The sequence below is a fragment of the Esox lucius genome, chromosome 8 (assembly GCF_011004845.1).
Source record: "Esox lucius isolate fEsoLuc1 chromosome 8, fEsoLuc1.pri, whole genome shotgun sequence".
NCBI classification, from domain to species: Eukaryota; Metazoa; Chordata; class Actinopteri; order Esociformes; family Esocidae; genus Esox; species Esox lucius.
The window spans coordinates 25,381,256-25,523,107 of NC_047576.1; the positions used below are offsets into that span (position 1 = coordinate 25,381,256).

Consider the following 141,852-nt stretch of genomic DNA (forward strand, 5'->3'; position numbering starts at 1 on the left):
GTAATAACAGTACAGTAACCAACACCTAATATCTCATAAAAAAGTAATACATGACACAACAATGCTGTAATATTGTTTGAACACCAAAAAATATGTTTACTAACTATTGTACTCTAATTCATTTACTGGTGCTGCAACACTGATGCTTATAGACAATAGCAGAAGCAGGCAGGCTGGTGCATAGGCTGTATGATGGGGGAAGCTACCAAGCAGGTGTATATGGAATTAATTTATTGTTTGTTATTTATTGTCCCTTCTGATTACATGTTACTTTTTACTGCATCAAACTGAGATAGGCTATCAGTTAGCTAGCTAACACTAGCATTAGCTAACTAAGTGTAAGGCTAAGTTACAGTATTGGTTAACGCTTTGGTAAACCAGATGGTCTGGTAGTCAAAGGCATGGACACAGCAGACTGCACATGATTTAGAGAACCTTTCCTGTTTTAACCAGGGAACCGAAAAGGTTATAGAACAAAAGTCAGGCTGTGGCACCACTAATACTCAAACTAGGGTTTCAAGCAGACCGGTGAGGTGACACAGCAGACTGTGTTAGTAGGCATTGGCACACTATTATAGATGTAAGCAGAGCAAAAAGGGCCTAAGGTCTGCTAGTATGGTCCACACATCACTACAGAAGAAGACTAACATGTCCAAAAATGAAGGGCCTTAGGGCTTTGCAAAATAACTCAGTGAGATTATGGCATGCAGTGACAGAAGCCCACACGGACGGAACTGTCCCTGACCAGATTACACCACATTCCATAATTTGAATTCGTATACATACAAATGACTTAGTCATAAAATAAAATAATTAAGTAGGTGGTTAATCACACTTATCTCCTGTAGCCGATAGGCACCTTTAATTGTGGAAAGAACAAGGCTTGATTGACATTACTGCCTGAGCTTCAGAAAGAAAATCCTCCTCCAAATCCACAGATTTTATAAAACAATGACATACATAAAGTTCATAATATTGCCATGTTTGACTATTGAGTGTCTAAACGTATCACGGTCAAACCTTCTCCAATGTTTATCTATTTTGAGAAATGGCACACAAGTGACACATATGTTCACTTCACAACTGAATCATTCTCTATTCTGAAAAAATTACGGTTACAAGTGAACTTGACTACATAGCCATAAAAAATACATTATACATACTTCATGAATATGTTATAACTGGTCTCAACTGTATTATTTAAGGTTGATCAAATCCATGTGTATTGTTCCTTCAAGTCAAGCTATGCAGAGGTGAATTTTTTTTTATTAATAGATGCATTATTACAACGACAGTGTAACATCATCAACATGGCTGTTCTCAGAAGAGTGCTTCTGCCATACCACAGTTATTAAACGTCAAAAGGCCAAATCACTTTGAGAAAATCTATATACTGCGTAGCCTTCCGTACTGGCCTCGTTTTCTCCGCTGGCCAGTTGGCCCTGGACATACCTTCTTCATCTCTCTACTGAGAACAGTGGTGCATGGAGAAAACCCAGAGTTTTGAATAAGGGTTGATGTTTAAATTTCAAATCTGGTATTTGGGGATAATAACCAAATGACAGCTCTCATCTACATTACAGTTATGTGGGACACACTAGCCTATTACACATATGAATGGTCAATATGGATTCCAAGCAGTCAAATAAATTCTTATTCAAATTGAACTCAAAGCATAAGTAGCTAAGCACATCATGGTAACTAACTGCAGAGATTGCCGGTCTTATCTGTAACACCAACATTATAGTTCTAAAGTATTTTTTAATGCAGTCCAAATACCTGTTAACGTGTTATGTTATTTCACTATTTGCATTGTATGTTTGAAGATTACAATCCTTTAAAGGGGCACTTTAAAGGGGCGCTGGGTAGAATCCTACCTTTAGCATTTAAAAGACAGAATGTCTCCACCTCCTCTTCCCTTTCCAAAAAGATTGGAGTAGTCCTAGCTAGTCCAGGGTGGTTTGGGGGAGGGGGGTTAGTACTAGCTATTCTAAGATGGTTTAGGGAGGTCGATAGTACTAGCTATGCCAGGATGGTTTAGTGTGGGGGATAGTACTAGCTATTGCAGGATTGTTTAGTGTGGGGGATAGTACTAGCTATTCCAGGATGGTTTAGTGTGGGGGATAGTACTAGCTATTGCAGGAAGGTTTAGGGTGGGGGATAGTGCAGCAAGTGTCTAAAGCGAGCATGGGGAGACTACAAGTCAATACAAACTTACAGATGGACCGGCGAGGAAGTTTAATACTCAACCATGCAAAGAAGAAACCATATATAAACAAACAAATCCAGAAACGCCTCTGGGCCCAAACTAATTTAAGATGGACTGAGACGAAATGCAAAACTGTCCTGTGGTCTGACAAATCAAAAATGAAATTATTTTTGGGAATCGTGAACACCATGTCCTTCAGACAAAAGACGAGAGGGACCAAACGGCTTGTCATCAGCGCACAGTTCAAAAGCCAGCATGCTTGATGGTATGGCGATGCATTAGTATACATGACATGGGTGACTTGCATATCTGTGAAGGCACCATTAATGCTGAACAATATATACAGGTTTTGGAGCAACATATGTTGCCATCCAGATTAAGTATTTTTCATGGAAGGCCTTGCTAATTTCAGCAAAACAATGCTAAACCACATTCTGCATTTATTACAACAGCATGGCTCCGTAGTAACAGAGTCTGGGTGCTAAACTGTCTCACCTGCAATTCAGACCTGTCACCAAGTGAAAACATTTGGCGCATTATGAAACTTAAATACTGAACTGTTGGGGAGCTGATATCCTATATCAAGCAAGAATGAAAGTACATTTCACTTTCAAAACGACAGTTTAATATTTGACTAATTACGAGCTTTTTAAAAGCTTAACAAGAATGCGCTACTTGAATAATACTGGGTTATGACATGCTCATTAAACCATTATAGATGTGTAATGAATGTGTAAACAATATGTTGTAGTAAATCTTTTTTGTGCGAGTGCCTTGCGCACGTTGGGAATTAACAATGTTTAATTTGACTGCACTGTTTCCATTTGCTCTAAGTTAGTGGCAGATTTTCTTACAGGCAGATCGGTGAAAAGCTGGTTGATGCAGCCTCCACATGTGTGAGGGGTGGGTGGATTGGCCATCTGGCAATACTGGCAAATTGATCTTTTGAAAAGGGAGAAGACCAGAAAGAGTTGTTCTATCAGTATAAAGTAACCTTTGAACTAACTAATGACATGCAGCACCTCTACTTTGCTACTGAGCCAAGATGAGGACAGATTAGAAAAGCAGGCCAGTGGATCACTTGGAAAAGCAGTGTCCGGACACAAATGGTAAGATAGAGTATTATTTAGGTGACCAAGACCCAGAGAAACCCATAAGTACTGTAATTGAGCACTGGCAGTATCTGCTGTGGCAGGTTAAAAGTCCAAGCTATTTCTATTTCCTATAGCATTTATCTGTTTTTGTCTTTAAAAAATGTTTGCTTATGACATCTGAGCAAAAATATACCTATGGTAATTAGTATTCATCTCAAATTCAAATTGAAATATGCATTTAATAATCTATCAATGGTCTGATATCTCAATTTTCATCTTAACATGCATCAGTGTTTTTAACAGGCCCACAGTGTCTTTAAGTCCTAGAAAAGCATTTCTTTGCCAGAGAGAGATACCGACTTAGAAACAGAGAGACTAAATAGATGGATCCATTTACTGAAACATTTTCCATCATTGATTTCTCCTGGCTGATGTTGTTTCATTAGCTGATGTTATTGGAGATGAGTCTTTAATAGAACACCCACCTCTTATTCAACACACACACACATACACACACACACACACACAAACATACACATTAGCACACAAACCCACACCTCTCTTCAATGGGTCAAGAGGGACTGAGTGTAAATAATTAGCTCATTCAAGAGCTGAGCTTTATCCCAAATGACAGGTTCCCTATGCAGTAGTTACAATGTATCAAACATTATTCCTAATGTGTAAAAGACTATAAGCAATCTCTAAATAGTCATTTCTATTTCATTTCCCACATATTAACAAATGTTTTAAATGACATTATTATACATAAATTGTATGTGATCATAGTATATTCAATACATGTATGTTTTGGGATCTACTAGAATTGGCCTCAAATAAACATTATTCTATTCTAACTAAAATGTAGATTCAATCCTTTAAAACACAACCCAGCTCCGGATGTTATGAGAAAAAACAAAGTGCTTTTTGTTCAGGTATGCAAAGGGTAGCTAACTCCAAGGTTGTTAATTGTTAGCTATGGAGAAGAAAGATTTGCTTTCACAATTTGAATGATCAGAGCTGGCGCATATGTAATCTTCATGGACTCTACTTACCATCTGGGGTTTTTAATTTGTTCCTAACATTTGTTCCTTGCAGGTTATGAGTCCCAGAACTAGTGACTCAAGGTTGACTCAAGTCCAAGTCCTGAACTCAAGTCAAAATTTTAACCATTTCAAAAAAATAAAGATGTGTGTTTAGGGTGGTTGATCGTGCTGTTTTTTTGACACTACATTAAACAATCACTCTGCCATTTGTTTTCTACTGATATGATTCAGCCGTCCAGTACAAGAGGCAGCAAAGCAACCCTGCAGCATAATGAAATCTCTCCCATAATATAGGTGTGCTAAAAACAGGTTCTAAATTTAAGGATGTCCATTTTCTTGATGGACAATGAGAAAAAACATCACACAAATCAAAAAGAACCGTAAAATTGAAAGATGTGCCGGACTGTTCAAGGATGGTAATTGAATAGTTCGGATTTGAAGAACATCTAAAACATGGTTAGAAAACTGCAGTAGGATGGTAATTCAAAAACAGAAGACTAAGAGCAGTTTGCTGCTGAAGAGTGGGCCGAACTGCCAGTAGAAAGGTGCAGAAAACAAATTGCTAGCTACAATTAGAATATCTTGGCAGTTCTTTTGGCCAATTGGGCTGTGATACCAAGAACTCTCACTCTAACATCTATAATTTAGCCCACGTCATTTGTCCTTTTTTCTAAATTGTAATTAGAATGTTATGTGTAGGAAAATCCAATAACAAGGTCTAGTGAAGAAAAAGTTTTTGGATTCCATTTTATTTTAGAATGAATAGGGAATTATTTAAGAAAAGCTCAGGAGTGTCTATATATTTGGCAGCAACAGTAGTTAGTCATTACTGAGTGCATGGAAGAAGGGGCCAGTGGGGACACAATCAGGAGCTATTGTTTTCCCTGGAACAGAGACTGACATTTCTGACTCCTCTGTCTCTGTAAAGGTTTAGAAAAACCGAATGAGATTCCCGAATAGTACCCTATGGACCTGAACAACCTACAAGAGTACTGTATTGGGAAGAGAACTATTTGGGATAGACAAGAATCTTAACAACACATTATTTTCTCCCTTTATTGTAATTATTATGATGAAGTTGAATGGGAACATTTAAATGCTGTTTAATGGTTTGGTTTGTTGAAGGCAGTTGTCTATATTTCTAGTGCTAACCTGTAATTTTGTGTGTTCTAGGAATATTGCGTGTGTGCGTGTGTGTGTGTGTCTGTGTCTGGGAAGGAGTAGTTGAAAGAACTGACTGCAGGACAAATTGGTTTTGCTGGGGGTGGGTAAGTAATGTTAGACTGATATTGGAAGGTCCTTTTCTCCACAGAAACCAGGAAAAGGTAGAGAAAAGAATTGTGGTGGATAGAGTTATTGAATTATATTTGTGTGGGTAAGTGTGTGTGTGGTGATGGAAAATCGATGGTAAATTATCTTGGTACCAGCATCGACTGAGCGTCAAAGGAATAAAAAAAATACAGGGTGGAAATGAAAAAGTAGTGCAGAGGATAATTTTTTTTGTGCGTGCATACATGCGCCTTCGTGCCTGTTGGTGTGTTTGAACATGTGAGCCCTGTTGCTGAAGCATCTAGGTAAATAAGAAGGAAGCCTTCTCGTCTCAGTCAAAGGGTCCCTGTCCTCTTCATCTCTGGGTGTGTATTGATCTCCACTGTGTTCTCCTGGGGCTCCATTACTGGGAGACTGGTTGTTCCCTGCTTCTCTGGATGCTGCAGCACTGCATCTTCCTCCAAGCCCAGAGTCAGTAAGGGGGAAGTCGCGTGTTTAGATCCGCTCCTGTGTCTGTGTGTGTTACATGGGTAGTTGCAGCCCTGACTTTCAGGAACTACAGTGAGGGCTCTGTTCTACGTGTAGCTCTGATAGAGGTTTCGCCATCACCTTTTCAATTAAATTTCCGATTTAGCTGACGTGTGGTCTCCACTGACACGGGGGGCTCCTCCCATAAAGGGGTTCTGGTCCTACAAGGCTCTAGGGCCTTAAGGTCCAGGTCAGAAGACGGGAACTTCATTGTCCGGAATATGCCTCCATTAGGGATCGAAGCGATCATCACATATAATGCCTGTCAGGTAGTGTTCATAGACTTGTGAAAGTGAATATTCACTATATCACCAAAAGTATGTGGACACTAGGGCTGTCACCATATCAGATTTTCACTAAACTATTACTGTGGCCCAAATAATTCATGATAACGATATTATCGCGATAACTACTGTATAGAAATAAAAAAAAAAAATTAAAAAAATGCTATCTGTCACATTCATCTTCCACTTTGTTTATTGTGTGTTTTGTCTAATTTTTGGCAATTGAATAACAAACATAAGAGTGTAGGGAGGTGGAGAGTCTGTAGCCATAACTGTACAAATAACACAAAAGAAAGCGTACAAAAGAACAACTACACTTAATGGATAGTGAAAAGGCAACCAACTGATAAACAAATAAATCTACAAGGCCTAAAACCATAATGAGTTTTTGATTTTTTCTTTTACAAAAAATCACCTAGTGAATAGGCTATGAAAACGACGCATCTTTGCGTTCATTCAAACAGCAGTGCATACTGTAGGTCCAGACTTGTAGTTTAAGCACATGCATTGTTTGTCTATAGGTGACATGAATAAGCCATAGGAAAACCAAGATGTGGTTTAGGAAAAAAAACATAATTTTCTACAAGTGATTGGGCTACAAAAACTGAGCGTATTTGCGGGCTAACGAGCTGATTTCAACGCTAGTGTGTACAGTAGGCCCAGACTCCTAGTTTACTGTAAGTACATGCATCGTTTGTCTATAGGTGTATATAATAAGCTTTTTGTGATCTGTTGTATAATACTCTTTCTGCATCCCAATCCCTATTTTAACCCCAGCTCACCACTTTTGAGCAGGGACCATAGGGAACAGGTTGCTATTCTGAATGCAACCCATAACTCCAATACTTAATGCTTCCTGCTGTAGAGTTAGAATTGGCAATAATGTACGATGAAGGGTGCTCAATTAAAATGTATTTTAGGTAGGATTCCTTTTTGAGATGTGTGGTCCCAATAGAAAAAGAACATATCTGAGTTAAAGAAGTGTTTGTGAAGACATTTTGCTGATATGTTTGTGTTACAGGTATCGTGGTGTCTTGCATTGCAGTGACTCAATTGAAATGTTGGGTACATCTCTCACATCTCTGACGGTGGAGCTCGTTGAGTGTTGTTTTGTAAATACATTGTGGTACAGGATAATAGTTTCGGCATAGTTTAAAATGTTCAAGGCTGGATGGTGAACAGCAGGATTCAGTACGACAGGGTGGGCTGTACCGTCTGTGGCCTGCTTTCTATATGCTCAAGCCGCGACTCATATTCCCATAAATCCTGTAACGATCGATGGCTGTCACATTTGTCTTAATGTGCTTTGCTTTTCCCCTGTGGACTGCATACCGGAATATTAAGCTGCATGATTTATTCATGTCTTTGATGGGCCCTTCCTCATGGTGACTTATGTTACAGAATATTAACTTTAATTTCAATGCCGTTTTATGGATATAGAGTCCATCTGTTCTGCGGCTCAAGAACAGAGACCAGTTGCCCAGAATCGCAGAATTGCAGAGACCAGTTGTCCAGAATATACATGTTTCCTATATAGTATACAGTGGGGCAAAAAAGTATTTAGTCAGCCACCAATTGTGCAAGTTCTCCCACTCCAAAAGATGAGATAGGCCTGTAATGTTCATCATAGGTACGCTTCAACTATGAGAGATAGAATGAGAAAAAAAATCCAGAAAATCACATTGTAGGATTTTTTATGAATTTATTGGTAAAATGGTGGAAAATAAGTATTTGGTCAATAACAAAAGTTCAACTCAATACTTTGTTATATACCCTTTGTTGGCAATGACAGAGGTCAAGCGTTTTCTGTAAGTCTTCACAAGGTTTTCACACACTGTTGCTGGTATTTTGGCCCATTCCTCCATGCAGATCTCCTCTAGAGCAGTGATGTTTTGGGGCTGTCGCTGGGCAACACAGACTTTCAACTCCCTCCAAATATTTTCTATGGGGTTGAGATCTGGTGATTGGCTAGGCCACTCCAGGACCTTGAAATGCTTCTTACGAAGCCACTCCTTCGTTGCCCGGGCAGGTGTGTTTGGGATCATTGTCATGCTGAAAGACCCAGCCACGTTTCATCTTCAATGCCCTTGCTGATGGAAGGAGGTTTTCACTCAAAATCTCACCATACATGGCCGCATTCATTTTTTCCTTTGCACGGATCAATCATCCTGGTCCCTCTGCAGAAAAACAGCCCCGAAGCATGATGTTTCCACCCCCATGCTTCACAGCTATCTTTCTCCTCCAAACACGACGAGTTGAGTTTTTACCAAAAAGTTATATTTTGGTTTCATCTGACCATATGACATTCTCCTCAGATGGGCCTGGACATGTACTGGCTTAAGCAGGGGGACTCGTCTGGCACTGCAGGATTTGAGTTACTGATGTTACTGATGGTAGCCTTTGTTACTTTGGTCCCAGCTCTCTGCAGTTCATTCACTATGTCCCCCCATGTGGTTCTGGGATTTTTGCTCACCGTTCTTGTGATCATTTTGACCCCATGGGGTGAGATCTTGCATAGAGCCCCAGATCGAGGGAGATTATCAGTGGTCTTTTATGTCTTCCATTTTCTTATAATTGCTCCCACAGTTGATTTCTTCACACCAAGCTGATTTCTTCCCAGCCTGGTGCAGGTCCACAAGTTTCTGGTGTCCTTTGACAGCTCTTTGGTCATGGCCATAGTGGAGTTTGGAGTGTGACTGTTTGAGGTTGTGGACAGGTGTCTTTTATACTGATAACAAGTTCAAACAGGAGCCATTAATACAGGTAATGAGTGGAGGACAGAGGAGCCTCTTAAAGAAAAAGTTACAGGTCTGTGAGAGACAGAAATCTTGCTTGTTTGTAGGTGACCAAATACTTATTTTACCAAGGAATTTACCAATAAATGCATTAAAGATCCTACAATGTGATTTTCTGGATTTTTTTTCTCATTTTGTCTCTCATAGTTGAAGAGTACCTATGATGAAAGTTACAGGCCTCTCTTATCTTTTTAAGTGGAAGAACTTGCACAATTGGTGGCTGACTAAAGACTTTTTTGCCCCATTGTATATAGTATACTTTGAACGCGGGCACATAGGGCCAGGACCTAGGTAGGTACCAGGGGAACAGGGAGACTGAAGGACTGAGAAGGTGGGGTCCGTCTGTATTCAGTCACTGTTGATGAAAATGGAGGGCCCCAATTGCATCCATTGTGGCATCCAAGGCACGGTAATCGGTTAACCCACCAAGAAGTGTGTATGAAGCCCAGGAACTCTGAGAACTTGTTCCTGAGTCCCAAATGGCACCCTATATCTTAGATAATGCATTACTTAACACCAGGGCAAGAGCAGTGCACTAGGGTGCCAGTTAGGGCACAACTATGGTAACTGACAGTTACTTTTATGCAGTAGAAGACTTGCTGTGTTCCTCCTCTTGATGTTGACACCAGAGTTTCTTTTTTTAAACTGAAAGAGCCAGATGTCCTTTAAAAAATTATACTTTTTAATAGATTGATGTGCTTTTATTTTAATCTTGTGTTTGTGTGTATGTGTGTGTGTGTTTGGGGGTGGGGGTGGTTATGCGGCGCTGTTTCACTTTGATGTGTTTTGTCAGACATGGTTTTTGTAAGAACACGAGAAATGAAGACCCCCTTTGGAAATTGAGATAATGTTAGTGTTTCTTTCCTGTTTTCTGAATTAAGATTAGGTGGTTGTGGGTAAATAAGGAGAATGTGTGTATGTGTGTGTTTGTGTGTGTATGTGTGTATACTGTATGTGGTTGTGTGTGCATGTGTGTTTGTCTATGTATGTTGAGGCAGAAGAGTAGGTTTATTCATTATGCAGGCTATTAGCTAACTGCTTTCCTCAGCAGGATGCTATCGCAACCCAAAATGAAGCAATGCGATTGGTTTATACACTTAATTTGCGGCCCATGTAAGCATGTGTTAAGATTAATGTTGAAAAATAGGTGGGTGATAGAAAAGTGGGTCACACAGAAGTACAGAGCAGAAGACAGACATACACAGATCAGTCAAAGACTCCCTTTCTCTGCGTGTCTGGTCAGTGCTTCAGGCTCACTGAGTCCCTCTGTCACTCCGTCCCTCGGTGGGTGTTAACATGTAGAAAGCAATGGTGATGAAAAGATCAGGGGACAGAGAGGAACCACAAAAGACAGAGCCCTAAAACAAGATACCACAAAGGCTGTCAGTGCCATACGCAATGTGTCTCTGAGATGGTTTGATTTTCAGATGAGACACAACAGAAAGAATATAGTGTAAATATTTATTGTGTGTGTGTGTGAGTATGTTGGGTTACAGGGACAGATGAAACGTGCTGAACCAGGGCAGGGCGGTCCGGCTCTGTGGCGGTTGACTGACACTAAGACAGAGATGAGACTTCAGCCTGGCTTGTTAAAGCAAACAGAGGTCTAGCCAAAATGTGTAGCAAACCGATCCTCCCTCTGTCAATTCAGCTCTGATCTGACAAGGCAGACCTCTTCCCTGCTCACCCTCGGTCAGAACCTCTGTAGTGGTTTGACAAGACCAATCCAGACCTCTTCTAACCCTCTTTGGAAACAGGTGGTTTGTACTTCCACTCCTCGGTTTAGAGCCTTAATTACTGCAGGCTACTCTCAGCTCCCCAGTGTAGTGCTTTCTGATTTCATGTGTATTCTAAGGTCAGAATGTTTCTCCTTTATTTGCAGTACTCTTCTAATGGTGCCAAGGTTTTCTCATCTCTCTCCCTCAGTATTATTAAAGTGTTTGTTCTCTGCTCCGTTAGAGAAATTTGCACAGCGTGTCCCTGTCACATCCATCGCTAAGCAGTGACTCATCCTCGCAGCTATGGTTGTCGTGGTTTTCTGCAGGTAGTTTGCATAGCCCTGTGACATCTAAGCTGTGGGCAGTCTGACCCCAAGACCTGGCATGCAAATCAGCTGGCGTGGTGTGTTCTAGATTACTGGTTGTGTGTGGGTGGAAGAGAAGCCCCCAGAGGTCTGAGGCTGAACCCCTCAACTCTCCTTCATCTCACTCAGCTGACTGAACCAACACCAACACAGCTCCCAACCAGGCATTGTCTACTCAACTGAATATCAGCTGGAAAGAAACTCAACTCTCAAGGCGAAAATGATAAAAGAACCACTAAACAAACAGTCAAAAACAAAAGCGACGTGTTCTACTTATAAGCTACACTGTGATTTCCCTGAAGAATTGGTCAACTTTCCTTAACATACACATTTCCAACTGTTTGTCTGTTGATTCAGCAGGCAGGATGTTCTTGATGGTGCAACTATAATTATTGTGCTTATTTGGTAGATTGGGGAGCCTTCCACTCCTCTGCTTTGTAAAATTCTAATTAAATCATCTCTTTTGTTTTTGTCGACGTTGAGGGAGAGGTTGTTAGGCGCCACAATGGGCGTTTGCCTTCTCCCTTATTGGTTATATTGGTTTCATCAGCAAACTTGATGATGGAGTTGGAGTAAAAGCACTTGATGACAGGACTGGGTGCGACAAAACAATAGTTATTAAGACGTTGCCTTGTTTTTTCTGGGAACAGGGGCGATGGTGGTCTCGTTTAAGCAAGTTGGACATAGACAGGTTGATGATGTCCACAAAGACGCTTGCCAGCTGGTTGGCGCACGCTCTAAATACATGAAGGGATGCCATTTGGACCAGCAACTTTGCGAGTGTCCCTCATGCCAGCCTTGGAGAGCAAGATCACATGGTCATCTGGAACAGCAAGGGCTTTCCTGACTGGAGTGTTGTCCCCCTCAAAGAAAACACAGAATGTGTTGAGCTTGTCTGGGAGTGAGGTTTGCACCTTGCTGGTGTTTGACTTTGTGGTATTTTGTACATGGTCTAGAACAGGTATTCAACTCTTTCGCCATGATACCCTGAGCCTGACAGTTTTCTTTCTACCTCATCGTTAATTGCACTCACCTCGTAACCCAGAGCTATGTCAGTCCCTGATTGGAGTGCTTTCAATGCAAAAACGTATTGGACTTGTGGTCCAGAGTTGAGTTTGATGTGTCTGGAGTATTTCTCCCCTAGTGGGGAATAATGTAACAACATCCACAAAATAAATGTGGTTTAATTCTCTCAGAAAATGGATGGGGACAGGATTTTTGTGTCAGGCACTCCAAGTTGGACCCTCGGTATGAGTCAGAACATCTCATCTTCATCCGCTTATCCGTATCGGGTTGCGGGGGCAGCAGCTCCAGCAGGGGACCCCAAACTTCCCTTTCCCGAGCCAGTGTTGAAATATAATCTCTCCACCTAGTCCTGGGCCTACCCCGAGGTCTCCTCCCAGTTGGACGTGCCTGGAAAACCTCCCTAGAGAGCTTTGCCTTCCGGCTCAGCTCTCTTTTCGTCACAACGGTGCGGGAAAGTGAATGCCGCCCCTGCTGCTCCGATTCTCCCGCCAATCTGCTCCATTGTCCCCTCACTCGCGAACCAGACCCCGAGATATTTCAACTCCTTTACTTGGGGTAACGCCTCATTCCCTACCCGGAGAAGGCACTCCATCGGTTTCCTGCTGAGAACCATGGCCTCAGATTTAGAGTTGCTATCCTCATCCCTATATATATATATATATATATATATATATATATATATATATATATATACACTCACCTAAAGGATTATTAGGAACACCATACTAATACTGTGTTTGATCCCCTTTCGCCTTCAGAACTGCCTTAATGCGTTGATTCAACAAGGTGCTGAAAGAATTCTTTAGAAATGTTGGCCCATATTGATAGGATAGCATCTTGCAGTTGATGGAGATTTGGGGGATGCACATCCAGGGCACGTAGCTCCCGTTCCACCACATCCCGAAGATGCTCTATTGGGTAGATATCTGGTGACTGTGGGGGCCATTTCAGTGCAGTGAACTCATTGTCATGTTCAAGAAACCAATTTGAAAGGATTCAAGCTTTGTGACATGGTGCATTATCCTATTGGAAGTAGCCATCAGAGGATGGACATGGTCAGAAACAATGCTCAGGTAGGCCGTGGCATTTAAACGATGCCCAATTGGCACTAAGGGGCCTAAAGTGTGCCAAGAAAACATCCCCCACACCATTACACCACCACCACCAGCCTGCACAGTGGTAACAAGGCATGATGGATCCATGTTCTCATTCTGTTTACGCCAAATTCTGACTCATCTGAATGTCTCAGCAAAAATCAAGACTCATCAGACAAGACAACATTCTTCCAGTTTTCAATTGTCAAATTTTGGTGAGCTTGTGCAAATTGTAGCCTCTTTTTCCTATTTGTAGTGGAGATGAGTGGTACCGGGTGGGGTCTTCTGCTGTTGTAGCCCATCCGCCTCAAGGTTGTGCGTGTTGTGGCTTCACAAATGCTTTGCTGCATACCTCGGTTGTAACAAGTGGTTTTTTCAGTCAAAGTTGCCCTTCTATCAGCTTGAATCAGTCGGCCCATTCTCCTCTGACCTCTAGCATCAACAAGGCATTTTCGCCCACAGGACTGCCGCATACTGGAAGTTTTTCCCTTTTCACACCATTCTTTGTAAACCCTAGAAATGGTTGTGCGTGAAAATCCCAGTAACTGAGCAGATTGTGAAATACTCAGACCGGCCCATCTGGCACCAACAACCATGCCACGCTCAGAATTGCTTAAATCACCTTTCCTTCCCATTTTGACATTCAGTTTGGAGTTCAGGAGATTGTCTTGACCAGGACCACACCCCTAAATGCATTGAAGCAACTGCCATTTGATTGGTTGATTAGATAATTGCATTAATTAGAAATTGAACAGGTGTTCCTAATAATCCTTTAGGTGAGTATATATATATATATATATATATATAATTGTCCATAAACTGCTCTCTGTTCTAATCAGATTCTAGCTGGTTGTAACGACTGTGTTCAAAGCCTTGTTTGGATGAATTTTTTTGTCAGCCATGTTTCTGTGAAAACATTTGCAGCAGTCCCTCATATGCCTCTGTGATTTATCGCTGTAAGATGTAAGCATTTTGTCCATCTTGGTCGATGGTAGCAGGTGAACCCGCTAGGGGTTGAGGGAGTGTCTGTTGCATTAGATTATTTCATATTAATTCTGAAAATAATTGCAAAGCAATCAAAAATAGCAAAGCGATAGTAGGACTTGACTGCAAGACACTAGCCCTACTGAGCTCCTGCATCTTACGGATTGTTACAGACAATTTCTGACTTGGGCCGTTTGTTCACTTATTAGGAAAAAAAGATATGTTTTATCTCTGTTGAGCAGGCTGACTTATAACAAACATAATTGAGCTTGATTAACAATAGCCCTGTTTGGCATTTAACTATTGTTGAAGCTATTTTTAGTTCAAGCTAGTTTCCTAGAAAACAAAACCATATCATACCGTATTTTCAGTTTGTCGAGGATAATTACTCATAGATTGTGGTTCATTGGTTCATACAGAGTTTCTTCTGTGAATTTATTGGTGACTAAGCCCTAATGGGGACCGCTAAGACTCACAGAGGCCTGTACCAGAGGGTCTGTAACAGGAGCACTGCAACTCCACCATGCCCCAGTCATAATGCAATCCTCTATGCTGTAATGAGGAATATTGCCTTGCATAACTCACTCATAACTCATTTGCAGAATTAATTGCAGTATTAGGCGCCGTACTTCCCCAGTGGCAAGTGCAGCTTCTGCGATAACATATTTCATTAAGTTCACTTGTTTATAACCCATTCCATCTGAGACACCATTGTTTGTGCAGGCGAAGGAGGCAGCCACACAGACAGGCAGGCGGTCTCTCACAGTACAGGGCTTCGTTCAGGAACTCCGCAGACATGGGCAAAAGACATATATCTGCAAAGATGGCTTGTCGCTAAGATAAAATATATTATTCTTGGGATTTGACAAGATTCACTTTGTTGTGGGTGAGAACGATGCAGAATATAAGCTGTGTCCAATAGGATGCTTGTGTAAAGGACATCATGCTGCTGAGAGTATCTCTTCCTCCATCAACATGGTGGATTTCATTTATTCTGTCCCTATAGGATGCATACCACCAGCATTCTGAGTCTGATACATGCGCTACATTCGACCTTCGAACTTCCAAAACAGCGACCCCAGCATCGAGCTGAGCCCAACTGTCCAACCCGGTCATGGCATCGCTGTAAAGGACATCCAGCTGTTTAGTGAGCACCTGCCCCTGCATCATCGGACTACACCAGTCCCACACGGGGCTCAGTCCAGTCATCCTCCGCTTCCCAGCGCACACGACTGCTCCCCGTCAAGCCCACTGACCGTTGTATCAATTAAAAGGCTGCTGATCAGTTTCACAAAATATGGCTGAGGAGTAAATTTCACACATCTCCATGTACTACACGTGTAGGTAGACATTTGATGAACCTTTTCTTCCTGTGTTGGTATGGAAATAGTTCAGAAAACCTAGAGAGCAGGCTGTATTTGCGTGGTGCCTCTGAGGACGGGGTATTCTAATGCATCTTAATTCAAAGAAACACACAAACCCTCACAAGCGCACACGCACAGACAGAAAGACGCATAGACATTCACGAACGGAAACACACACACATACACAAAAACAAAAAACACACACAAATAAATCATACTTTTTAGGAGAACGTCTCCTGAGAATGAGAATTTCACAGTCACACGCTCTCTTACTCTTTCTTATACTTTCATACAGATGTTAAAGCCTTTATATTCCCTGTTCATTCTGTCACCGCACAGAGAGATCACAGAATGTGTACGTCAAAATTAGACGTTTGTCAAAATGTCAAACGTGTGCCATGTGCTCACCCAAAACGTGTATCAGGTGCTCTGTTTGAAACACCGTCAGCAGTGGAAAAGCTTCAGAGCATCACGCTCCTCTCAATAACCAGAGAGATCACTAAACGTAGCGCTTCGATGTTTGCTGTGTGTCCAGGCCGATCAAATGTCAAACGGTATAACTCCATAAAACCAGACAGCCCATGGGGAGGTTTTTGAAAAGATTTTGATGTATGAAAGGATCCTGTTTGGAAATGGGACTCTTGACTAATGGTAGCTGATTCACACGCGGGGTTAACCCACTTGGGGTGTACTGTGACCTGCAGGATCCCTCACAGCTCTCCTCTGACACACAGGCATGGAACAGACATAGTTAACATGGCCATTAATTGATGCAGGATGAAGTGGTGGTTAATGCAGTGGTTGTTCCATTTGAATAGCTTCTGTCTTTCACCATCTTTCTGACATTCTATCCCTATTGCTGCCACATTCTCACTCTTGCACTCGTGCGCTCTCTTGCTTTCAATCTCTCTTTGTCACACCGCCTCCATCCTGTCAGTGTCAGATGGCCTGTGCCTGCTATAGATGCCTATTATGATGAGAGGGACACACGGCAAAGAGCAAAGCAGCACAGTCCGGAATACAGAAAGGATGAAATATTGTGATTGGAGGGAAGGATCTGCAAAGCAATCAACAGAGATGAGATAGTTAACCAGAAAGGCTGCGAAACACACGCTGCATGGCGTCGGATGTATTCATGTTTTTTATTATTCCTTTTTCCCACGTGTATGGTAATAAATGTTGGAGCATGCATTATTATGCATGAATCAGAATTAAGATTTGTGTAATCTGAAAGCTGTTTCATGTACCCAGTCTACTTCATCACTCTCACTGCCTAAAGTTATCCATTCTGTGTGTAACTCAGGTATGAGAAGATTAAAACAAGGCATTGGTATTACCTGTAGCCCAAGGATGACCTGCCACCTGGATAAGAAATGAAAGTTTCCCTTTCTCAAAAATGGGCTGCCATTGTCTACTCAAAACATAAAACAGACGTTTCTCTCATGTCATTATGATAAAACTCTGTTACCAGAAAAGGGCCAGTTCCGCTATCCCGTATGTCTCAATGTATGGCTTGAAACAAGTGACTCACAGGGGAGTTATACACTGAGGAAGTTAAGGAGGATGGATGGCCAATATGACTCAAAAAGGCAATAATCCCAGAAGGACCCTGCTATGCCATATGCTGAACAGTAACTTACAGTACATATATTTATTGCATGACGCAATATACAGTATCTGATGTCCACCCACACATGGATACACATATATTCCCTCTGTCAAACCTCCCTAAAGACCTGTCTTCTCGGTGGAGTTCCTGAAGAATGTCATTTTGTCTCTGAGCCGACAGCAGTCAGTAGAGGACACAGTGCCATCTAGTGGTGATCCTGGGTCATACACTTCCGAGAGACCAGCATTGAGCAGGGAAGACATTCTGTGGGTATGTGGTCTGTAGGGTTATGGTCAATTCTGTATGATGTCTTATTTGAAAGACTTTCAGTATATTGGATTGCTTTGAAATACATACACATGTATCAAATAATCAAATATTATTCCTTGTTTGAATTAAAATAAATATTATCTTCATAACTGCCTCCATCAGTTGGAACCACACAGTCACAATGGGATAAAAACACAGTCACAATGGGATACAAACACAGTCACAATCAGATACAAACACAGTCACAATCGGATACAAACACAGTCACAATGACATACAAATACAATTACAATCAGATACAAACACGGTCACAATGAGATACAAATATAGTCACAATCAGATACAAATACAGTCACAATCACATACAAACACAGTCACAATCAGATGCAAACACAGTCACAATCTGATACAAACACAGTCACAATGAGATACAAATACAGTCACAATCAGATGCAAACACAGTCATAATGAGATACAAATACAGTCACAATCAGATACAAATACAGTCACAATCAGATACAAACACAGTCACAATCAGATGCAAATACAGTCACAATCAGATACAAACACGGTCGCAATGGGTGACAAACACAGTCACAATCAGATATAAGCACAGTCTCTATCAGATACAAACACAGTCACAATGAGATACAAACACAGTCTCTATCAGATACAAACACAGTCACAATCAGATACAAACACAGTCACAATGATATACAAATACAGTCACAATCAGATGCATAAATGGTCAAAATGGGATGCATACCCGGTCAAAATCAGATACAAACACAGTCTCTATCAGATACAAACACAGTCACAATGAGATACAAATACAGTCACAATGAGATACAAATACAGTCACAATCTGATAAAAACACAGTCACAATCAGATACAAACACAGTCACAATGATATATAAATACAGTCACAATGAGATACAAATACAGTCACAATCAGATACAAACACAGTCACAATGAGATACAAATACAGTCACAATCAGATACAAACACAGTCACAATCAGATGCAAACACAGTCACAATCAGATACAAACACGGTCGCAATCGGTGACAAACACAGTCACAATCAGATATAAACACAGTCTCTATCAGATACAAACACAGTCACAATGGGATACAAACACAGTCACAATGGGATACAAACACAGTCACAATCAGATACAAATACAGTCACAATGAGATACAAATACAGTCACAATCAGACACAAACACAGTCACAATCAGATACAAACACAGTCACAATGATATACAAATACAGTCACAATCAGACACAAACACAGTCACAATCAGATACAAACACAGTCACTATCAGATATAAACACAGTCACAATGAGATACAAATACAGTCACAAGGAGATACAAATACAGTCACAATCTAATAAAAACACAGTCACAATCAGATACATAAACAGTCAAAATGGGATGCAAACACGGTCACAATCAGATACATAAATGGTCAAAATGGGATGCAAACACGGTCACAATCAGATACAGACACGGTCACAATGGGATGCAAACACAGTCACAATCAGATACAAACACGGTCACAATGGATGACAAACACAGCCACAATGAGATAAATCCTCTGTCATAGTTTGATACAAAAACAGACATAATGAGATACAAGCAGGCCCAATAAGAAAAAAAAAACATGAGTTAAACAATGACATCCAAACACACGGTCACCGAGACACGAACTCAGTCATGATTAGATGCACTCTACTCTGGTTAGTGACTGAGAACGACAATCACTACAAACAGGCCAGAGTAGGTGTGGCCCAGATCCAATGGAGGAATGGAATACTGTCTGTTCAATCCCAGCATCTACGAATCCCTACTAAAATCCTGAGTATCTATTAAATGTGTCTGTGACCACCTTTATCTCTGGTAAGACTGTTAGAGGGGCAGCAGTAGTCATGATTGGTGCAGCAACAATAAGAGCAGGGATCTTACACTGTGTACAAACATTTTCAGTAGTGTTGATTCAACAAAGCAAAACCCTTTAGAACAGCCCATAGCCAGATTCTTCGCATTTACATATGAAATTAAGAAATAAATGAAGCCTATGGAGAAATATAAGCAGAGAACATAGCTTAGTCCCCAAACACATCAGCCTCTACACAACAACTGAGAGTATTGCAAGTTTATGATTACTTTATGATTAATAAACACCTCCTCCCCATCCGTCCCTTTCCGGGTGTTTAAAGACACATTTCTTTGATAAGCCTAGACAACACACACACAACACAACAAACAACACAAATCTCAAGAGGCTTAACTAATTGTCACTCAACACATTCAAACACACACACACAAACACATTCTGTACACAAACAAACTCAGAGACACACAGTCTGCTTGGCTACTGCGCTGCGCCCCTTAATCCAACTCATTACTTAGACACTCCATCCAGGAATAATGGTGATTGAATTAAGATTGTGCTGTATGGTATTAAGAGGATCTAGCAAAATAGAATTCCAGCATTTGAGTTATTGTTATCTGCTCTGCAGTGCACAGACAGTCGGATGGTTATCTCCTCTTTTACACAGTCAGTACACAAACACAACACCACAGTGTTGCTAACAACTCCATTACACAGTCAGTACACAAACACAGCACTACGGTGTTGCTCACTCATCCATTACACAGTCAGTACACAAACACAGCACCACGTGTTGCTAACTTCTCCATTACACAGTCAGTACACAAACACAGCACCCCGTGTTGCTAACTTCTCCATTACACAGTCAGTACACAAACACAGCACCACGTGTTGCTAACTTCTCCATTACACAGTCAGTACACAAACACAGCACCACGTGTTGCTAACTTCTCCATTACACAGTCAGTACACAAACACAGCACCACAGTGTTGCTAACTCCACCATTACACAGACAGTACACAAACACAGCACCACGTGTTGCTAACTCCTCCATTACACAGTCAGTACACAAACACAGCACCACAGTGTTGCTAACTCCTCCATTACACAGTGACTACACAAACACAGCACCACAGTTTTGAAATATTGGAGAGCATCCAGAGTCAGCTCTAGCCTTTTGGGGGACATAAGCAGAATTTAATTTGGGTTAGGGTTAGTGGTTGAGGGCCCCCTACCAGACAGGGCCCTAAGCAACCACTTATGTCGTTTAGGCCTAGAACTGGCCCTGTGAGCATCCTCTACTAGTCCTCAGTGAATCTGAGACAGCAAGAGAAAAAGAGAGACATAAAAGCAGAGTGAGAAAGGGAGATAATGACACAGAGACATGGAGATATAGAGACAGAGAGAGACAGAGAGACAGAGCGAGAGAGAGAGAGAGAGAGACAGAGAGACAGAGAGAGAGACAGAGAGACAGACAGAGAGACAGAGAGAGAGAGAGGTTTATATCAGTCATTGCAAAAAGTGTTAAATCATAAAAGAAAAATATATAATTTAATATGTATTGGTTGAGAAACAAAAATGTGGAGTTTTGGCAGGCCAACGTGGCCTGCTGCCGCAACTTCAAGGTCAGCCAATGAGAATGTAGAAACAGTTCTCTCGTTTTTCATGCTTTTGTGTCATGTCGATGTTTGCACGCTATCGCTTATTAGTATTCTTTTTTTTATTCTCGTTACAATTGGGGTTGCAGTGGCTGTTAATATAGTTTGCTTTGGCAATGTAAACAAATGTTTCCAATGCCAGTAAAACATTTAAAGTGAAATTTAATAGAATAGAGGGTGAGTCATAGAGACAGAGACAGAGTAAGAGGGAGATAAAGAGAGAGAGAGTGAAAGAGAGTCAACGAAAGAGACAGTGGGGCAATGACTGTGAGGAAAGCTCTCTGATAACAACTGGAGCCACTGGAAGTGGTGGGGGCCGAAAATTAAGTGTATAAACCAATCGCATTGCTTCATTTAGGGTTGCGATAGCATCCTGCTGAGGACAGCAGTTAGCTAACAGCCTGCATACTGAATAAACCTCCTCTTCAGCCTCAACATACATAGACAAACACACATGCACACACACATGCACACACAACCACATACAGTATACACACACACACACTATTCGATTTGATGATTTAAACCCTCTGTGTAACCGTTTAGCAGCCTACAGCGTGTGACAGTGACGGGATGGATCTAATACCCAGTGCCAACCAGACACTGTCATTCTGTCACGCTGTCATACTGACTCCACCCTTCTCACAGATTTTCCGGCTGTCACGCACAAACACACACACAGGCAGAGATACACACACAAACACACACAAGCACAGGCAGAGATACACACACAAGCATAAACAAACGCAGAGAGAGAAACAAACATAGACCAACAGAAAGACAGAGAGATAAACACATACATACACACACACACACACACACAGACGGACACACTGGTCTGAATGATCTGTGCCTCCACAGGGCCCTCTGACATGAGCATATGGAAGTATTGCACATGGAAGCATAATCTCCATGCCCTTAGAGTGTGTCACAGTAGCCCAAATGGCTGCCTAATCTTTAGTGGACCACTACTAACAGGGCCCATTGGTCCCACATGGCTGTGGACAAGGTAGTGTACTAAGGAATATGATGCAGTTTGGAAGCCTGGTCTGTGAGATCATTCATACAGTCTGTGTGACATTTTGCATCAGCAGGAGGATGGTGGACAGACAGTAACTTCCTTCTATAACTGGGTTGTAAACAAGACAATGACCCTTAATGACCCAGTAACCCTTCCTTCTATAACTGGTTATAAACATGATAAGTCTCAGTGACAACCCAGTAAAGCTGTTGGACTGCTGAAAAATGTTGTATAGCAGACAATAAGGATGGTGCCTGCTGGCCAGTGCCAGAGTGGGTTATACAATTCTCCATTCATTAATTACCCTCCCGGATTCTTATCACTTCCTCTTAATACAAATCTCTGCCCAAACAACTAAGCCTGTGGTTAGGAAGCCCAGCCAAGTTCAGTTAAGTTTGGTCCAGCCTAACCCACCCCATCCAAATTCAATCCAGCTGGCTGGAATGTAAGTTATTTTTTTCCACATATTTATCTGTTTGCATAGTCATCAAAGCAAATTGTATCCTATTTAGTCCTATAAGGTTTCAGACTGCCAATATTCAAGGGCCCAAAATGCTGGAAATAAAAAACATGCGGTTTGAAATATCTTAGTTGATATTTGGCATAAACAAAATAGAAACACAATCCCTCTGAAAGTAACACATCTCAAGTCTATGCTGCTGAAATGTACATGGAATGTAAGTAATGTTTGATTGTAGGCTGCCTACTACAAGCATTGATACTTTGGTGTTCGTACCAATCAACTTTTCAAGAGTATGACTGTACGTCAACGCTGTTAGTACTCTATGGACTTCAAAAGGAGACAGACATGAACATCACAGGAGACACATTCTTACGACATTTTTACACTGGCACTACAAAGAAGACTTTGAGACTTGAGCAGACAAAAGATTAGATGTGGATTTAGTTTTCAGTTGTGCTGAAATGTTGATGTGGCCTCTCTGTAAAAATCACAGAATTTACAACACTCGCAATCATTTCTAAATGTATAGTAAAACGTGCTTAGCTTCCTCCACGAAAGTTATCAGCGATATTTCAAGGTAACTGTGAAGTAAGCTCCACACTGGGCGTGAACATGTGGTCCTCCGCTTCACAACAAATGTAAATGCCCTCCTCGACAACGTTCCAAATGTTTGATCAATACCAAGGTATATTTTGTTGTTTCGGGTGGGGGGGGGTCACTCAAAGTTTCTATTCAAGCCGCCTAAACAAAGCTAGGTGTGAAAGCGAACTTCTAGGCGCATATACATACATGGATTGTCCCAGATTAAAGCAAAGCACTTGGTGATGCAACCACCACCCAGAAGACTCTGTTCTGTCCTATACCCTGGCAAACCATTATCTCCTCTGTATTGGTGTAGACCCAGCCCTGGCCTCAACTACCACACGCAGACACACAGGGTACACGTGAACATGTATGTGCATTCACGCACACAGACATAACCGCACACAATCACACACACACACACACACGCACACTAATGTATGCACACACGCTCACAATCTCGACCCGCCCTTCACTATAGTGTAGATGTAGAGTGCCTGTATCCCGCCTCGGGCCACTGCCTACTTCAAACTCAAAATGAGCGCTTGGGGCCACTGTAGTGTATAGTCTCAGCCAAGATGCTCCAGTGAATTTAGAGAGGCATATGCGAGGTGGTTGAGCTCTTTAAAATGTCCTAATTGCACCCACTGGGAATGATCTGAAATAGTCCTTGAAGGCTTTCTTGTTTCATGACTTGGTGGCAAGCGATGAACAGTTTTGTGAGAAGCCTGTTAGTTTTTCTGCAGAATACATAATGGCTTATGTGGAAGTGTCTTTTTAAATCCAATTTTAAAGACATTAAAGATACTTCTTTATTTATCGCTATACTACGTGCATTCCCTGGTGTGTTTGTAAGCATTCTATACTCAGAGGTTTGTAATAGCTTTCTTCTTCCACTAGGTGACACAGTGGCAGTATAGGTGAATGAATGTGATTGGCTTGGACAAGGAAATTACTCCCTAATTTCTAGTCCTGTGACTCACATCAGCTGGTACCAAATGAATGACTGTCCGTCTGACTAACTGCTGAGCTTGCCTTCTCCATCTTGAGTCAACATCTTTCAGTTTACCCCTCCCACACTCCATTTTGCTGTCTCTCTTTCTCTCTCTCTCTCACACACACACACACACACACACGTACACACACAAAGCACAGCCACACACGCACAGACACAAACATACCATGACACACACCCAGAAACGTACACAAACACACACACACAAACACAGACACAAAGACTTTCACAAACACACACAGTCCAACCCACAAGCATTTACACACATAGCGAGACAAAGACAAAACACTCTGACAGACATGCACGCACACACACTAGGCTATTTAGAAACACAAAACACAGCTCAAAGTTGAAAATGAGAGACCATAGCAGTGGTGCAGAATAACATCAATATGCCTTTTGGGTTGTTTTTATGCCTAATGACAGATTCTCTGTTAAGGGTTCATTTGGTTTGATTGCTGGGAGAAATATCTACTAGCCCCTGGTGCTGTTTACCAGCGTTTCAAGGGCAATGTTTGCATAACGGTAGTTATCTTTAGCTGGGAACTTTAGATCCTTAATATTTAAGCAAGCATTAGTGTGTTAATCCATTGTGACAGTACTTCAGTCGTGGTCACAGTCACATTTCCTCTTAGCTCGGAGATGTGTCTGTGTCTCTCACACTACTTTCACTCTGGTCTCTGAATGTTACTCTGGCAAAAGAAACACTTAGAACACGAATGAACCATTTCACAACTGTTTACTGCAAAACAAAATTATCAGACACAAAACACAACTTGTACCGTAAAAACGAAAAAGAATGAATACAAGGTCTAATGTTGGAATTCATTCAAATCTGGTAGCAATGTTTACTCAGTGTCTTTATACCAGTCTGGTAGTAGGTGTATTTTTTTTTTTACAGGAGCCAAGACCAGTCTGGTAGTAGTTGTCTTTTTTTACAGGAGCCAAGACCAGTCTGGTAGTAGTTGCCTTTTTTTACAGGAGCCAAGACCAGTCTCGAAGTAGTAGTATTTTTTTACAGGAGCCAAGTCCAGTCTGGTAGAAGTTGTACTACCAGATATGTAAGTGTTGCATTGCAGCCTTGATTGAATTGATTCCTCAATTGGTTGACTTTCATTTGGATGAATTAATTAAGACATGTTCCAACAAAAATTACTAAAAGAAATAACATCTAAAAAACATTCTACATTTACCATTAATGGCAAATAATGCAATTACTGTATAAAAAATGAATCATTTCAATCTCCATAATATCCCAATTGCTCCATTTCAGAGAAGCTTACACAAACAGATAAACTTCTCTTCCCAGCATGTATTGTAAAACCAGGATCACAGACACACACACACTAACACACATCATTGGACAACCTCATTACAAATCCATACTGTGTTAGAAAGAGCAATAACAGTTCTTAAGCGTTTTATTTCCTCTATTTTCTCAGTTCGCTGAACACACCTCTTTCCCTCTACTCCATGTTTCAAAATATAAACAAACAGTAAAGAACCAAGGTGTTTTAATGTATACAGTAGAAAAATAATCTGCAACGCTACAAGCACAAATATATAAAACAAAACACTCATTTTTTGTTAATATCTGCTCTCATTATAAAAAAACAAGATAGTGAAAGCCCTTGACAAGCAGTGGCAATTATGAAGCATTATCTTGTCTACCACAGAAACCAGTTGACTCAAAGATTACATGTTCAGCAATGAAAACAATGACAATATGATCTCTATCACACAGCAGAGATACACACGTACAATAAGACAGACAGACACGAACACACACACACACACACACATACACACACACATACTCAAATGAAGAAAGATAATGGACATACGCCCCCTGGTGTTAAAGCATAGCATAACAAACGACACATCAGAGGCTCCCTTTTTAGCTTTTCTATAGTTATGCCATTTAGGCTATCCAGTAGGCTGAGGAGAGAGAAAATAATGGACATATCGTTCTTGTCCAAAGCAAAACAACAGATCTTTGACCAGTCTTAAAGACTGATTCTCTTAGTTTTCGACATCCCTCACTCTCAGTGATTGTCCCTGTAATGTTTCCATTGTTATGAAGCAGCTCATTTCACCATCGCAACTTCTATTTTTTTTCAGTGCAGATGTTGGCCAGTGTTTTGAACTTTGACCCAAGTGAATCCAGGAAATCCAGATTGTCCTGGTCACCAAAGTCACTGCAGCACCCCACTGAACCAGCTGGTGACCCTTCACCCTCGTACCCGTAGGCCCGGACTGTGTCACCCGCGTAACGCTCCTCTGACACTCCGACCAGATAGCCCACCTTCTGCAGAACACAGACAACAGGTGCAAACACAGGTTACCGAAGGCCTAAGTAAGACAACCAGATCACCTCACGCCCCACACTTCACATCCCAAAACTCCTTGATAGGAACGACAAAAAACGATGACAATGACTGACGAAACTACTTTACATAATCTTGACTGTGAATACAATCCTTCGGAATAGCATAACGGTCGTGTTTCTACTGGTTTACCTTGTCCAGGTAGAGTCCGTTGGTCTTCCAGGTGTGCAGGGCAGAGAGAGTGGAGGAAGCCTGGGACTGTTTCATTAAGGTGTTGTTTGCGTAGAAGTCGCTGGCCCCGTTCTGTGCGGCGTAGAAATCTTGCCTATTTTTGGTCTGATACATGCTTTCCCGAAGAGTGACTGAGTTCTGACTGAACAGTTGGCCCGGAGCGGAAGACACACCCTTACTTTGGTCCATCATCCCCATGAGCCCCGGGGACTTCAAAGAGCTGTCCACTGTGTCAGAGAACATCTGCAGGTTGGCAGATTTCTGCCGATAAACAAAATAAAAGGTTAGAATACTGACTGGCCAATAATCACAAACGCACATGCACGCACAAACACACACACACACGTCTGGGCAAACAAACAAACATGCAGTAGTTATGGCTGGAACATTGCTCAAGCACATGCACGTAAAAATGTGTTCTTCACCTTTATTATAAACATAGAAGGTCTATTGATTGAAATAGTATCATTTCAGTAGAATCATACTGGAAATTCAAACTGGAAAAGCGTTCTTACTTACTAGGCTGTGTTTTGTGTAGGCTTACACCACCTCACCATTTGGATAGTCGTGTAAATGTAAATAAGACAACTTGACTTGACTCAATTGGCTAAATATAAGAAAATATTTTCTCTGTAGTTAATTGAAGTAAATACTGATGAAGGTCACCTTGTCCTGACCAGATTTACACGAATATCAAAACGCAGGAAAACCTAAACGAAACACAGACCTTATTTGAAGCTATTCGGAAATTCCTTATGTGGAAAATAAATGATGAAAAATCCTTGGTTGCATTGTTTTTCTTGCCCTAACTGTATGAAGTGTTTTCAGAAGATAGCAGTAACCCATGGGCTATTGTATTGACTGACGGAAGAGGAACATACACACACATATCAATGGTGAATGAGCTAGGCCAGTGGAAAGCTAATCTCACCACTTCCTCTCCGGGAGCCTCTGTGTTCGATTTCAGCAGCATGCCACCACTGGAATCATCCAAGTAGATTTTATCTGCCTTAGTAGTGCAGTAAAACACAAACAACAGACCTAGAAAGAGGAAATACATATGTTGCCGGAATCCATTTACAGTAAAATGACTAAAATAGACATGACGTGTAATGCAGGACAAGGAGTCCCAATCTGATTTTCTTTGTGGCTCATCATGAATGTTGAGTGGTGAAAAAACATACCCAACACTCAGATATAATACAGATTTCTGATGTGTGAGAGTGTGTGTGTGTGTGTTTTAATAAGTGGTACTCACAGAGCAGGAGGAGCAGGAGGAAGGCCAGCAGCATGGCGAGGACGCCCCAGATGCCCACGGAGGAGGAGCTCCTCGCGGCCACACACTCCCCAGCCACGCAGCCACACACCCTGACATTCAGCACCTGCACCCCGCCCTTGTCCTGCAGATCAGTCACACGTACGGGGACCTGATACACACCCCGGCTCATGTCCACCACCTGCTGCAACACAGCAGACTCATCTACAGACCGGGGGTGGGGGAGAGAAGGAAGACATTATTACTGAGAACGGAAGGACAGGCAGATGTAGAGAGATAAAGTGAGAAACAGAGGGAAGGATGGAAGGAGAGAAAGACAAATACACTGCTCAGAAAATTAAGGGGAACACGTAATCATCACAGTATAACACCAAGTAATTTAAACTTCGGGGATATCAATCTGTCCAGTAGGAAGCATAAGCGATTGTGAATCAATGTCACCTGTTTTGGTGCAAATGAAAGTGACAACAGGTGCACAGGAGAGGCAACAGCATGACAACCTCTGAAATGGGAATGGTGTTGCAGGTGGTGGTCACAGACAACTGCTCTCTCCTTATCCTTCCTGACTGATTCTTCTCTAGTTTTGCATTTGCTAAAGTGTCCTTGTCACTACAGGTGGCATGAGGCGGTACCTGCAGCCCATTCAGGTTGCACAGGGAGTCCAGCTCCACTAAGATGGCACATCCATACGTGCCGTCGCAAGAAGGTTTGCTGTGTCTCCCAGTACAGTCTCAAGAGCATAGAGGAGATACCAGGAGATGGGCCATTACACACAGAGTGGGACAGGGCCGTAGAAGGGCATCAACCCAGCAGCAGGACCAGTATCTGCAGTCTGTGTGCGAGGAGAGCCACAGACTGTCCAGGAGCTCACTGATACGCTGATCCATGTCTGGGAGGAGATCCCCCAGGACACCATCCGCTGTCTCATCAGCAGCATGCCCAGACGTTGTCGGAGGCCATACACACTACTGAGTCCCATGATGAGTTGCCGTGATGAAATTCACGCATGTTGGAACAGCCTGTGCTTTCAGTTATTCACTTCCATTTTCGGTGTGAGTTTGAGTCCAGCCTGTGATTTGGTCTCCATTGACCGTTGTTACATCATTAGGTTCTCAACGAATTACACAATGTACAGTAAAGTTTTAATCTTTCATATATTTCGTTCATCAAGACCCAAAGTGTGATTTAGGTGTATTTTGTTTTAGCAGTGTATTAATGTCTTTATTTTTTCTTCCTTGTAATCAGGTGAACACAGTACGGATTAGAACATTGAAAATGCCTTTGTTCTTGTGCAACTTGTACATAACGTTTACTTTTAACGTCCCTGTTTGATATTTAACTTGGCTTTTCACTTTCATTTTTAATAAAACCTCTACTTTCCAGTCGATTTGCAATTGTAAACAAATGTTTCCCGTGCGAGTAAAGCATGGACTGAAATTGAAAACTGCGAGAGGGAGAGACGGAGGACAGAGAGAGAGGAACAGAGAGTGAAAGAGAGGGACAGGGAGAAAGAGAGGGATTACTGTGGTTTAAATCCACCATGAGGAGATAACCTTTGGAATGTTCAGTGTTGAGAGAATTTCCCTTCATTTCTACTGAAGTGACTGTATGTCCCTCACAGTGGTCTGTGTGTATAAGTAAATATCCTGCAGATTGTGTTTGGATATCTGTTGTGTATGTGTTGTCCTACAGTGTGTTCATGTGTGTTCATGTTGTGTCCGACAATGTGTTTGTGTGTGTTGGTATGTGTGTTCATGGTTGTGTATTTTGTGTATTATTACTCTTTTGTGTATTATTGTGTATTTTGTAGTATTATTTTGTGTATATGGTTGTCTCCATGATATGGGAAGTTTTTGTTTGAGAGTGTATGTTGTGTCCTACAATGTGTGATGTGTGTGTGTTAAGTGTGTTTGCTTCCGAGTGTTATGTTGTGTCACAGGATGTGTGAAGTGTGCGTGTGTTTGTGTGTGTATGTTGTATCCTACGATGTGTCAAACGTGTATATGTACAGTATCTCACAAAAGTGAGTTTGATTATATATTTTCATGTGACAACACTGACAAAAATTACCCTTTGCTACAATGTAAAGTAGTGAGGGTACTGCTTGTATAACAGTGTACATTTGCAGTCCCCTCAAAATAACACAACACACAGCCATTCATGTCTAAACCGCTGGCAATAAAAGTGAGCACACCCCTAAGTTAAAATGTCCAAATTGGGCCCAAAGTGTCAATATTTTGTGTGGCCACCATTATTTTCCAGCACTGCCTTAACCCTCTTGGGCATGGAGTTCACCAGAGCTTCACAGGTTGCCACAGGAGTCCTCTTCCACTCCTCCATGACTACATCATGGAGCTGGTGGATGTTAGAGACCTCGCGCTCCTCCACCTTCCATTTGAGGAACCCCCACAGATGCTCAATGGGGTTTAGGTCTGGAGACATGCTTGGCTAGTCCATCACCTTTACACTCAGCTTCTTTAGCAAGGCAGCGGTCGTCTTGGAGTTGTGTTTGGAGTCGTTATCATGTTGGAATACTGCCCGGCGGCCCAGTCTCCTGCTTCAGTATGTCACAGTTCATGTTGGCATTCATGGTTCCCTCAATGATCTGTAGCTCCCCAGTGCCAGCAGAAGTCATGCAGCTCCAGACCATGACACTCCCACCACCATGCTTGACTGTAGGCAAGACACACTTCCTCACCTGGTTGCCGCCACACACGCTTGATAACATCTGAACCAAATACGTTTATCTTGGTCTCATCAGACCACAGGACATGGTTCCAGTAATCCATGTCCTTAGTCTGCTTGTCTTCAGCAAACTGTTTGCGGGCTTTCTTGTGCATCATCTTTAAAAGAGGCTTCCTTCTGGGACGACAGCCATGCAGACCAATTTGATGCAGTGTGCTGCGTATGGTCTGAGCACTGACAGGCTGACCCCCCAACCCTTCAACCTCTACAGCAATGCTGGCAGCACTCAAAAGTCTATTTCCCAAAGACAACCTCTGTATATGACGCTGAGCACATGCACTCAACTTCTTTGGTCGACCATGGCAAGGCCTGTTCTGAGGGGAACCTGTCCTGTTAAACCGCTGTATGGTCTTGGCCACTGTGCTGCAGCTCATTTTCAGGGTCTTGGCAATCTTCTTATAGCCAAGGCCATCTTTATGTAGAGCAGCAATTATTTTTTTCAGATACTCAGAGAGTTCTTTGCCATGAGGTGCCATGTTGAACTTCCAGTGGCCAATATGAGGTAGTGTGAGAGAGTTGACACCAAATTTAACACACATGCTCCCCATTCACACCTGAGACCTTGTAACACTAACGAGTCACCTCACATCAGGGAGGGAAAATGGCTAATTGGGCCCAATTTGGACATTTTCACTTAGGGGTGTACTGACTTTTGTTGCCAGCATTAATGGCTGTGTGTTGAGTTATTTTGAGGGGACAGCAAATTGAAACTGTTATACAAGCTGTACACTCACTACTTTACATTGTAGCAAAGTGTCATTTCTTCAGTGTTGTCACATGAAAAGATACAATCAAATATTTACAAAAATGTGAGGGGTGTACACGTTTGTGAGATAATGTATGTGTCTATGTGTGTGTGTGTCTGTGTGTCTCTTGTGTGTGTCTGAGGACCTATTCACAGATGTATTCACTTAAGCCACTAAACAGAGGGTGACAAACAAACACAACACACACATTCACTTTACCACTAATGGGAGAGAGTGACATCTCTGTGCTGTCTGACATTTCACTTGACATTTCCATCCTGTAAGGCAGCAGAGGTCTGGCTTTGGCTGATACACACATAGGCTCTGTTTTAAATGGCACACTATTCCCTGTATGGAACCCTTCTTTGGAACAGAGCCCCCCCACGGTAGTGCACTTGAAAGGGAATAGGCTGCAACTTGGGATGAAGTCACAATGAACACCCATTGCCTTCTGTCCGGCCACTGTGATCTGGTCATCTGGTCAATGTTCATTTTAATGATTAATATATTCTTGTTGTACCTGTATTCAACCTGTCATGTTATTTTTATATAGAGAGCAGTCTATAAACATTGCTCAGCCGAAAATGAAAATGAGTATTTTGCAAAAACAACATGTGTTTAAGAGTGGAGGGCAGTGTGAGGAGGAAACGACCAAGGCCAGTACTACAACTCACAGAGCTTCAGCCACCAGAGTTCTCTCTCCCACACACACACACACACTCATACAAACGCACACCTCAACTGTATCTGACTGAGTGGCATCAAGTAGGAAAACACATTTGCTGACTAACTGACTATTACAAATCACAGATCGGAGAAAAGGACAAAAAAGCAGGGACAAGGAATAGTACATGTGGTGTTAAAATACATGAAGTACCACAACAGTGAGCGTGGAGTGATCACAGAACAAGAGGAAGTTTGATCCATTCTTAGCATAACATTTATTCTGCATCGCTGAATCCCTAAACAAAGATGAAACCCTCTTTCAACCAGAACTACACTTGTACTCACTCTTAATATTTGTCAGCCTCCATTTCCCATCATTCCCTTCAGGCAGCGTAAAGTGGAAGGGGGCAGAGTAAGGTGACAGGTCAGAGTCCTCTGCTTTTATGACAACGGAGCCCATGTGCCCCTTGTCCCCCTCGCACAAGCTCATGTCGGTCCCCGGGACAATCTTTGGGACGTTGTCGTTGACGTCCTCAATTAACAGAGTTACCGTGCCATTCCCAGTCTTCTGACCTAGGAGACACAGAGGTCAACAAGTTGAGTCTGAGCAGCAGGCAGGTCTCAGAGGTGTCAGATTTCACTCATTCAAACATTCATTTATTCATGAAGTCACCTAAAACCTGAAGTCATTCATCCATTCATTCAGTTATCCATTCAACTATTCTGTTACACCTGAAGTCCACTGTGTAGTTTCATCTTTGCTGGTTAGTTAGTTTGCTAGCTAATGTAACATTGACCTCGCTGTAATCAATTTGACAACGTTATTAGGATGACAACATTGTTTCCTAATTTGTCAGGAATGAGCCACTATTCTGTAACTGAGCCTCAAACTTTCAGGGGGAAAAAAAGCTATACATGTGGAAGTGGACAAAAATAAATACTGATAACTCTGGTATGACACTAGTGAATGAGCGAAGCCGAAACCCATGAATAGGGTTAGCATGACCCTTCTGCAACACTAACATAGTACCTTCAGACTATACAGATTAACTCGTTCACACACACATACATATACATTCACACACATATATATGCATATACATACACACACACACACACACATATATACAAACACACACACACACACACACACACATATATACACACACACACACATACATATACATTCACACACATACATATGCATACACACACACACACATATATATACAAACACACACACACACACACACACACACACACACATACATTCACACACACACACACACACACACACACACACATGTACATATATACTAACACACACACACTTAGATATATACACACACACTCACACACATACATACACACACACATACATATATACTAACACATACTTATACACATACACACACACACACAGCCCAGTTCAAACAGATGTTATCAGCAGTTCTGTTTATAAGCCAAGCAACAACCTAGAAGGACCTAGTATAAAAAAATTTAAAAGTTAATGAGTAAAGTTATATACCACTTTTACTCAGGCGCAATTTCCCAGACACATGCTTATTCTAATGCTGGATTTTTTGTTCAATGGAGGTTCTCTAATGAGTCCACAATTAGGCTTAACAGTTAACTTTGATACTCACTGCTATCCACAGCTTTGACTTTGATGGTGTATGCTCCATTGGTAACTAGAGGAGACTCCCGGTCGATGGTGTTAGCCACTCTTAGTTCTCCAGTAGTCTCACCAACACTGATCCATGAGCCAGGGTCAGACACTGTGTAGTATCTACACACACAGATGCATACACACAGAGGGGGGGGGGGTTACCAGATATAAAGCTATCTGTGCATTCCATACTGACAATGTACTATGTCACCCTTTAGATGTTATTATAGATAATATACAGTATTAATGCACCCTGACATGCATGCAGAAAACTTAATAGAGAAATGGAAGAAAGATGTAAGCATTTCTTAAGCATTTATATTTTATTCTAAATTAAAGTAGAATTTACTCCTATGATGTAAAACTTGTTGTAATGTAATGATTTTTAAAATAGTAATATGTCTTTACTATTCCTTATTACTGTGTGTTGCATAGGGACTTTGTGATTTATAGGGACAGTGGGTCATTAGGTAATGTGTGGGGACAGTAGGTCATTAGATGTTGTGGGGGGACAGTGGGCCTTTAGGTGATGTGGGGGAACAGTGGGTCATTACGTGATGTGGGGGGACAGTGGGTTATTAGGTGATGTATAGGGACAGTGGGCCTTTAGGTGATGTGGGACAGTGGGTCATTAATTGATGGGGGGACAGTGGGCCTTTAGGTGATGTGGTCGAGGCAGTGCGTCATTAGTTGATGTGGGGGGACAGTGGTCCTTTAGGTGATTTGGGGGGACAGTGGGTTTTTAGGTGATGTAGGGGGACAGTGGGTCTTTAGGTGATGTGGGGGGACAGTGGGTCTTTAGGTGATGTAGGGGGACAGTGGGTCTTTAGGTGATGTGGGGGGACAGTGGATCACTAGGTGATGTGAGGGGACAGTGGTTCTTTAGGTGATGTGGGCGGACAGTGGGTCATTAGGTGATGTGGGGGGACAGTGGGTCTTTAGGTGATGTGGGGGGACAGTGGACCATTAGGTGATGTGGGGGGACAGCGGGTCATTAGGTGATCTGGGGGGACAGTGGGTCATTAATTGATGTGGGGGGGTCAGTGTGTCATTAGTTGATGTGGGGGGGACAGTGGTCCTTTAGGTGATTTGGGGGGACAGTGGATCTTTAGGTGATGTGGGAGGACAGTGGTTCTTTAGGTGATGTGGGAGGACAGTGGGCCTTTAGGTGATGTGGGGGGGGGGGGTAATTAGGTGATGTGGGGGGGGGGGTAATTAGGTGATGTGGGGGGGGGTCTTTAGGTGATGTGGGGGGTCAGTGTGTCATTAATAGATGTGGGGGGTCAGTGGGTCATTAGGTGATGTGGGGGGACAGTGGGTCATCAATGTTGGTAAAGGCTACTGGTCCGTACTTGATCCCCTTGTTGCTATTGGTCTCTGGGTCCAGGGCCGTGTAGGTAGAGAGAAGGGTCCCATTGGGGGTGTTCTCTTTGACCCTGATCACCAAGTTAGGAGTGGTGAACTCTGGTCCCTCATCCACATCTACCACATTGACATCCACAGGAACAGAAAGCCAGGTCGCTTTCGGGTCCACCAAAGGTGCCTCGTTCTGGGCAGAAATCATCAGCTTCACTGCATGTGCTCTCTCATAGTCCAGAGGCTGGAAGAGGAGAGGGAAAAGAGGAGACAAGGAAATAGGTTAGGCTCAAGACTAACTCTCACCAGGCAGTCAATATGTCAGCATTAGTCTGAGCTCCGTGCTTGCATTCCCAATGGCACTGGGTTCAATACATATTGGACTACTGTGGACCAGAGCCATACTGTATGTAAGTCCTGATCTAAAGTACTGATTTGTTTAACTATAATAGTAAAATAAGGAGCCAATTGGGAGACATCCGGCGTGGTGGTCCAAGCACCACTGTCATGGCTGATATCTCCATCCTCTGACATATTTAACAGCCACCTAACAGAGTGTAGATAGAGACCCACTGTGACCAGCTAATTATAACAACCAGGCTCACTTCTTATCCGTGAAGTGACTGAAACACACACACACATATACACACACACACACGCACTCACACAAAGAGACAAGTCTGCCAAGATGAATTCCACACTCAGCTCTCCAGAGAGCTGCCTCTGAATTCTTACAGTGTGAGCAGATTACGCTGTCGTCATTAATCACTGTTTCAGTGTCTTTCTGTCTTAGTCACTATCTCAGCCTGTATTCAGTGCCCTACTGGCAGTGCTGTTGTTTGTGTCAGTCAAGTAGAGTCGACACCCAAAAACCAAGTGCTGACTAAGAAAAAAGTAACGTTATGGGAAAAACTGTGGTATACCCATGAAATAATTGGAATAGCATTTAAGATTTGTGACTATCGTTGTTTTAATCGTTTGTTTGTCGGTGCGTTTGTCTGTGCTTGACTCCACGCTTTGTTTTGTGAGAATGCCTTCGCATGCTGTGGTGTTATCGGAGTCTCACCTTAATGACATAAAGCAGCCCCTCGTTGGTTTTGTGATCTGTATCTATCCGGAAATTCCCGTTCTCATTACCCTGGTTGATGACAAACTTGGCATTCCAGTTTGGAGTCTTCTCTTCATCCTTGTCATCCACAGGAATCCTGAGGATGAGCACATCCGCTTTGTTCTCCTGTACTGTGGTCTTGTACTGTAAGGCAGAAACCAATCACTTAGTAAACTCATTTGTATTGAGAGAAATGTTTTTTACTTTGGCCCTACACTGTAACTGGAAAACATTTTCTTTGCACAAACAATAAACAATGCCTTTTTAACCAAAACTATCCTGAGATAATGTGTATCAGTTGACTGCTTTACACAATAGTCCTGTTGAGACAAAGATAACCTGGTCTTCAGGCCAAATGAGCCTGAAAAAATAACCATTCAATGTTTGTCTGTAAAGAAGGGCCGTTTCACTCTATAGGAGTGTGAAGTATTTGTCATCTTCTGATTTGAAATCATCTACATATTGTGAGGAGTGGCTCTAACCAGCTACAATCTTAGAAAGATTTTCATCACAGAAAAGAGTTTTAGTAAAGCAAGAATTGCATTGTTCTGCCCTGAGTCAGGACAGCATCTACAGTATCAAGACAGCTCAGCTGTACAGTACACTTAACTGTCCCACAGCAGACATGACTATGTAGCGATTGGTACTGGGGTGTCCAGGACATGGGGGACAGTGTGGTGGGAGATGACTGATCGGCTGCCACAGACCAAATGGAAAGGTACGGTGGGTCACAAGGAAAATAGAGATCATGAGCTCTTAAATGTACAGATGAAACTTGAATCATTAATACTCAATAGAGGTTTCCCTTTAAACCAACATTTCAGACAGTCAAAATTCCCAGTATCCATTTTGATTCCTGGAATTTTTCAGCTAGGATTTTGTCTGTAGTTTTCTGTCAACGTTTTAGAAGTTGTGTTTCTTCATGCATTTACTGGAAATGCCCAGTCACTCAGAGACTAGCCTGCAGTGTTATTGGCCGACACTCAGTTAAATGTAAATGACTGGCTGTAAGAGTTGGTAGGTCCTCAGGGTGGCTATGTCTCCAGCACCAGAACACTGTGACAGTTTGGATAGGCACTCGCCAGGCCTGTTTGAGAAGACCTAAATCACTTTCTCAGTGCAGAGAATGTGTCCCAAGCCTTGCACGCTATATAGTGCACAACTTAGTGTGGAGTACAGTATATGCTGTGATTTGGGACAAAATGCTGGCTTGTGGCAGGAGGGGTTGACAGCTTTAAACCTCAGTGTAAAGACCAGGCAGCCTGTCCAGAGAGTGACAAACTGCGGCTGTTTCGCGCATATCTCAGAAGGTTGGAGAACAGTGAAAATCCATGCGTGGGTCTGCTTGAGGGCTTACTCCTGATGTATATTATACTTTATTCTGTTCATCATTTTGTGTTTGGTTTGACAATCAGCGACTTACTGGCTGAATTCCCTAAATACTGCACCACTTTTGACTAAATCCTAAACCGTAGCGCGCTAAAGGGGAGCATTGTGCAGTGTGGGACATGGTGCTGTCATAGCAGAAAGAGGAGGTGACGTACACTTGTCTGTCTGAAGGTGGGAGGGTTGTCATTGATGTCCTTTAGTGTAATCATTGCTGTAGCCGTGTTAAAAAGGCCTTTCGGAGCCCCATCCATGTCCCGGATCTCCACGATAACAGGGTGTATAACCTGTGTCTGGAAAGTACCAATAAAAGAAAATGACACACACACTTCCTGTTGTGTAGAACAAATCATAAGAAAACAATCTTCCATTCTGCTGAAGTTTGCTCTTGTTTAAACATGCCTCAAATGAAGAGCATTTAATAACCCATTTAGCTGGAATGACAGTGAATCAACTAATTCCCAGAATGCATTATTAACTCATTAAATAAAGCTCAAGAAATGACAGCATGGGAATTTGTAACTGTAGCCTACCTCTCTGTCCAGGCTGCTGCTCTTGGCTAAGATCTGCCCATTGTTAGGCCCGATAGTGAAGAACTCACCACCACTCAGCAGACTGTATCTGACCTTTGTGTGGAGGGTATTCTCCTGATCCCTGTCCGTAGACATCACCTCCCCTATTTGAGTACCTGGGAGGGAAAGGAAAATGGTGTGTGTCCATTCAGGTGCAGTCACAGAAGTACACATCCGATCTCTAAAGGAGTGGTTTTCAAACGTGGTAGGACAGATGGCCGACAAATAAAGTTGGCAAATAATGACAGGCTTTCGTTTGTTGTTATCACTGATAAAACACAATACATTTAAGTTGCAAGGTATTGCATTTTATGTAAAGAAAAAAAAAAAAGTATTTTATGTAAAGAGATGTACTTTTCACACCGATCCCAAAATGCATCCCAGAAACAAAGTTTAAAAGATATTTTCTCATTGGTAAGTATGCACTCACTCACCATCTCTACAATGTTCAAACACAGAGAAGTTAAGAGGTCCAGAGAAGGTGGGTGCATTGTCATTGATATCCTCCACCAGCACAGTGATGTCAAGCGGAAGATCTGTCTCAATCCCTGACCGTCTGTCAAACACATGGGCTTGGAACTACACACACACACACACACACACACACAGACATACAGTGTTCATTAAAACAGCAAATACTGTACACTCTTAATCTGATGTACACACAAAAGACAGATACATAACAAATTCTCCAGAAGTGAATCATCACGGAAGTGTTCAACGTAACACCAGGCCTGTGGGTATACGTGTCCACACTTTTCAGTGTCGGGCAATAACTAATGTTATCTAGTATTTTCAACCACAAGGACAACCATTCCTGAGAATGAAGGCAAATTTCACCGAATTTGGCAAACATATCTACACTGGAATGCAGTGTTAGGAAATCCAACAGTACAATTGTTACTCATCCACAACCTGTGTCATCACACTTACCACGAACTTGGGGTACTGTTCCCGGTCGACGCGGTAGTGCACACGCACCATACCTGAGTCACGGTTCACAGAGAACAGGTTCAACGGGACCATAGTCACCCCCTGACCTCTGATCTCATAGAAAACGGTGAAATTCACTGACGAATCTGAGCCCACCTAGAGGAAGGGAGGCTTAGATGAATAGCCAAACTCAACACCAGCATAGTTCACACTGACGCAGAAAACAAAACCCAATGAGACAGTAGAATGATATTAAGAAAAGTACAGGAGTTAGTGACTGGGGTGAAGTGGTTTACATGGAGAGTATGAGTACTGCAATGATTATGGACCTCACCAGTTCAACATCTTTAGGAAATGGAGGGACGTCCTCTTCTCTAATGCTAAATGGGAGGGGACTCCATCTCCTTTTAGTGCGCCTCAGAATTTTAGAAGGAGCCCTTTCGACCCCCGTCTGTGCAAACCTGTTTCTCCAGGGTACTTGAATTCTCCCCTATAGGGACACAGTCACAGTGATGAGAGAATATACTTTTTAAACTTTACCAGAAGAAATTCAGCTTTTTTGTTAACAGTCTCCTAGTTATTCCTCACCTGATCGGGCTCAGGGGACAGATGGACCTCCATCCTCCAGCGTCGCCCTGACTTGTCCTCCCCCCTTAACAAGAAGGTCTTCCCCTGTGCAGTGACCGTGGTGTCACCCACCGCAACTATAGTGCCATCACTCTGTACGGCAAAGTGACCATCACTGGAGGTCACCTGACGTCCCTTTATTTGACACTGCACCACCGGCACTGGAAGCAAGGAAAAAACACCCTGTCACAACACTGGCAGCAAGGAGAATTTACCATGTCGCAACACTGGAAGCAAGGAGAATACACCCTGTCACAACACCGGAAGCTAGGAGAATATACCCTGTCACAACACTGGCAGCAAGGAGAATACACCCTGTCACAACACTGGAAGCAAGGAGAATATACTCTTTCACAACACTGGCAGCAAGGAGAATATACCCTGTCACAACACTGGCAGCAAGGAGAATACACCCTGTCAGAACACTGGCAGCAAGGAGAATATACCCTGTCACAACACTGGCAGCAAGGAGAATACACCCTGTCACAACACTGGCAGCAAGGAGAATACACCCTGTCACAACACTGGAAGCAAGGAGAATACACCCTGTCACAACACTGGAAGCAAGGTGAATACACCCTGTCACAACACTGGCAGCAAGGAGAATACACCCTGTCAGAACACTGGCAGCAAGGAGAATATACCCTGTCACAACACTGGCAGCAAGGAGAATACACCCTGTCACAACACTGGCAGCAAGGAGAATACACCCTGTCACAACACTGGAAGCAAGGAGAATACACCCTGTCACAACACTGGAAGCAAGGTGAATACACCCTGTCACCACACTGGAAGCAAGGAGAATATACCCTGTCACAACACTGGCAGCAAGGAGAATTTACCATGTCACAACACTGGAAGCAAGGAGAATACACCCTGTCACCACACTGGAAGCAAAGAGAATACACCCTGTCACAACACTGGAAGCAAGGAGAATATACCCTGTCAGAACACTGGCAGCAAGGAGAATACACCCTGTCACAACACTGGCAGCAAGGAGAATATACCCTGTCAGAACACTGGCAGCAAGGAGAATATACCCTGTCACAACACTGGCAGCAAGGAGAATACACCCTGTCACAACACTGGCAGCAAGGAGAATACACCCTGTCACAACACTGGAAGCAAGGAGAATACACCCTGTCACAACACTGGAAGCAAGGTGAATACACCCTGTCACCACACTGGAAGCAAGGAGAATATACCCTGTCACAACACTGGCAGCAAGGAGAATTTACCATGTCACAACACTGGAAGCAAGGAGAATACACCCTGTCACCACACTGGAAGCAAAGAGAATACACCCTGTCACAACACCGGAAGCAAGGAGAATATACCCTGTCAGAACACTGGCAGCAAGGAGAATACACCCTGTCACAACACTGGCAGCAAGGAGAATACACCCTGTCACAACACTGGAAGCAAGGAGAATACACCCTGTCACAACACTGGAAGCAAGGAGAATATACCCTGTCACAACACTGTAAGCAAGGAGAATATACCCTGTCACAACACTGGAAGCAAGGAGAATATACCCTGTCACAACACTGGCAGCAAAGAGAATACACCCTGTCACAACACTGGAAGCAAGGAGAATATACCCAGTCACTACATTGGTAACATAGCAAATATACTGTCACTAAATTGATCGAATAGAGGATATACCCAGTCACTGCATTGATAGAATAGAGAATATACTGTCACTACATTGATTGAATAGAGAATATACTGTCACTACATTGATAGAATAGAGAATATACTGTCACTACATTGATAGAATAAAGAATATACCCAGTCACTACATTGGTAACACAGAGAATATACCCTGTCACTACATTGGTAACATAGAGAATATACCCAGTCACTACACTGGTAACACAGAGAATATACCATGTCACTACATTGGTAACATAGAGAATATACCCAGTCACTACACTGGTAACACAGAGAATATACCCTGTCACTACATTGGTAACATAGAGAATATACCCAGTCACTACATTGGTAACACAGAGAATATACCCTGTCACTACATTGATAACAAAGAGAATATACACTGAGACTAAATTGGTAACACAGAGAGAACATGAAACTTTTCCCAGAATACATTATTTGTGTTATTTAGTATTAATTTTGAACTGAATTTATATCAGTACTCTTTCTATGAAACTCAAAAGGGCCACTATAACTTTCCACCTTGAAGCACGCACACAAACAAACTACAATGCACACAACTACACTGGAAAACACACAGAAAGGCAGGTATTAGTCATTATGGGTGTACCTTGAGAGATGATATAGCCAGGCTTGATCTCAACTGGGACCTGGGCTTGGATGGATTTTGGGACACAGCACTCAACAGACTGACATAAGAGCAAAGAGAACACAGAGAAACAGGGTTAACCTGTGTCTAAGACAAACCAGAGAACACACAGATAATACAGAGAAAAAGATTAGCTTGTGTTTTAAGACAGCACATTCTCCTGCTTCTGCTTCTTCATGAAGAAAAGCCTCCCGTTTTTTGAGTGATGAAAGAGTTAGAAATCTGCTTTGCATTCTCCGCTCCAGAACCTCTATGATGTTCAGATCTGCTGATTTGGGAGGCCATAGAAGGCATTTGACGTCCTCCTTGTGTTCTTAAAACTAATTTAGAATATGCTGGGGCATTTTCATCCTAGAATATTGGAACATCATGAGGGAACAGTGCTTGCACCACAGGGTTCAACACATCTTGTAAAACGGTCTCATATTCCTTGACCGTTATAAGACCATGTACAGCGATCATCAGACCCTGACTCCCACAACATGGCTGCCCCAACATGGCGGCCCCAACATGGCGGCCCATAGCATTATGGATCGCCAACTATGTTCAAAAGTTGGCAGCAGACATTGTGGACTGAAGGCTTCCTTTAGCTTTCTCCAAAAAAGAAGAAAGAAGATTCATCAGACCATATAACTTTTCTCCATTGCTCAAGGTTCCAGGTTTTAGGTTTCTTGCACCAAGTTGCTGCGTTGGCCTTGAATACAAGCTTTTTCCGAATGTCTTCCATGAATTCCAGATTTTTTAAACTCTCAACATATAGTTTTAAGGTAATTCTTGAAAAGGTTGGAAAAAATATTTTTTATTGATTGAAATCAATGCGATTTCAAAACAAGGAATTTGTTTGCAATAACTTTTTCATATACTGTCATAGACACTTCATTACATGTGCAAATTATTCTAGAATGTGTTGAGCAACTTTCACTACTTTGGATTAATTGAACAGAATGTATTATTGTGCATCTATACATCCCACATCCCACTTGTCACATACATTATACTTAATACGTGTTCATTTTCAGCCCTCTTCTATTTGCACTTCTGGTTAGACGCTAACTGCATTTCGTTGTACTGTACTTATAATGTTCAATGACAACAAAGTTGAATTTAATCTAATCTAACTATTGTTTTGATATGACTTTTCATATTTGGAAGAAATTAAATTAATCCATATGTATTGCTTATCAAGGAAAGTTCTTACAAGGGGAAAATATTCTAAAATGGGCTGGCTGACTTTTACATCAATTGATTTGCATATCCAATAATTTCTAAATTTATGTTTTATAAAAAAAATGTTTACATTACATTATATTCGTGCACATTGTAAAGTGTTGGTAAACAACCTTTGATATACTGAGAAAAAAAATCATGTTTTTTTAAAAATATAATTTAAAGAAATGGTGAGCTTGGAACATTGTGTCGTAATAAATCACAGTATCAAATGGCAGTATATCCTGAGATCATAAGGTCACTGCATTTCCAAGCCCTATTAAACGTGGATGAAATACATTGACAAATGCAGCCTGAGTCAAATGTTCAAAAGTAATACAATCAATTTGCATTTTGGGAAAATAAAATCAATGTATTTCTTCTTTTGAAATACAGACCGCAGTTCTATAACAAAAGAAATGATGCGATTAAGTGACCCGTTTGATGTTGTTTGATTCCCAGACTGCACCTATCATTTTATCTTTTGTGTTTGGCCGATTAATATATAGTAACAATATTCAGTGTAGCATGTCTAAATCAACTCAACTCCTTGAAAGTACTAGCTTTACTGTCGCTTATCATGTCGCTTACACCTTTCCCATGACTTGCAATTTTTGGAACACTTACACTTTTTTAGAACACTCACAAGTGAACCATTTACCCCATTTGCAGGACGACTGATCCATCTAAAACAAATAAATGATCCGGAAATGTGAAAACTATCTGCTTATCTATATCGAGACAAGAGAACAGATTACAAGCTTAATTTAAACGTTTCATCAGAACTTCTTAACAGTATTCTTTGCTACTCTCCCGAAACTTCTGAATGAGCTATAAGGGCAATATAGTCATGGAGGACTGAATTACACAACTACGTTTAAAAAGGTAACCACAACCACGGACAGGCAGCGCAGATAGAGTCGAATTCACGTAACGGTAAAAAGGCATATTTTCCAATACATATATTGCAACTTTTTAAACAGAGATGCATCACTCACCACCACGAGTAGGCTCACGCAGTAGAATAATACGCCCAGGGCCATGGCACATCGACGGCGGGATAAATAGGCTACACAGGAGTACCGAGCCGTAAGGGAGGACCAAAATAACAGAAGTTGGAGTGAAATAGGCTAGAGTCCGAGTGCGGTGCGGGTCAACAGCTAGTTGGTTTCTGCTAGAGTGTGTGTGATTATTTGGTCTCACACATTTCTAGGGTGTGTCCAGATAAAACCTGTGAGGTGGTTCAGAGTCCGCTCCACCGCTGATTATTTAAAGTTTAACGGGAGTTTCACCCGACTTCTGTAGGGTCTTAGGATCTCTGGTCTAGACTCCACCCTCGTAAAACTGTCCCGGCTGTATGTGTGTACATGAAATATTTTTATTCTACCTCATAGCATGTAGCTACTTTGCGAGTTCTATTGTGTTTCAAAGTAGCCTATCGGGGCTGATTTTGAGTCAGATCACTAGTGTAGCTAATACAATTATATGAATAAGGAGGAGCTGATTCTAGACAACCATTCCAATTTGTGCATATGTGCCAGCCAAAGGTGTGTCCTTTGTGTGTTGCCAGGTGTGTATTCTCTGTGATGCTAATAACTGTGTAACCAGTGTAGTGACAGGGTATTCTCAATATTTCCAGTGTAGTGACAGGGTATATTCTCAATATTTCCAGTGTAGTGACAGGGTATATTCTCTATACTTCCAGTGTCGTGACAGGGTATATTTTCTCTGTTTGTAGTGTAATACCAGGGTATATTCTCTGTATTGCCAGTGTAGTGACAGGGTATATTCTGTGTTCCCAGTGTAGTGACAGGGTATATTCTGTGTTGCCAGTCTTGTGACAGGTTACATTCTCTGTGTTTTCCAGTGTAGTTACAGGGTATATTCTTTGTATTGTCAGTGTAATAACAAGGTATATTCTTAGTGTTTTCCATTGCAGTGGGAAGGTATATTCTTTGTATTGCCAGTGTAGTGACAGGTTATATTGTTGCCAGTGTACCTCACCCTCAAGTTATGTTGCAAATGTGGGTGTAAGGATCAGGGAACATGATTACTAGTGTAGTAATGGTAAATTACTGTTTTGGTGTGTTTTTATTGTTAAGGGCCAACCTAATCCAATGCTTCTTTCAGCTAAATACAATATAGCACTGCTACCCTGCAAACATTTCTCAGTTCTTTTTACAACATTATTGTTGAATACTCTTGTTGATTAGCTAGAATGAATTCTGGAATGAAAATGTAATATTGATTATTATTATTATTAATTATTATTATTAATTATTATGATTTGAGACAATTGGATGTCATTGGGACAGTATAGTCTACCACTGTCAAGACAACTATAACTAAGACTGTATAGTCTACCACAGCATGTCAAGATGTATACAAGACTGTGACAAAGGTACTACTATGTCTTATTCACCTTATGAATGACTCAATTCAAGATTAACCTGCATCTTCATGTCTGGAGATACAGGTGGACTGATAGCTGGCAGGTTAGTTTGAGTCTCTCACTTTCCCACATTGGCACAAAAACTGGTACACACCCTCCCACACACACGTGCACACACACACACACACTGAAAGCACATTCACTGACAGAAACTGGCACACACACATTGACACACATGCTGACAAAAGCTGACACATTGACACACACATGCTGATTCACACAGACGCCCATGAATACTAAACTCTATTTAAATCCATAAATCACATTAAAGTCAAAAGGATTTTAATTGTTTAAAGATCTTGGATATCTAGACTTCTGGGTACAGGAAACTCCATCCCACTTAAACTGCTCAAAACTTCTGATACATGTCAGAATCTCGGTAGTGGCTTTAGTTATAGTCATCTTGACAGTGGTAGACTATACAGTCTTAGTTATAGTCATCTTGACAGTGGTAGACTTTACAGTTTTAGTTATAATCATCTTAACAGTGGTAGACTATACAGTCTTAGTTATAATCATCTTAACAGTGGTAGACTATACAGTCTTAGTTATAATCATCTTAACAGTGGTAGACTATACAGTCTTAGTTATAGTCATTTTGACAGTGTTAGACTATACAGTCTTAGTTATAAATATCTGAGGGAGAGTTTTAACGTGTGAGGGTTTTGACATTAATAGCTGCCATGGATCACCTGAGGGCCACGCAGTGGTGGTGAATCAGGAGAGTTTTACAATTTTTATTTAAAGCACATTGAGCACCTTTGTTGATTTTTATTATTAAAATTGTTATTATTATTATTTCTCATTGTTACAAAAGGTGTTCCTCTATTTTTTGGACGTACTTTGTCGTGTTTGATAGAATTCAAAGACCATTGCAGACTATTATTTTCCACACTATTAATACAAAGCACTTTGAAATACCAAAACAATTGGTTTGAGGTAAAAAACAGATCTGTCTACATATTTGTGATATTGTAGACGTTCCGATCCAGATCAACTTTCACTAATTAGTGCATGCATTTTTATACTTGACCCTGTGAGAATCAAACCCACAACCATGGAGTTGCAAGAGCTCTACCAACTGAGCTATGTGAGACTACAATTATTTTCCTGCATATCCTACCTCCCCTGGAGACGCCTGCAGATAGTGGGGTCATTGGCAGGGTCACCACTGTCAAGTGGCTTTACAGCAATTGGGGTAAAATGCGTTTCACAAGTGCACAGCAACATATGCATTTTTCAAATGAAGAACCTTTGGGTTATTAGCTCAGTGCTCTAAAGATCTGTTGATCTTGATACAAGCTGCTTAATATTAACATAGAACTACTTCTATTTTCAATGTGCCATGTTTTACAACATTGGTAGAATATTATAAAATTAAAGCATTTGAAAACATTACCCACAATCCTCAAAAAAATTGGTAGATAGGTAGAGACGTGTGCTTGCAATGCCAGTGTTGTAGGTTTGAATCCTACTTGGGGTAAGTATGAAAATGTTTGCCCTGGCTACTATCACTTTCTCTGTTAAATGACTAAAAGGTAATGTGATATGTGACAGTGGACGGAGAACTATCTCATCAGGAAGATACGGCTGTAGAGGGGATATAGAACCCATAGGGTAGCTGTTCACATGTTTAAAATAAGGTGTTTTTCTAAGCATTTCAGTGGTATATGCTCCATGAAAAAAACAAAAATGGATTACAGTATTGTTGGGACATTTTGAACGTACAGCACCGAGGATTCACACAGACAAAACCACACAGATTTCATACCACAGAGAAACACACCATTTCTAGGGTGGGGCCTCAGCAGACCATGGAATGTAGCACCGCTCTGATAGAGGGAGTGTCTCTCCTCTTCCCCTCCCTCCCCTCTGGTCTCTATCCTTCCTAAATCCACTAATGGATCCCACTCCCTCAGGGCTCTGCCCTATGGACTCATAGTACCTAACCAGAGAGGACAAACTCCCACTGTGGTGTCCAATTACAACCGCAAAACGTGGGGTGGACGACAATCTGAATATCTGCTGTGTATTGCAGCGTAACCAGGTGGGGCAGATTAGAGGTTACTGCCACTTTTACTACTTTCCTATTTTAGTGAGCTCAGATATGGGTGGCTCTATGAGCATTTGTGTGTCACTGCTTGCATGTATGAGGGCATGGGCCTGTCTATGGCTGTTTTTGTTAAGATTATTGTGTTCTTGTTGCTTTTGTTGTTTATTGTACTTTTAGTTTTTTTTAAAATAAGAATGTTTGTGTTTTTGCAATTATCGAGCGGGAACCGCCAAGTGAGAATTTCATTGTGAGACCTGGCCTGAATCCAGAATGTCACCTCTGGTCAGAACAGAATTCTGGTCAGTGGTAGTGGGTTATGTAGGGAATTGGGCGCTTAAATCATAATAGACAAGTCGCTAGGCAGCACAGGTTGTTCCCAGGCTTAAGGTGTGTCTCCCTGGCAGGACAACCAGCCACGCCCCACCCGGTCATGTCTACTTCTTGATGCCTTGTCATAGCACGCCTGACGCAGGTGTATAATTATTCTTTTGTTTTCCTTGCAGAGAGTAGACTGTGAAACTAATCTATTCAGTTTGCCTCCCTCTAGTGGATAATGATGAACATGGACACCTTTTTGTGTTTTCAGATTTCTATAGGAGTCTGATATTGAAGTAGAGCACAAGGATTTGTCATGCAATGGATGCAAACAAAAATGTCTTTCTTTACATCAATGTATTTGACAGTAGTTGGAATCCAATACAACTGGATTTTAATAATCAAATAAATGTCTTGCAAAACATAATGTTTACGGCATTTTCTACATTCAAATACAAACAATAATCCAACTTCCACAAGTAAAATGTCTCTTTAGCTATCTTTTTATGTGAATAATCATTAGCAAATATGCTACCATTCAACTGTTGGATGCATACGTGACAGTTGATGAGGCAGGACACAAGCACAGGGAGAATGGAGGACATTTAATAAAACTTAAATTATAACAAAAGAAACACTAGACAAGACAGGACAGAATCACCGACGCAGAAATCATACACCAAACCAAGACTAACAAGATACACTGGGAAAGGAGAAACTTAAATAGGAACAGTGATTAGGGAAACAGGTGAGTTCGATCAACAAGTACCGTGATTCAAATGAGGGAGAGAGGGCATTGGATCTCACTGGCATGGCAAGCCTGCAAGCCTGCTGTGCCAGGACGTGACAGCATATTTTGGCCACAAAATTCCTGGCTTGGCAACACAATTTTTGTGAATTGAGAACAAAAGTGCTCATATGCGTGCTCATATGCACAAAAGTGCCCATGAACTGCCACCTTAACGTGGTGGAGGGGTTTGAGTAATTTTTATGGACAGAATTTCTAGGCGCAGCCAGGGGCCGGAGGGTGTCAGGTTTGGGGACCACACGATTTCGTCTCTGCTCTTTGCGGATGATGTTGTCGTGTTGGCCTCTTCAAACCAGGACCTTCAGCATGCGCTGGGACGGTTTGCAGCCGAGTGTGAAGCGGTGGGGATGAGAATCAGTACCTCCAAATCTGAGGCCATGGTCCTCAGTCGGAAAAGGGTGGCTTGCTCACTTCAGGTTGGTGGAGAGTGCCTGCCTCAAGTGGAGGAGTTTAAGTATCTAGGGGTCTTGTTCACGAGTGAGGGAAGGATGGAACGGGAGATTGACAGACGGATCGGTGCAGCTTCTGCAGTAATGCGGTCGATGTATCGGTCTGTCGTGGTGAAGAAAGAGCTGAGCCGCAAGGCGAAGCTCTCGATTTACCAGTCAATCTACGTTCCTACTCTCACCTATGGTCATGAGCTTTGGGTCATGACCGAAAGGACAAGATCCCGGATACAGGCGGCCGAAATGAGCTTTCTCCGCAGGGTGGCTGGGCGTTCCCTTAGAGATAGGGTGAGAAGCTCGGTCACCCGGGAGGAGCTCGGAGTAGAGCCGCTGCTCCTCCACATCGAGAGGGGTCAGCTGAGGTGGCTTGGGCATCTGTTTCGGATGCCTCCGGAACGCCTTCCAGGGAAGGTGTTCCGGTCCCGTCCCACCGGGAGGAGACCCCGGGGAACACCTAGGACACGCTGGAGGGACTATGTCTCCTGGCTGGCCTGGGAACGCCTCGGTGTCCCCCCGGAAGAGCTGGAGGAAGTGTCTGGGGAGAGGGAAGTCTGGGCATCCCTGCTTAGACTGCTGCCCCCGCGACCCGGCCCCGGATGAAGCGGAAGAAGATGATGATGATGATGATGATGATGCGGTAATGTGAATTAGTGTGACTGAATACTATTAAGTAACAATGTTATTTTATTACATTTCAGGACATTATTGTTTTGTTGGGGGACAGGAGACAAAGGAACAAAATGTGTGAATGTCCCGCCCAAAACTCCCTACTCATCAGCCGCTTTCACAAACCTTACCTCCATCCTCATCATTACAAACATTCCGTATTTACATTGGTCAGAGATGTCTTCACGCTCTGACCCCACGGTAACAGCTCTGTGAGTGCATAGGATGGAACAAAAGGTACGTTCATGTAAACACATCTGATTCATGATCAACAGCTCTGAGGTGAGTCACCTGTTCTGTCTCATCCCAGATCAGTCACTTTTAATTGACAAGGTGTGTCTGTCTCTAATAGCTGTGAGAATACATAATACCTGCGTGAATAATACAGTGTGAATAATACTGGACCTGGATGAATAAGAAACACATGAGGATGATTATCTCACTGTGGATTTCTTTCATATCAAGAACAACTACACCACAACCATGAAGGCCCTGTATAGACCAGCCAGAATCTCCCTTCTTGTAGAACAACAAAGCGCTCACTGCTGTCTAACAGGGTGGGTACGGAGAATGAATGGCTGAATCCCTACACGTACCTGATCCATAAAAAGTTAATTACATCTGACCAGGTTCAACATGAACCTGGTAGAACTTCTGAGACAAACAACTAGCTTGCATCTGTACCAAATAAAATGTAAGAAAGCATAATCAGTTATAAAACACAGAATTATAAACCAACACACATCATTTCTACTTGCACATGGTTCCTCAAGTTATTGTTTGTTCTTTTACCAGCCTGCAGGTATCATTCATAGTTTTAAAAGGAACAAACACCAACATAAGCAACTATTTTCTAGTAGGAATTATCATACAGCTCCAGAAATAATTAAGAGACCACTGCACCTTTTTCTTTCCTTTCCAAAAAAGTTGTAAAGGGAAGTTTTGAGTGAGGAACAGAAGTTTTCAATTTGTAGTGGTCTTTTAATTTTAATCCTTCTGTTCCCCACTCAAAACCTTAATTTTTGACATTTTGGAAAGGAAAGAAAAGGTGCAGTGGTCTCTTAATTTATTCCAGAGCTGTATATTGACAATGCATGCAGATACGGAACTACCTTTATAAGCCAAGTCCATTACTTACTGTAGGCAGGGTCTAGAACATTCACTGCCTTTCCCCATTACAAAAAGAAGGCAAGAAAAGTGGGACAATACCCAATGCTGCCCTGACTGCTGCTCTGTCTAAGCGATGTGGGAGCCATAGAAGGCATAAAACAGCCAGGCTGGCCAGTTTTTCAACCAAACCCACTCCAAATGAACCACCACAAGGCCACACCAAATCACCCAGCATCAGCGGTTTGCATTTCATTTGTGAGTTTTCCCCCCTTGGTCCTGTTTTTTATAAATAAAACGTCCTCCAGAGCCCTCATCAATGTGTGTCTCCCTGTCAAAATATACATAATATTTACCTATATTGTTTTTTGTTAACATTTTAGGTTTTCTTTTTATTATTTTTACTGTCTTCTTTCCAGCACTGAACTTGCCAATAGCTAATTAATAATTGCCTCGCTCATTTCAAATGTACGCACAAACTGTTCATTGCTCTGGATATGAGCATGTGCAAAACGACTGAAAAGTAAACGGAATATGTAAATGTCGGGCCCTATATGACGTCCTGTTTGACGGACATTACAAAACGAACCATAGCTATTTCAGCCAGGGAACCAGAGTGGGCATTGGCTCAGCGATGCATCAACTGGCGTTGGGATCACTCCCACCATAGTGTCAAGTGTATAGCAGAACCTTAGCTCTGCACTAGAGTCCTATAGGCCCTGATCCAAAGTAGTACACTATGTAGGGAATAAGGTGGCGTTTAGGATGAAGACTAGTGCTCGGAGAATGCCTTCTCAGTGTGTATTCTACTGGGCCATTTCACACTGACAACAGAACTTTTCAGCACACGGTAAAGACTAGGGGGAGCCTGAACACAAGCCTCTCTTCATGTTTGTCTCAGTGGCTGTCCTGACCTCAGCTTGTCTTACACAAACACTAGTTACCATGACAAGAGTGTTGTGTTTCAAACCTAGGAGAGCAGAGAGAGAGAGAGAGAGAGAGAAAGGGAGGGGAGTTAACAAAGAGGGGAGGGAAAGAGAGAGCAGAGAGAGGGAGGAGTAAATAGGGTGGAGTAAGAGGGAGTGTGTGGAATGTCGAATGAAACCACCCTCTACCAACCTGTTCTATAAACAAGTTATAAGCTCTTCTCCAATGACACGTTGTTACAATTACCTAGCTATTAGTGTACGAAATCCCTTACCTAGGCAACAGTGGAACTACCAGTGACATGCCGACTCCTCTCTGTCCCAACACAGGAGCCTCCACAGGCATGGCTCTGCCTCTTTTCTGGCCCATCTGTTCTCACTAAAATCTTCTGACAGAAATTCATAAATCATATATGAAATATTTTCAAACTTAAATGCAGGAAATCTCTGAAGCAGTCGCAAAATAAAGAATATCATGAATATACCCACATGCCCACAATGGGCTCCAATGCTGTAACGAACATTTTGAGAAATCTATGTACTGTTTTCATTTTTGGCAAGAGTCCCAATATTATATTGAATGCTCTCTTGAAGACTGACGCCTGAATGAACCTTTCACTCAATGTATTGCTAATGGTGAAAATGAAAGAAAGAATACTTTGGATAACCCACACTCCTCTGTCGATAAGTTCCATTGAACATGTTGGAGCGGGTCTCCCTGCATGTGTGAGTGTATGTGTGTGACATGCTCGTACAGGGTTTGTTTGTCTGTTTATATCTAAGGTGGATGGGGTGGAGCGCTTCCAGAAAGACAGGTTCTGTTGCTCTTCCTCTCCACTCTCCCCTTCTATGGCCCGGTTCAGCACATCACTCTTTTCATCTCTCTCTTTCCTCTTTCCATTCTCTCTTGGTTGCACAGCGGCTCTTTCTCTCGCTAAATTGCCCTTTCTCAACCATGCCAGTCCACTCTTGCTCTGCCAGTCTACCTGGGCCTCTTTCACCTCACTCTCTCTCTCACTCCCTCTCAGGGGTTTGTAGCATGACTCATTCATCCAACTATCCCCAGTGACCACACCCTCAACCACACCCTCAACTAGAAAGTGTGGTTGTAGGGGAGAGTTGGATGGGTGATTTTCTTATGGTTATTTTATTTACTGGATACCTGAAACGTAAGAAATACGACCTAGGTATAAGTCTCGTTGCGCAATGCATTTTCCAAAGTGGAATATGTAAAAAAATATATATAAAAAAATATATATCATGCCATTGTTTAGTATTTTTTTTAATTCCCTCTTTTAAAAGCATAGCACTTCCAGCAGCATTCCAAATCAAGTGAATTAAAGCGTTCTTCTGGCTCTTACTGAAATGGCATTGGCAAAAAAAAGAAAAAAAAGACAACAAAAAGACTTAAATACTGATAGAGGTAACAACTGTTTACTGGGAAATTAAAATGGCAAAAAATATTTTTTGCGGTTTCATTTGTATTTCTGCAACACATTTTCGTAGACGAGGAAAGAATGTTTGACATTCAAAGCCCATCTGCAAATGACAGTCAGAAGGGAGTCACTATGGTGTGATAATATCCAACAATCCCTACTGATGATGCAGTCGGGGCCAATATGCACTAGCCACTTGTCAACTAGCTACACAGTAGAATGTGATGGCCAGCAATGAATTGTCATTAAGGAAGGCCACCTTTGACTCCAGGGAGGCCCCCCAAAATGTTTTGGATTTATTTAACCTTTAATTTTCCAGGTAATTTTCATTTAAATAAAACATCTCTTCTCCTAGAACGGCCTGGTATAAAGCAGCACAAGTTTCAAAACATAAAATACAAAACACTGAAATATAATGTCATGCACTGAGAAAGGCTTGAGGTTCATTGGAAAGGCTTGGTGCAAGTAAGGGCCAAAATACAGACAAGGAAAAAGGTCATTCCAGCTTAGGGGTCACATTTAGGCTTATTGGGGTTTGTGTTAGAATTAGTGTTTGTTTTAGGTATAGAAGGTATGTTTTAGAGTTAGGGGTTAGGTTAACTGTATGCATAGGTTAATGAGGTTAAGGTTAAGATTAGGGTTAGGCATTGCCAGTTAGGGTTAGGATTTAGCATTAAGGTTAGATTACGTTTAAGCATAAATGTTAGTTTATTAATAAAGTAAAAGTTAGGGTTGTTTTAAAAAAATGTAGTAGGGTTCTAAGAGTCCGTCTACAGTTTAGGTTAAGTTAAGGTAAAGGTTAGGTTTAATGTTAGGTGTAGGGTTAGTATTAGTAAAAGTATAATTTTTTTGTGCCCCTACAGCTAAGAAAGCATGTGTGTGTGAATGTGAATGTTTGGAACAGTACCTTTGGGCCACAAACATTCAGTAGACGTTATCTACAATCACATCACTCACATCCTAAAGCAGTGCAATACATCAAGGTGCTCCTCAGTCCTCACTCTTTTTGTCACCTTACCTGAATGTGATCACAAACATTCACCTCTGATGTGGGCATATAGGCAACGGCATGCTCTTCACACAACAACTATTCACAGTGAACCTCAATAAACTGGTGTTGTGATTTCCTTGGCATATTTGTTTTATTCCATATTATGTCTACGTTATGTGTACACTTCTTACTTTCACAGATCATAACATCCCAAGCAATGAGAAAGGATACTTACTACTACTGAGTTTTCCCATACAGGTATATTAAAATATACATAATAAAAAGGTTTCTCCGGATGAGAGTATCGGCTAAATGACTTAAATGTCTGAACTAATGATGAAGCACAGTATTACAAGATAACACAGGTTGAAAAGGGGAGTGTCACAAACGGTGGTGTAGTGCAGTGTTGCATGGACAAGGAACCAGGTGCAGGCAGGGGTAGTCGGTGTGGATTCTTTAATTGATAAGAAATAAACAAACACCGAGCACAAAACACACAAAGTAAAGGGCTGACTAAAGCAGCAAAAAACGACAATATGAAATAACACAAGTACTTACAATAACGGCAACATACACGACATCCAAACATGACAAGCACAATGAGCCACAATGTGGGGAGCAGAGGGGAAACATATATACACATACAAACGAGCTAGATTGGGACCTGGTGTGGAAGATTGAAAACATGTGACAGTCCGGGATGTGTTCGTGAGAATATGGGAACTTGTGAAAACATGGCACGGTGGCGCTGCTGCTCACCGCACCATGACAGGGAGACCATACAAATCAACAGAGCAACAAATAGCCTTAATAAAAGTGCAGCTAAACAAAAAAGCATTGCTGGTGTCATGTCATTTAGAGTAAGTAATTTAACTGTTTACGCCTGTCTTTCTCTCTCGTTTTCTATTTCTGAATTAAAACGCTTTGTTTATATTTGCTTTATTGGTATGAGATTTCAAACATATTGCCAAAAGAATTATGTTACAATAGAGCGTTATTAAAAGTGATTTATAATAAAATAAATGGACAGGTTAAAGTGTGAAAATAATAATCAGTAACGGACGATCAAATCGCTCCAACTCTTTTTCTGACTCTCACACACACACGCACACGCACGTACGCAATGAGAGTTGAGACTTCCTCTTAACCCTTGTGAGGTGAGGGTGTGGATACAGAAAAGAGACTACGGGCGAACAACCTTTTTGTCACAGTAACATAACATCAAGAAGTCCATTCGGATGGTAACGCCGATGACCGCCTGTGGACTTTGAATTCTACCTAAGTTGTTAGGATATTGGGACACTCATCTGGTCATGAGTCGGGTTTCTTTACCGGCTGCTGCTCTTTTGCTGTTTGCTTTAACGGTAAGTTAGTGCATTTTGACGTTGCGAGTCGTGGAATGTTTTTGGATGAGCAATTGCATTACTGAATACCGATATGTTTGGGTGAAGGATACAGCAGTCGTAGGCTTGTTGTAAAATATATTCATGTATTTTCCGTCATATGCAGCCAATAGTAAAAGTATTATTTTTTAATGTGATGTAGGCCACTTTTAAAATCAATCAATCAAATCAATCAAATGTATTCATAAAGCACTTTTTACAACAGCAGTTGTCACAGAGTGCTTTACAGAGAAAGCACGTAATAGGCCTTAAAAGCACGTAATAGTTGATTAATAACAGTTGTAGCCTAAATGTGGAGCCACAATAGCTAACTCGATCGAAATGTCTTGCCTACTGGTCCAGATACGCAAAAGGCCACTGATCAGTCTATAGATAAAATAAGTTGTGTTGACCTGCAAGCTTATAAGCCATTTTTGGCTACACAATTATCTTATTGAGGTTAGGCTAATATATACTCAACCTCAATAAGATAATTGTGTAGCCAAAAATGTAGTATATATATACTATAGTAGGCAAACAATTACCTTAGAATAGTTTTACCACACATTTCAGGTGGCATAATAACTTTAGTGATAACTTAGGCTAATTAAGGTAGCGCAACTACAATAACATTGAATTATTCAAAAATAACTATGTTTTTAAAATAATGTCTGTGGACGGTGGTCTTGCTTGGGCCAACAAAATGTGATGTATACACATTTTTTGGTATTTAATCAAATCACGTTTTACCTTCAGAATCGGGTGAATCGCTGCTTGAAAGGGGTTTGGAAATAGGACTAAATACGTTTTGGGAAGTTGATGCAAAGAACCCTTTGGGTCTATGAACAGCAGCTGAGAGATATAAGAAAATGTGCCTAACCTTGCAAATTGAAATAGAGAAACAAATATTCGTGTGAAAGGTGGGCTGTCAAAGTCTGTTGGTTATTCCACCCACCAGCCCAAAAATGGACTGGCCAAGGGCAGTTCACACAAATGCTGGCCTGCTATGTTCTAAATGTCTAGGACAATGTGATGTACAGCCTTTGTCTCTTAAGTTTATTTACAGGTTTGCAAGCAGACCTGACTCGTCTTTTGTTACAACATGTCCTCATACTTCCATATCAAGCTTTATACTCCTCCTTACAGCTTAACTTCAATAACTGTTCTTTACTTGGGAGTGGTTGGCTCGGTGGGTCCGTAGTGTAGACACAGCCTCGCTGCTGTCACGGTCATACCACAGTACTTACATTGGTTTGATGACTTATTAAGTTACAGTAGCATGTGTAGTTTCATGGTGAACTGGACCGTTCTGTGGGATAAATGCAGTTAATTGACAGTGTTCGCAGATAATGGTGGTTCAGTCTTTATAGTGGAGGGAGTCCCCATATACTTTCAGTAACATCCACCATCTTGCCTTCGATATAGTTGGGTCTGTACTTCCCCCAAACCACTTTTGATGCCTGTTCTTTAATTTTGATCATCTGTATCCATAGCTATGTTTCCAAACTTCTAGAACATTCTTAAACAATCTCTATTTACGTCTCTCTCTCTCTCTCTCTCTCTCTCTCTCTCTCTCTCTCGCTGTCTCATGCTTCTTTTTCCTCCCTTCCTCCATTCCTCTCCCCTTGACAAATAAAAGGTGAGAAAGAAGGGGTGCGCAGCCAAATCCCCCACCATTAAGTATAGTTGTGTCTGGTCTTTTTACTTTAGGCTGGAGGGGACAGAATTACAACGGTTTGAGAAGGAGCAGAAATGAGACAGTATGTTCTAGACACATTGATAGTCTCAGAACAGAATATCCAATTGACATCCAGGGGACAATGACACAGCCTTGTGATGTTTTGGGGACATCCTCCTAATAACTGTTTGTTTTACTGTATGATGTGGGGGGTCTGTACATAGTTTGAGGTTATTGGGATTTCTGTGGATGCTAACGTGACTTATCCATGACAGTGATCAATGGTACATTTTTGTTTTGTGGCAGCCATTGACTTATATCATTTTGGTCCAAGCAGGTTCTAGTGTCTGTGGCTGTGGTGGGGGCACGTGGCTCGGCCGGGCTAAAGAGACACAAAAGGGAATGGATCATCCCTCCACAGAAACTAACTGAAAACCAAGACTACACTAAGAAAGACTACATTGCCAGGGTAACACACTAACCAGCATCGACAGTCTCCCCAGTGACACTTGAATGAAAAGACATTGGTTACTAAAGTGAATCTGCTTTCATGTGTGTAGTGTGTGTGTTTGTGTGTGTTTGAGTGATCCACATCTATATGTACATGTGGGGACCTGGTGTTCCCACAGTGAAAGACTTATAGGTCCCCTCAATGCAGCCCCCACGGAGGAAGAATCTGGTTTTCCTGAATAGTGTTAGTGTTTGGCATAGTGTTAGTTTTTAGGTTTAGGCGTTAGGGCCAGGTTAAGTTTAGGGGTCAAAATGTATTGAGGGTTATTGAGATTAGGTTTAGGTTTCAAGCTAAGGAACAGAGAAAATGAATAATTTTGGGATCAAGGTTAGGGTTCAGGTTCCTACAAAGAAAGAAAGACGTGTGTGTATATGTGGGTGCCACACTGTGTGTGACTGTATGTTCCTAACATCTGGCCTCTATCTCTCTATGTTTAAGATCCGATCTGATACAGATGATGGGAATGGTAATGTACAGTACTTTCTAAAAGGGGTAGGAGCATCTCAATACCCCTTTAACCTGTTCGTAGTAAACCCAGACAATGGCTATGTGCGGGTCACTGGACTCCTGGACCGGGAGGCTATCGCCCAGTACAATGTGAGCTTCTATTGTTTATGCATTCCTTTTTATATTAGTTAAGACTGAAAACACTTTGAAATGTTCAGCAACTGCTTGGGAATAGTTACAGGGATGAGGAAGTGGGATAAATATAAAAACAAAAACAGTATAACATTTCCATTAATGATTTTACAATAAAAATGTAAAAGTTTTACCACTGTTTCCCCTCAATCAAATAAAGTATACATTGTAAAAATTGACTTAATACGACAGAAGATAGAGAATACTAAATACTGGCAAAAATCTTAAATCAATCAGAACTTTTATATGAACTGTTAAATGGGGAGAATTTGATAAGAATGGGAAAGAAACTGAACAGTGGTCATGATGATGAAGATCATCATCAGCGCATTAACATGGTGATAGATAATCTGTTGAGGGAAAATGTACTTGACACCACTGGAAATCTTTAATATGATTGCAGTAATAGTAAGATGCCTCGGATAAGAATGTTTGCTCAATGACTAAAGTGTTGTTTTTTTTTAGTTGTCAGGCATTGCTATGTACAAGGATGGTAGAGAAGCAGAAAAGGACATTGACTTGCGGATCCAGGTCGTTGATGAGAATGACAACCCTCCTGTTTTTGATCATATGGAGCCAGCAAACGTGTATGAACTCAGCCCACCAGGCAAGTGTCTGTTGATAAATCCAGAACCTGCAATTGAACAATATCCTGCTTTGGCTAACAACTCAATTTAAAATTATGTCAACTTTGCTTAGAAAACAGTCAGTGTTGTTACAATGAGCATTTTTCCAATGAAATCAACATTACCCGTGCCAAAAAACAAGTTAAAGCTTGAACCTAGACTGAGAGATGTTCGGCTTGGTACTGAAAAATAGTGTGACATCTGGAAGGCCCTTGACAACTGTTTTCCTCTGCATCTGTAGACACTGTAGTCACGAAGGTGGTTGCAACAGATGCCGATGAGCCAGGAAATCGCAACTCTATGATTGCCTACAGCCTGGTTGATCAGAAGCCTCCAGGAGACATGTTCTACATTCAAAAAGACGGAACCCTCAGAGTCAAACAGTCCACACTCGACAGAGAGGTATGGATGAAGAGTTAGAAGAACTCTCCCGGTAGATGAAGATATACTGATCTGATCGTTGATAGAAATTCATTTGGAAACAGCGTCATTCAGTCCGTATCCCAATGCGACAAGCGTATGAGGCTCTTATTTACCACAGGGGGGTAGTAACTACACAGTAGTGACACAGACTGGTGCACAGCCAGTGTCTACATCATAATGTGTGATTCATCATAGCACACCTAAAGGAGAAATTAACATTCTCCAACTTAGTGTTTGGTGGTTCCTCAACATGAAATACATCAATGGGCCTACAGAACCATTAAACCCTGGTTCAGTATTTTTTTTAAACAACCGTTATAATCAATGAAAATAATGAAGGCATGTGAGCATCACCTTTAAGCCAAATGTAGAGTTGATTTCAGGTGATGTGGAGATTTGTTTTAAAAACATAATCAAACACCCTGATATATTCTATTAATTGTTAGCTAATGTTAATGGCTAAAGAAAACTGAATCAAAACTGAATTATGGATGTATAGCAAATCCTGCATGATCAGGAAAGTGCATGGAAAACACCTTATATAAAGTAAAAAATAAAGTGAAATGCAGCTTTAATAACTACTTCGACATTTAATATTTTGTTTTCCAGATATATGACTCGTACGTCCTAACAGTGAAAGGTACAGATCTGGACGGTAGTCCAATGGGCAACACTGGCATCGGTACAATTAAAGTCAACCTCCTGGATGTGAACGACAACCCTCCTACTCTGGAGAAAGATGTGGTATGTCCTTTGGGTCAATACATGGACAGATGGGACCTGATGCTAGATCAGCACTCCGAATACGAGATGATTGATACTGCCTCTGGTTAATAATCCACTCACAGTTAGGTTCAAAGTATGGGACAAATACATTTTGGGGTTTGTTTTAGCTTTTAAACAGCACTTTCTATAATCGAGGTCAACTGGGCCTGCTCAGCATTTTTATACATGACACAGAGAGCATGATATGATGTAAATGCTTTATTATATCATCCAGTACATCTGTAATGGAAGCATCTTCATTCGTTATGTTCCTGCGCTCATTTATTCAGGTTTCTTCCTAATTTGTCACCCGTCTGAAGTAGTGAATAGTTTCTGGTATTTGGTTCTATATCCCTAGCATGCAATACGTTCTGTACATCAATCGTGTGACTACTAAAGTGTCGGATGAATTTGTACATATTTTCAGGTTGTTTTTCCAATGATTTTGTGCCAATTAGAATAATGTAAAATAGTGTCATTTTGGATGACCTTTATTGACATCTATAACAAACAGGATGTTGCAATGTTTTAATGTTATCATGAATAAAGAATGAACAGTGAGGTAGTTATAGAGAACCATGAGACATGCTAATCACTCACCATTAACCACCATTAACCACAACAAGGGTGTTTAGCATTGGGTTATGATGATATGTAGGTATCTGAAATCTACTTATTATAATTCACAATTGGTTTATGATTCCTTCATCATGGTACCAGCCATATCTATGTAGAACTGTTTAAAAACTATAAAAGTCATTCCAGATCTTTAGTTTCATTTATGCACAGAATTTTGACAGAAATTACCAAAACAAAATGCAAATGCTTCTGCAGATTGTAAAGTCTCAAGCTTGATGTAGTCATTGACAAATGTGGAACTTTGGACTACTTCACACACACATGTAACATTTTCCAAATACATTGGCATCCGTACAATTGGGGGACCAGTCATTTCTAAATGCATCACATAACATGGATGAAATATCCTTCAAATGCTGACAGTTCACTGTATAATGTCAGTCATTATATCAGTTCAATTCCAAACCACTGGAGTACAGAGCCAAAACAACCCAAAATTCTTTTGAACCTCTCTGTCTGTATATCTGTTCAGTCTGATGTTGTTCTTCTGGTCCGCTGTTTTCATTGATGCAGTACGAGGGCAGTATTGAGGAGAACACTGAAAACGTGGAGGTGATGAGGTTCAAGGCTGAGGACAAGGACTTAGTGAACACCCCTAACTGGGTGGCTCAGTATGCCATCGTCAAGGGCAACGAAGCTGGCTACTTCACCATTGAGACAGACCCAAATACCAATGAAGGAGTTCTGATGCTCAGGAAGGTACGACAATCTTTATCACAAACAGATATTTAGACATACTGTAATGTGATCTCTTTCATAGACATTTAGACATACTGTAATGTGATCTATCACAAGGCCATATATTCAGACATAATGTAATGTGATATCTATCACACGGCTGTACATTCAGACATACTGTAATGTGATATCTATCACACGGTCAAACATTCAGACATACTGTAATGTGATCCCTATCACATGGCTAAATATTCAGACATACTATAATGTGATCTCTATCACACGGCCAAACATTCAGACACACTGTAATGTGATCTCTATCACATGGCCAAACATTCAGACACACTGTAATGTGATCTCTATTACATGGCCAAACATTCAGACACACTGCAATGTGATCTCAATCACACACTATTCCTGTGACACCCACATTAGGGTTAGTTCAATGCTCAACAGCACAACAATAGATTGTTCACCTACGGGAACAAAAACACATACCATCATTCACAGACAGACACTCACACATTAACAACACCTGCATTCTTTATTTAAAGACAGTTGGCAATTAATTGTTTTATTTTTTATGTCTTACAGGCTGTAGACTATGAGGACGTCAAAGATCTTGAGCTGGGAGTAGTCGTTACTAACCAAGCACCACCCTATGATGGCTTTGGGAGTGGAGGTGGATCAGGAGGAGGAGGAGGAGGTGGAGGAGGAGGAGGAGGAGGTGGAGGAGGAGGTGGAGGAGGAGGAGGAGGAGGAGGAGGAGGAGGAGGGGGCGGGGGAAGCAGTGGGGGAAGCAGTGGGGGAAGCAGTGGGGGAAGCAGTGGGGGAAGCAGTGGGGGGTCATGGTCTATTAGTTATCCAGGTAAACCCTTGAAAACCTATCCAGTGAAGATTGCTGTGAAGAACCAGCCTGAGGGGCCACGCTTCGAACCCAAGGTCAAGGCCATCCCCATATCAGAGGGAGCAGACTTCAAGATCAACAAGGTCATCGCATCATACCCCGCCATCGACGGAGACACCCGGCTGCCCGCAGAAAATGTCAGGTCTGTGGTGCAGACTTTCTCTCTCACTCATATTTGGCAATAACCCGTCTGATTTGTCCAGTTCACATACAAAAAAACACATCAGATGAGCATCATTTCAATTAGTTGGTTGTACTAAAGCCTTAACCCCCCCTTGCTGGTGTAGGTATGCCCGGGGATTTGACCCAGGCAACTGGCTAATTATCGATGAAGTCACAGGGGATATTAAACTCAGCAAGAAGCCTGATAGAGAGTCCCCGTTTCTGGTCAACGGAACATACTATGCTAAGGTTCTGTGCATAACCCAAGGTAAGCTAGTTCAACTTTACCTCCCTTTTAATTTGTGAATGTCGGTATTATGTCCCAGGCTGGCAGTGTCTGAACCCTGAACTTTTGGTGACATCGGGCTGAGGGTGACATTGATTTTGAAATCCCAGAGAGGCCTACCTCAGCATATATTTAAATGAGGGATTGATGGCTGACTGGCTGACCAACACTCTCTGCGTCCATCCAGACATGCCCTCTAAGACGGCCACAGGAACCGTAGCCATCCAGGTGGAGGACTTTAACGACCACTGCCCTAAACTGACCAGTGATCTTCAGACCACGTGTACAACAGCCAACGCGGTTACTGTGACCGCAGTGGATGAGGATGCGTTTCCCAACGGAGCACCCTTCAGATTTCTCATCATCCCGGAGGGAACAAAGGGAGTGTGGGCGGTGGAGCACCTGAATGGTGAGGTCCCACTCATCAATAACACCTTGGATGAAAACATACAACCGCTTAGCTCATTGACTGTAAGCCACTGACAGTTCAAAAAAAACATACTGCAATTACTGTATATAAACCAAAACCCAGGTAAATTGCGTTAATTTGCTAATAAAAAGAGAATGCCATGATGTCCAAATCGTTTATCCATATATTGAATTGAAAAAAGTACAAAGACAACATATCAAATGTCAAACTGAGAAATGTTATTGTTTTTGGAAAAATACATGTCCATTTTGAATTTGACACCAGCAACATGTTTCAAAAAATCTAGGACGGGGGCATGTTTACCACTGTGTTGTAATACGTGCAGAATGTTTGGCATTGTCTTGCTGAAATAAGCTGAAAAAGACGTCTGGATGGCAGCATAAGTTCCTCCAAAACCTGTATATATTGTTCAGCATTAATGGTGCCTTCACCAATGTGCTAGTCACCCATGCCATGTGCACTAATGTACCCCCACACTGTCACAAATGCTGGCTTTTGAACTGTGGGCTGATAACAAGCCATCTTAAATGAGCTTAGTGCCAGAGAACACAGCGGTGATTCTGGATCGTGTTTATATATGGTTTTCTTCTTTGGCATGATAGAGTTTTTAACCGGTTGCCAATTTACCTAATTAGTTGTATGATTTTCCACCAGGTTTAGTTTTTGGCATTACACAACTTTACAGTCTTTGTTGCCTCTGTCCCAACCTTTTTGAAACGTGCTGCTGGCAATTCAATATGATCTTAAGGCCATTGGAGTTGGGATGTCCTCGCGATGTTCAATAACCTCTGACCCCACAGACACCTCGGCCATCCTGAGATCCCACAACGATTTATGGCCTGGATTGTATGAGATTGCTGTGGAGGTCCGCGACCAGCAGGGTCTGGCATGTCCTGATCTGCAGAAGGTCAAAGTGGAGGTGTGCACGTGCGTGGACAACCAGAAGACGTGCATGGGACGAGCAGCGGGATCCATGGGGTCAACGCTTGGGCCCGCAGCGATCGGACTGCTCGTGCTTGGTCTGCTGATGCTGTTGTGTGAGTATGATGTCATCATCCACCAGGAGAAAGAGAAAAATACATTCAGGTTGTTGCCATGATAAGAATGTGCTATTGGCATACTTGACTAATTACTTAACCGTAAAGGAAATTGTACTGTATAAACAGTAATAGGAGTCAGTCAACTGCTGCACTTGTAAATCAGTATAGTAGACTCAGTATCAGTGCTGCTTTTGCATTGTGCTTAGGCTGTATCTATCCCATATCTCTGTGATGTCTATCGTAGAGCAGTCTTGTCTCTGTGATGTCTCTGTCATAGAGCAGTTATGTCTCTGTGATGTCTCTGTTGTAGAGCAGTTATGTCTCTGTGATGTCTCTGTCGTGGAGCAGTCATGTCTCTGTGATGTCTCTGTCGTAGAGCAGTCATAACTCTGTGATGTCTCTGTCGTAGAGCAGTCATGTCTCTGTGATGTCTCTGTCGTAGAGCAGTCATAACTCTGTGATATCTCTGTCATAGAGCAGTCATGTCTCTGTGATGTCTCTGTCGTAGAGCAGTCATGTCTCTGTGATGTCTATGTCATAGAGCAGTCATATCTCTGTCTATCAGAGCTCTGTGTGCTTTATTTAAGTTGCTGTTCTTACTGTATAAATCCCTTCTAAGCCTCTGTCATGGTCCTCTCCCCGTAGTGGTCCCTCTGCTGCTGTTGTTCTGTAATTGTGGGGGTGCTGGGGGGCTTCCTGGGGGCTTCGCAGAGATGCCCTTTGACACCAAGGCTCACCTCATCTCCTACCACACGGAGGGGCAGGGGGAGAACACGGTAAGAAGGATGACTGTGAGTATGTGTGTGTGTCTGTGTGCCTGTGTGTGTGTGTGTATCTGTGTGTGCATGTGTAACTACGTATGTGTATTTTGGGATTAGCGGTCCATCTGTTTTGACCTCTAACCTCTCACCCCTTACAGGAAGTGCCTCTGATTAACCCGCCGGGCCAGGTCAGCTCGGCGGTGATGGGACAGGCTAGCATGGTAGGGGCAGGTTTTGGGATCGCCGATGGTCAGTTGGTCAACTCCTCCTCCGAGTTTGGCCGTGGATTCGACACACTCGACAGCTGCATTGACGTGGGATATGGAGGAGGTATGATGGGGCAGCAGAGCAAGGAGCACTGGTCAACCTATGACAGCAGAGAGGGGGGAGGAGACTATGAAGGCATGGCCCTGCCTGATAGGATACTGGAGGATTACTACTCTCAGGTAAGAAGACAACAAGCATGAGTACCACTGCAAGCATGGTACTCATGTTCCTGGGGATATAGAAATGCAGCGTCTATTCATGACGTCACGTGTTTTGCGTTGGCAGAAGTCTCGAGCCGACCACCACGTCCAGAAGGACAGTCTGTTGGTGTACAACTACGAGGGCCAGGGTTCTCCTGCGGGCTCGTTGGGCTGCGGCAGCCTCCTGGGCGACGACGGCGACCTGCAGTTCCTCAACGACCTGGGGCCGAAGTTCAAGACCCTGGCTGAAGTGTGTCGTGGGGAGAGGTTCCAAACAGAAGTAGCCGCTCCGCCTCCGCGACCCGCCGTGTCCACGCCGAAAACAGACAGCAGAGTGATGACAAGTGTGGTGTCCAATGTGGTTTCAGCCGCCCCGCCTCAAGCCCCTGCCCCATTCCCTGTCCCTGCCCATGTCCCCGCCCCTGTCCCTGCCCCCGCCCCTGCCAAGGCACCGGCCAAGGTACCGCCCAAGGTGACACACGTGGAGAAGACTGTGGTGAAGGGGTCAGCCCATTCCGATCATTCGGCTACTGTGAGGCAGGACAGGGTGGTAGAAGGCCAGGGTCAGACCATCCTCCTGCAGCAGCAGCCGATGTTCTACAGCACCATGCAGCCCATGATGCAGCCCATGATGCAGCCCATGATGCAGCCCATTCAGTATATAGTTGAGCAGCAACAGATTCCCAGCATGCAAGGCATGGTAATGGTCACAGGGCCTCCGTCAGGCGCCGCCCAGGGCCTGGTGCTTCAGGGGCAGCAGGTGATGACCGGCACCCTCGGCAGGAGGGACGGAGGCATGGTGCTGGTGGAGAGGAGTGGTGCTGGAGGAATGGACGGAGGCATGATCCAGATGGGAAACACGCCTGGTTCTCAGATGATGCTGGTGGAGGGCCAGGTGCTTCAAGGGGGCCAGGTGCTTCAAGGGGGCCAGGTGCTTCAAGGGGGCCAGGTGCTTCAAGGGGGCCAGGTACTTCATGGGGGACAGGTGCTTCATGGCGGACAGGTGCTTCAAGGGGGCCAGATGATTCAAGGGGGCCAGGCGCTTCATGGGGGCCAGGTGATTCAAGGGGGCCAAATTGTTCAGGGGGGGCAGACGTGGCTGCAGCAGGGGGGCACGCTACAGCGAACAGGCATATCGGGGTCTCAGACCCTGCTGGTGCTAGAGGGGCAAGGCCAGGGGGGGGGTGGGGGTAGCGGAGTCCAGATTATTCAGGGTGGGATGTCAGGGTTCTCATCTGGATCACTGCAGAGAAATGGCCTCTCCGACTCTCACCGAGTCCTCTACACCGCAGAGCAGAGCCCAGCCACAGGCTCTAGTGTAGGCTTTCAGAACGGCGTTGTGGGATCGAAAGGTTCCTCCAGCCAGCTCAGTGCAGGCACAGGTTCTTCCTCCAGCAAGGTGTTAACAGAGAAGAGAGTTGTGACCAGCCAGATCACCAGTCAGTAAAGTATTGACCAAAAGGAAATTGATAATACCTGTATATACACAAGACACATCAAATGGAATGATGGTTTTGCTTTCAATTGGTGGAAGTGTACCCCACCTCACAGTTTCGAGTTCAGTTGACCAGTGCACATTGTTGAAATGGTCGCTGGATTCTTGAAGAGTAGAATGCAGGTTCAGATTATTATTTCGTACAGAATGAACACTAAAATGTATATTAAAAAACACCTAAGTCCTACCAATCCCACAGCACCCATTGAGTGGCATTCAGCAATTTCAGTTAGATGTGGGAAGACAGACATCTGTTTGAACTAATGTTCTCATCCATCTTGTGACTGTCCTTATAAACATGGTACCTTTAATTGTGTAAACCTCTGTGGGGACAATGGATATTCTCTTTATTAGTAGTTTTATCAATAGTTTGTATTTCTGGTGATTAACCAGCATTAAGGACCAACCTTTAAGGACTTTGGTGAAGGGCACTGTATTTGTTATTGAGCTCTTTGGAACGGGCAAAAACTATTCAAAACGCGTTTTATTTTCTATTGGCTGTTAGTGAGTCTGCCTCCAACCGACTTGGGACTGCTGTTACTGCATGTGAAAGGCTCCACCTACATCTCTGAAATGAACCTGTCAACCCCCTCCCCCACACACACACATTCTCTTCAGACTGTGGGACACCTTGAGCAATGTTACCTGGTAAACATCCATGACAACCCTGACATCTTGTCCAGTCAGTTTTAGATAACTGTCAATGACTGGCCTTTTGTCTGAAACCTAATACCTTGGACCTAACAATCTGGCTTAGCAGGGCTCCTAACCACAAGTAAGACAGAAGTTATGTAGGCTGTGGTAAAAAGGCAAACATGGGTTGGTTTGGATAATGTAGTTTAAGTGAGAGAGTATTTAAACCAGAGAATCACAAGATTCACCAAATACTGGATTCCAATCAATAGCCCAGTTTATACCTTGTATTAACATGCATCCTTCATCCTGAAAATGCCCTGATACTATAATCTGATACCATAGAATTCTATAATCTGTTCTGGCTTTATATTCTTTGCAAACTGTTTGGTTGTTTTGTTTGATCTAAATTCAACATATTACTTTGTATTTGGAAAGCACAAACAGCTCAAAACATGAAGTCAGGACCAACTGGGATTTTAACTTTCATGTTGGATGCTTGTTTCTCTAACAGAATAGCTAGTCCCACAGGTCAGGTTGAACTTGACTTGAATAGATTTGTAGTTGCATCAGTTATGCTATGAAAATCGGTCTTGGTATTCAAATGTTTTTTTATGTATTAAGATGCTCATGTTTTTCTACATTGTTGTATACCTTGTGTTAGCAAATGCTATTTTACCGCCTGCTAAACATTTTGGGTCTGTATTGTTTTTAACAAGGAAATAAAATGCTTTTAAGATAATACTCAGAAGACCATAGGATTACTGTATATGTTTGTTTATTGTGTTCCTTTTCAATTAAATGTACTTGAATATATTTAGCAAATTTTGTCTGTCATTGTTTTTATATAAATTCCTCCCCCAGCTCCACCAGCAGAATTAACATTAGAATAGGCAAACATTCCAAGTACATTGGCTACTGGAGCATAATAACAATATTACTAATAATGAATTAATAATAATGTCAGGAAAAGTCAAAGGAGGCGGACAAGAGTGTGCACAACTCTTACAAGGACAGCAGACATCTAACCTGAATGCTGGTTGATTGAGGACAGCCTACATTGGTGCCTGGAATGGAATACATTTAACATAAAATTGTTTGGTTGTTATGCAGATGCTCTTATCCAATGTGACTTACAGGAGCGAATCAGGTTGAGTGCCTTGCTCATGGGTACAACAACGTGTCCGCTTGTGGATTCAAACTAGCAATCATTTGGGTACTGGCCCAATCAGCAGGTATACCAGTCAATGGAATTGCACCATATAACATAAACCAAATACATTATCACAGCAATACAGTAATCATTGTATTTCTACTCCTACTTCAATAAACTATTTCCTGAATTAACTTCCTAACATCATAGTCAGCCCTAACCAGTACTTCCTGGGTCTCAACTGTTGCCCTAACAACAGAGGGTTTAAATCATTCCACACCATCACTTCAGTAATTCTCACTGATTACACTGATACGGTGTTACACAATACACTAAAACCAAAGGAACACGTTCTTATTGGCACCCTATTCGGTGTACAGGTCCCATCCATACTAGGGCACTAGGAATGAGGTGCCATTTGGGACACGCCTTAGAGTACAGGCAGAGCTATGCTGAAGAGTTACTGCCTGAGGGCCTGCTTCCACCCTGGCTGGAAGCTAATTTCAGTGTCAGCACCAAACAGAAAAACACCTTTAAAAAATATTTACTAGGAGGGAGGATTTGTCGGGGTAGAGGAAAGTCTAGGTATAGAGGGAGGGACGGAGGGGAGAAGAAAAAAATGGAGCAAGAGTGATTATGGGAGGGGGCAGCTGAGGGAGGAGTGGTTGTGAAAGGGGGTAGAGGTAATGGTTATTGGAGGACATAGGTGTATGCATGTCTGAGGAGCATGTTCATAAGACACCTCCCTCCCCTCCTATTAATAACACCCCCCTAATGAATCCCCAACCCTAACGTCCACATTGTGACAGAGAGCGAGACACTGAAGAGAAAGGGGGACATACATGCACATTGACCGAATAGACGGTGCAGTCTCTGTAGTTTAGATACATGTCTGAATGGTGCAGGCTCTAGCTCACTGTCATGGCTGGGGTCGGGCATGTTGGAATCTGCTTGCTACTTGTCCTTGGACTTGCACTGGTGAGTTTCCCTGCGTTTCTAAAATGTATATGTTAATAAGAGGTTGACATACCACGTTCGGGGTTAAGCTTTAAACATGTCATTACTCCAATAGTGAAATGTTGTATTGAAAGTCTAACATGTGTCTGCGTGTAAATCCTTTATTTCAAATCAGATGTCAGTGTGATCTGTTTAAACCATTGAACATGTCTGAAATAGTGACATTTTAAATTGAGAGGTCAGTATCACCTGCTTAGGTCCGAACCTTAAATGAGTCATTACAAAAATTGTTTAATTTATGTTAGAGGTCATATGCAATACCATTCCTTTAATTAGCCTGGCACATTAATTACAGCATTCGGTTCATTCCATGCAGACATGAAAAATGACCGTCATTAACGTGTGATTTATGCAGGGAAGCCAAAAAGAATGCGTTTGGTTCCGGGTGCTTCTCAAACAAACTAGACATATTCCAGCTACCAAACGGCCCAATCTGGAACAGTGGAAAGGAGAATAAGGAGAAAAAACAAACGCTTAGTCACATACATTATGTACAGAACTAGAAATACAGAGACTACAGACAATTCACATACCATAGATTACGGAGTCGACAAACACAGACACACAGACACACACAGACACACACAGACACACACAGACACACACACACACACACAGACACACAGACACACAGACACACACAGACACACAGACACACACAGACACACACAGACACACACAGACACACACACACACACACACACAGAAACACACACAGGCCTCAAGGGCCTTAGGTTAAAAAACGAGTTGAACCTAAAAAGTATTCAGGTTTTTTTCTACAAAAAAGGTAGAAGCAGGAAAAGGTAAATCTCTATCTGTTGAGGGATTAGATCAGCTACAATACCGAAGATACACTGATGGACATGTATGAACAAAGACAGCTAACAGCAGGCTAACGGTTACATACCATACAACCATTTGTAGCGTGTACCTGACTACTGTGTACTTGCATACATGTGGTTTGATATAACTCTAATAAGTATATTCACATTAGGGCTGTCATAATATCAGATTTTTTCTACATTATTGTGTCTAAAAGAATTCCCTGTATAGAAAATCGGAAGAAACAAATTATAATGCCATCAGTCACATGGATCTTCAAATTTGTTTATTGTGTGTTTTGTCTCTTTATTGGAAATTGAATAACAAAAATATGAGTGTAGGGAGGTTTCTGTAACCATAACTGTACAAATAAAACAAAACAAAGCGTCAAAAGAACAACTACACTTAATGGATAGTGAAAAGGCAACCAGATGAACTGATAAACAAAAGATCCACAAGGCCTCAAACCATAATGAGTTTTTGGGAAAATACAACAAATTATCACTTAGTGAATAGGCTACGAACATTGCGCATCTTTGCGTTAATTCAAACGCCAGTGTGTAGGTCCAGACTTTTAGTTTAAGCACATGCATTGTTTGTCCACAGGTGACATGAATAAGCCATAGAAAAACCGAGAGGAGTTTTTGGAAAAATACAACGTAATTTTCTCCAAGTGAATAGGCTATAAAAATGAAGCATATTTGCGGGTCTCTCCCAGAGGTTCTGGCGGGGCTAACAAATTGATTTCAACACCAACGTCATTTTAGTCTAGTGAATAAGGTATTATCATATGTGTATTATTAACATTATAACAATATTTCATTTTCTAGATATCACGGTTATCGTGATATCTAAATATACTTCCGACAACGAAATGGTCACAATTGGACATACAGTAAGTACTTCTATCAAAAGTTTAAGAAATGACTCAACTTTTATATACTCTACGTATATCGTGACACCACTAATTCACATCCAAGTTACTCGACAATTATATTACTTTGGTTTCTCCAGACATACAAGGTCCAGTCTTGTATGACTGAAATCAATTTGGTACCTTTCGTTCAACAGAGCAGATGGCTGCACCTTACATGAATTCTGCCATGGCTATTACTTTCCTGCAATGGTTCACACCTAACGAGCAGCTTATGCAACCTGTCAGCAGGGACATCTCACAGTCTACATGACATGTCACTGCCTCTTTTGTGATTTCCTTTCAGGAGATACTGCAAGCCTATAGGATTGAAGAGGTCAACTTCAGTTTAGGTTCATTTTGCGAATGTTTTGCCTACAAGCAAAGGAGGTTCCCACATACAATATTTGCGGCTTCTTAATGTGTATTTAGGATTTTGACGTCGGTTCACTTTTTTAAACCCTTATCTGGCACACCTGGTTTAATTAGTCAAATGAATCAGGTGTGCCAGTGTAAGATTAAGATGAGGGTGTGAAATGTCTGAAGTGGCCTTTGGGAGGTTCGTGATAGACAGGTCTAGAGGTAATGCTATGTGTCCAGAGGGTGTTAGTGTCCTCTAGTTAATTTACTTCAGTCTAGTTTCAACAGGTATTTGAGTTTGTGTACTGTCTAGTTGCAATATTAAATAAGAAACAGAGAAACCTGGATCAGAGGAATACATTTCAGAAAAATCTGAGTGATGAAAGAAGAATGACTGTGTGTGAAGAACGCATATAATCTCTTAAATTGAAGTAGACAAAAAAATACATATTTAAAAAATAATTGTCTGCAATCAATTATTTATGCAAGTCAGCAGAAATGGTAGAATCAACTAATCAACGAAAATTCAAATGTAAAAAGGAATCCAAATAAATGTTTGGCAATCACTAATTACAATGGTCGACATAAGCACGTCTACCAAAGGTTGCAGACGTATAGGAAATGACTTACATACATTTCACCAAATAATTGACACAACACATTTTAGATATAAATATGTATACATAAAGCAAGACTCATTCATAATTTTTATAAAAACCTAATTTTAGGTATTCAATACAAAGGCTGGTCTTTAGACTTATCATTGGTGGCAATCACAAATATAATAAGAGAAGGTGAATACAAATGCAGATCAAATGATATGTAACATGTTTGAGTAAATATGTGATATGTACTGTCAGTAAATGTTCTATACAGGGTGCCTCCAAAATGGATGGTTTGGAAGTATATTCTCTACAATTTTATATGCATGTAACAAAATGAATAGAGAGACTTTAGCAGGTTTCGGCAAACTGATATACCAGTAAACAAATAGACACATGATAATGACACTTTGCGAAGGTTACTACAGTATTTCACAAAAGTGAGTAAACCCCTCACATTTTTCTAAATATTTGATTATATCTGTTCATGTGACAACACTGAACACTGTGTATGACATTATCAGTAAACATGCAGACACGTTATAATGACACTACACGGAGGTAACTGCATGACATTATCAGTAACTCTGAATGGATTCTACTGTATTCCAGATTCTTAGTGTTGATGCAAAAGAATCAAATCGTAGGAAGAAGCTCAAGAGACAAAAAAGAGAATGGATACTGCCTCCTTCCAGACTCACGGAGAATGTAGACTACACACAGAAAGAGTACATCGCCAAGGTAGAGTAAAATAACTAACTCACAACATAGCACCTTTCAACTGATCACAATGACAATAATGTGTAGGTTTCATGATTACACATGCTCGTTGAGAACATCTAGCCAATTCCTTATCTCTTTGATTGTTTGTTTCCAAAAATTTGCTGTACTTGATTGAGCTTGGCTGACACAATGGAACAGATTAAATGGTCGCAAAAGTACAAACCCACTCCGCCATCTGGCACTGTGGGAAGGCTCAATAGAACAAGTATTTCAAAGGAAAACAAACAATATTTATAACTCACATGGGTTCTAGGGGATGTCTTTAGAAACGTAACTCTCTCAGAAATTAAACCAAGAGCAGGTTTCTGAAACATCCGGGTATGTTTAGACAGGCAGTCCAATAACGATAAAAAAAATCACCAATTACTTACTTTTGACCAATCACACTGGATTTTTTCACTTCAGATCTTTTTCAGAACTGAGTCTGATTAGTAAAAGAAAATCTCAGAGTTGGCCTGTTTGGTGTAACACATTCTTGGTTGCCAGGTTAGTATTGGCAGGAAAGGCTGAACAACATTAGTTTGGAAGTTTTTTTCACTTGATTCATTATGAAAGGTAATCAGATATCAGGTCATTATGGAAGGATGAAATATAATGAAACCTCATTAATATACCTTTTTAACTGTAGAGTATAAGACGGGTATTGAGAAATTATCATTATCCCTGTGACTCTGTATATTTTTACTGATATTTGTATGTAATTCCTCTGTTCAGATCCGCTCTGATATGGACAGAAATGCCAAGGTGCTGTATTCTCTGAAGGGGGAGGGGGCTGACAGACCCCCATTTAATCTCTTCATTGTCAATCCAGAGAACGGCTTTGTCCGCATCAGAGGCATTCTGACCGGGAGAAATGCCCTGTGTACAACGTGAGTTCTCTTGACTTTATGAAGTTAACATGTATAAGAAAGACATGGCTGATAACAATACTTAGGTGTTTGTTGGATAGCCTCTGAAAGTAAGTAGCACTGCTAGGTTTTACACAGTCAAATGTGATAAGTACCGATCAAGTTTCACTCAGTCAAATGTGATAACTAGCACCATCAAGTTTCACTCAGTCAAATGTGATAACTAGCACCATCAAGTTTCACACAGTCAAATGTGATAACTAGTACCATCAAGTTTCAGATAGTCAAATGTGATAACTAGTACCATCAAGTTTCACATAGTCAAATGTGATAACTAGTACCATCAAGTTTTACACAGTCAAATGTGATAACTAGTACCATCAAGTTTCACACAGTCAAATGTGATAACTAGTACCATCAAGTTTTACACAGTCAAATGTGATAACTAGTACCATCAAGTTTCACACCAGTCAAATGTGATAACTAGTAGCATCAAGTTTCACATAGTCAAATGTGATAACTCAGTACCATCAAGTTACACACAGTCAAATTGTATAACTAGTAGCATCAAGTTTACACAGTTCAAATGTGCTAAATAGTGGCTACACAGGCAAAACAATCTAGCTCAATAGAGATATTCCATTGACCCTCATTTTTAGGCAAAGACCAGGCTGAATCTCTGGTCCGTGAACAACTGGCTCATAGTGTTCAGACATAAAACCCATTTTACTAAACATTTGAAAGCTATTCTTTTACTAAAATACATTTCTGAGAAAGTTTATGGTTGCTCACACATGGAAGCAATTATTTCCGATGAAAAAAAAACACAAATATGAAAAGGTTTGTTTTCATAACGCAGAGAGATGAAACCTTTGATATGGACAATTGACAAATTAACTTTTCAAGAATTTAAATAATTATGTTAATTTGGTAATATTTAAATTATGTTTTTATTTCATTAAGCCATTGCCCTGACATCCCTGATAAACATTTTGTATAGGGTGTTTGATAGGGCTGTGATATTTACATTTCTCATCTAGCGGTCTTAAGAAGAATGCATTAGTTGTAAATTGCACTGGATAAAAGCATCTGCCAATTGACTAAAATGTCAAATGTAAATTTAAAAAGCTTTGTTTTTAACATTGGAAATATTTCTTTAACTCACATTTTAAACAAGATCCACATTTTTATTCCTGTGAAAAGTTGCATTTTGTGCAGTGTTAGATTTTGCCTTATGTTTTATTTTCTCTCCAAAAATGTATTTTTAAGAAAATTCAGATGGCTAAATGAAATGCATTTACATTGAAATAATGATATCCTCTTGTAAGAACCCATGTTATAGCTGGCAGTTTCAAATCAGTGCAATGAAAATGTAAATATACTTGTTGCTAGCACAAATTTTAATACATACGATTTATTTTCTCATGGAGTGATATCAACACATATCACTCCTTGAGAAACGAAATCGTATGTATTAAAATTAGCATTTAAATGTTGTTCTGCTTTTTTGCAGATACATGTCATGCCCAACAGTTGAATGTGAAACCCTTATAAGAAATAAAATATGTGTTTTGCCTGCTCACTCATGTTTTCTTTTCAAATGGTACAAATTGTATATTACGAAATGTTCAAGGGTATGCATAAGTTTCACCACAACTGTAATATAATAAATATATATACATTATTATTTTCCCCATATTCCAGTTGACCGGAGTGGCCAAGTACATGAATGGGACAATGGCGGAAGCAGACATTCCTCTACAGATTCATGTCTTCGATGTGAACGATAACCCGCCTTATTTTGACTTGCACACTGGGTCCATCAAAGAGTCCAGTGAAGCAGGTAGACACATCCTTCTTTTACTTCCAACTGCACTACCAGATTATGTACAGAACCCAACAATGAAAGCCCACGCAGCCCTTTGGCAGTCATTTTGCACTCATAAATAACATCAACAAATTTATTGAATTAAAAAGAGGTCACGTATTAATGTAGACTATTTACTCCACATTTCCAGTAAAATAAAAAGTATACACTACATGTGTTGATTGTTAGCCTTCACATCCCAGAGGTATTTTTCTGGAAGCCTATTTAGCAGCCATTAAAGCTTTGAAACATTTTGAATTACATTCAACTAAACACTATCCAGGCAACACTACAGTATATTCTTAGTTTTTGTTAAAAATCAATCAAGTTCAGTAAATATGGTGTTCTTTTGTGGTCCAGCCTCAGTCCTGAGTATGCATATAATGGTTTGAATATTGCATTAATGGCAATGAATCATATTTACTGAGTGTGAGCAATTGTGAAAAGTTGGAAAAACCTTCGTAAAATTATTCATGTTATGTATAACTCTGCACAGTAAGGCTAAATCTCCCAGATCATACATTTGTACAACAGAGTTATTTACAGATGGAAATAGACAAGGAGACTTATGACTTCTTTCCTTTCCAAAAAAAGTTGAAAAGGAAAGTTCTGAGTGAGGAACACAAGGGTTCAATTTGCAGTGGTCTCTTAATTTGAACCCTTCTGTTCCTCACTCAAAACCTTCCTTTTCGACTTTTTTGGAAAGGAATTGAAAAAGGAGCAGTGGTCTCTTAATTTTTTCCGGAGCTGTATATGCTATCAAAAGTGTTTTTGGGTTTACTTTTACTTTTTCTTTCATTTTGATAATGTGGAAAAATTTATGTAATTCATAAGGGAAACAAATCTAATGTTTTCCTTTTTTACATGTATTTTGTACATGTAAAAAGTAGGGGTGTTTAGACTTCTACTGGCAAATACATCATACAATAAATGACACACTGTTTAACAAACCCAGACACACATTAGTATGTTTCAATTGGGCCTGGCTTGTCTTAGGAATATCACATCTCACAGTGATCTATCCCATTGCACCCTACCCTGTGAAACACCAGGCACAGAAATCATGCAGATCATTGGGAAAGATGACGATCAGGAGGGAACCATCAACTCTAAGATCCATTACAAGATCATCAGCCAGGAACCAGCAGGGTCTGGAAGCATGTTCACCATTGATGCAAACACAGGGAAACTCTACACCAAGGATTGAGTCCTCTGGACAGAGAGGTACCAACAGTACTTAAATCGCTGACAGTCATCCAGATATTCTGGGTGGACCTTTCAGATAGACAGACATATCTAGTTTACCACAGACAATCTCAATCTAAAGAGCTAAAGTATTTGACCACTGATATAAATTATCAATTGGTGAATGTGCCTTTGCTCCCTCTCTTTCAGACTGTTGATTCGTATACTCTAATCGTCCAGGGGACCGATTTGGACGGGGCAGCTGGTGGCCTATCAGGAACAGGGACCGTACAAGTAAAGGTCCTGGACATCAATGACAATGTCCCAACACTGGAGAAGGAGCAGGTCTCAACTACAGCCTATATTCCAGCCTGTACAGAGCATTCTTCACATGTTGCTTTTTCCATGCCAGGGGGTGACAATCTGTTGAGGGAAAAAAAAGGATGGAGTCCTTTTTAATTTTTTTAGTTTAGATACTGGTTAGTTTTAAATACTACAACATAAAGAATAGCTAAAAACCATAACTTCCCCTTTCATATTTGGATTGGAAACCTGTAGGGACCAGGGGAATTAAATTATACTCCAAGAATTAATAGATGTAATGTGAGGATTTCACTTTAAAAGGCAAACTCGGCTTGTTACATAAATAATCACCAAATTAATCTGCCACTTACTGAGACTAACTTCAATCCTTCTAATTGTTTTGTCAGTATGCAGGAAATGTTGATGAGAACACTGTTGATGTCGTAGTGATGAGGATCAAAGCAGAAGACAAAGACCTGGAACACACTGATAACTGGCTGGCCGTCTTTCACATCACCAAAGGCAATGAGGACGGACTCTTCTCCATTGAGACAGACCCAGCCACCAACGAGGGCATTCTGAAGCTAATTAAGGTATAACCTGATTTTATTTTCACATGTGGTTTGTAGTCAGAGTCAGCAATGTAAATGCACATGTTTACAGCAAGCTGGATTTACTTTTCTTCACATCTTACACCCACAGGCAGTAGATTTTGAGGAAGTCCAGAAACTGGAGCTTGGACTGCTCATTGAGAACGTAGCTCCATTTGTAGCTGGGAACGCTGTTGGGATGGATGTGGAGGTTTATGCAGGGGAAGGGGGAGGGCCGGGAACTGGAGCAGGGGCTGGAGCAGGGGCTGGAGCCGGAGCGGGGGCGGGAGCGGGGGCCGGAGCGGGGGCGGGAGCGGGGGCGGGAGCGGGGGCCGGAGCCGGAGCAGGGGCCGGGGCAGAGGCCGGGGCTGAGGCTGGTGTAGATGTAGGGGTGGACGTGGGAGTTGATGTGGGGGTGGACACAGATGCTGGAGCAGGGCCTGAAGTTGGAGGAGGGGCTGGGCTTAAGCCTGGTCCCAATGTGAAGCCGAAACCAAAGCCAGATCCTACAGGTGGAAAGAGCTACCCAGTTTCAATCGCAGTTAACAACTTGCCAGAAGGTCCGGCATTCAAGCCTAAAATCAAACCTGTGCCTGTCTCTGAGGATCCCAAAGAGATGCCAAAGGATGGCGTGATTGCCACATATACTGCCACGGACAAAGATACAGGGAAACCAGCTGAGGATGTAAGGTTAGTAGGAATGACCAAAGACATGACCAGAGACTTGTAAAGATCTCTCTGGTGAGCAATAGAAACATAACAGCTAAGATGCCAAAAAACATGAATGACAGGCAGATTGGGACATAAAGATGCATCTGTGAGTGTTTTTCTTCAATTTTCCTTACTGCATCATTCAGGTATGCCAAAGTCTATGACCCAGACAACTGGGTGACCATAGATGAGAAGACAGCTGAAATCAAACTTACCAAGACGCCAGATCGAGAGTCTAAGTTCCTGGTGAATGGGACATACTTTGCCAAGATACTCTGCATGACCCAAGGTATTTAGGGTATTTCTATTGTCTAACAAAAATCTTAAAATGTTATACTTTATATTTTAAACAGCAAAATATTTAAGTAAGGGGAGGTGATGAAAGGTGACCAATATTGCAAACCCCATGCTACCATGAAACATCCCTGCCTTTATCTCTGGAAAACATATGAGGTTGTGTTTAATACCACTGGAAATATTCTAAACACACATGTGCATAACTATTTTAGGCATTTATTTTCTTAAAACAAATATTTCTTATTTATTTTGTTAATTATCTAGAAACTAGGATTGATTTTATGTTCTGGGTGACACATAGCAATACAAACAGATAGCAATACAAATAGCAATACAAACAGATATTACTTGCTGATGACTTCTACCATCGGTCTATATAGAGTTTTATTCAAAGGTGATTTAAATAAAATGTAACAACCCATTAGCATCTAGCTAGGCTTTGATACTGAAATGTACTGGAATACTATTTTTTGCTTTCCCGAGAAAGACAACATAAATTAGCCTGTTACAAGTTAGTCTCAACGTTAACTGTCAAAAATAATAAAATACAGTCTATAAAGTCAATTCTTGCCAATTAATTAATGATCTAAGACAGCTGGGTGTGTTGCTCAACTTTCACCTTCCCCTTAATTAGTTTAATGTTCATGTGAGCAAGTAGAAATATTTGACAAGTATAATCCATCTGGAAAGTACGGCAAGGACAGAACCTGTCGAACTGCATCACTACAATGACATGCTGATTCATCATGCAAGCCTCACACTCAACGCTATCAGCCTCACAGATCAGAGTTTACCCGCAAAATGTAAATGCATAGTATGAAATGAAGCCCTCAAAGCTCTGAATCCATAGCTACAACTGATCCTTGCCTCAGCTGTGCTGTATTTGATTATGAAGACACATTGTTTTGCAGACATGCCCTCTAAGACAGCCACAGGCACAATAGCCATCCAGGTGAAGGACTCCAATGACAACTGCCCCGCTCTGACCTCAAACCATGAGAGTTTGTGCTCCGATGAACGCAAAGTTTCCGTCACAGCATTCGATGAAGATGCTTGGCCCAATGGTCCTCCATTCAATTTCACTGTGGTGGCCAAGGGTACAACTGGAGACTGGGAGGTAGAACATGTCAATGGTAAGAGCGGAAATGGCATGTATATGGACCATCAGTTGTTAAAATATCCCCCACTAACAAGAGGAATGGGATAATGTTACCCTTGGTTACCTGCACTGTTTGTAACAGCTATCAATCCCCTTTCCAGAAGCATATGACAGTCAAATTATATTGTAGGCATTATAGTATCTACCATGATAAAAGTATGCAAGTGAGCTAAGGCCAGTGACTAGTAGTCAGATGATCTAGTGGTTCCAGTGTTTGGCTAGTAGTGGCAAGGTCATCACTCAGAATCCCGCAAAGAAAATGCTGTTTTTCCCTTGAGAAAAGCACTTAACCGTGATTGTTCTTGCGCTAGTGCTCTTGATGAAAGCGTCTGCTAGCTAAATAAAATGTGAATAGACTTATGTTGTTTAAAAAGAGAACTGTGCTTCACAGTAAAGCCTCTCTCCTCTGGCTCCCGCTCTACCTCCTCATCTCTTTCTAGATAAAACAGTCGTCCTGCGTTCTACAAAAATGTTGTGGCCAGGTGTGTATGACATAATGGTAGCAGTAGCAGACAAGCAGGGCCTGTCCTGCCCGGAGCCAGAGCTGATCACGGTGGAGGTGTGTACCTGCGCGGAGGGGGAGGAGTGCAGCCCCAGGTCTGTCAGTATGCTCCAGAAAAGCCCCTCCACCAACATCGGCACCCCCGCCATTGGACTGCTCATCTTAGCTAGCTGCGTGCTGTTACGTGAGTGAAGCTAAGACATTGTAAACACACAGACAGACACAAACACAAACAGTCAGACACTTTGCAAGGACATTTGGAGGATTGCCACAGTTCAGACAGATGGACAGGCACGCATTGGTCCTGATTTCGGGTTTCCTGTTGTTCTGGGCAGTGGTTCCTCTGATGCTGCTGTTATGCCAGTGTAGAGGTGATATGGGGGGAGGAGCGTTCTCTGACCAGTTCACTGACCTGCCGTTTGACACCAAGGAACACCTCATTTCATACCACACAGAGGGCAAAGGGGAAGACAAGGTGAGGTCAAATTCAAGTCCCTGTGTTGGACTTTATAAGGTATCGACTGTGTGACGTATTGCCATTACACATCAAATCTTCCCAATTACAAACATCAACATGCAGTTTGACATACTGCACATATGTGTTGACTTTACATTTTGACTAAATAATTGATTTAAATAATTGAAGATTTTCAACATGTTTCTCTGACTGCCTGTCTGTATATCGGCGTGTTTTTGTAGGAAGTGCCGCTCCTAAGTTTTCCTGCAGCCGCTAACGTTGTGACACAGTTGTCACGTAATACCAGCAACTCTCTGCGTCAGACCAGTGGTGTCTTCAGGGAGGAGATGCACACACTGAGCCAGGAACAGAGACTCGGACATATGAACCTGGAAATGGACTGTAGCTATGGACTCCAGAGTGTTGGAGGCTATGGGGCTAGTATGGGACTGGGCAGTGGCACCATGCGTTCCAGATATGGGACACACAGCTCACGTGTCGATGAAGACCTTTATGACATAGCACTCCCAGATGATGTTTTGGAAAAGTACTACTCAGAGGTATAAGTTTGCGATAGTTGTTATAAATAAAAATACTTAAATCGTTCAGAAACAGTCGAAAACGCATTGTATGATTACAGTTAAGGTCCAAATCATATATCACCTAACATGTATGCTGTATGATGAAAGTTGTGATCAGGAATGTGCCTTTCTTATTTCTTCACTCAGAGGGCAGCATCTCAGTACCCTCCACTACATGATGGTCTGTTGGTATACGACTACGAGGGCCAGGGTTCTCCTGCGGGCTCGTTGGGCTGCGGCAGCCTCCTGGGTGACGACGGCGACCTCCAGTTCCTCAACGACCTGGGGCCGAAGTTCAAGACCCTGGCTGGCATCTGCACTCCAAAACCTCCACCAGAAGCCAGAGTGAAGCAGGTTGTCGAACTCGTCACTCAGCCAAAGCTCCCTGAAATTGAAAGAGAAAGCGTGGTCACTTCTAGCCACATTAATGTCACCAAATCCTCTGTTAGCGACACCACCATCAACCAATCATCTGCCGGCGTCAGCAAAGTTTTCCAACAACTGCCTGCTACCAGTCCGCCTAACAGGATAGTTACTCACTTCTCCAACGTTAGTCAGTCACCCCCCCCCACCCAGACCATCCTTCTGCAGCAGCAGCCAATGTTCTACAGCACCATACAGCCCATGATGCAGCCTGTGATGCAGCCCATTCAGTATGTAGTGTCTGATGGCAGCTCCACCAATAACCTACAGCACTTGGTAGTGGTCAACAGGCCCCTTGGGTCCGGAAGCTTGGGTGGCCTGGTCATCCAAGACAACAGGGTCATATCAGAGACCTCCACCAGCCCAGTTAGTCCTGGTAGCCCAACCAGCCCCACCATTCTGGGGACAGGGAGCCCTGGCAGTCCTGGGTGGATCCAAGGCTCCTTACCCATGGCGAGTTTTGGTGGTGTGCCTGTCGCTGGGCAAGGCCCTAATGGTAACTACGTCTACGTGGAGAGGCAGGTCAATGTTCTAGGTGATCCGCAGCGGGTAGGAGTCCCAGGTGTACCTTCTCAGGGCAGTTTGCCCAGGGGTGCATTCCTGGTTAGGGAGGCTGCTCCCCCTCAGGGGGTTGTAGGTTCGGCAGCCTGGGGCATGGGTGGGGTTGATGGGGGGCTATATGGTGTTCTGCCTGGACAAACCTTTACAGAGGTCAGGCAGAATGGGGTTGGTCCAGCTGAGGCCAGAATAATTGGATTTGGACCTGGTGGAGTTAGGGTTGGGAATGTTGGGGCTGGGTCGTTTGGAATGGGTCCAGGGGGGGAAGGGCAGATATTTATGGGATCACAAGGAATCCCAATGTGGGTGCCACAGAGCCCACCAGGGTATGTCACAGGTCACTTGATGCATGAGGGGGCGGGGCCAATAGCTGAATCTGTTGAGTCAATGGCAGTGGCAGATGTTGAGAGTAAAGTTCTGTTTGAGGGCCATAGTGAACCTGGTGACTCTTTAGAGGAGGAGGAAGAGGAGGAAGAGGAGGAAGAGGAGGAGGAGGAAGAGGAGGAGGAAGAGGAGGAGGAGGAGGAAGAGGAGGAGGAGGAGGAGGAGGAAGAAGAGATGGATGATGAAAAAGAGGAAGAAGAAAAGCAGATCGCAGAAAAAGCTGTGTCAGAGGACCAGCTATCTGATGAGGATGAGTCCATGGTGGAGCAGGCGTCATCAGGAGAAGCCTTTATGTTCACATCAGAAATGACAGGTCTAGTTGAATTCACTTCTGCAGAAGAAGAGATTATAGATCTACTTGACACAGACCAGCCAACTGAGAAAACCATCATAGATCTACTTGATACTGATCAGATAGTCGAGGAAGACTCAGAGCAAATTCCACAGGAGGAAGTAGTGTCAAAATGGCAGGAAGTTGAGCTAACAGTGCTTCCAGTCCCAGACAGTCAACAGGAAGAGGGTATTACAGAAAAAGTGATGGTAGAATCAGCAGAATTATTAAATCAGATGACAGTGGATTATGTCACTAATAGCCAAGAGGAGTGTATAACAGAGGAAGAGGTGATGTCAATGCTCCAGTTAGATCAGTTCACATTAGATAGACACTCAGATAAGCAGGAAGAGGAGGCAGAAGCACCTGGGGAGGTTTTCTTAGAATCAGAATTGCTAAGACCAGGTTACAGTGTCCTTCATGGCCAGGAGACTAGTCCTGAGGACAACCTGGTGTCAGAAGAAGAGGAGAGAGAGGTGGAGGGAGAGGTGGAAGGAGATTTGGGGAGAGCGGTGGAGGAAGATGTGGAGGTGGAGGGAGAGATGGAGGGAGAAGAGGAGAGAGAGGTGGAAGGAGATTTGGGGAGAGCGGTGGAGGAAGATGTGGAGGGAGAGATGGAGGGAGAAGAGGAGAGAGAGGTGGAAGGAGATTTGGGGAGAGCGGTGGAGGAAGATGTGGAGGTGGAGGGAGAGATGGAGGAAAAAGAGGAGAGAGAGGTGGAGGGAGAGGTGGAAGGAGATTTGGGGAGAGCGGTGGAGGAAGAGGTGGGGGTGGAGGGAGAGATGGAGGAAGAAGAGGAGAGAGAGGTGGAGGGAGAGGTGGAGGAAGAAGAGGAGAGAGAGGTGGAGGGAGATTTGGAGGTGGAGGGAGAGATGGAGGAAGAAGAGGAGAGAGAGGTGGAGGGAGAATTGGAGGTGGAGGGAGAGATGGAGGAAGAAGAGGAGAGAGAGGTGGAGGGAGATTTGGAGGTGGAGGGAGAGATGGAGGAAGAAGAGGAGAGAGAGGTGGAGGGAGAATTGGAGGTGGAGGGAGAGATGGAGGAAGAAGAGGAGAGAGAGGTGGATGGAGAGGTGGAAGGAGAAGAGCAGGAAGCGATAGAAACAATGGTGGAGGGAGAGATGGAGGGAGACATGGAGGGAGAGATAGAGGAGGAAGTGGAGGGAGAGAAGGAGGAGGAAGTGGAGGGAGAGATGGAGGGAGAAGTGGAGGGAGAATCAGAGAGAGAGTTGGAGGAAGAAGAGCAGGAAGCGATAGAAACAAATGTGGGGGGAGAAATGGAAGACATGGAGAGCGAGGTGGAAAAAGAGATGAAGGGAGAGGTGGAGTCTTCTGAGGAACCAGAGGAGAATACCTCTGTGGTACAGAGTGAAACATTAGAAGAGTCAGCTCCAGATAGAGAGGACACTGAGGTGGTTGTGGAGACCGAGACAGAAGGATGGAGTGAAGCACTAGACTCTGAGAACAATATACATGGCCAGGTCCCAACAGCAGTTACTCCATATGTAGAAGCAACTGGTGAGGTAAAGCTATCTGCGGAAAAGATGACAGAAAGTCTGGTCACCTCTCAAATTGCTGACGAAGAAGAAACAGAGGACAGTGAGAATGTAGCAGATGAGGTGGAGTATGGAGGCTCGGTTGCTGTGGAGAGAGTAAAGAAAGTAGAGGCTTCGTCAACCACAAAGTCAGTAGGCCAAGCGGAGTCAGAGAAAGAAGTACCTCTACTTGTTTCCACAGACTGGGTGGCAGAAACACAGAGGTTACATTCCAGTTCACTGTATGAATTTGAATCAAGTCCACAGCTTGTTGAGTCTAGTTCATATGTTGTGCAGACTGAGTCTCTGGGCTATGAGCAAGAGCAGGGTTCTGATTTGCCATATCTGGGTGACCGCTCAGTATTCCAGAATCTAGAGGACGTGAACAACCTTAGTGTGGCATCAGAGGAAGAGGAAAGTCACCTGGTCACAGAGGTTTCCTCAAAGGGGAAGGTGGCAACAGAGTCAGCTTGCACCACGCAGGCAGAGGGCGAGTCAGGAAGTCAGTGTCAGGTCCAGGCTGAAGGGACAGGTGAGATAACAAACAAGGCTACAATCGAGGTAGTAAGTCAGGATTTAGGCAAGGCTTTGACAGGCGAGCTGGACATATGTGGGGCAACAGGTCAGATAGCTGCAGGTCATGGCCAGGCTGTTTTTGAAGTTGCAGGTGAGACTGAAGATGAGGCCACACAGGCTTCGGGTGAGTTGGAACAAGTCCCAAAGTCCTTTGCTTCATCTTTACGTAGGAAACTCAGGAAGGGCTCCAAAAAAGAACCCACTCCCAAGAGTCCCACACTGAAGTGCAAACAACAATGAGAGCTGCACATTCAGACATAAGGTGTTTTTGTATATATATGTTTTTCTGTTCATTGGTTTTTTATGGATTTGTTCAGCTTTACATGTTTGTATTAATAAGTTAGAGGTTTGTCAATCGTGATTTAACTTTTTTGTGGTATGTGGTCTTAATTCAGCCATAGCTCTCGAACACACCTACAGCGTCATTGCATTTTGATACAGTGCAATTAATTGTCATGCAGCATTTCGTTGCAGAGGGTTCTGAATGCATCAAATATGAAGCGGAATAGGCTGGGCGGAATCGGTCAGCGGTTGTATGTTGGGTTTTTGAAACACACATACCCAGATGATGCATACATGTGTGGATGTAGGTGTGATCCGGGCATTAATACAAAGCAAATGGGTGTTGGCTATATTAAAATAATAAACTATATTTGATTTAGAAATGTTAGAGGTTTGGTTCCTTGCTAATTAATAATGGTCAGTGCTCTTTGTAGTCATTCTAGCTATGTGATGATGTGTCCCAAACTTTTTATTTTTTCCTTATAGTGGACTAGGAATACTTTCTTGTCAAATGTAGGGTGGTTAAAGTGTCCTCATGGTTAAGGCATAATTTTTTACTTATGTGATTGGGCAATGGCAGGACGGAGGTGGGGCTGGTTTCTGAGACAGCGGGTCCCTTTGTGTAGCATGTCCATACCCGTCACCATCTCTGGTAGCTATCAGGCAAGAGGGTCCAAGACTATAGCTAATGACAACCTGTGAAGCTAGTGTCTACAATCTAGCTTGCTAGCCCGTTAGCAACAGAGCAGTAACGGTCTGGCGAGTGTGTCCAGTTGTTCCTCAGAAGCAAACATTTCTGTGCATGAAATGCAAGCGCTAGAGCTTGAACTGCTTTTACTGCGAAAGAGGTGAAGAACAACAAAAAAACAACTGAGAAGATAGGACGTTCATCTCTTGTCCTGCCTATGCGAACAGGAAAAACATTCAAAATGTTTCCAGATCTGCTGCAGAAAGAAGCAAAGCTAGCACAAAGCTTGGATTCTCAATAATTACTGCAATCATCACGGAGGTGTGCAGCTGGCATGTCCTGAAGTAGGAGTTTGTTGACTGTACCTTAATTGAAAAACAGGACAAAATTTGGGAGAGTTTGTGGAAGACGAGGCACTCCCTCTGACAGTAAACCTGATGCAACCATATGCAGGTAAGATATGCAAAATGTCTCAAGTGACTGCACACACATATTATGTAAAAGATTACATCAAAATAAACATTGTAGTAAGTTGCCTCACATAGGTGATCAGGTCCTAAGTATACAGTTAATACAGACCCAATCCCAAATCAAACATATGTAGGATACTGAGTGGATTTCACAGGTGTCCGCAATATGCTAATAGCTACATCTTGCCCTCATTCAAGGTGAAAGTTTCACTATATTAGTTTATTATTGTTTTATACAAATTAAATCCTCTCAGAACTCCACAACTGCATAAGGTGTAATGGTTGATTTAGACCGGAGCCACAGTACACCTCACAATGATGGAAACATTTATTTTATAAACATTTTCAGAGAGCTGCCTTTGGACCCATGCTGCAAGATGGAGGGTTCTGGGATGAGCCCTTGAAGTTGAGCCAGAGAAAGGAGAGAGCATTTTGAAGGCCTGCGTGCCTTTGTACCACTGAGAACTGCCAACAGAGTTATCAACACAGTTCACCCACCCCACACTGGTCAGCCACCCCACACTGGTCAGCCACCCCACACAGGACACCCACCCCACACTGGTCAGCCCCCCCACACAGGACACCCACCCCACACTGGTCAGCCACCCCACATTGGTCAGCCACCCCACACTGGACACCCACCCCACACTGGTCAGCCACCCCACACTGGACACCCATCCCACACTGGTCACCCACCCCACACTGGTAACCCACCCCACACTGGTCAGCCACCCCACACTGGACACCCATCCCACACTGGTCACCCACTCCTGATGGGAACGCGTGGCCAGGAGAGTGGAGACAGGAGTTGTAAGGGGACACCATCTGGCACATGTTCTCCTTTTCTGGGTGAAAACTGTTTATGAGTTGCACTCTTTAAAGACCCCAATAAAGACTTTATAATTAGTTATTTAATCGTTGTGTTGATTTTATCCGTCTGGTCTGAGCTGATTATAGGTTTAGTAAGCAATCATCAGCTCTAAAAGCAATCACCTTGCTGACCATAGCATGATAGCATACCTGGAAAAATCGATGGAAGAGTCTGAGTAACTATAAGTATAAGTAACTCTGTACAATATTTGATAATAATCTGAACAGGCAAAGACAGTATCCTCACAGATAGCTTACATACAAACTTGTTTACTAACTGATTCAGAACAGTAATATACAATCTAGCCTCTTTATTAGGTAAACTTGCTTGTTAACGCAAACAACGAATCATGTGGTTAAATTAAGAATGCAGACATGGTCAAAAGGTTTAGTTCAGGGATGTCACTTGACCTATTTTAGTGGGGCTTTAGGCCCCCTAAATTATTATTTAGCCACCTGAAATAAATAGTCAATATAATTTCTCAGTGATTTCTTTTTTTCGTCACATGTTCCATTGCATCTTAAACTTCTTACAAATTGTATAGACATTTTATAAAATCGTGTTCATTTGGCAGTGTGTTCGGTAGAGTGTTCAGTAGAGTGTGATGCTTTGAACGTAACTCGCTCATCTAAAGTGTGCTCTCTTATGTAAATAGTAGCCAACGTCTCCCTTACCATCGGCTGTTTCTAGTGGTCCGAGGAGTAAATCCACTCAAGTTCAAAATGTAAATGCACTGTAAATCAACAGTACATTTTGCTAGTCAATATACCTTTTCAGCTAGCTTACTAGCATTTTTTATAGAAATGTATGTAGGTTAAAACATTTTTTTGGATTTTAAAATGTTTCAAAATTGCTGTTGGATATGCCCGATAATAGGTTCTATGAAATTAGTAAAGGTAAATTCCTCAGTTTCAACAGAACACAGTAGCAAAATTGTAAGTGTTTCAGAGATGTATGTTTGTTTGTGTTTGAAGTTAACATATTTCAATATATTCTGTGCTGAGGAAGAGAGATCTAGTTATTTAATGTTTCTTTTTTTACTCAGTATGACTTTTAATGACTTCATTCTGAGATGAATAGGCTAATGACTAAATCTGTTTTGAAATGACTCTATAGGCATAGTTGACAAAAGTATTTTGGTATTTTGGCAGTTTCTGTGCTTTTGGTTGGTGCTGGATTTAGTGGACTTTTCTTTACTTGGATAGAATTTAAGTAATTAGATCAGTGTCTAACACAAACTATGAGACAGGTATACTTTTAGCCAACCTTGACCAAAAATAACTTGAAATACATGATGAAAATATGTTTAGGGGAGTATGCCCAGTTTGTCCCCCCAAACCGAGGCTTAGCCCCACTATCCAGTAATTTCTAGTGACGTTCCTGGTTTAGTTGTTGTTCGATGAAACATTACAATAGGGAAAAAACATGATCTAAACAACTTATACTGTGGTGTGATTGTTGCAATCAAGCTAGGCCACAAATAATCACTCTTTACCACACAGGGGTGCTGAATGCACAATGCAACTGACCTTGGAGGCAAAAGGCCTACCTGAGACTAGATAAGTGTAGCTAATAAACTGGCTATTGGGTGTATGTTCTGCCACAAGTTGTGGCTTTCATGGCCTGTGCCTCTCATAAGCATTATAAGAGATCATGTCTGTCATGACTCCCCTCTGGGCTCTGAAGAGAATCCTAAAACTGAAGAGACTTGCAGAGCAACTTTACACTCACCACTCCCCTTTCAAAAATGTACCTGAGTACTAATAATAATGTATGCCAAAATACTACCATTGCAATTTTATTTGTTTTTATTGCCCAGCAGAGTGAGACTTTGTTCTTGTCATTCACTGCAGTCGTTTTTGAAACCGTCTTGCTTGTAGTTAGTCACCTGAGGAGCCAACAAACAAAACAATAAAGTGAATAAATACATTTACATGGTTTCTCTACCAAATGATGTCTGCTCATTCTACCGGTAAAAGAAGGGAATTCTGTTTTTTACACATACTGCTTAGAGGTTAACCAAAAAGTTTTACTTCATGTTTTTCCCACCATATGTCGAACACTAAAGGTTTAAACAGTGTGACGCTGGTCTTTTTTGGAAAGAAAAACGGCCCATTGCACTTTCTTTCAAGATGGTGTTACACTGATGCCACCTACTGGTCCAGCAAGTAGGGTAACAAGGTACAGTTCAGCCAGTTGTAAAGGTATCGAGGTGCTGCAGAGTTTCAAATGATATCCTCGGATTATAGCTACATTTCATCAAGTCTTTATCAAGACAGAGGGCGCTATGTAGGTTAGTGACCTTGCAGAAGTGAAAAATATTTTGGAGGTGTGGTTAAAAGGTTTTGATACATAAGTATTTTTACAAGACACTGACTACTTCTATACATCCATTTTGTATTTGAAAAGATACAACGACTATAGGTTTAAAATGCAGATTTAATGTTAGGATATTTTTATTTGAGAATATTCGTGTTTTTATGTAACTTCATATAATGAGACTTATTCAAATAATCTCATGGCTGTATCTGCTGCCATAGGTGCCTCTATCAAATATTTACAAAATGGGTTGAATAGTTATGCAATCACCTTTTTAATGTTTAGCACTTTTTTTTAATTTATTATTCACTTTGACATTATGGACATTTTTGTGTGTCCAAATATTTGAATGGAACTTTATCTATGTTTTATTTACAGCTCCAGAAAAAATTAAGAGACCACTGCACCTTTTTCTTTCCATTCCAAAAATAGTCGAAAAGGAAGGTATTGAGTGAGGAACAGAAGGGTTAAAATTAAGAGACCAAATTGAATGCTTATGTTCCTCACTCAAAACTTTCCTTTCAAAACTTTGTTGGAAAGGAAAGAAAAACCTATGCAGTGGTCTCTTAATTTTTTCCAGAGCTGTACATCCAGTATCTATGTTTTTATCTACAGTATCTCTGCTAGATGAAACACAGAGATACCCCACCCCTCTTACCCTCTCATTGGCTGTTTTTTTAGGAGTAGCAGAATCAACTCTGGACACAATATGGAGTGAATACCTTTCAGGAGGTCCTCGCCAGTCAACTGTATTGAAATGGTGGAATCAATCAATGGCACTGCATGTGCACTCCATAATGAAAATAATAGGAATGTGTCCTCTATTCATCTCTGTGAAGTGACCACAACTACAAAAGGCCAATTGCTTAAACAAAATTAGTTTTTTTGTGATATTGCTACATTTGCAAGCATATTAAACATCCAAACCTGAGTCTTATACTGCATATTTCACAGTAGGTAGGCAAATTAGAGTACACAAAACCCTTAGCAATAGCAAACAATAGGGGACATATTTGAAAAGGACAATATTATAAAGAGTCAAGAGTTAACCAGGCCTGGGCATGATTCTTTTTTCAAATAAATTATTGAGGAAACAATCCGTCAATCTTTCAGAAAACAAATGACAGAGAATGCTAGATCTGATCAGGGAGAGTGTGTGTTTTGCAATTCTATCTCCAGGTTGATTAAGGTGACAGTTATATCCGCCGCTGAATTAGACCCATCCATTGTTTTTCCAGAATAATCTGTAATCTAAGACTGGCATGTACATTATCCTCTTATCCTTTACCTAATCCCATTTTTATAAATGGCCACAAAGCACGGTTTGTATGTGAGAGTTACTGATTCCTCATTATTGACTTAGTTCAACAGATGTAGGCACAGGCTCCCTTGTTCAGGCAGTAGGCAGGTGAGGGGGGGGAGAGGGGGTGAGGGTATAAAGGTACCAGATAAGGGTGTGTTACCTAATTCTATACCAGTCAGTCTGCCTGTGTCAGAGCCACCAAGCAGTCATCGCTCCAGATGGACAGATCTTTGCTCTGTGTGCTGCTAGCTACTGCGCTCCTGCTCTGTAGCTCCGCCCCAGTGGTGAGTATGTGTGTGGGCAAGTCTGTTTTTGTCAGGAGCAACAATGCCATTCAGTGCAGGGCCTGTTGCCAATACTTGTATAAGTTGCTGTTTTATTGTTCGTATACAGATGGAGAATACTGAATACGTCTAGTGTTTATCCTTGTGTTTTCTGCAGAACCTGAACATAGAAACCCTCAGACACTGTTATAACACCATGTGCGTTAGTGTGTGTAGAGAACACGCAGAGCAAACTTCCAGCGCAATGCACTGATTGAACCTCATCTTACTGGAACTTTCTTACTAATCTATTCTATATACAGTAGACTCAGAACTGTTCTGTTGTCTTTAATAGGGTAGTTAACCTGTTATAAATATGTAATTCACTCACAAGAGCACGGTGATTGCAACACCAGTGTTGTGAGTTTGATTCCCATAAGCATGAACTAATTGTAACCAACAATAAACAGCAGTGACAGCAACACTGTTCACAATTAGCCTGCCAGTAAGTGGAGTAATAAAAGCCCTGAGATCATTTCTTACAGAAGATGTTCTTACGTGAGCCTCTATCCTCATGTTTCTGTCCATTGTTCTGATCACATGCTTAGCCCATACGGAAAATAAATATATTTTAAATATATTTTTGAATACATTTGGAAAATATATTTCCGAACACATTTGGAAAATATATTCCTGAATACATTTGGTAAATATATGTCAAAATGTTTGAAATTGGCCGCTTAAATTTATTTGTAAAAAAGTTACTTTAGGCATTTTTGAAATGCATGTCTAAATCCATCGGAAAATCAGCAAGATGGTGTTTCGAACCTGCAACCTTATGAGCCACAGTCAGGAGAACTAACCACTACAGCAAACAGGATTAGGTTGATAAGAGAGGCAAGTAGTGGTATTACCAAGTTTACCTTAATGCATTAGACTATATTTGTGACTAAGATGAAATTTGGACCTGGAAAATGCAGTTTAATATGGGTTTCAAAATACATTTTGTAATGTATTTTCTATAATACATTACAATTGTAATGAGAGCATTGTTGACGGTGAAATACATTTGGACAAAACTGAAATGTATTTATACATTTTCAAATACATTTCAGAATAAAAGGTGAAATAAATTTTGATACATGAAATGTATTTTGAATTAAGTTAAATGTATTCGACATATATTCAGCATACATTCTACATACATTTTGCATTGCAAAAATATATTTAAAATACATTTATTTTCCGTATGGGAGTGGTTTTAGTGTTAGTTGCAGTTACTGGCAAAGACATCAGGTTAGTACATTAGTCAGGTTCAACTCATATGGGAGTGGCAGATCTCCCACAGATTCTCCCAAAGAGCAGTCAACATCATTTCTAAACCTCCTAAACTTAAGGTTGCAGATAGAAATGTGATTGGGGTCACAAACATCTAAGGACATGCAGCAATATACAATGCCAGTTTTTACTAGGAGTAAATATCAGAAAGTTGGTTTAAGGCCCTGTTGAGAATGTATGCATCCTCTACTGTAGGTTGGGCTAACAGCATGTGTTAAATGTAAATATATGTGAAAATAGAAATAGAAAGCAATGCAAATCATAGATAAAAAAATATAGAAACAATAAAGAATAATTGACGTAGTTTGTTAGCTATGGACCCTACAGTACAAGGAAAGTAATATCTAGTCATATCAAATATTTCTACTGTATTATAAGTTAAATGATCAGACATCGGCAGTTATTACGAGCAGTACTGTTGATCAGTTTGGGATAGAATGCTACACGGTCGATGACCTCACATCACCACTTGCTCGTGCGGTCCCACACCTGAACTTTGACCTTCTTGTCCACCAACAATCCTGGAAATTGTTTCAAATCAGAGTTGAAAATGCAGGTCTCACACTTTCCTCCCCCATTTTACATGGGAGTACTGGAACAGAATGTTCCTGTTATACCCCGCGTGGGTTTACCTAGCATTTTCTATTCTCGAAGTCCAAAGCTCAGACATTACAAAACGGCATGATGGTGTTAAATATCTTAAAGCGATTTCTTAGCACAAAGTCTTTTTCAATCTTTCATATTTCAAAGGATATGAGTGGAGTCTATATTCTAATTATTTTGTTTCACAACTGGTTTCATGTCTTGTGAAGCTGTAATCAGTTGGCTCTGTGTGCCAACTGGTTATGTTTTATAGACAATGGTCTAGTTGTGTGTACTATAGAAGGTTCATTTTCTTATGTTTATTATTAGCAATGTAATTAAGTGGAAGGAAATGAGTATGAGGAAGAACACAAGATGCACTCCAGGACTTAACATTGACAAAAAAATGTAAACCTCCCATTTTGGGCTGGATGTGTTGTTTTTTTTATATGTGCATAATGTATTAATAGTGATATTGATAAGAACGAGCCCAAATCAAGCACATAAATGACAACAAAAATTCTGAGACCCCTTTTGGTCCAACTGCACCACTTTTACAAGTGGCCAGAAATCACAGACAGCATCTTTAAATGGACTTTAGTAGGCAACATGCCGTCAAACTGAATTATTTGTCCATTGAAATGGAAGTAAAAGTAAACAAATCTGCAGACAACATTGTTACCTACCAAAAACAAATGTTCATTTAGTTGTTTTACCTGTCTCTGTAGTGAACACTGAAGAATGTACACTCCAATCACTGGCTTCTCCACTGGATGTTAAGGGGTGTTTATTTACTTACCAAATTCCTTAAGGAAATGTACAAGTAAGAAAAGCCCACAGTGTAACTGGAAAAGTACTCCACAGGTTTCTGAGCATTTCTCTCCCCACACTTGTTTTCCTATATTTTTGTAGTCAGAATGCAGTACAATACAGTATGTTACTTTTGTCATATCTGACCAGCAGTGATGTATTAGAGCAAGCTACTCGGTTCCTGTTTGAGTTGTTGTGTTATCATGGTTAGTGGTGCGATGTCTGTATTTCTGACCCTGTTGGCAGTGTTGTGTCTAGCATAGCTACGTGTTCCAATGCTTGGTGCCAACTGATAACCAAAGCTGTCTGTCTGGTATTAAGTGTTTATATTTGTGTGGTCAGTCTGTCTAGTTTCCAGGATGTCCGGTTTAGTATCTCTTTGCAAACTCGGAATGCCACGCTTCTTTTGGACCCATGTTGTCCAAAAGGCAGAAAACATTTTGCCAAAATAAAGGCAGACACACCTGTGGGATTAGTTAAAGGTAGGATGCCTTAGTGGACAGTAAGAACCACATGCCAAGGGAGGTGGGTGTAATGGCATGTTTGGGAATATGTTGCCCCCACAGAAAGTATTCCCAAATCTATTTTTCACAACAATTCATCAGTGTTAAATACGGTGGGTATTGTGAAACTGTTCATGAATCGTATTATCGTTATCATACTGGCTTTGGTTGTGGTTTGTGGGTCAGGACAGACATGGCGAGTCAGATGCTCACTGCCCATTGATGGTGAAGATTTTGGACGCAGTGAAGGGCATACCGGCAGGCTCCGTGGCTCTGAAAGTCTCCCGACAAGACGCTAATGGAATGACCTGGGCACAGGTGGCTAGTGGGTATGTATGCACAAGGATGCTCTATCTACAGTAGTGTGTATATACGATTCTGGACATGAGTTGTTCATAATTTATAACATACAGTATATTAACACACCAAACAAATGATATTATTTAGAATATTTTTCAACCAACTGCATCCTCCCTCAGAGTGACAGACGTGACGGGTGAGGTGCATAATCTGATCTCAGAGCAGGACTTTCAGTCGGGGGTGTACCGTGTGGAGTTTGACACTAAGGCCTACTGGAAGTCTCAGGGAACCACACCATTCCATCAGACAGCAGAAGTGAGAACCCTCAACACAACATTCTCAATATTATGTAGGTTTTGTAGCACGAATATCAGTTTCTGTAAAGCTATGTAAGCATTCAGATTGATCTTACTATGGTGTCCCGTCTCCATTTTAATTAGAATTTACAGCTGAATATTGTGAAGAAATTCATAAAAAAAGTATTGTAGAAATACACATCTAGTACTACACAGAAGAGAAAACAAACCATGTAAACATTCGGACCCAGTAAAAATCATTAAATTGTTGGTATGAGGGAAAATAATTGAAAAAGTAACAACATAAACCACAAACCTGCAATGTGATTAAATTCCTTGAAACAGCACACTGTCTTTGACCTGCATCAAAGGCTTTTGCTGGCCACTCTACCGTGATGTTTGTTCTCTGTGGAGTTCACAGAGCAAGTTGGCCAAAAGTCATCTGCTTTCCTTGATGTTTGGCGCGGGCCTGATTTAACAGAAGTATAAACTGATGTACCCTGTGTTTGTAAACAGGTGGTGTTCGAGGCTCACGCAGAGGGCCATCGTCACTACACCCTGGCTCTGCTGCTGAGTCCCTTCTCATACACTACTACAGCAGTCGTGATGAATGCCCACGAGTGACACTCACACCAGCACACATACCCACCGGAACAAGCTAACCAATTAAAGAGCTGTTAAATGACTAAACTGAGTTGTTTGTTTAACGTACACTGCCACACATCCTAACATTAACCGATGGGCTAACCGGGCAGGCTACTTGGTTGTCCTGTGATAACAGCAGAATAATTCATTGATTGGTTAAGCTCCATTCTATAGACTCCTGTGTATTCAGTAGTGATGGAAGTGGATAAATGTGATGTTGAAACAGCAGGTGCTCCTATACTGACAACAACTGTTACACATAGCAGGTAAGACAAACAAAAACACAGGAAATACTTGAGGTTTCAGAGGTGTTTCCCAGAACATGGCAATAAAGGTGTTTTATTCATATTCTGTTGACAAAAAAAAAATAAAAATAAAAACTTTACAAAGTCCAACAGTTTAACTCAACTCTAGTAGACTTTTACTGGCTGTTATACCAACAACTGAGGAAGATTGACAGGACGGGTAACCGGGTTGGCTTCACCATCTAAAAAGGGGTCCGTGCTGCCTGGTGGGGCAGGAACTCTAGCACATGCCTATAGCCAATTAAATTGCTGAACAACATGGAGCTGCGAGACTGTGCAAATGACGCACAAGTAGGCTACATCGAATGAAGGTCATTTGACACCCCATCGACAAGGCGTTCACAGTTCATATTTTCACAAATGCATCTCCCTAATAATCCAAGAATTACAAATCCATGAAGTCAAATGAATATGCCTGACAGTGAATGCGTTAACTTGATTTGTTTACTAGATATGACACTTTACTCCCTTAGACTTGATTTCAAAAGTCCCTACTTCCTCCGTACCATCGGCATGTCCTGGGTGACCATGGTAACAGAACAGGTGGCTCCGGCCATAACTCTTTGTTCGGACAGAGAAGCATAGCGAAGAGATTTGAGGGCCCTGTGTCCAAGAGGATTGTGCATATCGTGGTCCAAGCAGCCAGAGTAGTACAGGCCTCGGAATAGACAGCAGAAACATTAGATACGGCCAACCATTGGTACACAAAAGAAACAGGATGGCATCTTGCCTCCTTTTTTGGAATCCTACTCAGCCCGTTGCAATGGAAATGTTCCCAGAAACTCGGAGCTCCAGACAAAGGAAAACCCAAAGTTAGAAGAATAAAAAAAGAAATACATGTGCACTCTAACTTCAGTTTTAAAACAATCCAAACCTTTACTGCATCTTTCAACCGAGAATGCAAAGTGGGAAAAAAAAAGAAAAAAAAACCTCAAGGCACAAATATGAATACTGCAAAAATGTAATACTCTACATTACAAATTGTGTAATGGTGAATATAGAAATTTGAAAAATGTTCTATTTCTTTTAGGACTTTTGAACAACCAATAAAGAAGCAGTAGGATGGGTGAGGAGTGGGATGGTAGCTGGGCTGGGGGTGGATGAACAGATGTAGCACTGCCCAAGAACCCAGTAACACCCCTTCCTTCCTTCCCTACCTACCTACTCCCCTCAGAGGCAATAGCAATATGTACAACTCAGAGGGGAAATCCCCAATTGCACCCTACTCCCTATACAGTGTACCACTTTTGATCAGAGCCAGCACTACACTTTACATAGGGTGCCATTTAGACTCATCCACAATACTGATCAGAAACCAGCTCCAGTGATGGGTGCGTTCTCTAACAAATACCTTTAAAACTCGTAGTAATATAACTGACCCAAAGACTCAGCATCACTCTTCTACAGTAACTCATAGTGACTCCAATAGGTGGGGACTTGAACCAACTTGGTTGCCCATATCTTAAAGTATAAAAACAAGAGAATGTATCCTCTTATGTAAAACTGTTACTAAGAAAAAGGCATAGACCGAGAAAATCCCTGGACCCAGTCTGGAACTGCGACCCATACCCAAAAGACCCAGAGCCATGTAGAGATATGTTGTCTATGTCATACCCTGGATGCCATAGATATGAGTCTTGATACCTAAACCCTGATCCCAATTACCAACAGTTGTCTTGTCTAGTTCCTCTCAACACGGAGGAGATGCTGAGATACAGAGGAGACTCACAGGGGAAAATGAATGGAAGAGGGGGAAAAAGGACAGAAAGACTAGCGTAGATTCATGTGTAGAAGACACAGAAGCCTGGTAGACGAATGACGGGTATGTATTATAATTGGGACTTTGGCACAGTTCACCACCTCCCATTGAATGTATTATTACTATGTTCTGGATTTTGTCTCTACACCATTTCTCAATACACCGCTGAGGTCTTATGTAACTGTTGTAGCTACGTTTTTTCAAAACCAAACAGATTTAACCTGGCGCTTGGCCAGTGTTAGCCACTTTAGCTTTTGAGAAAAAATGATTGTGTAAACATCTTCAGGACACTCCTCCACAGCACTTCAAGAGTGACAGGACAGAGCAGGGAGTTAGGTCCCAAATCACACCCCGCTCTCTGGATAGACCACTACTTCTGATCAGGATGCATCGGATTCCACTCAGAAGTACTCAGCATATTCTTTTTAATTCAGACAATGCCGATGCTAGAGGCAGAACAGGAGTGTCACAGTTAGATTGATGCTCTCGTTTTCCTGCATTCTTGCAATGCTATGATAGAGAAAGCCTGGGTTGTTTGGATAAAGCAGTTCTATAAATCAACATCACTAGCAAAATGCACAGAAACATTTAAATATGAAATGGGGAAAAATATAAAAGTTTCAATGTACATGAGGGGAAAAAGTAAACAGGTAGAAAACAAGATAAACAGGTCCTTAATTTGTCCCTTGCTAATCTTTGTAGTGCTCAAAACTTGAACAATTTAAAAGTGTTCATGGCCCAGGTATCTGCCGGCGCCATTCAAGAACAGGGAATGCCTTTAACAGTGGCTGCTGTTCTCTCATTCTGGCCCCTCAATGCCTCGCAAGCATATTAGAAACACGGCACATGTCACGCACGCAAAATAGCAAGCTCACGCGCATTACAGACACCTAACATATGCTCAAATGCATGGTCCAGTTAATTAACACACGAGCCACGCCACACAGATGCAAGCGTGCGCACGCACACACACACACACACACACGCGCACACATACGTTTGAAACATAATCCTGTACCAAACAGGTTGTTGGTACTGTTTCCACTCATCCACCACCAAATCAAGCGGAAGATAGAGTGACATCTCAGCCTAGCATCTTTAGCAGCGATGGTCCTCAGCTCTGGTCTAGGGTATTACGTGTCTCTTGTCAGCATCAGGAAGTGACATGTGACACTCTGTTCCAAAGCTATTACAGTCCTTTGACCCCTGACCTCCACCTGTCTTTGTACAGGATAACACTCCACAACGCTGCTCAGTCTTTTTCACACAGTGCACCTCAAGAAAGAGGAGAAAAAGACAACAAAAAAGGCAAAACTGGAAAAATATACACATCTTCAAAGAATAAAAATAAATTACAATAAAAAAAAAACATCTGGTAACAAAATACATTAAGGCATGCAAAAGATGGTCAACCTAAGGGATTTCAATGTAGTTTCTTTTTTTAAGCCAAATTTCCATCAATTGTTAGAACATCTTCCCACTTAAATGGAAGAACCACGCACTCTGTTAAGTCCTTAGGAAAAAGGTAGCTGCCAAAAAATTAAAATCATCTGGAATAATAACGGTGACATGCTCTGAACGTTTAAAAGGCCAAATATTTACATACGTGTTCTGTGATCAAGCTTAAGAGGCCAGTATTTACATACGTGTTCTGTGATCAAGCTTTAAGAGGCCAGTATTTACATACGTGTTCTGTGATGCATCGGCAGTGCAGAAAAGGGAACAGCAAAACACTCATCGTGTAACCAACAGAAACAGGATTGAGCGCTTTAAAATGTCCATTAAAAAAAGCCAAAAATAAATACAAAGACAATAGAACACATCTGAAAATGTATGTCACATTACACGGCCTCCTTCATTTTGCCCCTCCCACCTCATCAAGGAATATTCGAAATCTTTTAAAAAACGAACGATATGTGTAAAAAAATAATATAAAGTGACGACACAAAAGGTCAGTTGGCTTGTAAGGTGATAGTACCGAGACATTAGAAGTGAAAGCTGTGCTGAGCGGAGCAGAGAGAAAAAAAAACCAGAGCCCCAAATGGCATCCTATTCCCCACATGGCGAACTACTTCAGACCGTGGCCTTTAGGGCCCAGGTCAAAACGGGTCTCGGTCCAGAGTAACGCACTGGGTGGTGAATAGGGCGACATATGGGAGGCAGCCAGAGCAGAGGTTCTGAGGCGGGAATGACACTTTAAGGCTTTGCAGTAAACATCGGGTATGAAACGCTGCCCGTCTCCTCAAATAGTATCATGAGGGGTTGACGTGAAAGTAGCTTAGTAGCTAAAGCCAGCATGAACACATTGACATGCAGCAACACAGCCTCTCTCAAACACACACACGCAAGCACACACGCACGCACGCACGCACACACACTCGCGCACAATCAATTGTTCGATTAAACAGACCCTAGGCCCCTTTCTCATATTTTAGTTGGAGACTTTTTTTTTTTTTCAGAGTGAGGTTTCTTGGCAACGTTACATGGTGTTCCTCCCAGCCCACCCCTCTCTGCCCGGCTTTGGTGTCCCAGTTGTTGTGCAGGGTTGTGTGTGTGAAAGTGTTCATGGCGTCGGGCGGGGCCGTAGGGGGTTGGGGCCAGAGGTCAGTAGTCTGCGATAGGGGCCATGTCAGGGTGGAGGTCAACAGTGATGTTCTTGTACAGGGTGCCCAGGGAGATCTCCGGGGTGTAATTCAGGTTGTTCAGGCCATCCAGGTGCTGCCTCTCTTTGGAATACCTCAGCAGCTTGTACCTGCACAGAAAGGATTTGCGAGCTGTTAGAACAGTCCCGCATCGACATCACAACCTATTCGCTACATAAAAATACATATTGCCTGATCAAATGAGTTCATGTTGAAAGAAAAAAAAAAAGAGTTCATGTTGGAGATGGGAGAACCTTCCAGAAGTTAAATAGAATAGCCTAAAATGCAGTAAGCCCACATGTCACCTATAAATATTTGAAAAGGTCAACTTACAACTCGCCACTAACATTTATCAACAAATGCATATTGCTTGAACCACAATTGACTGGGGTTCCGTTACAATATTTTCATTTGTGGATAATTGTTATTTCACTAATTGTTATTTAACTGTCTTTAGTGGGGGGAGATCAATGTAACCCTCTGACGCGTCACTCGCGCTAGCTCAAATCTCATCGTCCTGAGTGAGCGAGTTGGGTACATACAGAGTCCAAAAGTGTCTTCATGATTTTAGTACAGAAAAATCTTAGATATTTCCATTCAAGAGGCATTCAACACAATTATAGCTAGCCATTTCATTTGAGAAATGTCTTTATGTGGATTAAAGCGCAAACCTTCGAGATCTCCTGGGACCGTACGATTCAGATATGAATGTGTACCATTAAAGCCCTAGTATTGTCTGTAGATTGATGAGGGGAAAAAAATCAACTTAATCTATTTCCGAACAAGGGAGAACAATGGAAGGGGTCTGAAAAATTGAAAGCACTGTAACCAACTGTTTATACCAGGAGTCACAGTGAGAGAAGAATGAGGATTAGCCTAGATTAATCCAATTACACAGTACCACAGAAAAACGTACATAGCATTAAAGCTAACAGCATTAGAAAGACCGTAATCATTAATGCTAATGTATTAGCGGGATCCTTATTAATAATGCTAATGGAATCAGCAGGATCCTTATTAATAATGCTAATGGAATTAGCAGGATCCTTATTAATAATGCTAATGGCATTAGCAGGATCCTTATAATGAAATGAGCTTTCTCCGCAGGGTGGCTGGGCGATCCCTTAGAGATAGGGTGAGAAGCTCGGTCACCCGGGAGGAGCTCAGAGTAGAGCCGCTGCTCCTCCACATCGGGAGGGGTCAGCTGAGGTGGCTTGGGCATCTGTTTCGGGTGCCTCCTGAACGCCTACCCAGGGAGGTGTTCCGGGCCCGTCCCACCGGGAAGAGACCCCGGGGAAGACCTAGGACACGCTGGAGGGACTATGTCTCCCGGCTGGCCTGGGAACGCCTCGGTGTCCCCCCGGAAGAGCTGGAGGAAGTGTCTGGGGAGAGGGAAGTCTGGGCATCTCTGCTTAGACTGCTGCCCCCGCGACCCGGATAAGCGGAAGAAGATGGATGGATGGACATTCAGGGGATCCTTAGTTAGCTTTTCACACAAAGGAGATCCCTTGGTTTACCCTAATACTTAGGACTTGGTTTATGCCCCCATTTACAACCGGACAGATGCCTTTTGGCCATATGTCGTTATCATGCAGTCTTGCAACGATTTGGTTGTAACTTGAGACGGGAGAGAGGTCGATAATGTCCGCCTCACACATGCTGCTTGCAGTGGCTGGTGGCATTCCAATACGCATATCCACTTTTCTTGTTGCCCACCACCACACAGCTTCTGCTGGTTCTGTCGTCCTACCTGAAGGTGGAGAGCAAATGCTTCCTGAGCTCCCGGCTCATGGCCGTGGGAAGTGGAGGATGCGGACAACAGTTGACTGCGGCACACCGGACACTCATCAAGGTGTGCTGAGGCTACTTCAGGTCCGTACCACAGGGCAGCACCCCTACTCCCCACAGGGAGGTCACGGCCTATCACTTCGTTAACTTACAATGACATGAGCTCTGCTGCGAGCTTACCAGAAGTACACAGAACCTAACGTCACCAACACTAAGCCTAGACGCAAGCAACCCTTATTGTTCCATCAACACTGTCTGCACCAAGACTACATTTTTAATAAACCATGGAGTCCAAAGGGCTACATAAATGTGGATGCAACAGTAAAAAAAAGAAAAAAGAAAATTCAAAAAAGTTAACTTACTCCTGCCCACAGATGGCGGTACAGATGAGCAACAGTAAAGACTAATTTGGGATTCAACAGCCATTCAAGTAAGGAAATGTGCAAGGTGTGTTTAAGAACACCCCACATCAAATACTAGGTACTGCTATGCCCTCCTAGCATGGACTGACCTGCCCAGGAACTGCACCTCTCCTCGATGGTGATGTGGAATGGATTTGTATTTACCCATCTCTCCCTCTGGCCGTGTAACGTTCAGACCAGCATAGTGCACTCTACAAAAAACAGGAACAAACAAAGCCTTTCACAGAGTAACCAAAGCTAGGAAGGAGTTATATTTTTAGACATCTCTCAAATGCACATTTACACACACAACTTACTGACCTGTTCCAGAGGTCATCGTCCTCTCCTCCCCAGCCCCAGAATGCATTGGGAAAGCCATTGATCTTGCGGAACTGCTCCACTGTAAGTCCACTCACGCCCCCAAAGAACTCACTGTAGGGTAGTCTGTGGACAACACACACAGCATTACACACAGACGCAGAAACACACCTGTAACACAGTCACCATACACGCAACACAGACAGGGAACAGACACCTATAACTACGTAGCCTAGCTCTGCCTGGGGAAAGAGTGACTTAAAACCAAACGACAGAAAGGAAAAAGAAAAAAGAAAAGAGACCTTACCAGTCAGTATCACAGGAAAGCAACCAGGTAACAAAGAACAAGTCTAGCTCTGTTACAACAAACTGACAGACACACACAATTACGCTTTTAGACAGTTTATAAAACAGTCAACAAAGAAAACATCACCAGACAGAAACATCTCCATAGATTTAGCCTCACTGGGGAGGGAGAGAACCCTGTGAAACTGCTGAAGACTTGGAGACAGGAAGCATCATGAATGAATAATAGCGTTGCATGATATATCAACATTTGGGTGGAGACAAAGTGAGGTACTTTTCGATTCTAAAACACCACTTATTTTTTACTTATCGATACGTTCACACTTTTTCGTTCTGTCCACACATTTTCGTGTGAACAGAAAGAATGACAAAGTAACATGATTGCCTCCATTTCACTTGTTCTTCATGTCACCAGGGTTTGCTAAAATGCGCCTTTTCCTAATTTTATTATGCCCTGCCAATGGCGACGCCCCAAACTGTAGTCAGACTACACGTCACTTTCAAGGGAAATTCTACAACAACTTGCCAAATATAATGGCTACGACACAGTACATTTAAATACTATTTTGTTTCTAAACCCAGCCCATTTTAACAAACAAACTAATGCTACACATCGGAATATTTAATCAAGTACAAACTGAAGTGAGACAGTTAATCTGCATTTCATTACATTGTTCCTTGTATTTTATTGACTTATAGATCCAACAGTATGCTGAGGTACCATTTGCCAATCTAGGAATTTCCTAATATGGGTCAGTAGTGTGGAATCTGAACATTAACAATTATAATGTGAATGTATGTTTCATTGGAAGTGAATGTGCCTAGATAATGAGAACAACAGAAACATCTCTGTTTAGATTATTTCTCTGTAGGTTGTGCTCTAATGACCAGAGGAATGTTCGCATTGCCCATTTGGCATGGGGCTTACGGTCTTGGAAACCTGATCTTTGCTATGTAGAAACGCCCTTAATGTATAGGCTAGCTGGTAACCAACATTACAGTGAGAAGATACTGGAACGTTCACCGAATGACATCTGTGCTGCAATTTTCCAATAAACGTGAGTGAACTTCTCCCTCGATTTGATACGGGTTCTACATTATTTGACCACTATACGAAACCACCGATTTCTAACAGTAAGATACAACAGAGATCACTTTACTAAAGAGAAATTATTAATATACGGAAGTATTTAAATGCCGAAAGGCTTATGAGAACATTTGTTTTTGCAAGCCAAACGCTAGGATTATTAATTAGCAAAAGAATGTACATGCAGAGAGGCTTAAGAAATATTGTACTAACATCCATCATTTCAAGGCAAATGCTACGCTAGGACCAAAGGGGAAAAACATGAGTATTTATTTCATTACACTTAAGTTCATGAATTTATTTACCGTTGCTAGCTAAATGACGGCAGTATATTTTTATGTCATCATGGACAGGATGGGCTCAAATGATAGAAATCCAAAAACGCCCATTGTGCAATGCTTTAATATACAGTAGGGAGAACAAGTATTTGATACACTGCCGATTTTGCAGGTTTTCCTACTTACAAAGCATGTAGAGGTCTGTAATTGTTATCCAGAAAATCACATTGTATGATTTTTAAATAATAAATTTGCATTTTAATGCATGACATAAGTATTTGATCACCTAGCCACCAGTAAGATTTCCAGCTCTCACAGAAAAACAAACAGTTCTGTGAGAGCTGGAAATCTTACTGGTGGCTAGGTGATCAAATACTTGTCATGCATTAAAATGCAAATTTATTATTTAAAAATCTTACAATGTGATTTTCTGGATAACAATTACAGACCTCTACATGCTTTGTAAGTGGGGAAACCTGCAAAATCGGCAATGTATCAAATACTTGTTCTCCCCACTGTAAATGCTGAATATTGTGTTCATGTCATTGTCATAAAGAAATTATAAAAAATGTGTTAATGCACCTGACATTACATTTTGTGTTTTTTACCTCTAGACAACCAAATTTGGAACATATTTTCTTTGGCTGTGTTTGATTTGTGAACTTAGACTTGGATGGCAGGCTTTGGGTAAATATGAAATCAGACCAAAGATTATTTTCATTATATGTAAGCTATTCTAAATGGCACACCAGAGCAGGTTGCAAAAAAGCATAAAATAGAAGAGAAATAATGATTATTCTGCAAACGCAGCTTTTCAACGAGAATGTTTTTATTTCTTATTAAACTGTTGGCTGGCAAAGTATGGCAATCTAGCTGTATACTTTGTTTTTCCCATCAGTTAGATGTTTGATTAGTGGTAGTAGTTTATTTAGGCTTTGGTTGGGGGCAGCTGGTGTGAATGGAATGGTCAGATAGATATTGCCAGAGTGAAGAACTGATAGTTTGTTATGGTTTATTTTCTTGATATGAGTCTGTAAATTCACATTACAAAAAAAACAACAACTGTAGAGTCAACATCAATTAACTGTTGTCTACATTTCACCTGCCAATTTAGAGACATAAAAATGATATCCACAAGATCATCTGTGACCTTCTGGCGTGTTGACTTCTGTGCCCTTGGCGTGTTCAGTGACTTACAGGTACATGTATTTGTCCAATTTGGCTGCAAAGTGGCGAGGCATCTGACCACAACCGTAGTAGTTCCGGTCGTTCTCCGGGATGTGGTCAACATCATGGAACACCAGGCAGTCCCAGTCCAGATCTTTCATGGCTTCCAGGAAACCCACGTTAAACAACATGGCTCTGTTGAACGGCTGGGTACCAGACTGATGGGAGAGATAGAGACGTTCAATAACATTGCCCTGCATTGAATCATTTTTAAATCGCTTTCCATTTGTGGATTACTGTATATTTGTCCCCTTTTCCTATTAAATCAATAAAACACTGGAACCAGAGAGGGGAAGGGATGGATAAAGGTGAAAGAAAGGCTATATTGATGAACTAGACAGGCTGAATAGGTTGGCTGAGAAGAAACGCCGGCAGTAACAGAAGAACCTCTTCAGACACACTGAATGGCAGTACCTGCTCAATGACGTAGTATGCAAACTGCAGCCTCTGTCTCTGCAGCATGGGAGTGAGGTGCTGGAACAGGATGGGGAGGTGCTCATGACGGTTGCGGAACGGAATCAGAACAGCCACCTATGCAGGGGGCGGGACTGTCAGACACAACCCACAACATGTGATAATGCCATGTGTAACATCTGACAATAAAAGGTCAAATGACATTACGACAAACGTCATCGGTCGTACCTTCCATCGCGGTTTGCAGTCCTTGGGTTTCCAGTGGCCTCCAAACTGAACATCAAGGTACTTGGAGAACTTCAGATCAATCTCCTCCATCGGTATCTCAGTCATATTCACATGCATAGGACCCTCTGAGAACACACACACGCACAAAGATTCTTTGAGAATACATATCACAAACTTTCATGTTGACATCCACATAAGCCAGAGAACACAACACAACCACACACAAAAAATAGACACTTCTGATAAACAAAGACAAAGGTAGGAAATGTATTGCATTCAGTAGTGTAATTCTGGAAATGTGTTAGCTAAACGACGAAAATGCAATGAAAATGTAACAGTCACAATGCGGTTGTTATGGACACTTTTTTCATCAAATGTATTTATAAAGCCCTTTTTACAACAGCAGTTGTCACCAAGTGCTTTACAGAGACACCCGGCCTTAAACCCCAAGGAGCAAACAACAATAGTGTTGAATTTCAGTGGCTAGGAAAAACTCCCTAAGAAGGTTGAATTTTAGGAAGAAACCTAGAGAGGACCCAGGCTCAGAGGGGTGACCAGTCCTCTTCTGGCTGTGCCGGGTGAGATATTAAGAGTCCAATTGGAATAATAAATACATTTCTCTGGGCTAAATTCAGAGTCTATTTGATTTTAGACTAGGTCAGAAATATGACCAGGTGGACAAGGACAGGGACAGCAACGGGCCCCCCAAACCAGGTAATCCGCAGGTGTGGACCAGGACCTCATGTCCTCCTAAAATGTAAAACTGGAGGAGACTGAGAAAAGTTAGTAGTGCATTCCTCATATCCCCCAGCACAATAATATAGCAGCGTAACACCTTGGAACTGAGACGGGGAGGTCCGGTGACACTGTGGCCCTACCCGGGGGAGGCCCCGGACAGGGCCCAACAGGCAGGAAATCAATCCACCCACATTGCCAGGCATCAACAAAAGGGACACCCACCACACCTACACACACACCTACAGACTGTCGTCAGTTTCTGAACCATGGAGGCAGGGAAGAAATGTCACCTATTTACATTATCACAGTGGTAGGCTAGAGCCAGAATAGAACAGGCTAACAGTGCAAACCCAACTTGAGAGCTAAAATATTATCACCAGGCCAAAAGACTACACTGACAGAGAGGTGTGAGCAGGCCATGGAATAGAGCCAGATTGCACTGATAGCACAGAGTTGATTAGGGGTAATGCAATATGTTTAACTCCTGGAAACATGGCTATCTAGATCCAATCTAGTGTGGTAAGCCGGACGGAAGGCGGGAGGCAAGGGGGAAAGAGAAGCAAGGGGGAGACAAAAAACACCTAAATAACAAATCTCAGGACAGTTGACACAAAATAGTGAGCTGATCGTAGTGAAACACACACTGCAGACCAACAGCTGGTTTAAAGGTACAGTGGATATAAAAGGTCTACACACCCCTGTTGAAAATGCCAGGTTCTTGTGATGTAAAAGAATGAGACAAAGATAAATCATGTCTGAACTTTTTCCACTTTCCATGTGACCTATAATGTGAACAATTCAATTGAAAAACAAACAAATCTTCAAGGGGGAAAAATTCAAAATAAAAACCTTACAATAACCTAGTTGCATAAGTGTGCACACCTTCTTATAACTGGGGATGTGGCTGTGTTCAGAATTAACCAATCACATTCACACTCATGTTAAATAGAAGTCATTACACACCTGCCATCATTTAAAGTGACCCTGATTAATCACAAATAAAGTTCAGCTGTTCTAGGAGGATTTTCCTGACATTTTCTTAGTTGCATCTCAGAACAAAAGCCATGGTCCGCAGAGAGCTTCCAAAGCATCAGAGGGATCTCATTGTTGAAAGATATCAGTCAGTAGAAGGGTACAAAATCATTTCCAAGGCATTAGATATACCACGGAACACAGTGAAGACAGTCATCATCGAGTTGAGAAAATATGGCACCACTGAGACATTACCAAGAACTGGATGTCCCTCCAAAATTGATGAAAAGACAAGAAGAGAACTGGTCAGGGAGGCTTCCAAGAGTCCTACAGCAACATTAAAGGAACTGCAGGAATGTATGGCAAGTACTGTGTGCTACATGTGACAACAATCTCCCATATTCTTCATATGAATGGGCTATGGGGTAGGGTGGCAAGACGGAAGCCTTTTCTTACAAAGAAAAACATCCAAGCCCGGCTGATGTTTGCAAAAACAAAAATCAAGCCCTCCAAAAGCACATGGGAAAATGTGTTATGTTCTGATGACACCAAGGTTTAACTTTTTGGCCATAATTCCAAAAGGTAATTCCAAAAACAACACTGCATATCACCCAAAGAACACCATACCCACAGTGAAGCATGGTGGTGGCAGCATCATGCTTTGGGGCTGTTTTTCTTCAGCTGGAACCCGGGGCCTTAGTCAGGGTGTAGGGAATTATGAACAGTTCCAAATACCAGGCAATTTTGGCACAAAACCTTCAGGCGTCCGTTAGAAATCTGAAGATGAAGTTCACCTTTCAGCATGACAACGACCCAAAGTACACATCCAAATCCACAAAACCATGGCTTCACCAGAAGAAGATTAACGTTTTGGAATGGCCCAGCCAGAGCCCAGACCTGAATCCAATTGAACATCTGTGGGGTGATCTGAAGAGGGCTGTGCACAGGAGATGTCCTAGCAATCTGACAGATTTGGAGCGCTTTTGCAAAGAAGTGTGGGCAAATATTGCCACGTCAAAATGTGCCATGCTAATAGACAGTTTGGTTTTCAATCGAATTGTTCACGTTATAGGTCACATCAAAGGTGACATTATTTTACATCACAAGAACCTGGCATTTTAGCAGGGGTATGTAGACTTTATATCCACTGTAAGTGTTCTGGTTATTTACTCACAGAAGGTAAACGTTCTGGTTACTTACTCATAGAAGGTAAGCGTTCGGGGCAGGGGAGGTTCTGGGCGTATGTGAAGTTCTCAGGGAGGTATGTGGTTGGCTGTACCATGTATTCACTGGAGTTACTGCCATCTGGGTAATCTACCGGAATGAACGACACAATAAGAAATCAATGTTCTTTGTGCTGTATGACAAAAAGAGAAAACCCCTCACATTTTTGTAAATATTTTCATTTGACAACAATGAAGAAATGACACTGCTAGAATGTAAAGTAGTCAGTGTACAGCTTGTATAACAGTGTAATTTTGCTGTCCCCTCAAAATTACATAACACACAGCCATTAATGTCTAAACCGCTGGCAACAAAAGTGAGTACACCCCTAAGTGAAAATGTCCTAATTGGGCCCAATTAGCCATTTTCCCTCCCCGATGTGAGTTGACTTGTTAGTGTTACAAGTTCTCAGGTGTTAAATGTGGAAATAATAAATGAAACAATCTTTGAACATAATTAAATACAGTTCAAATGACATAACCCACTAATAACCCAATTATTCACATTCATCCTGTTAGTTGGTCAGGCAAATTCGTTTTTTCGTTTGGCTCAGCTAGTTCACAGAAAGAAAAAGAGAAACATAGTCACTATTATTATTTATTCATTCTAGCGTGAGCTAAAATAATAGTATGTACTTGGCCTGGCTGAGCTGGGGTGTACTTTTTGACTCTAATCTATGATGCAAAATATTGTTTCAATAACTAATTAATTAATTACTGTGTGAAAACATTCAGCTATATTACATTAATTATAATGGCGAAATATGAGAATAATCAGTGTTAACTAAGCCAATATGTCAACAATTCCCTCATTAGCTATGTTATCATGTCCATGTTGCACGATTCTAGGTTCAGAAAAATAACATTAGCTACAGTAGCTACCAAGCTCTCAGTCTCATGTAGACACACATTCATGCTCAAATGAAATTAAGTCAATCAAGTCACAAACTTGCAGTACGTCCTGGTTATTACTCATCACTGGCTGGGAAAGCAGGCTGGTAAAGTGAGCTACAAATAACTTTACTGTAGCTGTTAGGTCAGCTTATTAGCTGCTAATTTGGCTTTGATATAGCAAAGAACGTTGGCAAAATTACCTTTTTAAACATAACGAGGGGTATCTAATGGTATCTAATAAATGCAATGTTTGATAGAGGATCAGCTAATATTGTACTATAAGCAATTATAGAGAGATCAGCATCAAAAACCATGTATTTACAGGATTTTCATTCATTTATTGTAGTCGTTTTCAGTCACAGCTCTCAGGTTAACTGTGTATGTGCGGTTTTCCGCCTTCAGCTCTGTGTGTGTGAGCAGCACGACAACCACCAGTGATGCTGAATAAGAATGCTGGGCGATCGGACTCGTATTTATCCAGGCTACTCCGACCGCAGCCTCAGGCTAGCAAATTAATTAATTATTGCTGCAAATTATAAAGCGTCCTTGAAAACCAATAATGTTCACAATCATTATTGATGATTTTAATGAACGTAAAAAAATACAAAAAAATAAAAAACAACTCACTTTTTTCAACTAGACCAGGTGCAGCTAAAAACCACCAAACATTTGAAAAAAAGGCTAAAATAAAATACAAAACTGTATTTTTATGGGCTGATGCACTGTCAACTCCACAGCAATAGCTATAATTCAGACATTTATTTCATTTAGAAACCTTGTCATGTTTACCCAACCTGTGTCTAGTCTGCGGCGACCGTAACAGGGTTCAGATGGGGCTGAATGTTGGGGTCTCCTAACTAGGGTCAGACTGACAGCAGCTAACTCACCTGTGCCATTAAGGGTAGCGTTCTTATTGGTGTATTGCCGGATCATCTGGCCAATGGTCCTCACATTATCCCTCAACATGATGCCCTGGGCCTGCACCATGAAGTAGTATGTGTTCGCTAGAGTGAGAGAGAGAGAGACACACACACAGACAGAGTAGTTAAGTCTACTGGACTGGTTGAATTCCCCCTTTCCCTCCCTGAGTCTCCAGGAAAGGTGGCAGGCACATCTTCCATTATAGTTTAACTCCATCCCAGCAGCAGTGACGAGAAGCAGGATAAACAAAAGGAAAGAAATCAGTGTCTGGCCTACACGCTCCTAAATAGCACCCTATTCTACACATGGTACACCACACAGAATTCAGAAGACAACCCTCACTGATTGGGGGAAACAGCCACAGTTCCATGTTAACCACAGTGAAAAACCAGGGCCAGCCCAGAGCGTCATTTACAGAGGCTGTTATTCCACACAAGAAACTGCAGGCACAGGAGAGTGCTGCCAGAAACCAAGTTTGGATAATGGGTGGGTGGGTTTCAGGTGGGTTGAATGACAGTGCCGGGCCACTAATGATTCGGATCTCCATTTTCAACACACTGCAGTATCGATTGTACCAACTAAAATTTGCACACTTAGTTCTTCCTTTGAAAGAACAGAAAGTCGCCATCTTCATGGCAAGTGCCGCATCTCAACTAGAGCATTTCAATAACCCGCCCTATATGACAAATAAAAGAAGGTGTATAGTGTGGAAATAAACTTAAGTTAAACTTAAGAATAAATAAATAATTCATGCATTAGACTTTTGTGTTTTGGTATCGAAATGAGTATGGAAAATCATGTCATTTCTCTGGTATCAAATCCAAGTAAAACATTCTGGTATCCTGACATCCCTAAGCCAAAGATATTTTTTGGAAATAATCTATGAGAACTAGGACAAATTATCCCTATCAAGGTAACATACATTTCAGCAGCCAGCCCACGCCTCTGACACTTAGGGTGAAGCGTTTGATCTAAACAACTCTATGCCTAGACGCGAGTTATTTAGAACACAGCCTAGACATGTTTTTCAGCATAACAAATAAGAAAAGTGACAAAATGCATATAAGCCAGAAGTTTACAAATAAAACCAGTAATTATGTGAACATTTTCAATAGAATAAGGTAATCTCCCCAGCAGAAATTAGGGGGCTAGAATTGGCATCTATGAAGAGTGAAGTCAGCCAATGGGAGCTAAAAAAAAAAAAACTCCCTAGGAGCTTAGGAAGAATGATCTAGTAATACTAGCTAGTACTGATGGGTGTTCCTGTTCTTCACAACGACCTTGTTATACCTGGTTGACTAAAATGGCTCATTCCAAAAGATTAATCACCACAGATTTTCCTGCATATAAAACTCAAAGGCGGTCGCCTTCCCAAAATCTTGCACCGCCTCTGTGGGTAGACATGGTAAAACAATTTTGCTCTCATACGCTAAATAGCCTACCAGTGATATACTGCAGCAAATATGACCGAAGGATGAAATGTTTCATATTGGCAGTGTTGCCAGGTCGGTAGGTTTCCCCCACAATGAGCTTGGGCAGGTAGATTTACAGATGTATAGAAGATGTATGAGCATTTTCTCAGATTTCACGGTCAACCGTCCTGCCGTCGTGGAGATGAGTAACATCAGAAAAACAAGTGGATCCTAGTTCTCTTTTATACCCAAGCAGGGACGTCACTAGAAAATCATGGATGGGGGGCTAAGCCTCGTTTTCGGGGGTCTGAGCATACTTCCCAAAACATCTGTACATAATGTATATTTAGAGTAACAATGGGTGAAAAATCTTTCCAAATAAAGAATGTTTGGTCAAGGTTGGCTAAAAGTAGACCTATCTCATAGTTTGTGTTAGACACTGATCTAATATGACTTAAATAAAGAAATTAAAGTCCACTCTGTCTTAATCTATTAAACACCAACAAAAGTCACAAAAACAGCTGTACTATGTAGCCAAAATAATTTTGTCCACTATAGTATATGAACATCTACATACAACATGTTCTGGTTCTAAGCAAAATTTATCTGAATCATTCCAAAAACAGATTGTCATTAGCCCATTCATCTCGGAATTATTATTATTATTAAAAAAAGGAACATTTAACAACCGGACTTCCCTTCCTCTGAATAGAATATGTTGCAATACGTTAACTTCAAACCAGGGGTGTACAGTATTGACTCAATACCGTTATCGTACTATCACGTTGTGCAATATCAAAATCGAAAATGTTGCCGAATGTATGCGATACTTCGTTTCTTTTGTGGAGTGATTTGTACGTTGACTTTGTGTTCGATTTAGAGCCCGCGTGAAACCGCTATACAATGATCATATTTCATTGGTCGGTTGTCCAGTCACATGCAAGTGTGAGCACACGGGTCCTCTACACGAACATACCCTATGGAGCATAAAGAATTTCCATACATGACATTTTTACGATCTATTATTTTTTTTACCTCCATATATTTCTATTAAAAATGGTGGTGGGCTAGCTGAAAGGTTATATAGATTAGCAAAACGTACCATTGCTTTCCAGTGAGATAACATTTTGAACTTGAGGATTTACTTCAACCCGACCACTAGAAACGTTAGCTACTATTTACAGAAGACAGCTGCTTCAGATGAGCGAGTTATGTTACAAGCATCAAACTCAACCAAACATGGTGCCAAATGAACACGATTCCATACAATTGCTATACAATTTGTAAGAAGTTACATCTAGTAGAATCACTATTTTTTCCCCGAGACAGACAAAGATGACTGGTGAAAAGACGATTACTGTGTAGATTATGGTATGTAGGCTACTCTCCACAACATTTCATATGCGATATACAGTGTAAAAATATACAATGAACATATTTAAGTCACTAACAATATAAATACATGAACGTGAAGACGCTGGGTGAGCGCAAGCAGCATAACCAAATAGCCTACAGCTGAAGGAAGTCGAGAGAGGGGATTTACAGTGAGGAGAACAAGTATTTGATAACCTGCAAAATCAGCAGTGTTTCCCACTTACAAAGCATGTAGAAGTCTGTAATTCTTATCATAGGTACTCTTCAACTATTTTTTAACTGCACCTGTTTGAACTCATTACCTGTATAAAAGACACCTGTCCACACACTCAATCAAACAGACTCCAACCTCTCCACAATGGCCAAGACCAGAGAGCTGTGTAAGAACATCAGGGATAAAATTGTAGACCTGCACAAGGCTTGGATGGGCTTCAGGACAATAGGCAAGCAGCTTGGTGAGAAGGCAACAACTGTTGGCGCAATTATTAGAAAATGGAAGTTCAAGATGACGGTCAATCTCCCTCGGTCTGGGGCTCCATGCAAGATCTCACCTCGTGGGGCATCAATGATAATGAGGAAGGTGAGGGATCAGCCCAGAACTACAAGGCAGGACCTGGTCAATGACCTGAAGAGAGCTGGGACCACAGTCTCAAAGAAAACCATTAGTAACACACAATGCCGTCATGGATCAAAATCCTGCAGTGCACGCAATGTCCCCCTGCTCAAGCCAGGGCATGTCCAGGCCCATCTGAAGTTTGCCAATGACCATCTGGATGATCCAGAGGAGGAATGGGAGAAGGTCATGTGGTCTGATGAGACAAAAATAGAGCTTTTTGGTCTAAACTCCACTTGCCGTGTTTGGATGAAGAAGGATGAGTACAACCCCAAGAACACCATCCCAACCGTGAAGCATGGAGGTGGAAAGATCATTCTTTGGGGATGCTTTTCTGCAAGGCGGACAGGACGACTGCACCGTATTGAGAGGAGGATGGATGGGGCCATCGCGAGATCTTGGCCAACAACCTCCTTCCCTCAGTAAGAGCATTGAAGATGGGCAACTAAGCAGTGGCTCCGTAAGAAGCATCTCAAGGTCTTGGAAAGGCCTAGGCAGTCACCAAACCTGAACCCAATAGAAAATCGTTGGAGGGAGCTAAAAGTCTGTATTGCCCAGCGACAGCCCCGAAACCTGAAGGATCTGGAGAAGGTCCGTATGGAGGAGTGGGACAAAATTCCTGCTGCAGGATGTGCAAACCTGGTCAAGAACTACAGGAAACGTATGATCTCTAATTGCAAACAAAGATTTCTGTACCTAATATTAAGTTCTGCTTTTCTGATGTTTCAAATACTTATGTCATGCAATAAAATGCAAACGTATGATCTCTGTAATTGCAAACAAAGATTTCTGTACCTAATATTAAGTTCTGCTTTTCTGATGTTTCAAATACTTATGTCATGCAATAAAATGCAAATTAATTACTTAAACGTATGATCTCTGTAAATCGTACAATGTGATTTTCTGGAATTTTGTTTTAGATTATGTCACTCACAGTTGAATTTACAGACTTCTACATGCTTTGTAAGTGGGAAAACCTGCAAAATCGGCAGTGTAGCAAATACTTGTTCTCCCCACTGTACAGTCAGGTGAATCTACTGAAAACTATACATTGACATAGCATGCCCTCCTAGTGCTCCTCAGGAGAACCATCTATGCACAGCCAGGCCTGAAAAGGTCTCTCTGTCTGAAAGACGTTGAGGAGAGTAAGGGTTTTGTAGCCCGAATTACAAATGGAGCGGGTTTTGTTATAGAGAAAATGTTTTGTCACATTTTGCACTTGCTATTGATACAATCCCTTATGAAAATGAGTCAATATATTTACTTGTGATTTCCACAATATTTAACCAGGTTCCGTCGACTCAGAACCAACTCTCAATTCTAATCACAACCTAGCCAAAGGCATTCAATTGCAAAAAGACAAGAGTATGCAGCAGTTATCTGTGGATTTGGGTGCTCTGGGTCGTTGTCGTGCCAAAATTGCCTGGTATTTGGAACTGTTCATAATTCCACCCTGACTAAGGTCCCGGTTCCAGCTGATGAAAAACAGCCCCAAAGCATGATGCTGCCACCACCATGCTTCACTGTGGGTATGGTGTTCTTTGGGTGATGTGCAGTGTTGTTTTTGGAATTACCTTTTGGAATCATGGCCAAAAAGTTCAACCTTGGTTTCATCAGAACATAACATTTTCCAACGAGAAAAGGCTTCCTTCTTGCTTTCAGCAATGAGATCCCTCTGATGCTTTGGAAGATCTCTGCAGACCATGGCTTTTGCTCTGAGATGCAACTAAGAAAATGTCAGGAAAATCCTACAGTAAAACTTTATTTTTGATTAATCAGTCACTATAAATGATGGCAGGTGTGTAATGACTTCTATTTAACATGAGTTTTAATGTGATTGGTTAATTCTGAACACAGCCACATCCCCAGTTATAAGAGGGTGTGCACACTTACGCAGCCAGGTTATTGTAAGGTTTTTCATTTTTCTCCCTCAAAGATTTCAGTTTTTTTTTCAATTGAATTGTTCACAATATAGGTGACATTAAAAAATGGAAAAAGTCCTGACATGATTTTTCTTGGTCTCATTCTTTTACATCACAAAAACCTGGCATTTTTCATGGACCCAAAGATGCTTTACAAAATTAACATGAAACAGAAACTAACAACAGATACCATGAGAAAACTAAGAACATTTTGAGAATGGGATTGGGCATGGCTAGGGGTAGGTGATTTTAACCCGATAAGTCTTGTGGCATTGCTGGAAGATGGGGATAGTCTCAGAGTCACGAATAGTTTTGGGGAGAATTCCAGAGCCTAGGACCAACTCCCGGAGAAGGCCCTGCCACCAACTCCCGGAGGAGGCCCTGACACCAACTCCCGGAGGAGGCCCTGACACCAACTCCCGGAGGAGGCCCTGACACCAACTCCCGGAGGAGGCCCTGACACAAAAGCCTTTGAGTTTGGATTTTGGGATTATGAGGTAGCCCGCAGTACCGGAATGGAGTGAATGTGTAGGTTGATATGGAAGAAGTTCTGAGAGGTAGGCAGGGGTGGTATTGTTTAGGGCTTTATATGTCAGTAGGAGCAGCTTGTTGTCAATGCATTGGGAGACAGGAAGCCAGTGTAACTCACAGAGGATAGGGTGATATGCTGCCAGGATTTGGTGTGAGTGAATAGTCTGGGTGCAGGTTTGAACCATTTGGAGATTACGGAGGGAGATAGATTTGATGCTAGTGATTAGGGAGTTGCAGTAGTCAAGACGGGATGTTACAAACTCATGTATTAGGGTTTCAGCAGCAGGATAGGTGAAGGAATGTCTGAGCTGGGCAATGTGGCAGAGGTAGAAGAATGATGATGTTACTGTCTATTTAATGTGCTGATCAAAGGAGAGTGTAAAATCCAGAATGACGCCAAGGTTACGTGTGGGGGGGGGGACAAGTGTCATCGATACTGTGAGTGAAAGTGCCAGTTTTGGTGAGGGTGGATTTGGTTCCAATGATTATGAGTACTGTTTTGTCACTAATGTGACACTGTATGTGAACACTTTTGAACTTTAATATTTTAAATCAGCAGTTGTCACAAAGTGCTTTACAGATACCCAACATGAAGAGCAAGCAACAGCGCAGTTGATGCACAGGAAAAACCAGGAAAAACTCAGAAAATGCAGGGTTTGCCGCACATATTTGGTTCCAGAATGGTTGGTTAACGATTAAGACAATGGATTCTCTCTGGTCCTCAAGAACCTCTAACAGCATGTGGGCTACAATGAAAATGTGTACTGCGGGGGTATTAGAGGAATTGGGAACCACTGGGTTAAGCGAAGTGCAGATTTGTTGATCCATCTCGCATGCACACAACTTCTAAGAAAATCCTCATGATGATGACAGAAAACATGATGGACATTATGAAGTCAACAGATTTAGTACAATAATGTAATACTCTTTTTTTTATTATTATTATTGTTATCGCCTACAATGACCATGTAGATGTTTTCTCCAACAAAATTTGAATTATTTTCTTACATTGACAGGATTTCTACCATGGAGTTACAACTAAAGAATACCTGTTGTCATGAAATGCACATGAAATGAATAAAACACCATTCCTATATTTGCTATGCAATTTACCATTTTAATTGTGTCATACTGTAGACTACAATAGTTTAGGTTATAGGCTTGACAAATATCCTTAGCGCTGCAATTAAAATCCACTATAGTGGATAACCTAAAAACATTAATAGTTATCCATGTCACGTCACTTCTGAATTTACTCGGTCAGTTATTTTCTCCAAGGCTTTCGATATGGATTTTCCGGTAGCAGTGATGTAACTGAACACTAAGCGAAACCTCATACGGTTACAAAAAAATGGCATTGAATAATTCAAGTAAAAAAATATTTGGAATGATCTAAACGAACGAGGGCCAATCATTTGTAATGGGTCGCAAAAAATGCCGACTCAAACATCAAATAGATTTTTGTGGCCAGACCACAGTGACGGAAAATAATCTAATTGGTAGATGGGCTCTGTGTTTTTTCACAGGATAAGATCCACTTAAGTAGGTAGCTGGTTTCATTCAGAGCGTTGGTTGCTATGGTTTTGGTTGACAACGTTAGCTTAGCAGCTAGCGACAAACGCGTAAGACTTAATCACCTAGTAACCAGTTCCTTACAAAAATCCTTGGAGGAAAAATAATTAATTAGTTTTAGCTAATTTAACTAGCAGGACACTGTCACATTGTTGGTACTTGGTTTGTTTCTAATTATCACTGTACAGCACGGTGCTGTACCTTAAAGTACTGTTTACAAATCAATCCGACAGAGCGCACAGGGTAGTAAAGGTTGCTAGTTACAAGACATCTAACGTTAGCAGCTAGTTAGTAATGTTACACTACAGTTAACTGCAACAACAGTTAACAAAGTAACGATAACGTTAATTGACGACTGAAGTGAATGAGATGCTTAACGTACCTACCTAGCCTAATAATTAACGTTAGTACATATATTGCAACGAATCATCCAAACATAAACAAATAATTAGATAGATAGCGAGATAAAGTTCAACGGCTACACTTAATAAACGCGCGTGAACAATGATCCCTCGCTGGTCCATTTGACTTGACACAATGAACTAACTGACTACGTTAGCTGTCCAGTGCCAGCTAACTAACGGTTAGCCAACCACCTGACCCAGCTAGCCAGGAAAGCATTCCTATGTTAACGTAACGTTCGTGTGAAATAAGTTGAATAATAAACACATATCAATTAATTGTTTTAGGTTAATGGACTCACCTATTCCAGGAGCCACATATATGAAGTAGAGACAAGTCGTAGACATGGAGAAGAAAAAAAAGAAGGCCAAAAAGGAGCGGTTCGATACCCGCAGCAGCCACCTCCAATTTACCATATTTGCTTCCGACTTGCCGATAATCCCATAAAAGATACCGTGTTTAAATTGATATGCTAAAATTAGATGATATGGTCATCTAAAAAAAAATCAATGTAACAACACAACTTGCATCATTTAATTTGGGGATGCAGCGAAACAGCTAATGCTAGGCTAGATAGTCAGGAAAACCCGTATGGCTTTCCCCTGTCAAGAAATTTCCAGATCGAAAAAAATTAGGCCTGTATCAGCCAGGCACTGTCAAGCTTCAAAGAAACCATCGATCGGGCATACTGAAACTGTGAGCCAGCTAGTTACTGATATGGGTTAACAAATAATATTGGTAAATTTCTTAAGAATACTCGAAATACTGGTCCATGTTAAGAATTGTCTTGCCTGGCGACAAAATATTTAAAAAAGACCATGGAGGGAAGTGGGTCTGCCCCGCTGCCTCCTCCCACACACAAGTCTCGACGATGTTTCCAAAACACTCACATTTGGCAGGCTACACCAAATCGTGCTAAACGAAATCCAGTAACGAAAAGCAGTTTTGCAGCGATATCGGAATGTTCTTATAGCAGCAAATATACATTTGTGTGGAGATTTTAGACAGAAAAAGTGATCCCATAAAAAAATCCAGTTTCGTTCCATTTCATTTCTGCTGCCGCTGCAGACATGTTTTCCGGTGGGTGTAACCGGTCTCTATTCCCCCCGCCCCCACCGCACCCCACCCCTTGTCATATGTCGCTATGGAAACCGTGGGGCTGCAGTGAAGCTTATGTTGGTGGGGAGCTTGGCTGACGCGACTAAGGGGAGAGCTGGTCAGTCTAATAAAATATGTTATGCAAATTAATATCATGAAATATGAAATGCATGAAGATTCAAGCTTTTGATTTGTAAAATCGGTTCAAAAAGTGTAACGTTTACTAAACAGCTATGGCTGCCCTATACAAACATGAACATTCCCTCATCTTGCTCCTTGTGTCTCATAAGATCCTGAATACCTACACTATGTCTGTTGTTTGTTTGCTCTCATACACCTACATACACACCAAGTATTCATGTGTACACACTAAAAAAGCACTCACGCAGACACACACACACACACACAGAGAGAGAGAGAGAGAGAAAATAGTGCTAGCAGGGCTGGTAATGTGGCTCTATTGGCTGACTGACAATGTTCAGTGAATGAGGACAACACCATATGCCTTTCTATAACTATGGCATTGTCCAACGGCATGACGTTAATAATATATTGTTTTTATGTGTAGCTACCAAGATGCTGTAGGCTTAGTCAATCAGTTAAATTGTTCTTCTTGAATTCCTAGAAAGAAACTGGATTCTGTATCACCTACACTCTTCTCTATACACCCTCCACCACTCTGACCCCACTGCACGTCCTCCCACCCATTAACGTGAGGTGAGCCCTACATGAGAGCTGATCCTTACTGTTCAGTCAGCACTGCACACTTTCATTCACACGTATCCTCCCTCCAGCTGTGTGATCCGACACCACAGCTCCTTTGGTCCGTGTAAATAGCAAGTCTCTCAAGAAACTGGACTCACCTGGACTGGAGGTATAACATGACTTCCTTCTGGGTTCCCACCCTCCTGCCCCATGATTCACATCTGATACCTTGGTATAGCCTTGTGTTTCTCATTGCAGCTGTCATTCCTGATTAAACATTTATCTATTTTAGCACACTGTTCCTCACATGCTGCTAAACGCATTAGACATCTTTTACAAATTGTTTATGCATGAAGTAACTGGACTGTACAATGTTATTTATGTTCCTTTGTTATTGACTTTCCACTGAACAGTTTCCTCAAATGCAAGGCCCAGAGGCAACGCCATGAAATAGCCCCAATGATCAACATGGGCCCTTTTAGTAACTTGAGTTTTAGACTGCCCTGAAGTACCCTTGTGAAACCAGCCTGTTGTTACAATAGGCCACATTCTGTTTAAATTTCATTTAAATATGTAGAAGTCAGTATGCTAGACCAGTGGTTCCCAACTCCGGTCCTCGAGTACCCCCAACAGCACACATTTTTGTTGTAGCCCTGGACAAGCCCACCCAATTCAACTCAATGAGAGCCTGATAATTAGTTGACAAGTTAAATCAGCTGTGCTTGGCTGGGGCTACAATGAAAATGTGTACTGTTGGGGGTACTTTGCTAGACCAAACAACCCTTGCAGTGGTGTTTGTTCAGATATCATAGTGCATGTATAGATACTCATGGCCACTAGATGGTGACAACACACAGGGCATTGCAGTCTGTGCATACCTGAAAGCGAAAAGCAGTCATTAGAGTGTGCCAAAGATCATGCCACTCACAGTCATTGACAGAACAGCTGTCAGACAGGTAGTCTAGTCTGGATGCCAGTCTGAACAGCTTTCATTCTGCTACTTACCACTCGCGTAACAGTATAAGCCAACTGTAGCATCACAGAGACAACTGAGGCAAATATTTTGAATTGTCTAAACAATACAAGCCATTTCCGCAGCATCATTTCACAGGTCTTGATTGTAGTCTTTTGACTGAGGAGAATAGGATGTCATAATCTGAAAAACAGCTTGAAGAAGCAGTAGGGGTGTAGAGCAGCAGATAGATTAGCAGTTCAAGCGTTTGACCAGAAAATGTTGCTAAATCAAATCCCTAGTAAAGAAATGAAAAATCTCTGATGTCCATGAACAAGACAATCAACTCTAATTGCTCCTGCAAGTTGCTTTGGATAAGAGCAACTGGTAAATATAAAAAATATCTATAGTTGCAATCTAGTAATGTAACATTTGTCAAATGCACCGAACCACACAGCGTCATCCTGTACAATGAAATGATTATGACATGGCACCCGACAAACTATGTAGTAAGAGTTAAGAAGAAGAGTATATAAGTAAAAATATATGTAGACAGAAAATAATAATAAAATAAAGCAACAATATACACAGATCAACCATAACATTATGACCACCTGCCGAATATTGTGTAGGTCCCACTTTTGCCGCCAAAACAGCCCTGACCCATTGAAGCATGGACTCCACTAGACCTCTGAAGGTGTACGTTAGCAGCAGATCCTTCAGGTCAAGGAAGTTGTGAGGTGGGGCCTTCATGGATCGGACATGTTTGTCCAGCACATCCCACAGATGCTTGATTGGATTTAGATTTGGGGCCAAGTCAACACCTTGAACTCAAATTGTTGTTGTGTTCCTGAAACCATTCCTGAACCATTTTTGTTTTGTGGCAGGGAGCATTATCCGGCTGAAATAGGCCAATGCCTCCATGGAATACCGTTGCCATGAAAGAGGGCACAAGGTTTGCAACAGTGCTCAGGTAGGTGGTACGTAACATCCACATGAAATTAACATCCACATGAATGGCAGGACCCGAGGTTTCCCAGTAGAACATTGCCTAAAGCATCACACTGCCTCCGCCGGCTTGCCTTCTTCCCATAGTGCATCCTGGTGCCATGTGTTCTCCAGGTAAGCGATGCACACGCACCTGGCCATCCATGTGATGTAAAAGAAAACGTGATTCACCAGACCAGGCCACCTTCTTCCATTGATCTGTGGTTCAGTTCTGATGCTCACATGTCCATTGTAGGCGCTTTTGGCAGTGGACAGGGGTCAGCATGGACACCCTGACTGGTCTGCAGCTACGCAGCCCCGTACGCAACAAACTGCAATGTATTGTGTGTTCTGACACCTTTCTATCAGTACCAGCATTAACCTTTTCAACAATTAGAGCTACAGTAGCTCGTCTGTTGGATCGGATCACACGGGCTAGCCTTCACTCCCCACGTGCATCAATGAGACTTGGAGGCCCATGACCCTGTCGCCGGATGACCGCTTTTCCTTTCTTGGACCACATTTGATTGGAACTGACCACTGCAGACCGGGAACACCCCACAAGGGCTGCAGTTTTGGAGATGCTCTGTCGCAATTGTCTAGCCATTACAATTTGGCCCTTGTCAAAGTCATTCAGATCCTTACGGCGTGCCCATTTTCCCTGCTCCTAACACATCAACTTTGAGGACAGAATGTTCACTTGCTGCCTAATATATCCCACCCACTGACAGGTGCCATGATAACGAGATTATCAGTGTTATTCACTTCACCTGTCAGTGGACATAATATTATGGCTGATCGTGTAGGGATATTTTCATAAAATGTTGTTGTTTCACATTAACCTGATGAAGAGTAGACAGAACGTCTCATGTGATCACTTGTATATTAATTGAGTGTTAATTGATAAAACATTTAACCAGGGCTCATATTATTTTCCCAAACAGTTTAATTGTTAAGAGAGAGTGGTGAACTGTGCTCTGGCTCAACTATTGTTCCCATGGTTAGTGCAATGAGTGGTTGTTGTTATCTCATATTGAGGACAGAAGGACCTGTAGCTTGTCCTTGAGTCTCTTGGCAAAATCTTGGGAGAATGAGAGAAATCACATCACCATCACGCCACCAATACTTTCAACAGTGGTTTGGGGGGTGGATCCCAGAGGTATGGTGGAAGATTAGAGAAGGATCCATCCAGAAATTACCATAATGGGAGGAGCTAATATAATTGTATAACCATACTGTATAAAAGTGTGTTTCCGAGGTTTGGAAGTTGGTTGTTCTGCAGACTAACATGGGTTGGTTGCTCTGCAGATCAGCACGGCTGTATTACCTTATAAAGTCTACTATTGAATTCACAAACTCCTGAGTTTGAAAAAGGGGAAACATTTTCCACAACAATCGGTGTACATAACACTGTACACTAGCAGCAATTTGAAACAGAGTACCGTAAACTAGCAGCAATCAGGGGTGTTATTTTGATAGAGCAGCAATCTGGGTAGTATTACTGAACATTTTGATATGGCAAGTATGGCAGTAATATTGTTAGGACCGGAATTAATTGGACATTGACACAAGTTTTGTTATTTTGTCTGTTTACCAAAATATATTAAAGTTACAGTTAAATAATGAATATGGACTTAAAGTGCAGTCTCTCAGATTAAATTTGAGGGTATTTACATGGAAATTAGAAGAAGGGTTTAGGAATTACAGCTCTTTAATATGTAGCCCACTCTTTTTCAAGGGACCATAAGTAATTGTAGAATTGACTCAATGCTGTTTCATGGACAGGTGTGGGATATTCTTTCATTGTTTCTTCACCAATTAAGCAGGTAAAAGGTATGTGTAACAAACACCAGGACCAGAGTGGTGTGGGTCCAATTGCAGGAGTGCAATGGTAGATTTATTTTTCGTCGCACAAGGGAGTAGGCTAACACACAAACGATAAAGCCAGGCAGAGAGTCGGGAACCAGAAGATCAGTCCTAGAGGGCGAAGGCACAGGCAGGGATGAGCAGAGACGTGAAACCGAAATGCAGGCCAGCAGGTCAGGAAGCCGGGAGATCATACAGCGGAGACTACAGTACAGCTGGGAGAGACGGTAAGGATATCCAGGGGCAGGCAGAGGTCGGTGATCCGGGAAGGCAGTCCGTACAAGTAACTACACCGGGAGGGTAGGCAGGGAGAGACACGACGGGCAGACGAACAGGTCAGGACGCAGGATACTGTAAACGAGGAGAGAGGACGGGACAAGAGGGTAGAGAACACAACAGGCTGGGAATCAACAACGAAATGAGAGCGCGCGATCGATTGCTTGGCAGGTCCACTGGGAACAATACCTCACGCTGGAGGGGAGGAAGAGCACAGGCTAAATAGAGGGATAAACAGGGCACAGGTGTTCAATATTCAGGTGATTGGGATCTGGAGTGTTGGGTGCGTTCATGCGTGCTGGGAAGTGAACTGGTGGCAGGTGCGGAGCGTGGCAGGGAGGAGTCGGACCGGGAGTGACGGGAAGACCTCACAGAACCCCCCTCCCCACGGCCGGCCCCCGGCGGCCGAGACCGCCGCGGTGGACGACCCCGCGGACGGGGAGCAGGACGATCCGGGCGCGCAGCGTGGAACCGCGCAGTGAGGTCCGTGGCCAGGACGTCGCGAGCGGGCACCCAGGCCCTCTCCTCCGGGCCATAACCTTCCCAATCTACCAAGTATTGCAGGAGCCCGCCTCGGCGGCGGGAATCCAGGATGTCCCGCACCACGTACGCCGGTCCCCCATCAACGTCCAAAGGAGGTGGGGCAGGATGCAGGGCGACCGGTGGATGTAGGGGGCTGCAATGAACCGGCTTGAGGAGAGACACGTGAAATGTAGGGGAGATCCTGTACTGGCGGGGCAACTGAAGACGGTAAGTAACGGGGTTTATGCGTCGTGTGATCTTGAAAGGCCCTATGTACTTGGGGGCTAGCTTACGGCACGGGAGGCGCAGGCGGATGTCCCGAGTTGACAGCCAAACCCGCTGGCCGGGGTGGTAGAGGGGAGACGGGCGCCGGCGGCGATCCGCGTAGGTCTTCTGCGCACTTGACGCCTGTTGGAGATGCCGGTGCGCCGTCTCCCAGACTCTCGCGCTGCGTCTGAACCACTCGTCTACTGCAGGGACCGGACCAGGTTCTGTATCCCATGGGAAAAGAGGGGGTTGATAACCGAAGACACATTGAAAAGGAGTGAGCCTGAGGGAGGAGTGAATGAGTGAGTTTTGTGCGTATTCTACCCACGGGAGAAACCGGCTCCAGTCGTGTGGCTGCTTATGACACTGTTGTCGCAGATACTTTCCTATATCCTGGTTTAGTCTTTCCGTCTGACCGTTGGTCTCAGGATGGTACCCGGAGGATAGGCTTACTGATACCCCGAGTCGGTCGCAGAAAGCCCTCCATACCCGGGAGATGAATTGGGGTCCCCGGTCCGACACGATGTCCTCGGGAATCCCGAACTGCCGGAACACCTGTTGGAAAACAAGGTCCGCCAATTCTGTGGCATTGGGCAGGTTAGCTAGGGGTATTAAACGGCACATCTTAGAAAAACGGTTGACTACGGTTAGAATCGAGGTATATCCGTTGGAGTCTGGTAGGTCCGTTATGAAATCCATGGCGATATGTGACCAGGGGCGGTGAGGAGTAGGTAGAGGCTGTAGCAGCCCCTCAGGTAGGTGACGGGGACTTTTCGATTGGGCGCAGACAGGGCAGGACAGGACATAGTCGCGCACATCGTCGGACTGAGACGCCCACCAATACCGCTTACCCAGGATTTTAGTTGTGCGGGTGATGCCCGGATGCCCAGTCCCTAACGAAGTGTGGCACCATTGTAATAATTGTGGACGAACGGCTGCAGGAACATAAATCTTCCCTGGTGGGCAGGTAGGAGGGGCCGGATCCGTCAACAGGGCCTCCTCGATGGTGTCCTGGATGTCCCAGCGTATCGGTCCGACACGGCAGGTGGAGGGCAGAATTGTTTCGGGTGACGGAGGGCAGGTCGGTTGCTCGAATAAGCGGGAGAGGGAGTCAGCCTTGGCATTCTTTTTTCCTGGTACGTAGGAGACTGAAAAGCGAAAGCGGTTGAAGAAAAGAGACCATCGAGCTTGACGGGGATTTAAACGTTTAGCCGACTGCAAATATTCCAGGTTGCGATGGTCCGTGAGTACCAGGAAGGGATGAAGGGCTCCCTCCAACCAGTGTCTCCATTCTTCCAGGGCCAGTTTAATCGCGAGGAGCTCTCGATTCCCGACATCATAATTCCGTTGGGCGGGGGTGAGTTTCTTGGAGTAGAAGGCACAGGGGCGCAATTTGGGGGGTGTGCCAACGCGCTGTGATAAAATCGCCCCTACTCCCATTTCCGAGGCGTCCACTTCCACTACGAACGGGAGTCCGGAATCAGGCTGGTGGAGTATGGGAGCGCTGGTGAACAGGTCTTTCAGTCTCTCAAACGCTGATTTGGCAGCGTCTGTCCAACACAACGTCCGGGTTTTCTGGCTGGTCAGAGCGGTCAATGGGGCAGCGATGGTGCTGAAGTTCCTGATGAACCGTCGGTAATAGTTAGCAAACCCCAGGAATCGTTGCAACTCCTTGACTGTTTTTGGGGGTGGCCACTGACGTATTGCCGATACCTTGCTCTCGTCCATCTGGACACAGCCCGGCGACAGCACCGATCCTAGGAAGGCCACCTTGGAAACGTGGAACACACTCTTTTCTAGTTTTACATACAGTTTGTGTTGCTGCAACCGCTGTAGAACTTGTCGGACGTGGCCAACGTGCTCTGTTAGGTTTCCGGAATAGATCAGGATGTCGTCGAGGTATATTATTACAAACCGGTCTATCATGTCCCGGAATATGTCGTTCATGAATGCCTGGAAGACAGCGGGTGCGTTGGTAAGGCCGAAGGGCATGACTCGATATTCGTAGTGGCCGCGTTGGGTGATGAAGGCGGTTTTCCATTCGTCGCCTTTTCGTATGCGCACGAGATGATACGCACTCCGCAAATCCAACTTGGTGAAGATAGAGGCCTGTCCGATTTGTTCCAACGCTGCCGAGATGAGAGGTAAGGGATAACGGTTCTTGATGGTTACGGCGTTCAGTCCTCTGTAATCTATGCAGGGGCGTAAGCCGCCGTCCTTCTTTCCAATGAAGAAAAAGCTGGAAGCAGCCGGGGATGTCGACGGGCGGATAGCCCCTTGACGCAGAGACTCATCGATGTAAGTATTCATGGCCTCGGTTTCCGGGACGGACAGAGGATACACGCGTCCCCGCGGAAGCGGAGCTCCCTCGATCAGCTCTATGGCGCAGTCCCACGGGCGGTGTGGTGGTAACTCTGATGCTTTCTCCTCGCTGAAGACCTGTCGGAACTGGGAGTAAGCGGACGGGGGTTCCGGAGTGGTTGAGGGCGTGGCGCTTTCCACTGAGGTGGCTCTGCAGGGAACACTCAAACAACGAGATAGGCAGGTCGCATTCCAGGCCGTCAACTCACCTTTTCTCCAGGAAATGTCTGGGTCGTGTAGGCAGAGCCAGGGATGCCCCAGCACCACCGGCTCATGGGGGGAGGAAACCACTAGCAACTGAATGCGTTCTGTGTGCAATGCCCCCACCTGCATGTCTAGTGGTTCCGTTTGATGGCGAACGTAGCCGGATCCAAGCGGACCCCCATCCAGGGATTTCACGCGCAACGGCGGTTCTATGGGGTACAGTTTGATCCCCAGCTGTTCTGCCGTGTCCAAGTCCATGAAACTCCCTGCGGCTCCCGAGTCGACCAAGCCCTCCAGGCAGAACGGATTCCCCCTGACAGTGAGACACACAGGTAGATGCAACTGCTTATGAGTGACGTTGAGGAGGTGGTTGCTTCCTACCTGGTGGTGCGCTGAGGTCTCTCTCTCTCCGGGACGAGGCGGCCTGATAGGGCACCGGGAGGCGAAGTGTCCTCTTTCGCCACAGTATAGACAAAGGCCCTCGGAACGGCGACGATGGTGCTCCGCGGCGGACAAACGGGAACGACCTAGTTGCATAGGTTCGGGCTCTGGTGGTGTCGCTGGGGGCGTCGACACCGAGGAAGTCGAAGGGGCCGGTCTGGGTCGTAGGGTGGCAGTCCTCCTTCGGTCCACCAGCAAGTTGTCTATGGCGATGGACACGTTGATGTATTCACTGAGGGAGGCGAGGTCACCCCTGCAAGCTAGCTCTGCCTGCAGCTCCCGATTCAGTCCCCTCCGGTAAACCGTGAGCAGGGCAGCCTCGCTCCACCCACTCCCGGCAGCCAAGGTGCGGAATTCCAGGGTGTATGCTGCCGCGGTGCGTGTCCCCTGCCTGATCTCGACCAGCTGATCCCCGACGTTACGACCCAAGACGGGGTGGTCGAACACTTCCCTGAATAGGGCAAGGAACTGAGCCTCCGAGCCTAGTTCGGGGCTGTTTGCGGACCACAAGGCTGTGGCCCAGTCCAGGGCTTTATCAGTGAGCAAGGAGATGACGAAGTCCACCTTGTTCTGGTCGCGGCTGAACTGGCCCGGGTGATAGGCGATGTACTTCGAGCACTGCATCAGGAACCCCTTGCACTTTCCCGGAGACCCGTCGTATTTGCTAGGCAGGGATATGTTAGGAACGGAGGCGGAGACGGCAACCATACCGGACGGAGGAGGCGTGGGCACAGGATGTCGAAGCAGCCGCATCATCTCCTCAATCCTCTCCTCTTGCTGCGACAGGCGCGCATGCAGCTCTGCTGGATCCATCGATAAGGTGAGGTATTCTGTAACAAACACCAGGACCAGAGTGGTGTGGGTCCAATTGCAGGAGTGCAATGGTAGATTTATTTTTCGTCGCACAAGGGAGTAGGCTAACACACAAACGATAAAGCCAGGCAGAGAGTCGGGAACCAGAAGATCAGTCCTAGTGGGCGAAGGCACAGGCAGGGATGAGCAGAGACGTGAAACCGAAATGCAGGCCAGCAGGTCAGGAAGCCGGGAGATCATACAGCGGAGACTACAGTACAGCTGGGAGAGACGGTAAGGATATCCAGGGGCAGGCAGAGGTCGGTGATCCGGGAAGGCAGTCCGTACAAGTAACTACACCGGGAGGGTAGGCAGGGAGAGACACGACGGGCAGACGAACAGGTCAGGACGCAGGATACTGTAAACGAGGAGAGAGGACGGGACAAGAGGGTAGAGAACACAACAGGCTGGGAATCAACAACGAAATGAGAGCGCGCGATCGATTGCTTGGCAGGTCCACAGGGAACAATACCTCACGCTGGAGGGGAGGAAGAGCACAGGCTAAATAGAGGGATAAACAGGGCACAGGTGTTCAATATTCAGGTGATTGGGATCTGGAGTGTTGGGTGCGTTCATGCGTGCTGGGAAGTGAACTGGTGGCAGGTGCGGAGCGTGGCAGGGAGGAGTCGGACCGGGAGTGACGGGAAGACCTCACAGTATGGAGTTGATTCCAGGTGGCATCACATTTGGAAGCTGTTGCTGGGAACCCACAACATGCAGTCAAAGTCCTTAGGCTGCAAAAAAAAAAGATCCATCAGAGAAATAGCAGGTACATGAGGAGCGGCCAGATCAACAGTTTGGTACATTCTGAGAAAAAAATAACTGGTGAGCTCTGCAACACAAAAATCCCTGGACGTCCATGAAAGAGAACAGTGGTGGATGATCGTAGAATCCTTTCCATGGTAAAAACAAACCACTTCACAACATCCAGCCAAGTTAAGAACACTCTCCAGGAGGTAGGTAAATCATTATCCAAGTCTACCACAAAGACAAGACTTCACGAGAGCAAATAAAGAGGGTTCACCGCAAGGTGCAAACCATTCCTAAGCCTAAAGAATCAAATGGCATGGGCATGCATGGCTTCCAATGGCACTGGGTCACTAGTGTTTATTGATGACAGAAGACAGAAGCAGGCAGATGAATTCTGAAGTGTATAGGGATATATTGTCTGCTCAGATTCAGCCAAATTGAGCAAAGGTGATTGGACGGCTCTTCACTTTACAGATGAACCATGACCCAAAACATACTGTGAAATATTCTGCAATGGCAGAGTCAATAACTTGATCTCAACCCAATCAAGCATGCATTTTATTAACTGAAGACAAAACTTAAGGCAGAAAGACCCACGAGCAAACAACAACTGAAGTCAGCTGCAGTAATGGCCTGGTAAAGCATGGCAAAGGAGGAAACCCAGCGTTTGGTGAAACCCAGTGTCAAACAGTCATTGCCTGCAAAGGATTCTCTAAAAAGTCTTACAAATGAACATTTTATTTATGATTGTGTTCATTTGTGTAATTACATTTGAGCCTCTGAAATAAGGGGTTTCATATGATATTTTTGTTCAACCCCTTGAATTAAAGCTGAAAGTCTGCACTTCAATTCCATCTTGGTTGTTTCATTTTAAATCCATTGTGGTAGCATCCTGAGCCAAAATTATGAAAATTGTGACAGTGTCCAAATATTTCCGGACCTAACAGTACGTAACAGTGTGACCTAGCAGGAATTGATGGATATAATGAAATCTTAGATACATATGAGTGCAATAAGCTTATGAATGGCGGCATAGCACACTACAACAGTGTGGAGAAAATTAAGAAGAACATTTACACACAGTTTTGAATATATCAAGAGGATAATGCAATCATATACATAACACTGTAGATAGCAGCAGTTTAAGAAGAGTACTGTAGATTAGCAGTATTATTGGTAGTAGTACTGAATATTGTGTGGCAGTAATATACATTGAAAAAGAAAATGTAAACTAGCATTGATTTTAAATATTCTAATGTCCATTAATGTACCTGAATGGGAATAAGAGCATCTGGAATGTTCGTGTGTGTTTATTATGATCATGGATCAGTGTTACTGATTCAGGAGCCTTATGGCGTGAGGGGAAAAAAGACACAAGTTACCCAACTTTCAGAAATCAGAAAACTTAAAGAGGGGCATCAAGAAGTTTCAACTAATACCCAATAAACACTGTACATTTTTGAGAAAGAAGTCTGATGGGTCAGAAAGTTGAAGGACACAACAACGTACCATAAATACATTCAAAAGGATGTCAATCTCACATCGATTGGGGTGACTGAATACTGGTGATTTTTTTCCTCTAATGATTACATGTACAACACCTTCACACAGTTCTCATGGAGCTCAGTTGGTTGTGCATTGTGTTTTGAGGGCTGTGCAATCGATTTCCTTGGAGGGCCAGTACAAAAAATATAAGTTGCTCTGGAGAACTGTGTCTGCTTTAATGTCATTTTTGAATTGCCATGGATAACGCTGTTCCATGACTTTAGCCCCATGACAAATAATTGTATTCCTTCACAGTATTCACCTTTGCCTCTTTTTTGCACTTTCCCACAGTAATGTTAATGTTAAAGGAAAACTAGAGAACTGACTGGTTAGCGTGAACAACGGAAGTAGTACCAGAATGCGGGCAAGCTAACTAGCAAGCTACTTCCTGTATCCTTGGTAACATACCGCTAGCAGACGATTGGCTGGTAACCCCCATGGGCGATGAAGTTGACCAGCATTACCCAGGAAGGGTAAGACAACGTCAGCTTTTTACGCAAATGTTTGATTATTTTACTTTATTAAACAGCTGCCACATACACCAATCATCAATTTATCAGAAATGCATTCATCAATGAATGTCAGTGAAAATAATTATTCTACTGGGATTCAGTGCCAAACAGAGAAAGGTATTATTTTTTCAGCACGTGAGCTCCAAGCAAAGGAGCAAGGAGGAGCTATGGCAAATTTAGCTCCCTCTGATTCCTCATTCCTCGATCTGCATCTATTTATTAAGTTACTTCCATCTTTTTATCATCTTCTTCACCTCTGTTCTCTTCTCCCATTCTTTCTTTGGTTATTTTCTCCCCGTTCTTTTCATCCATCTCTCTCTTTCCCCCTCTGCAACCACCCCTCCTTTCCTGTGTTCCATGTCCCAGGGGTGTGTGTGTATGTGTGTGTGTGTGTGTGTCTATGTGTATGTGTGTCTGTGTACGTGTGTGTGTGTGTGTGTGTGTGTCTTCTACTGCGTCATGGCTGGGTTAATAGTGTATTTGATCTGAACCGCCCACAAGACACGTGCCATGAGATTATTTCTCAATGGGAAGGAAGTGTGCTTTTGCTGTCTTAGAAACACGCACAAACACACTCAGCCGGCTCAGGCTGCTCTGAGCTAAGTCCTTCTCTGATTATTGGTTCTATGAATTACCACTACTTCCAAACGACTGGCCACTTTAATTGACCTTACTCAGAGATGTTTCCAAAGCTGTATGGTCTGTGCATGTACACTGAGAACCATGTTCATGACCTCAAAAGCAGTGGGAAGGTGATGGGGAATATCACGATTTAAAATTAAACATATTTTCAGACTTTGCATTGTATATATACAGTTGTGCTCATAAGTTTGCATACCCTGGCAGAAATTGTGAAATGTTATCATTGATGTTGAAAATATGACTGATCATGCAAAAAAACTGTCTTTTATTTAAGGATAGTGATCATATGAAGCCATTTATTATAACATAGTTGTTTGGCCCCTTTTTAAATGATAATGATAACAGAAATCACCCAAATGGCCCTGATCAAAAGTTTACATACCCTTGAATGTTTGGCTTGTTACAGACACACAAGGTGACACACACAGTTGAAAATGGTAATTAAAGGTGAATTTCCCACACTTGTAGCTTTTTAAATTGCAATCAGTGTCTGTGTATAAATAGTCAATGAGTTTGTTAGCTCTCATGTGGGTGCACTGAGCCGACTAGATACTGAGCCATGGGGAGCAGAAAATAACCGTCAAAAGACCTGCGTAACAAGGTAATGGAACTTTATAAAGATGGAAAAGGATATAAAAAGATATCCAAAGTCTTGCAAATGCCAGTCAGTACTGTTCAATCACTTATTAAAAAGTGGAAAATTCATGGATCTCTTGATACCAAGACAAAGTCAGGTAGACTAAGAAAGATTTCAGCCAAAACTGCCAGAAGAATTGTTTGGGATACAAAGAAAAACCCACAGGTAACCTCTGGAGAAATACAGGTTGCTCTGGAAAAAGAGTGGTTGTTTCAAGGAGCACAATACAACGATAATTGAACAAAACTGAGCTGCTTGGTCGAGTTGCCAGAAAGAAGCCTTTACTGCACCAATGCTACAAAAAAAGCCTTGTTACAATATGCCCGACAACATCTTGACATGCCTCACAGCTTCTGGCGCACTGTAATTTGGAGACCAAAATAGAGCTTTATGATCACAACCATAAACTGCATAGTGGATACATTTCCACAACAACATAAGCCCAATGCTCCACTTCACTGTTGCCTCATGGCTACGCATGTCTACGCTGTTTGTAATTTGGCTCAAAGCCTTGAATCTCAATAATCTCAATATCTGCACTGCTGCATTTATTTCCAATTATATAAATTAGAAAACTGTAAACTGTAACTATTTTGTAGCAGCTCAAAAGGGACTATTAATGCAGCCCACTTCGTGCCCACATTGTTACAAATGGACCTGCAATAAAAGCGTATTTGCTACCCTAGCTACTCTGCCCTTGGTTAATGAACCCTCTCACAGCCTCCTGCGTTTTGGTGATACAATCATTACCAGCAGAAATGTCCTGTGTTGACAACACTCTTATATCTGCGTTATCCTTCTGGGGTTCAAGTGTCATTTCAATCAGCATGTCAGGTACAGTTGATAGACCATTGGTGGCAGTAATAAACAATATGCTGAGTAACACAGTAGTACCGTGAGTCTTTCTCTCTTGCTCTCCGGGATATATCCGTTCCTCCGCTGTAAGGTTTGACTTTGCCAGTTCCTTAGGACAGCGAGAGTATGAGCTGTCACTCCGGGGACCCCCACCGCAGGGGCCAAGTCACCCTGTCACAGCGGTCAGTCTGCCTGGTTGAAACGTGACACCTGCCTAGTCCAAGGAGGACATTGGGGTGGGCACACTAACACTCAGAGAGATTGGCTGTGTGAAAGGAATTTAATCAGCCGATTACTCTCTTGACTCTGGTATGATGTTATTACTCCGACGGATAGTGACTTTACTTATCATTATTTACTGCCGCGTGTCACTGAGTGCAGAATCTGTCCTAGCAGCATAGTAGTCCTCCACCCAACAAACACTAACACCACCACTGCATGGTCCCTCATGTGCTTGATCTGTAAGAGTGCCCTTAGAGGTTGGAAGCTACGATGAGTTTTCATTGGTTACTCTTGCCGCAACATCGGCCCGTGTTGTATTACCACGGAGCTCTCACTCGCCCAATGGACCTTCACACACCCAGCTTGTCACTTAACAGTAGGTGCCGTTTTACTGCTCTTGGTTGCGGCATAGCACATGTTGGGATTGAGGTTATAGTTGAACCTTGGGTTAGGGTTGGTGTTAGGGATTAGGAAAAATATGGATTTTAAATGCAATAACTTTTGTGCCTCCACAAGGTTAGAAAAAACCTACACGTGTGTGTTTCCCTTGAGCCACATTTCTTTGTCAGATTTGAGGGGTAAAACTCCCCATTGAGAAATGAGATGCACTACATATAGTGTCAAATAGAGATAGAAAGGTCCCTGAGTCCTGATTCAGAATCCAAGATAACGGTTAACGTGACACACAGACGCATACAGACAACCCCCGACACTGGCACCTATTCATTGGTCAGCCCAATCTGACACAGATAAGCAAATGGAAATACTCACAGGCACTCATGCATACATACAGTACAATTTAAAACATTCACAATAGCCATAAATATTCACAATATTCACAATTCATAGACATATTGCTTCACATTTGGTTTATTCAATGAGCATTCATCATTTACATGTATTTAGTAGAACAAGGTAACTTTATCATCTTTACAAAAGGATTCATTCATATTTGAATGACATTGGTGTAAACACAGTTTAGGGTGCTTCCCAAATGACAATGTATTCCCTATATAGTGAGGAGCACTACTGCTCTGGACTGATTTCAGGAGGGCTTTTTTATGCTGTAGAAGCAGCAGTTGGTGCTTTTTGACCTCCCATATGTCAGCAATGTACTGCTGGCTGTACAATAAATTACCCCTCCGGGATAATAAAGCTTACTAAGATTACAACTAACATAGCTGTTAGCTGAGCTGGCAAGCCAACAATGTCATCCAGCATCACCATCATCTAGCATCTAGCATCACCATCATCTAGCATCATCGTCAACCAGCATCACCGTCATCCAGCATCACCGTCATCCAGCATCACCGTCATCTAGCATCACCATCATCTAGCATCACCGTCATCTAGCATCACCATCATCTAGCATCACCATCATCAAGCATAATCGTCATCTAGCATCACATTCACCTAGCATCACCATCTAGCATCACCATCATCCAGCATCACAGTTATCTAGCATCTCCTTCATCCAGCATCACCTTCATCCAGCATCACCATCATCCAGCATCACTGTCATCCAGCATCACCGTCATCTAGCATCACATTCACCTAGCATCACCTTCATCTAGTGTCACCATCATCCAGCATCACCTTCATCCAGCATCACCATCATCCAGCATCACTGTCATCCAGCATCACCGTCATCTAGCATCACCTTCACCTAGCATCACCATCATCTAGCATCACCTTCATCTTGCATCCCATTCACCTAGCATCACCTTCATCTAGTGTCACCATCATCCAGCATCACTGTCATCTAGTATCATCTTCATCTAGCATCACATTCACCTAGCATCACCTTCACCTAGCATCACCATCATCCAGCATCACCGTCATCTAGCATCACCTTCATCTTGCATCCCATTCACCTAGCATCACCTTCATCTAGTGTCACCATCATCCAGCATCACTGTCATCTAGTATCATCTTCATCTAGCATCACATTCACCTAGCATCACCTTCATCTAGCATCACCATCATCCAGCATAACCATCATCAATAATCATCATCATTTAGCATCACCATCATCTAGCATCACCTTCATCCAGCATCACATTCATTTAGCATCCCCGTCTTCCAGCATAAGCATCATCTAGTATCACCATCACCTAGCATTACTGTCATCTAGTATCACTATCACTAGTATCTAGTGTAATTTAATATCAACTACATCTCGCATCAGCTGGCATCACTATTATCTAGGGTCACCGTCATCATTGGGCAGCACAACCCGACATCAACATCATCTAAGTTTAGGAGCCTGAGTACCCCTGAGTCGGTCCTGTCCACCTATTTAAGAGGACCACGATTTTAGAACTTTTTTGTTTCATCCTCTAAGATTTCAAATGCATTATCCATCCAGGGGTTGAAATACCAAGGTATTTAAAATGATCAAATACATCTACCTATACTGATAGGGAATAGAATGCCATATGAGAAGCACACACTGTCTCTGATGACATCGTGGAAATAACAGAGGTATAACACATCAGCACCATTCCAGAAACAGATCATCAACAGCCAGAACTGCACACCGGAATCTCATTTTGATTGCAACAGTGATTGATTGGTTGATTGGTGATATGTCTGAGAGAGTTTCCAGGTCACTTTTAGACAAGATCATATCATGTTTTTTACAGTGTGCTGTTAGAGAAGCCGGGCAATTTCAATGAGGCGATCCTGTAACCGGAGTGCACATTTAACTTAGGACTCTGGAGTCAATTCAGACATAAAGGTAACATTTTGGCACACACATAAAACACTGTAGAGGATCACAATGTATGACACTATGTTATTATGCAGTAAAAAGACAGTAGATGATTTGTTTAAGTTTGAGGAATAGTAAGAGGTTAATTTACTATATACAGCTCGGGAAAAAATTAAGACACCACTGCACCTTTTTGTTTCCTTTCCAAAAAAGTAAAAAGAAAGATTTTGAGTGAGGAAGAGAAGGGGTAAAATTAAGAGACCACTGCAAATTGAACGCTTCTGTTCCTCACACAAAACTTTCCTTTTCAACTTTTTTGGAAACTAAAGAAAAAGGTGCAGTGGTCTCTTAATTTTTACAGAGCTATATATTCTATATTTGCATTTTGATTTGAAAAGTTTCATGACCATCATTTTGTATGCAGCAGGGAGATGTTAAAACCTGAGTGTCTTCCCCGGGTAAGTCAGAGAGATTTCATTATTGATGTTATAAAATACAGTAGACTGGGGGCAGACAAAAAATCCTTCCATCATCTACTTTTTGCTACAATACTCCACAGTTCACAAGATGTCTGTTCAAATGAGAAAGCATGCATTGAATAAGGAATGGACATTTTGTGCCATGTAAACTGTTATAACAAAAAGGGGTCGGACAAAATAACAGCAATACCTAAAAATACAGGTGCTGGTCATAAAATTAGAATATCATCAAAAAGTTGATTTATTTCAGTAATTCCATTCAAAAAGTGAAACTTTTATAATATATACATTCATTCCACACAGACTGATATATTTCAAGTTTTCTTTTAATTTTGATGATTATAACTGAAAACTAATGAAAAACCCAAATTCAGTATCTCAGAAAATTTGAATATTGTGAAAAGGTTCAATATTGAAGACACCTGGTGCCACACTCTAATCAGCTAATTAACCCAAAACACCTGCAAAGGCCTTTAAATGGTCTCTCAGTCTAGTTCTGTAGGCAACACAATCATGGGGAAGACTGCTGACTTGACAGCTGTCCAAAAGCCGACCATTGACACCTTGCACAAGGAGGGCAAGACACAAAAGGTCATAGCTAAAGAGGCTGGCTGTTCACAGAGCCCTGTGTCCAAGCACATTAATAGAGAGGCGAAGGGAAGGAAAATATTTGGTAGAAAAAAATGTACAAGCAATAGGGATAACCGCACCCTGGAGAGGATTGTGAAACAAAACCCGTTCAAAAATGTGGGGGAGATTCACAAAGAGTGGACTGAAGCTGGAGTCAGTGCTTCAAGAACCACCACGCACAAAAGTATGCAAGACATGGGTTTCAGCTGTCGCATTCCTTGAGTCAAGCCACTCTTGAACAAGACACAGCGTTAGAAGTGTCTCGTCTGGGCTAAAGATAAAAAGGACTGGACTGCTGCTGTGTTATGTTCTCTGATGAAAGTACATTTTGCATTTCCTTTGAAAATCAAGGTCCCAGAGTCTGGAGGAAGAGAGGAGAGGCACAGAATCCACGTTGCTTGAAGTCCAGTGTAAAGTTTGCACAGTCAGTGATGGTTTGGAGTGCCATGTCATCTGCTGGTGTTGGTCCACTGTGTTTTTTGAGGTCCAAGGTCAACGCAGCCGTCTACCAGGAAGTTTTAGAGCACTTCATGCTTCCTGCTGCTGACCAACTTTATGGAGATGCAGATTTCATTTTCCAACAGGACTTGGCACCTGCACACAGTGCCAAAGCTACCAGTACCTGGTTTAAGGACCATGGTATCCCTGTTCTTAATTGGCCAGCAAACTCGCCTGACCTTGACCCTATAGAAAATCTATGGGGCATTGTGAAGAGGAAGATGCGATACGCCAGACCCAACAATGCAGAAGAGCTGAAGGCCACTATCAGAGCTGAAGGCTCTCATAACACCTGAGCAGTGCCACAGACTGATCGACTCCATGCCACGCCGCATTCCTGCAGTAATTCAGGCAAAAGCATTGGTGGGTTGGTGGGTGTCCCTTTGGTTGATGCCTGGCAATGTGGTTGGATTGATTTCCTGCCTGTTGGGCCCTGTCCGGGGCCTCCCCCGGGTAGGGCCACAGTGTCACCGGACCCCCCCGTCTCAGTTCCAAGGTGTTACGCTGCTATATTATTGTGCTGGGGGATATGAGGGATGTACTACTAACTTTTCTCAGTTTCCTCCAGTTTAAAATTTTAGAAGGAGATGAGGTCCTGGTCCACACCTGCGGATTACCTGGTTTGGGGGGCCCGTTGCTGTCCCTGTCCTTGTCCACCTGGTCATACTTCTGACCTAGTCTAAATTCAAATAGACTCTGGATTTAGCCCAGAGAAATGTATTTATTATTCCAATTGGACTCTTAATATCTCACCTGGCACAGCCAGAAGAGGACTGGTCACCCCTCTGAGCATGGGTCCTCTCTAGGTTTCTTCCTAAAATTCGACCTTAGGGAGTTTTTCCTAGCCACTGTAATTCAACACTACTGTTGTTTGCTCCTTGGGGTTTAAGGCCGGGTGTCTCTGTAAAGCACTTTGTGACAACTGCTGTTGTAAAAAGGGCTTTATAAATAAATTTGATTGATTGATTGAAAAGGAGCCCCAACTAAGTATTGAGTAATGTACATGCTCATACTTTTCATATTCATACTTTTCAGTTGGCCAACATTTCTAAAAATATTTTTTTTGTATTGGTCTTACGTAATATTCAAATTTTGGATTTTACGTAATACTGAATTTGGGATTTTCATTAGTTGTCAGTTATAATCATCACAATTAAAAGGAATAAACATTTGAAATATATCTGGCTGTGTGTAATGAATGAATATAATATACAAGTTTCACTTTTTGAATGGAATTACTGAAATAAATCAACTTTTTGATGATATTCAAATTTTATGACCAGCACCTGTATACATTTAACAAAATTATAAATGCAACACTTTTGTTTTTGCCCCAATTTATTATGAGCTGAACTCAAAGATTAAGACTTTCTCTATGTACACAAAAGGCCTATTTCTCTCTAATATTGTTCACAAATCTGTCTAAATCTGTGTTAGTGAGCACTTCTCCTTTTCTGAGACTATCCATCCACCTCACAGGTGTGGCATATCAAGATGCTGATTTGACAGCATGATTATTGCACAGGTGTGCCTTAGGCTGGCCACAATAAAAGGCCACTCTAAAAAGTGCAGTTTTTTACACCATTTGCCTCACGCAGTGCAACACATCTCCTTCGCATAGAGTTGATCTGGTTGTTGATTGTGGCCTGTGGAATGTTGATCCATTCCTCTTCAATGGCTGTGCAAAGTTGCTAGATATTGG

At 42.4% G+C, this 141,852-nt stretch overlaps 5 protein-coding genes across 6 annotated transcripts; 3 read left to right on the plus strand and 2 right to left on the minus strand.

Moving 5' to 3' along the window:
* Window positions 1–25,014: 25,014 nt before the first annotated feature.
* On the minus strand, window positions 25,015–44,860 carry LOC105011879 (desmocollin-2). Its single transcript, XM_010872315.4, has 16 exons — window positions 44,462–44,860; window positions 42,219–42,297; window positions 39,896–40,095; window positions 39,642–39,797; window positions 39,308–39,463; window positions 38,809–38,953; window positions 38,336–38,490; window positions 37,961–38,095; window positions 36,375–36,560; window positions 35,305–35,552; window positions 33,930–34,072; window positions 32,629–32,856; window positions 28,109–28,330; window positions 27,782–27,891; window positions 26,812–27,111; window positions 25,015–26,600 (listed from the first exon to the last, which is right to left on the minus strand). Exons 1-16 carry the CDS (start codon window positions 44,504–44,506, stop codon window positions 26,400–26,402), a joined length of 2,709 nt encoding a protein of 902 aa, XP_010870617.2. The 5' UTR covers window positions 44,507–44,860; the 3' UTR covers window positions 25,015–26,399.
* A 10,975-nt stretch (window positions 44,861–55,835) lies between these two features.
* dsg2.1 (desmoglein 2, tandem duplicate 1) lies at window positions 55,836–68,971 on the plus strand. Its single transcript, XM_034293854.1, has 15 exons — window positions 55,836–56,027; window positions 58,061–58,192; window positions 58,673–58,831; window positions 59,339–59,480; window positions 59,741–59,901; window positions 60,532–60,666; window positions 61,840–62,025; window positions 62,599–62,710; window positions 62,765–63,053; window positions 63,199–63,341; window positions 63,547–63,768; window positions 64,590–64,826; window positions 65,475–65,605; window positions 65,749–66,036; window positions 66,143–68,971. The coding sequence occupies exons 1-15, from the start codon at window positions 55,977–55,979 to the stop codon at window positions 67,502–67,504; spliced, it is 3,750 nt and encodes a 1,249-aa protein (XP_034149745.1). The 5' UTR covers window positions 55,836–55,976; the 3' UTR covers window positions 67,505–68,971.
* A 1,174-nt stretch (window positions 68,972–70,145) lies between these two features.
* On the plus strand, window positions 70,146–84,062 carry si:ch73-74h11.1 (desmoglein-2). The gene is given in 16 exon segments (XM_034293855.1): window positions 70,146–70,316; window positions 73,665–73,793; window positions 74,550–74,673; window positions 74,676–74,704; window positions 76,388–76,526; window positions 77,603–77,754; window positions 77,790–78,080; window positions 78,446–78,631; window positions 78,741–79,318; window positions 79,486–79,628; window positions 80,548–80,769; window positions 81,236–81,481; window positions 81,633–81,772; window positions 81,997–82,314; window positions 82,483–83,843; window positions 84,038–84,062. Coding segments are annotated over 16 exon segments (4,140 nt in total). The 5' UTR covers window positions 70,146–70,259.
* An 8,164-nt stretch (window positions 84,063–92,226) lies between these two features.
* On the plus strand, window positions 92,227–96,854 carry ttr (transthyretin (prealbumin, amyloidosis type I)). Of its 2 annotated transcripts, none has more exons than XM_020049068.2 (4): window positions 92,227–92,356; window positions 95,755–95,897; window positions 96,048–96,217; window positions 96,681–96,854. In XM_020049068.2, exons 1-4 carry the CDS (start codon window positions 92,291–92,293, stop codon window positions 96,824–96,826), a joined length of 525 nt encoding a protein of 174 aa, XP_019904627.1. In that variant the 5' UTR covers window positions 92,227–92,290; the 3' UTR covers window positions 96,827–96,854. The 2 variants fall into 2 exon arrangements, with proteins under 2 accessions (XP_019904627.1, XP_010870615.1); XM_010872313.4 differs by having other exon boundaries at window positions 96,048–96,183.
* A 266-nt stretch (window positions 96,855–97,120) lies between these two features.
* On the minus strand, window positions 97,121–121,217 carry b4galt6 (UDP-Gal:betaGlcNAc beta 1,4- galactosyltransferase, polypeptide 6). The gene is made up of 9 exons (XM_010872312.4): window positions 120,438–121,217; window positions 112,277–112,393; window positions 110,473–110,586; window positions 107,563–107,687; window positions 107,335–107,451; window positions 106,891–107,078; window positions 104,026–104,148; window positions 103,815–103,916; window positions 97,121–101,625 (listed from the first exon to the last, which is right to left on the minus strand). Exons 1-9 carry the CDS (start codon window positions 120,550–120,552, stop codon window positions 101,478–101,480), a joined length of 1,149 nt encoding a protein of 382 aa, XP_010870614.1. The 5' UTR covers window positions 120,553–121,217; the 3' UTR covers window positions 97,121–101,477.
* Between the last annotated feature and the right edge of the window lie 20,635 nt (window positions 121,218–141,852).

Bases quoted from the DNA above. Each gene is read 5' to 3' on its own strand.
- LOC105011879 (XM_010872315.4), bottom strand. From the start codon at position 44,506: ATGGCCCTGGGCGTATTATTCTACTGCGTGAGCCTACTCGTGGTG. The intron at 32,857-33,929 runs GTGAGTATCAAA...TGTGTCTCCTAG, and splicing joins AGTCAAAGCTGTGGATAGCA to GTCAGAAGACTGGGAATGGC. The intron at 27,892-28,108 runs GTGAGTACCACT...TCCTCTTTCTAG, and splicing joins CCTCCTGCTCCTCCTGCTCT to GTCTGTTGTTTGTGTTTTAC.
- dsg2.1 (XM_034293854.1), top strand. From the start codon at position 55,977: ATGAGTCGGGTTTCTTTACCGGCTGCTGCTCTTTTGCTGTTTGCTTTA. The intron at 58,193-58,672 runs GTAACACACTAA...TCTATGTTTAAG, and splicing joins AGAAAGACTACATTGCCAGG to ATCCGATCTGATACAGATGA. The intron at 63,769-64,589 runs GTGAGGTCCCAC...CTGACCCCACAG, and splicing joins GGCGGTGGAGCACCTGAATG to ACACCTCGGCCATCCTGAGA.
- ttr (XM_020049068.2), top strand. From the start codon at position 92,291: ATGGACAGATCTTTGCTCTGTGTGCTGCTAGCTACTGCGCTCCTGCTC. The intron at 92,357-95,754 runs GTGAGTATGTGT...TTTGTGGGTCAG, and splicing joins TCTGTAGCTCCGCCCCAGTG to GACAGACATGGCGAGTCAGA. The intron at 95,898-96,047 runs GTATGTATGCAC...ATCCTCCCTCAG, and splicing joins TGGGCACAGGTGGCTAGTGG to AGTGACAGACGTGACGGGTG.
- b4galt6 (XM_010872312.4), bottom strand. From the start codon at position 120,552: ATGGTAAATTGGAGGTGGCTGCTGCGGGTATCGAACCGCTCCTTTTTG. The intron at 110,587-112,276 runs GTGAGTTAGCTG...TCATTCCGGTAG, and splicing joins CGCTACCCTTAATGGCACAG to ATTACCCAGATGGCAGTAAC. The intron at 107,079-107,334 runs GTACTGCCATTC...CTCTCCCATCAG, and splicing joins CATACTACGTCATTGAGCAG to TCTGGTACCCAGCCGTTCAA.